The sequence below is a fragment of the Theropithecus gelada genome, chromosome 9, assembly GCF_003255815.1.
Source record: "Theropithecus gelada isolate Dixy chromosome 9, Tgel_1.0, whole genome shotgun sequence".
NCBI classification, from domain to species: Eukaryota; Metazoa; Chordata; class Mammalia; order Primates; family Cercopithecidae; genus Theropithecus; species Theropithecus gelada.
In genome coordinates this window covers 110,580,709-110,724,887 of record NC_037677.1, presented here as the reverse complement: position 1 = coordinate 110,724,887, position 144,179 = coordinate 110,580,709, and the positions used below count along the sequence as shown (strand labels likewise).

At 43.6% G+C, this 144,179-nt stretch overlaps 1 protein-coding gene across 1 annotated transcript; it reads right to left on the bottom strand.

Moving 5' to 3' along the window:
• Positions 1-53,139: 53,139 nt before the first annotated feature.
• Positions 53,140-56,000, bottom strand: ADRB1 (adrenoceptor beta 1). The gene has a single exon (XM_025397194.1). The coding sequence runs from the start codon at positions 55,941-55,943 to the stop codon at positions 54,495-54,497; it is 1,449 nt and encodes a 482-aa protein (XP_025252979.1). The 5' UTR covers positions 55,944-56,000; the 3' UTR covers positions 53,140-54,494.
• Positions 56,001-144,179: the final 88,179 nt, after the last annotated feature.

The window sequence follows — 144,179 nt, the reverse complement described above, 5'->3', positions numbered from 1 at the left end:
CAGACTAATATAGCTATTGCAATGGGAGAGAGTTCAGAACCCCAGCCTAAACATGACTCTTCAAGGGCTGAGGACATTGCAAGGTCCTGAGCACCAGGTAAGGACCAATCATGCAAATGGTGTGATGTGATGAAAGGCGTGGCCTTATCCTTATAAAAGCATTCCAAAGGCAGTACAAATAGTAAAGGCACAGTGATGCGCTGATCATGGAACTCCTCACCTCCAGCTCCGAAGAGGGCAGGGAATTTTCTTACACGTGTACGTGTAGTTTTGGCACTGTAGATGACATTAGTATGAAGAAACAAGCTGTCACCTGCCACAAACAATCAGGCAAAGCAGTTTCTAGTCATCACCCAATGTACCAAAACAGACTCAAAGTTAGTTCTTATTAATATTCTCCCTGATGAACCTAACGATGGATTTTTAAAAATGTATTTCAGTACAAAAATAAAAATAATTTATAAAGTCTAAATTTATAAAGACGTGACGTTGGATAGAGTGATGACGATGGTCAAAATTAATAATACTAAGGGGAACATACTGCAGAGAAACTTGTACTCATGTCATTTGAGGCCTAATCATTTGAGGCCTCCCTGACATAGTTGCTCCAAGAAACTGGGAGTTAAGTTTATGCTCTAAATGCCACTAGATGGCGGAGGAATGTTATTAAACCAGTCAATCTTCACAGACAAGTTCCGGGAACAACCGCCTTTCCTTCTCATCATCCTGCCCTGTCTGCAGGATCCTGGGAGGTCTCTCCTGTAACTCCAGCTGTTTTCAGTCCTTGTCTTTCCAGTGTCAGGTGAATGGCAGATACTCAACCCCTAGAAGCGTCTGCGACCCTGGATGGTAGGCACTAGCTTAATCCAGCATATCATGAGTGTGATTTTACTGTGGTCCAAACTCCTAATGCAGAAAATATCGAAAGCTTTCCAACCTTTGAACATTTTATTTCTAAGTCTTTCAGAGCCGGACATTTGGAAGAAAGGGCAACGTTCTTGCAGGCATTTTGCAGAGCCCTTGTTAGAGAGGATGTGCCCAGTGTGCTGCGATACCACCTTCCTGCCGCACATCAGCCAGATGCGCTTCTCAACCTCCCCACTCCCAAACGCGCGAACAACTCCACTGCTACCTAAATCTTTAACTTCTTAATTTCAGAAATCGGCCGGGCGTGGTGGCTCCCGCCTGTAATTCCAGCACTTTGGGAGGCTGAGGTGGGCGGATCATGAGGTCAAGAGATCAAAAACATCCTGGTCAACATGGTGAAACCCCGTGTCTATTAAAAAAAAAAAATGCAAAAATTAGCTGGGCATGGTTGCGTGCGTCTGTAGTCCCAGCTACTCGGGAGGCTGAGGCAGGAGAATCGCTTGAACTCAGGAGGCAGAGGTTGCAGTACCTGGTGACAGAGAGAGACTCTGTCTCAAAAAAAAAAAAAAAAAAACCACACACAAACAAACAAAAAACAAAAAAAAAAGGTCTCCTGACCTCGTGACCTGGATCAGGAGGTCAGGAGATCCAGACCATCCTGGCTAACGCGGTGAAACCCTGGGCGTGGTGGCGGGCGCCTGTAGTCCCAGCTACTCAGGAGGCTGAGGCAGGGGAATCCCTTGAACCCGGGAGGCGGATCTTGCAGTGAATCGAGATCGCGCCACTGCACTCCAGCCTGGGGGACAGAGCGAGACTCTGTCTAAAAAAAAAAAAAAGAAAGAAAAGAAAAGAAAAGAAAAATAAATCAATTGGTTTTTTGGGGGGAGGAGGGAGATGGGGTAATTATTGAACATAATTATTGAACGTAATTACTGGCACTCCAAAATTTGGGAGGCTAGTTTGGACAACACTTAAGTGATCTTATCAAAGGATCGAATTTTTAAAAATTTCTTTAAAGACACGGTTCTGAATTTGAGCTGCCTGGGCAGCATCCGCTCTGGAGAGCGTTGATAGTGGGATTGCTCAAGCTGTCTTGTAAACAGAAAAGAAGTGTCCTCCTGGAAAAAGAGCTGGGCCTTCATGGCGTGTCACCACAGGAAGCAGAAACCCAGCAGGTTTTGCTTCATGGTTTAAGATTTTTGTTATATTCAATGTAATTGGCTAAATACGACCAAACTACCCACCCCCCCCATCATTTATAATTATCTAACTGATCATTCTGACTTCCAGAGAAAAACCAAAGGTAGCTAATGCCAAGGTCCCTGGTTTAAGAACCAAGTCCCCTCTCCCATTTCCACACGGTGGATGCTCATTCCAGATTGCAGCTGGACCTGCTGACCTGAGAGAGGGCCCGTGGTCTGGAAAGGATCTACGTGAGGGAGACAGGATGAGGACCTTGTAGTCTGAGAGGACACAGTCTGGCAACGACAGAGAGTGGGGATCCCGGGTGGTACCCGAGGAAGGGACTGTCCTGTGATGGATGCTGTTCCTCCTACCTTTACCCCAAGCCACCATCAATTCCTAGCCCTGTGTGTGTGTCGGGAGCTGCTCAGGGTCTCCTCTCTGACAGAGGTATGATGTTCTCACTGATGAGCCACTGACCTTTGCTATCAGCTGAGATGTTGGCAAAGCACCTACTCCTCACCCAGCCCCTCTGCAAGTGGTGGCCATGTGGCCACATGGCTTTCTGGTAAAGGATCTATTTCTTGGCTTGGGGAAGAAAGAGCGAGAGAAAATTCAGGTTTCTCCTGCTTCCAGATGAAGTCAACACAATCATTTCCTCCTTCCCTCCCTCCCTGCAGGCCGGGAGCTGGGCACTTTCTCTCTATGGCTTCCTAGAAAGGGTTATTGGAAACGGGGCCATCTGTGAACCAAAGGACGCAGAGCGAGGAGGGACCTGAGTCTGCCACGGTCAGGGGCGGCGGGAGGCGGGGAGCCCAGGCTCTGCGGAGGGAAAAGGCGGGCGGGGAGGAGCTTCACCCTCTTCTCCGAGTCTGTCATTCCTTTGTCCCAGTGTCTGAGCAGGGCTTTGAACGGTGCCGTCGAAGGGGAAAGCGAGCTGGGAAGAGCTCCCGTTCGGAGCTTCCAGCCGCTTCGTTCCCTCCACAGCTGCCAGCCCCTGTGGCTTCCCAGGTCATCACTGGCTGCGGTTTCCCACGGCGTGGACCACGGCCCTGCCCTTCTGTTTCCGTCCAGAGCCCACGCTTCACTGGCTTTGAGGATTTCCCGGGGGGTCGCCTCTCTCCGTCGGCGCCCCTGTCCTCCTCGCCTCCTCCTTCCGCTCCGGGTCCGGGCAGCTCTGGGATGCGGAGCCAGGCTTCCCTCCTCCCGGAGAACTCCGGTCCCCTCTCATGTCGTTCTCTCCCTCTGTAGGTGCGTTTCTGTCTTGATAGGGAATTTTTCTCACGGAGCTATTTCCATGTGGTGCAGGAGAATATTTACTTTTGTGGCTGGGTTCGTTTCTGGAGCTTGGATAATAATACTGGGACATATCTAGAAATGTGCAGACTTGCTTTTCACGGTGAGGGAAAAGTACGACTTTTCCTATTAAGGACTCTGTTGTGCTGCGTTAAGAGCTGGAACTGAGTCCTTAGTTGAGGACTGTTAGGAAGATGGACAATCACCCAGCACTCCCGGGGGACCACATCTGATGCGTGCATGTTACCATGCCTGCCTGGAGACCAGCAGACTTCAATCCGTCTTAACTTCAAAGGTCGCTGGGAGGGAAGTGTGGGTGCCTCACTCAAGGTCCGACATATCTGAGTTACACATCTGCCAAGCCACCATGTCACAGCCCGGGTGGGGTACCAGCCTCTCCACTCAGTATGAGGATTACAGATTTGAAGTTGGCTTTTGTTGACACAATTGGAACTATTGCCAATTGTTTATGTTTTGATAAGGATCTAACGATCATCTTGAAAACTACAAAGATAGTGATCATGAAGACACGAAGGCATATTTCTAATGAATCCAAGTTCATATATGTTATCTAAATCAATGAGCGGGAACTGGAATTCTTAAAACACGTAGATTTTGGTCTTGGAGCTGGGCAGGGTGTGAAATCATCATCTAGGGCAGCAGTTAGGCGGCACCCAGCTCCAGAACCTAGAATGTGGCCACCTGGTGGCTGCACATATGGATCACGTCTCTGTCACCTTCAGCAGTTACTATTATTTTTTTTCTTTAGACAGAGTCTTGCTGTGTCATCCAGGCTGGAGTGCAGCAGTGTTATCTTAACTCAACAAACTCCACCTCCTGGGTTCAAGCAATTCTCCTGCCTCAGACTCCCAAGTAGCTGGGATTACACACCTGTGCCACCACACCTGGCTAATTTTTGTATTTTTAGTAGAGGCAAGGTTTCGCCATGTTGACCAGGCTGGTCTCGAACTCCTGACCTCAGGTGATCCGCCCGCCTCAGCCTCCCAAAGTGCTGGGATTACAGGTGTGAGCCACTGCACCCAGCCCAGCAGTTACTATTGTAACCAAGTAATGCCTAATCTCTGCGCTCTCCTCTCCCCGCATCCCGCCCCTCCCCTCTCCCGCCATAAACTCAGCAGCGACCCTCAGCCCTATATCCCATGCTATCCCATTTCCAGCAGGGACAAATGCATTTTCCAGCCCTTTCAGCAAGGGGGAGTGCTCTGCCCAGAATAGAGCTTCACTCCTCGGCCACCCATTCCCCAGCCATCCAGCACTGAGGGACTCTTGTTCCCACTGCTTTGAGAAATTTCCCCTGAGAGGCCAGACCCAGTTTGGACGTTGCAAGCCTTCTGTCCTGAGGCAGGGAGGAGGAGGGGAAATGGCCACATAATGCAAAACATTGCTCACACCCAGGTTTCACTTCCTGGTCAGAACGCAAAGCAAAACCACCTGCTCCAACTCAGACTCTGGAAGGGTCCCTGGGAAGCAGGGAGAGGAGAAACAGTAGAAGTAAAAAGTGGGCCTCCTGGCCCGGTGCGGGGGCTCACACCTGTAATCTCTGCACTTTGGGAGGCCGAGGTGGGCAGATCACTTGAGGTCAGGAGTTCAAGACCAGCCTGGCCAACATGGTGAAACCCCATCTCTACTAAAAATACAAAAAAATTAGCCAGGCGTGGTGGCGGGCGCCTGTAATCCCAGCCACTTGGGAGGCTGAGGCAGGAGAATCACTTGAACCGAGGAGGTGGAGGTTACAGTGAGCCAAGATCGTGCCACTGTACTCCAGCCTGGGTGACAGAGCCAGACTCCCTCTCAAAAAAAAAAAAAAAAAAAAAAAAAAAAAAAAAAGTGGGCCTCCTGTGGGTGAGCAGGAGATGCACTTTTCTTAAACCCACAGGAAATAAGTCAAGGTCAAAAAGCTGTTTGAAGTGGAGTCCGATCTACCTGAAGAAGTCTAATTTGTGTCAGAATCTTTGTCATTCTCTGCCTGTTGCTCAAATGGGGCAAGTGATTATTGAACAAATCACGAGAGATAAGGAGGGATGTTTCAGCTTTCCCTGGAGGTGGGGTGGGGGTCATAGGGATGGGGGACTGGGGACCCTGTATTATTTCCCAGTGCTACCTAGGATCAAAGAAATATTTTGTTGTAAATACTAATTAAATCAATGTTGCCTGAAATTAAAGGAACATTATAATTCGTGCCTGTGTGTATAACCCTCAGGCAATTAAACAGTGTAGAAGTAAGTCAATCAGAGACCCACTGCAGTGTTTCCACCCCTAAATAAATTGTTTTATTTGATAAAGAATTTTCAAGCTGGATGCGGTGGCTTATGCCTATAATCCCACCACTTTGGAAGGCCAAGGGGGGAGTATTGCTTGAGCCCAGGAGCTCAAGACCAGCTTGGGCAACATGGCAAGACCCTGTCTCTACAAAAAATAAAATAAAAAATAAAATAAATTAGCTGAACCCAGGAAGTTGTGACTGCAGTGAGCTGTGATCATACCACTGCACTCCAGCCTGGGTGACAGAAAGAGACCCTGTCTCCAAAAACAAAACAAAACAAAACAAAACAAAACAAAACAAAAAAACAGACTTTTCAAACTGGGGCATATGGACAAAAGTTCACTCTTCTTACTGGGTGTGAGACCTCAGGTGAGTTACTTAACCTCTTTGAGCTTGTATTAGTTTGCTAGGGCTGCCATAATAAAAGATCACAGACTGAATGGTTTAAACAACAGAAAGTATTTTCTTACAGCTGGAGGCCAGACATTGGACATCAAGGTATCAGCAGATTTGCTTTCTCCCGAGGCCTTTCTCCTTGGCTCACAGATGGCCACTTCCTTGCTGTGTGTTCACGTGGTCTTCCCTGTGTGTTTGTCTGTGCCCTGATCACCTCTTCTTATAAGGACACCAGTCAGATTGGATGAGAGCCCACCCTCATGTCCCCATTTCAACTTAATTACTTATTTAAAGGCCCATTCTCCAAATACAGTCATATTCTGGGGTTCTGGGGGCTTAGGGTTTCAGCATATGAATTTTAGGAAGACCAAATTCAGCCCATAACAGAGCCCCAGTTTCCTCACTGATAAAACTGGGATAAAATTTGCCTTCCTTTCTTGTTTTGAGACTCAAATGAGGTAAAGTAAGAAAAAGGACTTTGGAGGGTGTCAGGTGCTAGACAAAGGTAAGTGGTCATCCCATAGAGGTGGGACAGGCCGCTTCAGATGATGTGTCTGTGGGCCTGGTGAAAAGTTGCATTCTCTGTACATACCCAAGATTTGGAGGCCAAGTTCCTTGTGAAAAGATACATTTGCAAAGAGGCTACTAAATGTCATGCCTTGTTAGGAATTTGAGCCTAAAGTGATATTGCAAATAAAACATTCATTTATTTATCCGTCACCATCATCGACTGCACACCTATTCTGTGCTGGGCCCTGTGAGGGCCCTCACCTATCGGCGAGGCAAAATGGCAAGGAGGCTCGGTGAACTTAACAGGAAATTGAGCAGAGAGTGGACTCCTGGTTTGTCTTCTATACAGCTTTCAGGGAGCTTCACTGAAAATCTCTCTTTTCGTCAACAACTTCCCTCTGGCTCTTTCTTCCTCAATCACAAACGACTTCTCAGGAGCCGGAAGTTCAGAAGAACTTGGAGGTCACCCTGGGTCTGGATCAAACTCAGGCTGGGACAAAATTCACATTCTGTCATTCTTAGGGGCTGGGTATCTGATACAGTGAGATAAGCCTGGGTTCCATGAAAGACAAGGGCCAATTACACACACCTCTACACACCTCTCCCCACACACATGCACACACACATACACACACACACACACGCAGAGTCCAGAAGAGCTTGCACCTTGGCTAGAGAAAGCACCATTGGTCGTTTTTAGTGTTAGGAATTTCCAACCCATATTGAAAGACTGTGCTTAGTTCACAGAGGGCAAAATAACGCCATCGTGCACTTGTCCATTGACCTCTGTCTCTAGGATTTTGAAATTCCAACGCTGAATAAGGAGCATAACACCCACCCCGCCTACCTCAGCTATGGGAACCCCTTTTCTGTTTGGCTCTACTTCATATGATAGGGGTGAAACAAGATGAGAAATACAGCTATGTACCCCCACGGGCTTCCAACAGCAACATGGTGACACCTTCATTTCTTTTCGGTGCCAAGTCCTGAGTTTGAAGTCTCACTGTTCAAGAGGAATCCCAAGAAGAAATAAGTCAGCAGCTACAAAATGAATACTGCAATACACTGAGGTAGACATCAGCCTACAGTCCTAAGGCAGGAAGGGGGAAAAAGAGCAACAGAAAAGTACAGCTTGCTACATGAAAAAAACAATCTCAAAATAATGGAAAGCTGGACCTCGGATATTTAAGGTTTTACCTTGGAACACCGCACTATTCTGTATCTTGGAAACACTTTCTTTTTCTTTGGACTTCAATCTTACTTTATTTCCAAATCAGGACTGGAAATGGGAATTATGAAGCCAAAAATATCAAACAGCCTCATATCCTTTGGTTAAAAACATCAGCGGCAACACACGACTGAGCTTACCTCCCCCACTCTTGACATTTCATTATAAGAGGAAAACCACAAGCCCAACTTAGCAAGGGCTGTTATAATTAACTCACAAGCCGTCGTGTGCTTACTAGTGGTTTTTAGGTCTCTCTGGCTTAGATGTAAAGTAAGATGGGTTATTTAATATGCATTATGGAAGGAGGAAACAAAGACATATTTTTATTCTCTTTTGCTATACAGCTGCCTGGTTGGTTCCATTCCATCCATTTAATTTACTGTTTCCAGGCACAAGGGAATTGTTTCCATGTGACATTTATCTATATAAATTGGGGATAAAGGGAATTAACGTGTCAACCGAGGTTCTTAATGGCAAATAACAGAGACCAAGTCTGGCCCTGTGAAGCAGAAAAGGAATTTATTAAAGTGTATTAGGTGACTCAGAATCCCAGGAGGCCGCAGAGTAAAGCTGGGAGGCTGTGCATCCCGCGACCATTCCGCAAATCAGTTTTAGTGGTGGTCCGGTGGATGGATACCCTCCTGCCTTTGCTCTGGGCAGAGATGCTGCAGCTTGCCCTGAGACCACCCCAACATTGCAAAAGCTGCTGGGTCCTCTATAAACCAGCCGTAGTGGCCACCATCCTGCCAGTGTGCACGCAAGTCCTAACCAGGCTCCCCTGGTTCTCATTTGGTGCCCCCTTCTCATGTTCCCCCTCCAAAGATACTCGAATCCCGCTCACTGCCTGTTTCTGTTATCTTTACCCAATGGAAGAGGGCTCACACTCTAGAAACACATACACACACACACACACACACACACACACACATCCTGTACCCCAGTGGCTTTTGCCCAGGTTGGAGTCATTCTATCCGCAGCGGCCGCTGGGGCTTCATGGTCAGTGATGTTGAGAGAGGTGGTCCAGACCCTGCGGTGATCGAGTTCCCTAGGCAGGGTCTCCTTGTTCCCAATCCTGCCATGGGCTTGGAAGGAACTCCTGATTCTTTAACTACTTAACCATTTAGAGCAAGCTCACATATGTCTCCAAAGGACAGGTATCAAGCCTTGGGAGACAGTATAGTCTGAACTAATATCAGGAAGGGTCTTACATACATTGCAAGGTTCTTTTCTGACATGGTCTGTGAGCCTCATTTTTATGCAGGACTCCTGCCTGGAGTCCCCCAAGACAGTATCAGGCCCACACTATTTTCTTGGCATTGGCGGACCTGGGCAGGGCTCCTGGCTGACCATGTATGGCAAGATCCTTCCCCATCTCCCTCTTGGGAGTGGCGGATAGTACAGGGCCCAGCACTGATGCTTCCTATCACCATGTGATGTCACTCCTCATGTGCGGGTGGGGCAAGGCCATGTATGGAACATTTCAGGTGGTGGAATTACCAGCTTGAGAATTAACTGCGCCTACTTTTCTCAAGTTGTAAGCTTGACGACAAAGAACACGAGGTAGCTTTTGTCCCTTTCTTATTCCAAGTGAGGAGCCAGGTTCCATGTCCTGGGTGTCTGGACTTCTTTTATCTCCAAGGAGCATTAGAGATCTTTGTTTTCAACAGTCAGAGTTCCTGTGTGAGACAGTACACAACCCACTGGAACGACAGGGCTCTGTGGGGTGAAGAGGAAGAAAAAGGGAGCAGAGCACCAAGGCTGGTGGGAGGGCAGGAGAGGAGGTTCTGGAAGAGTGCAGGGCGCTCCCACGGGCAGGCACTACCTCAAAGAAGGTGACAACTTGGATCATGGCTGCCTGCCTGGAGGCCAGTGAAGGACAGCGTACTGATCTGCCATGCAGGGTCCTGACAGCCAAGGCAATTGTCTCCGTACCGAACCTAGAATGCAGGGGCTGGAAAACTTGCTGTATTAGTCCATCCTCACATTGCTAATAAAGACATAGCTGAGACTGGGTAATTTATAAAGGAAAAAGGTTTAATGAACTCCACGTGGCTGGGGAGGCCTCACAATCATGGCAGAAGGCAAAGTGAAGCAAAGGCACATCTTACATGGTGGCAGGCAAGATAGCTTGTGCAGGGAAACTCCCATTTATAAAACCATCAGATCTCATGAGACTTATTCACTATCACGAGAACAGTATGGGGGAAACTGCCCCCCATGATTCAATTATCTCCACCTGGTCCCACCCTTAACACGTGGGGATTGTTATAATTCAAGGAGAGATTTGGGTGGTGACACAGCCAAACAATATTGCTTGGCATAAACTGCCTGCTGGCACCAGGACTGGGCTTGCTGAGCTAGTGAGGCTTGACTCAGACAGAACCACAACACTGGACAGACAGCGGTGGGCAGTGGGCTATGCCCACAAGCACATAAGGTGATGCGAGGTGAACCAGCTGAGTATGACCCCAGACTTAGAGAATTGTTTAGGGCACCTTTATATTCCCAGAGTTCCTGTACAGCCCAAGAGTAGGGGTGGCAGCACCAGAGAATAAAATGGATATTGGATTTCTTCCCAACTCTTCAAAAAACACTTATTTTGGAATGATTTCAGATTTATGGAAATGTTGCAAAAATCATACAGAAAGTTTACGTCCTTCACCCAGTTTTTACCATTGTTATATTTCCATGGTACATTTGTCAAAACTCAGAGACGTCATTAGTACATTTTATTACTGACTAACCTCCAAACTCTGTTCGAATGTCACCAGTGTTTTCATTAGTGCCCTCCTTCTGTTGCAGGGGCCACTCCTGTGTACCTTAAAGCATCTAGTTGGCATGCGTCCTCAGTCTCCTCTGGTCTATGACAGTTTCTCAGGCTTGCCTAGTTTTTTGTGACCTTGACACCTTGAATAGTACTTACGTCCAGCTAGCCTGTGGAATGTCTCCCAAACTAGGTTTGTGGAGATTTTTCTTACGATTAGATTTTTCTTACGATAAGTGGTGGGATTTTGGGGAAATGCCCTTCTTATCCCATCACATGGAAGGTACGCTGTATCCACACGGCATCACCAGTGTGCCAGCCCTCATCATTTCATTAGGGTGATGTCTGTTGGGTTCACCACTATAAAGGATTCTTTCCCCTTTCCCGATTCTATTCTTTATAAGCCACCCTTTTAATTTGCAATAGAAAAATAAAGAAGTGCAACGCTATTTGCAACTGAGTGTCGTGGAAGAATTCTTGCCTGTTATATTTGTCTTTGAGCAAGGGTTTTCTTGAAGCCCTCAACCAAAAGTAGTAACTCTAATGGTAGGAATTTCAGGCTTTGTGACAGTTGGGTGTGGGCGTGTGGGCTTCGGCGACAAACGTAAGCAGCATTCTCCATCCTACCACTCAGGCAGGGCCCTGCTCCGCCTGGATGTGCGGACAGACCACGGAGAGTCTGTTTATAAAACCTTGGTACAGGTTTGTAAACTTAACACTCCTACACACACGACGGACCATCTTACTGATTATTTTCTAATGCAGGATGTGAGTGCAGATTTAGAAGGGGTGTTGATTGTTTACTCAGGACAAGTTAAGCATCTTTGGTGTGATCCCTTTCTATTTCAAGTCCAATGAGACAGTCACTTGATGTCAAGAGCAAGACCTTTCCCACACCTTTGAAATTGGAAGCTATTCAAGGATAGCTATGGAGACAAGCACGCAGCAACCCCTACGTCAGTGTTCATGATCTTTAAATAAAGGGATGCTGCCTCCAGAGTCTTGTTGCTGCCAGTTTCAGCTATTTTTCCAACTGCTTTTGATGACCCTGAGAGTTATGGATTTTCAGGTTTAATGCTTTAGACAGAAAGTACTTTTGCAGTTGGAATCAGCAGAGAGTTTCTATGAATCATTCAGAATATCTGAAATGACAGTCAAAGTGGTTACTGGAACATTACAGAAGTTGTTTATGGGGCTTCTGACTTGTGAAGAAGTAATGAATTTTGCAACAGATTTAGAGCCATAAAGCTCTGTGATGTTTATTCACACGCTGTGCTGTCAAAATTAAAATTCAGTTCCATATGTCTTTGACTTGGATCTTTAATAGAAATCGTCTCCTAGTATCCCATTAATGGGGGTTGTCACAATTGTTCTGCAGTAGGTGAGAATGAGGCGGAGATTTGATGGAAGTCTTTGAAAAGACTGTGGAAGTCAGGAGAGGCCTACGGTGGCTCTGAGTTCTGGAAGGCCTGGCTAAGCTCCCTGAAGTCAAACTTCTGACTTAAAGCTTCCACTTTTAAAAGGCTGAAGCTTACCTCCCACACCCACCTCCATCTGGCTCCATTTTGACCCTTGCTTTTATTCAATACCTTTTGTGGATGTTGGGCTGCTTGGCAGAGGATAAGAATGAGATGCTGAGATGCTGCTTGTGGTCCCGAGAGGCTTGAAATTTTGAGGAGGTAGAGCAGTGGGAGGGGGGACTGAGGATGAACAACTGGCCAATTAAAATCAGTGGCTGGGGTTACCCAGGTGACAAGGTGGGGTGAGGAGGGCAGGACATTCCAGACAAAGACAAAGCAGGTTAAAAGGGCCAGAGACAGGCTTAGAGAACTGCAGGTAATTAACCCAACCCAGTATTAAAGGAGATTTGAAAGCTACTTTAAAACTCTATGCTGTGGGCATAAGCACTGATAAATGGATAGACAGAACAGAATAGTTAACTTAGGAGACGCCCAAGAACATTTAAGTGTGTAATAGATAAAAAAGGGACCAATGAGGGAAGATTCAACTTATTCAAAAAGTAATGGGAAAATTGGTTATTTGCAAAAGATTAAGCTTACAGCCTCACCTGATACATGAAATATCATTACATGAGGATTAGCATAAAATAAAAGTCTTTTGAAAGCAAAAGAAAATATGAAATTGAGCCCTTTCCAGGTGCCACATAAATAGAATAAATTATTATGAAAAAGAATAAGATGTATGTAGCTAAAGAAACAGTAAACAATAAAAAGGCAAATGACAAACTGGCAAAAATATTTTAACACTATGATAAAGGGTCAGTACTTTTATTTTACAAGAAAACCTTTCAAAATAATAAGAAAACAGTGCAACACGGCCGGGCACAGTAACTGACACCTGCAATCCCAGCACTTTGGGAGGCCGATCGCCTGAGCTCAGGAGTTCGCGACCAGCCTGGGCAACATAGCAAAACCCCCACCTCTACAAAAAATACAGAAATTAGCCGGGGGTGGTGGCATGGCCCTGTGGTCCCAGCTACTTGGGAAGCTGACATGGGAGGATCCCTTGAACCTGGGAGGTGGAGGTGGCAGTGAGCCGATATCTCAACGCTGCTCTCCGTGCAACACAAAAACACACAAAGGTCATGAAGAGAAGCGCAAACACTCAGTGATCATGGAAGAATGTTCAGCCTTAGAGATAAAGAAGGAATGGGCCGGGGGCGGTGGCTCACGCCTTTAATCCCAGCACTTTGGGAGGCTGAGGGAGGCAGATCACGAGGTCAGGAGATCGAGACCATCCTGGCTAACACGGTGAAACCCTGTCTCTACTAAAAATACAAAAAATTAGCCAGGCGAGGTGGTGGGCACTTGTAGTCCCAGCTACTCGGGAGGCTGAGGCAGGAGAATGGTGTGAACCTGGGAGGCGGAGGTTACAGTGAGCTGAGATCACACCACTGAGCTCCAGCCTGGGTGACAGAGCAAGACTCCATCTCAAAATTAGAAAGAAAGAATGCACTCCAACCGAAACAACAAGATAGCATATTTTCACCTGTCAAAGTGGCAAAGATTGCAAAAGAAGGGACTTTGGCAATGGTACCACGAGACTTCAAAAAATGTTCATCACCTTTGACTCCAAATTCCACCTTTAGGAAACTATCTGAAGGCTTTTTTTTTGAAAGTATACTTCTTCCATAAATATGTGCTATTCGTGACCAGAAAACACAAAACTGTAGCCTGTGCCTTCTTTTATGCCATTTTGTAATAATGTGGAGAGAAAAAAAGCATTTGCTGTCAGCTTGCTGAGTCATTAACACAGTGATTGCAGGCAAGTTACTTAGCCTTTCTGAATCTCGGTTTCTTTTCTTTTCTTATTTTATTTTTTTATTATTATTTTTTTGAGACAGAGTCTTGCTGCTGTGTTGCCCAGGCTGGAGTACAGTAGCACGATCTCGGCTCACTGCATCCTCCGCCTCCCAGGTTCAAGCGATTCTCTTGCCTCAGCCTCCTGAGTAGCTGAGATTACAGGCATGCACCACCATGCCTGACTAATTTTTGCATTTTTAGTAGAGACGGGGTTTCACCATGTTGATCAGGCTGGTCTAGAACTCCTGACCTCAAATGATTCACCTGCCTTGGCCTCCTGAAGTGCTGGGATTACAGGTGTGAGCCACCGCACCCAGCCTCAGTTTCTTAATTTTCAAAATGTTTATTTGCTTTTTATGTAGTTTCTTTAGCTACATAAATCTTACTCTTTTTCATAATAATTTATTCTATTGATGTGGCACTTAGAAAATACTCAATTTCAACATTTTCTTCCAGTTTTAAAAGGCTTTGTGTTTTACTTTTATGCTAATCTACCTGTAGTTTTTTTTTTTTTTTTTTTTTTTTTTTGAGACAGAGTCTTGCTCTGTGGCTCAGACTGGAGTGCAGTGGCATGATCACGGCTCACTGCAGCCTCCAACCCCCTGGGTTCAAATGAGCCTCTTACCTTAGCCTCCCAAGTAGCTGGGACCACAGGGATGTGCCACCATGTCTCACTAATTTTTTGTGTTTTTTTGTAGAGACGAGGTCTCCCTATGTTACCCAGGCTGGTCTCAAACTCCTAGGCTCAAGCAATCCTCCCTTCTCGGCCTCCCAAAAGGCTGGGATTTCAGGTGTGAGCTACTGCACCCAAACTATAATGTTTTTTAATATATCAAGTGAAGCTGTAATTTTATTCTTTTATAAATAACCGATTTTTCCCATTACTTTTTAAATAATCCAAATCTTCCCTCATTGGTCCTTTCATTATCTATTAAGTATTTACATGTTCTTGGAGTATGCTGTTAAATTAATTCTTTTTTTTTTTTTTTCTTTTGAGATGGAGTCTTGCTCTGTCGCCCAGACTGGAGTGCAGTGGCCTGATCTCGGCTCACTGCAAGCTCCGCCTCCTGGGTTCACACCATTCTCCTGCCTCAGCCTCCCACATAGCTGGGACTACAGGCACCCACCACCACGCCCCCACTAATATTTTTTGTATTTTTAATAGAGATGGAGTTTCACTGTGTTAGTCAGGATGGTCTTGATCTCCTGACCTTGTGATCCGCCTGCCTCAGCCTCCCAAAGTGCTGGGATTACAGGTGTGGATCAATTATTTAAAGTATTGGAGGGCACACAAAAGTTGCTCTAGAGATGATAGGGTCACCCATGCCCTCATCATTCCATTCTAGCCCCTCCACATGTATGTGCTGAGTCGATTTCAATTCATATGGACACATGCTGCCAACACTTCAAACCATAATGGCTTTAGGAATGTGGTGGAGAGCAGAAATCTGGCAGAAGAGGAGTTATGGAAGTGATTTTGGAAAATTCTAAGAATCTTGATGCTGCTGAAAAAAAATATAGGTGGGCATCATGCAGAACAAACTAGTCCCAATGCTCACATGAAAGAATGGAGTAGAAGCTGATAGGAAATGGGCAGAAGGTCTGGACCCCTAGGAGTTCAGCATCGACCAGCCTAGACCAAAACACAAACACAAAAGTGGCTGGGCGCTGTGGCTCACACCTGTAATTCCAGCACTTTGGGAGGCTGAGGCAGGAGGATCACTTGAGGTCAGGAGTTCGAGACCAGCCTGGACAACATGGTGAAAGCTCGTCTCTACTAAAAATACAAAAATTAGCTGGGCGTGGTGGCGCATGCTTGTAGTCCCAGCTACTTGGGAGGCTGAGGCAGGAGAATCACTTGAACCCGGGAGGCAGAGGTTGCAGTGAGCTGAGATCGGGCCATTGCACTCTAGTCTGGGCAACAAAGGGAGACTCCGTCTAAAAAAAAAAAACAAACCACAGAACAGAAACAAAGTAGGCAGTTGGCCCCAGAAGTTTTCAAGACACATCCGTCTTGAAGGAGGCCACCCAAAGTATTGCTCCACTTGAACCTGAAAAGACAGTCCTGAGGTTCTGCCGTGTGCCCATCTTTCCACAAGAGACACTCCTCATTTGTGTCACCATAAATGCCCACTGGTGTCTCTGCCATTGTCATTAGTAGGAGGCTCAAAGCTAGCATGCAGATGTTGGTTCACGCGACAGCCACAGTGGGGTAACTTCTAGCTCCTTCCCAGAGTCCCACTGAAAAAGTGGGTACAGCCTGTCTTACAGCTGAAAACTGGGGCAGACAGACCACCTTGTGCCGGGAAGACACAGTGCCTATTGTCTATAGCACAGACCCCAGAATAAAGAAAGGGACTGACTCCGTAATGCACACATCAGACAAGCTCCCTGCCCCCAGAGACCACAGCCTGAAAAACAGCAAAGCCCTCCCCACCATATCTGTGAATTCCTGGGGCGTATATTCTCACGATCCCTTCTGTCTCTGGCCCCTCTGTTCCTCCGGCTGCCTCTGCGTGGCCCCGTATCAGTCTGGCCAGAAACCCAAGCCCTTCAGTGCTTTTCACAAAGAATTCCCCCACAGCAGACACTCCATGGTGTATTTGCTGTAACTCCATGCTTCTCCACTGGGGCAATTTTGCCTCCCAGGGGTCATTTGGCAAAGTCTGGAGATATTTTTGGACGTCACAGTGGAAGAGGAAAGCTACTGGTATCTGGTGGGTAGAGACCAGAAATGCTACAATGCATAGGACAGCCCCTTGACAAGAAAGAATCACCTGACCCCAAGCATCGGTAGTGCTGACATTGACAAATTCTGCCTGAACTGAAGAGGTGAAAATCATGGAGCTGGTGACCTTGCACGGGGCATGGACTTCTCCAACTCTGCGACTTCGCTGTCTTTTTTTTCCTGTCTCTGTTACTTCTCAGGAGCAAAACAAATTCCTCACCCTGTGTCATGGTCTATGGTGAAGCAGCCATCTTTAGTAACATGAATGTGACTTTACTATTTCTTCCATTCAACCAAGCAGCTTATCAAATTATTTCTTCCACATATAGTGCACTCCCTAAGATAAATTCTGGTGAATATAATATTCCCCTAATCTTACTACACACACATGTAAAGGAACCACTTATCTGGGAAGTGGAAGAGGCTTAGATCCTTACCAATATCCACTCGAAGGTCAGGGCTGGGGAGGTGTGTGCATGTGGTTGGGGGCACAGGAGGCAAGGGAGGGAGAGAAATCCTGAGATCCCACCAGCACTGTGCCAGGCAGAGTCAGGGAACTGGGGGGCTGCTTGCCTGGAGAACGACTGCATCGGGAAAAGAGTGTTTACTGCCGTAAACATGACCAGGGCCCCTGGTATGTAGGGAATCCTCTACCAAGGGCTTATGGTGTTGCTTTTCTCCCTTCTCTTCCCTCCCACCACCATGCTCTCTGCAGAAGCTGCCAAACCTCTGACCCGGGGAGGGAAGCTGGTGTCAATCTCTTGACCTGCGTAAAAGACACTCAAACAGGTGGCCCCATCATTCTGAAAGACTGTGCCTCAACTTCCAATAGTGGATTGAGGCTACTCATCCATCTCTCCCTTGAAGACTCAGCTCAGACAGAATGCAGTGGACACAGAAGCTGCCGCAGTTCACCTATCTGAGGAATGGAGCAAATAGCTCCCTGTGAAGCAGACTCCGAGCAACAAAGTCCTAACTTGTGTTCTCAGTAAGATCCAAGAGGTCATTGCCGCTGGCGAAACAGTCCAAGCAGTCTCGAGGAGTCCCCATCTGTGAGCAGGAAAGACAGCATGGAGATGAAAACTGTGATCGCCAAACTGCAAGCCCCCACAGAGGCCCTGGATACCACAGAAATGTAAATCAACGGAGGAGATGAGATTGAGAAACTCTCCCAGAATCCAGAGGAAAGAGACATAAAAAGGGGATCATAGGGTGAGGTTAGTAACAATAAATATTATTTCAAAAAGAGATTGGGGGATAGAAGGTGGAATCGGAGCAAAATGTCATGGGCAAAAGATACTCGCAACTGCTAGAGGTTGAATAAAAGGTGGCGAAGCAGGGGAAGGAATGAGGCTTTTCCTCTAATAGAAAGGGTAAGTTCAGACTTTACTCGTAAGTATGATGCATCTCAAGAACAGGAGAACATACGTCTTTCTTTTTTATTTTTGAGTTGGAGTCTCATTCTGTTGCCCAGGATGGAGTGCACTGGTGTATCTTGGCTCATTGCAACCTCCCCCTCCAGGGTTTAAGCAGCTCTCATGCTTCAGCCTCCCGAGTAGCTGGGATTACAGGTGTGCGCCACCACGCCCAGCTAATTTTTGTATTTTTAATAGAGATAGGGTTTCACCATGTTGGCCAGGCTGGTCTCAAACTCCCGATCTCAAGTGATCTGCCGACCTCAAGTGATCTGCCCACCTCGGCCTCCCAAAGTGCTGGGATTACAGGCTTCAGCCACCGTGCCAGGCCAAGCCTTCTTAATGTGAGATTCTGCCAAGTGAGGATGGCTGGGCCTTGCCGCTCTGGCCGTCTGCATCTTGACAGCAGTATTTGGAAAGTCTCTGCCTAGCCCACACGTTTCCTTCTAACAATACTACAAAAGTCTGCAATCTGGGACTTTAGAAAGACAGTAAAAAAGATCTGATAAGAATGACTGAAAGCACTGCTATTAAACGAGAATTGCAGTTTACTACAATTAATTGAAGAATACTTTATATCATGCATGTGCATTTCGTGTACCTATGTAACCTGTACTTCTGATGTAGGTGATTATGATACTGATTTCCTGAGCATTGGCAGTTGGTGAAAACCCTCTGATGGGTGTGGCTGAGGATGAGCTTGTTTGTTCTGCTCTGCTCTGGGTTTGTCTTCTGCCTGTGTCTAGGTGTGGCCACTCCCCTTCTGCAGGTGCCACGCTGGTCTGAGAGGCCAGGGTGGTCATTACTCTTCTCCACTCTGCTGGTGACCTTGTTCACAGACCGTTGGAAGCACAGTCTTCACACCAAGGCTGCTGCAGCGTCCGCCTGCCTGTTCCCACCGCCTGCCACCTGTGCTGTGCCCTTGGTGCCCTGCCCCTGTCTGCTTGCTTTAGGATGCGATGTTATGCTCTTTAGAGGATGCGTGTACTATGCCAGTATAATGTGTTAATTCTGCTTTATTTGATGTGGAAAAAAATTTCTAATTGGAATATGAGATAAATATGTATCCCAAGGTAGCAGAAAACTGGACTCAATAATACTCCCCATATAACAGCTTAAAACAGGGATCTCCAACCCCAGGACTGGTACTGGTCTGTGGCCTGTTAGGAACCAGGCCGCACAGCAGGAGGTGAGTGGCTGGCGAGCAAGCATTACCACCTGAGCGCCACCTCCTGTCAGATCAGCAGCGGCATCGGATTCTCATACCCATCCTATTGTGAACTATGCAAGTAAGGGATCTAGGTTGTGCGCTCCTTATGAGAATCTAATGCCTGATGATCTGAAGTGAACCATTTCATCCCCAAACCACCCCCCTACCCTCGTCTTTGGAAAAATTGTCTTCCATGCAACCGGTCCCTGGTGGCAAATAGTTTGGGGACTGCTACCTTAAAACACCCTCCTAGTTGCCGCAGCTCAAGGGTTGCCCACTGAGGAACTTCATGCTGTGCTCGTGTGGGCACAGAAGTATCGTGCAGGGCTGCACTGTCACCAGCCCCAGCAGCCACAGGGCAGTTTGTCACCAGCTCCCTGAGAATCAACTCCAGTGTGATGGAGGTGACCCCTTGCTCCAGAAGTCTGAAGTTAACAAAGATAAACTTAGTCCGTTAGAAGGGATTAAGCAGGAGACAGTGGAACGGCTACAGCAGTCGAACAACCCACTCAGTTCCTGCCCACTCTTGCAGATCCAGAGAATTCCTGTAGCTTTGAAGTCCAGAGTGAGAAATGAGAAGGACCCAGGAGACCAGATAATGCTGGAAAGTCTCTAGAAGAAAAATCTAGAAGAGTAGATTATAAAGATGGAGTTAATGAACTTTTATTTTTAATTGTTTACTCTATTACCATTTAGCTTTTTTAAAAACCAGGTAAACATTTTATAATATATATATAAAATATATTTATATAAATATATAAGTGTGTGTGTGTGTGTGTGTGTGTATATATATATATAAATTTTTTTTTTTCCCCTTTTTTCTTTTGAGATGGAGTCTTGCTTTGTTGCCCAGGCTGGAGTGCAGTGGCACGATCTCAGCTCACTGCAACCTCCACCTCCCGGGTTCAAGCAATTCTCCTTTCTCAGCCTCCTGAGTAGCTGGGACTGGAGGCGCACACCACCACACCTGGCTAATTTTTGTATTTTTAGTAGAGAGCAGGTTTCACCATGCTGGTCAGACTGGTCTCAAACTCCTGACCTAAGGTGATCCTCCTGCCTTGGCCTCCCAAAGTGCTGGGATTACAGGCATGAGCCACCAGGCCTGGCCTTATTTTATTATATTTTTAAACTAGTTTAAACAGAAATAAACTAAACAAACAACCTAGGATTGCTGGCCAGGAACAAAGGGAGTGCTAGGCTCAGAGATAAGGGATGAGGTGTCCATGTCTCACAGATGCCCGTGTGGACCAAGGTCTGATGTGAATGGCACACTAACCAGGAAATCAGAACAGGACTGATGAGGACAGAGAGGAGGTGGGCTGAGAAAGAGCCTTGGCTTGGAGCCTTGAGAAGCCACATAAACCTTGGACTGTGGCTTTGATTTTAATGCAGATAGCCTGTCTCCTTATAAGACTCTGTGTTGTAGGTTATCACAGTTATTGTTCCCAGTGAATTCCACCTCCACCGCCTTGGTGGTCTCCTCCCATGAGGACTTTGAATTTGGCCATGTGACTTGCTTTGACCAATGGGACGTCAGCAAACAGGATATAAGACGCAGCTTGAAAAACGCTTGTGTTTTGGGGCTTACTCTTTTAGAATGCTACCTCCAGGTAATGAAACATGACCAGCTGACAGCCAACACTAACCCCTAGACATGTGTGTGAGGCAATATTAGACCCCATGCCCAGGCTCCTCTGAACTGCCAGATAGATGGCTTTGGCAACGTGAACCATCAGGCACAACCAGCAGAAGAACCACTAGGTAAGCCCAGCCCACACTGCTGACCCACTGCAATCCTGAGCAGATCTGTTGTCGTTTTAAGCCACTAAATTTTTGTATGGTTCAAGGATGAAAAATAGTACAGAGTAGCTAAATCTAGACCTGACGCTATGATTCAGGTTAGGCGTAAGGCTTCAGGGAGAAACCTGGGTACCAGCTGAACTACTAAAGGGTTTGTGTCACTGTAGCCCCCCAGCTACTGGAGTGAGCTCGTTCCTCAGGAATCATTCCAGCAGAGCAGCCCAACCCCCGAGGCACTGTGGTATAAGGGCCATGACAAAGCACATTTCGAGATGCCACCAGTGACCTTGCACACGTTTTCTTTTCTTCCTATAGAGAGTAAAGGGGGTCAGTCAGCCTTAATGTATGGAACTGCGTCCACATTTCTTTGTAATTTCAAGGTATTGTGTTTAGTAACTCAAAAACTAGTTTGCCTTTTGGTCCTGGGTTTGCATTTTACAACCAATCATGTAAATAATCTGTTAATGATTATATTTGTAATGACTGATAAATGTAATTTAAAAATAAGACAAATAGACTGTATTCACTAGGGCCCTTTTACTCAGAGTTATTTGTTTAATGAGTCATATCTTTTTTATTTCTTCTCCACTGAGAGGCCAACCTGGCTGCAATTTAGTTGCCAGGTTTCTCAAACATAGGTGTCCTATTTGCACCCAAGAAATGCAGTGTATACACAGATACATCATAACTTCTAAGGAAGGTTAACCTTTTCTTTTTGTCTGTCACCTTGCCCACAGCAGAAGGAGCAGCAGTCATTTCAGACATTTATTGTGCAGGTGCTGCTTCTAAAAATCTTTCAACAGCTACTACTCCATCAAGGACAAAGCCCCAGGACAGATTTCTCCAGGGTACCATTGAATGGCATCCCAGATGGAGGACCTTTCCTTTGGGGGATCCTAGGGCTGCCATCTGGGTACACACCCTTGAATAGCTTGAGGCCTTTTGGATACATCAGACTTTGTCATGATTGGACATCAAAGGTATGAGCTTATAGGACCTTGATGTAAGATCTTCTCAATAACAGGCATCTCTGTTACATACAATTTTCAACTGTCTATTCAATAATCAGTCAATCAAAAAACAACTGCCATGACATATTACGAAGCTCCAGAAGGTAGTAAGCTACCAAAGATGCACAAAATAGAGTCTCTGGTCAAGCACATGAATGTTCTACATATTCAAAAAAATAAAGTCAAGAAAGATAAAGGGGAAAAACTCAAAATGCAAATAGAAACAAATGAACCCAACTGTATTTCAAATGAATAATAGGCTGAAAAAGGGTGCAGGAGGGAAAGAACTAATCCACGTAATTAATTTTTTTTTTTAAAGAAATTGGATCTGGCTGGAGTGTGGTGGTGTGATCATATCTCACCGCAGCCTTGAACTTCTGGGCTAGGGTGATCCTCCCACCTCAGCCTCCCAAGTAGCTGGGACTACAGGCATAAGCCATTGTACTCAGCTCCCCAGGCAAATTTTGAACAAAGTACTTTAACCATTAGACTTTCAGTCTAGGAAAAAAAAAAGAAGTGCAAACCAATCTTGCACTCTTCGTAGTAGGTTTGTTTTGTGCAGTGACGAGAAGGTGGCAATGGGCATGGCAGAATTGAACACACGAGTAAATACGTCAATGTTTTGGAAATAAGTCCTCACCATGGAAGAAGGGATGTGTAAAATTGGAAGGGAGGAAAGCAAGGAAGAACCCGGCGGACTGACCTGGAATCAGAGACAGCAGTGAAACTCGTGATTTCCCTCCTCACCTCTCTGAACTTTAGCCCCTAGTCTTTGATTTCTTGCCTCTGTAGCTCTGCTCATCCTGTTCTAGTCACAGAGAATTTCTTTCCCATAACTTTTGTATATTAAAATCTTACCTCTTCTCCATGAGGCCTTCTATCCTCCCTCTCTCCTGATCGCAGCAATCTCATTTTCTCTGAACTTCCATAGTACTGTAACTAAAATTCATTAAGAGCACATTAATGTTTATTTTAGAATAAAATTCTTTATGGAAGTCTTACCTTACCTATAATGAGCACGTTTTAATAAAAACCAGCATCTGATTCTTCCTTGTTTTTTACCAGGTCCCAATGCATTCAGTAATGCCTCGTTGAATGAAAGAAAGCAGAGATTATTTTAACAAGAATAAATGCAGCATTCTGAAAAAAAAAAATCTGAAAATATAACCACACACATCCTAAAAAGGGAAGATGTACCCTGATGATAAATCTTGGTTGAATAAGCCTTCTGTAAATCCTCAGTGTGATATGCCCTCCAGCAATCTAGTGAGATTGCAGGATACATTAGTAGAGATATAGTACTTAGAACAAGGGAGGTGACTGAGCCACTCTCTTCAGTCTTTAGGGGACTACTGTCCTACATTCAAATTTTTGGTATTTGACCAACATCTTTTGGCCATAATTTTGGAGTACCATGTGCAGCATGCAAAACCATGTCACGGGCAGAGTGGGAGGACCAGGATTATTTGGACTAGAAGAGTGACTCCTGGGAAAGATAAGGGGCTAAGAGAAGGGAGGATGCACACAGATTGTCTTTAAATGTATGCAGAGGGATTTAAATGTGGAAGAGGGATTTGATTTATTCTATATCTACCTGGAGAGCAGAAACAGGGTCAGTATGGGTGAAGATGGGTGGGAAGGAGATTTTTGGCTCGACACAAGGAAGTGCTGTCTGAAAACGAAAGTTGTCTAACTTGGAATGGGCAGTTTGGGGTCAGATCTTCATTTTCACCTTCTTAGTATCAGCAAGGTGGTACAGGACGATCGTGTATGTAAGAGGTATGGGGTCAAACTGGATGACTTCCAGATACCTTCCACTCTAATGTCCCATAAATCTACGATGTTAAGAAGAAAAGACCCAAAACCACTTAGTGAACTAACCAGTCCGTGAGTGAATGTCGGCTGTGAGGTACAGACGATGAGTACAAAAAGTGGCAGGAAGAGGTCACTGGAGTTCTTGGGCTGGGCCTCGTGGAGGAGTGGGTGGAATAGAAACAAATGAACCCAGCTGTATTTCAGGCCACAGGGCAGTAGGGCGGGGAACCTTTGGGTGGAAGCTCCAGCAGAAATCCAAGGCTGGAGGAAGGATTGGGGAAGGTCTGTGCATAGCAGAGATGGGGAGCTGGGAGCTCAGGTAGAGAAACGATGTTCTGTAGAAAAGTGGGGATCAAATTGTGATTTGAAAGCTCATTAGAGGAATTAAGGCAGAAAAAAAAATCATGCCCTGAATCTGAAGTTCTAGGCCGGGCACAGTGACTCATGCCTGTAATCTCAGCTACTCAGGAGTCTGAGGCAGGAGAATCGCTCAAACCCGGGAGGCAGAGGTTGCAGTGAGCTGAGATCGCACCACTGCACTCCAGCCTGGGCAACAAAGCGACAAAGTAAGACTCTGTCTCAAAAAAAAAAAAAAAAAAAAAAAAGAGTAAAAAAATTGAAGTTCTAGTTCTTATTTCTGTCAATTACTAGCTGAATGACAGTGAGGAAACCACTTTTTCTGGGTCTTCACTTCCCCACTTTGCAAGTAAGGGGCCTGGAAGGCATGGCTAAGTTTCCTTCTGCTCTACAAGGTGCTGACTCGATTGGCTGCCATTGTAGATTCAGGAGCAAGAGGGGGACAGAGAGGAGTGTTTTAGGAAGATTAATTTAATATGCAGGGTAGACAGAAGTCAGAAGAGAGCAGAAGTAGGAAGAACAGCTGAGAGGCAATTCCAGTAACTGTTTCTCAAAATAATGTCATTCAACTTTAATATTGTTTACTTAGAGTTTATGTCAAAGTGTTAGGAAGTAGGAAGTTTGGTGCCTCTATATGACACTTTCTTTCTAGGTCAAATTAATTTCCTGTTTCCTTGAGTAATGAAGAGAATGCAATGCTGATACTATCACTAAAAGCACTACACCCATAACCTAAGTCTGGTGAATATTTCTTTGTCGTATTCTTTCATGAGAACAGTTTAAATAATGGCTCACTTAGCAGAGGATTTCTCTGTTACCATATCCTGCAAAAAACTCAGCACCATCTGCAAAAATATTTTGAGACATACAGAGGACTTTTCACATGTCAATTTTTCTCAGCGCATCTGGCTTGATCATGGAGTTGACAATGCTGACCTATTATTCCTGTCCTCTTTCAGCAGGCACTTTGTTTTGTGATGAACTTTCATCCCAAGTTGTAGAAGAGGTCTTGCAATGACAGTTTGCTCTGCTTCTTAAAATAAAATGCTTTCCACAGAAAGCTGAGTGCCAGAGCTGTTCGTGGGAGGTGGTGACACCTCTCTGGGTCACTGGTTTGCAGCTGGCCACAGACCGCGAGGGAAAGAAAGTCATGGCCACCTTGTGGTGACTGGGGCTGGCAGGGGCAGGAGGTAAAATGGAAAGGGAGCAGCGGAATCTTTGATTGCCATGAACTAGCTGCTTCAGTGAGCTAGAAACGCAAATTAGAGAACCATGAGGCTGTAGGTCAGTGTCTGGAATCCCTTCCGAGAGTGGCCTATGTTACGTGACAGGTACTGCCCGATGACTAAGCAGGGAGGCATGAGAACCTGCAGCCTAAAACTCTCAGCTCCTGGAGTTGTGATCTGCGTCCATGGATAAATAAGTGCAAGGTGCCCTGAAGGAACTGGAGTGAGGCAGAACCAGCGTGGGTCGCTGGCAACACCCCTGTGACATCCCTCTGCATGAGGATCAGCCACCCCAGGGTCCCACACCTGCCTTTCCTCTTTCTTGCTTTTCTGCCTTTATTTCTACCTTATCCAATGCCTGAACAGAAAACAGATTCGAGAGGAAGAGCATTTGGGAGAAACAAAATTACATCTGGATGGCGTTTGAGGCCTGGGAGTCGTTCTGATTGTTTCAGTTCCTTACTTGCATAAGACCTCAGACTTAGTGGGTGCAGGAAATGTGAATTGTGAGTTCACACATCCTTGATTAACTTCAGGCAGAATGTGCCCTCTTTTCTCTTACTGCCGAAGCCACATCTGTGACCAGTACTGGGCTGTGAGATTTTTTTTTTTTTTTTTTAAGTCTACAATGAAATAACCACAGAAACTGAGAAAGCATTGAAAACCTTGCATAACAATTTGGCATTGCTGGGACATCCAAGCACATTTTTACTGTGTTTGACCTAGGCATCAGTCTCCATGGATTAGAAATGCTGAAAATGATGGCCACAGATAGTTTGAGAAGCACTGCCTGGCATCTGATAGGGTTTGGCTGTGTCCCCACCCAAGTCTCATCCTGAATTCCCACATGCTGTGGGAGGGACCCAGTGGGAGGTAACTGAATCATGGGGGCAGGTCTTTCCCGTGCTGTTCTCGTGATAGTGAATAAGTCTCATGAGAGCTGATGGTTTTAAACAGGGGAGTTTCCCTGCACAAGCTCTCTTCTCTTGTCTGCCACCATGTAAGACATGCCTTTTACCTTCCACCACGATGATGAGGCCTCCCCAGCCATGTGGAACTGTATGTCCATTAAACCTCTTTCTTTTGTAAATTGCCCAGTCTCAGGTATGTCTTCATGGGCAGTGTGAAAATGAACTAATACAGCGTCCATCATTTCATCAATGAAACATTTACCAGGACCTCCTGTGTGTAGGCATCTGCTCTAGGGACATAAACCTCTGAAGAACAGCCTTTGTAAATCATTAGCTAATGGTCTAAGGATTCAGGATGATTGTGTTTCCATATGTCAAGACAGACTCTGGAAGGCCATAGTTGGTCTTTGGTGTCTACCAACATCTCTGCCACAACACCGAGAACAGAGTAGATACATGGTAAATATTTGTTGAATGAAGTTATTACTTTGCATTAGTGGTAAGAAGAATAAAACACAAATTGTAAAGCAGTATTTAGCTAGAGCAAGTAGGTGGTTACTTGTCTTTCTGCCTTGCTGCTGTTTCTATACCCATTCAGGGCTCCCCAACGTGGACTGGAAATGGCTCTACTTTTGAACTTAAGCAAAAACCGAAATCTAAAAATTACTGGAATCTATAAGAAGTGTTAGAAGGAAACCAAATTTGTCCTAGGCAAATCATGCCATCTTGTTTACCTCAGAAAATTTATTTTTTGGGTGTTTGGAGGCAAGGGTTTTCAAAACAATGTAGAACTTTGGTGCCAACAAATGGCACATGAACCATTTTATTGTGTTGTTGGATAGCAGAGTGGCACTCAATGATTTCGGTAGAATCAAAGCACCTGAGAGTTCCACGTGGCCTCAAAGATCAGCTACCCCTCTGAGACTCACTTCACAAGCAGAGGAACTGAGATGTGGAGAGAGAAAGTGAGTTGAGACAGAGTTTCGCTCTTGTTGCCCAGGCTGGAGTGCAATGGCACTGCAGCCTCTGCCTCCTGGGTTCAAGTGATTCTCCTGCCTCAGCCTCCCAAGTAGCTGGGACTGCAGGCGTGTGCCGCCATGCTCGGCTAGTTTTTGTATTTTTAGTAGATACAGGGTTTCGTCATGTTGGCCAGGCTGGTCTCGAACTCCTGACCTCAAGTGATCCATCGGCCTTGGCCTCCTAAAGTGCTGCAATGATAGGACTTAGTCTCAAGCCTGCCATTTCCCAAAACCCATGTCATTGATGAGATCACTTTTGTCTACCCCCAGCTGCAGTCTTTTCTTCCTTCCCTGAACTCCTGCAGTATTTATTGCCCACATAATTCTCCTTCAAGCTATTTTTTCATTTTATGCTAATAGATGTGTGTCCTGTGGTCACAAGTCATTCGAGACACCTTTGGGGCAGGGATGGCCCCTCGTACTTCTTTGTATTATAGGAGTCCAGGTGCTTGATAAAGGTTTCACGATGAGGATGACGATGGTATCAAGGGGCTGGATGTTTAAGGATATACTTTTGCCTACCTTGAGCTTTCCAAAGGCCAGATTTGAATGGAAGGAGAAGAGGGGAAAGTGGATCTGGAGGGATAGAGGGACACTACCCAGAACTCCCCCCAGTCACCTCAGTGTGAGAAAGTTATGCATATGAGAAATCAAGAATTTTAATTTGCAAGCCTAATCATCTGAAGATAAGAGTGTTATAGGCCCCACTAAGCCATCTTTGGGGCTGGGGTTACAGCTCCCCAGGGAGAATATTTCAGCCTCTTTCCCCACTGAGCTGCCAAGAATAATAATTTTAGGTGTAAGACTAAGAGCTTTTCCCAGAGGGCTGTCTTCAAGGTCAAGGGGACCATCTGAAACTGAAATGAGAGATCTCCTGACAGGCAGGGAAGAACTCAGTAGGGCAGAGCTCACTGTGGGGAAACTGGCCTCGGGCCTCCCTTGTTTGAAATTCTTCCCCTTATTCTTACTCTTCTCTATTTAATTCTTTTAAAGATGAAAATGCAGAGAAAACACTAGTAAGACACATTGCAATAAGAGAAGCGATAATAAAAAGTAATGTACAAAAGAAATTCAATATAGTAAAAAATGAAAATGGCTCTGAGGGTCAAGAGAAGACCCTTCTGTTGAATTGGAAAGCCGAGGAGATACCAGCAAATGACCTAGGTTGTTGAAGCAAAAAATAAAAAAGATTCTTACTAGAGAAACTGACAGAGGGCCAAGGAAAATGTCCTGTGAAGGTGTCACAGAGGGCTTGACCAAAGGGTCTCTGGGTGTCCTTGTTCTTTGATTTTGGCCACAAAATACCCAGAGAGGTCTGGAAATACCCAGAGAGGTCTCCTTCAGGTGCTCTGCCTTCCAGCAAGCCAAAGTTAAGCAAAACTCAAACTGTTGGCAGCCCTGTCCCCACCTCTAAACTCCCCCCATCCTCTCTAAGCTCTGCCGCCTCAAGCAAGGGTAGATGAAGCCCACTGAAAACCACTCGAATATAGAAAATACCCTCCATTTCTCCAGTGACCTATGTGCTACCTTTGACTTCCACTGACATACCCATGGCCTTCGTCAGAAGTTAGGGGACAAAAGAAAAAGTGCATCATAGAAAGAATTGCAAATGTTACGTTAGAAGGACAAGCTTAGAGTTCAGTGCCTACAGACGCCCATCTCACTTCAGTTCCCTCTCTGGTATAATCCCACAGAGGTCAAGTTTATCAAAACTCGGGTGTCTTGTTCCTTCCAAAGTGGATGACACCCTTCGGATGTTTTCTTGAAGTGAGATGGGGAAGTCTGCCCACTAAGTTCCAGCGCTCACAAAATTTGAAAATGACAAAGTGACGTGTTGGAATTCAAGCTTGCAAATCCACATCTACATGTGACCCTTATTAATAGATAACGCTGAAAGGACTGCGGCTGCAAAGCACATGTTTTGGAAATTATGTAAATATGTGTATTTATACAATGGATGAAGAAAACCTTTGAAAAACAAATTGGGGTGTTTACATCACAGACCTTGAGACTCCAAAAAAGTTGTTATGCTCTTTTATGTCAATTTCTATTCACCAGCAAGAGGCCTTTTAAAAAATATTGCCTAGGCAATGAAATAATGAGAGGAAACCACAGGAAAAAAAATAAAAAAAGTTAATGAGCCCTCCCTCTGGACCATTACTTTGCATGCTTTAAGCGGTGGAAAAAAGAGTATCTTTCAGTGCAGGGAAGTTACAAACTGTGGTCAGAAATAAAAAGAGAAAGCAAGCAAGCCTTAATATAAGTCAGCTGAAACTCCATAAGAAAAGAACTACCAAGGCGGGCGGATCACTTGAGGTCAGGAGTTCTAGACTAGCCTGGCCAACATGGTGAAACCCTGTCTCTAACTAAAAATACAAAAATTAGCTGGGCATGGTGGCAGGTGCCTGTAATCCCAACTACTCAGTAGGCTGAAGCAGGAGAATCGCTTGAACTGGGAAGGTGGAGGTTGCAGTGAGCCAAGATCATGCCACTGCACTCCAGCCTGGGTGACAGAACGAGACTCCATCTCAAAAGAAAAAAAAAAAGAAAAGAACTGGAGCATTTACTTTTTTCTACTTGAATGAACTTTGTAGCCTGAGGGAGGGATGAAATGATTTAATTCTAGGAAAGAAAAAAAATGTGCTTTTCATCTTCAAAGTACTTTTATTTCAATAAAATAGCTTCATAACAAACATATCAAGGCTGATTAGCACTCGTTGCTTCTTAAATTTGATTTTTTAATTTGATCAATCAGAGATCCTCATGATACTCTGTGAGGTGCAGTTAATGTCTTACTTTTGTCCATAATACTCATCACCTGAATCTTTTATTGCCTAATAGCAACATTTGCCCTATGGGAATCATCTGTTTTAAAGTTCTCAAAACTAGTGTGGTCTCCATATGATGTAGAAAACTGGACTTCAAAATGGGTTGGCTGAAAAATAGCAAGTTGTAGATTCATGCCTATACTATGATGTGGCTACGGATTAAGATCTACAATATGCTAAAAGTAAATAATTTAAAAAGTAATAAGACAAAGCCAGGTGCAGCGGTTCACACCGGTAATCCTAAAGCTTTGAGAGGCTAAGGTGGGCGGATGGCTTGAGCTCAGAAGTTTGAGACCAGCCTGGGGAACATATGTCTCTGCAAAAAGCACAAAAAATTAGCCAGTTGGGGGTGTGTGCCAGCGACTTGGGAAGCTGAGGTGGGAGGATCGCTTGAGCTGGGGAGGTGGAGGTTGGAGTGAGAGATGATCCAGCCACTGCTCTCCAGCCTAGGGGACACAGCAAGACCCTGTTTCCAAAAAAAAAAGAAAAGAAAAAAAGAAAAAAAAATAGTAACAAGACAATATTCTATGATGTATCTATGTGTATACTGCATATATACATACATATATATATTTTAACAGGTATGACAACTTGGTAAAGGAAACCTACTGAATTCATGATAGAGACTGGCTCTGGGGAGGAAAAAAAGGAGACTAGTACAGGGTAAGAAACCAAGGAGCCTTAACTTATCTTTATTTTTAAAAATACATTTAGGGCCAGGCACAGTGGCTCATGCTTATAATCCTAGCACTTTGGGAGGCTGAGGTGGGTACATCACGAGGTCAGGAGTTTCAGACCAGCCTGGCCAATATGGTGAAACCCCGTCTCTACTAAAAATACAAAAATTAGCCAGGCGTGGTGGCACATGCCTGTAGTCCCAGCTACTTGGGACGCTGAGGTAGAAGAATTGCTTGAACCTGGGAGGCAGAGGTTGCAGTGAGCCGAGATCATGCCACTGGCTCCAGCCTGGGCGACAGAGACAGACTCCGTCTCAAAAAACAACAATAACAACAACAACAACAAAACCATAAACAACAACAACAACAACAACAAAACATTTAAAAGCTCTGAAGTGAATATGGCCAAATGTCAATATTAATCAGCTCCAGTAGGTAGCAGGTACATAGATATCTGTTTCTAATTATGGTTACTTTTCTATTCTCTTCACCTTTCTGTTCAACAAAATGTAAAATGTTAAGGAAAAGGAAAACCCAGTTGAGCTCAACAGAACCAAATGATGGAAGGGTGGACCATGAATGAAGTAGCTGTTATCGGAAGGAAACAATCATAAACTCCAATGTTCAAAAATAAAATCTGATGTTCCTTTGTTTAATTCTTGGATGAAAATGAATCATCCGTCGAACAGAAACGTCCCGATGCTGCTGTTGGTAACGTCTGGTTGCCCCTAGTCACGGACCTGGTTTTCCTTTTCATCACTGTCATGTTTCCTCTCCCTCTCTGGGATCCGTCTTCCATGTGTTTTCTATAAAATCAGCACAACAGTTCCTAGTGAAAAAATATTTTACTGCGCATGTGTAAGATTTGGGAGTGTAGACTAAAGGAAGGTGAATTACAAGTAAGTTTCTGCTGTACTGTCATTTCACCTTGATTCAGCTTAATTTGCCAATCAGGCCTTTATTCTGACATCAGATTTCTCTCTTTTGTTCCTGCAACCTAAGCCAGGACTGTCTTAATGTGCTTGGTCACCAGGCATGTGGGAGCTTGCGTTCTGTCAAGACCTGACACCAAGCAGTTACTGGGCACTCCAAGATTTAATTTCTCCCTAATCTCCCACTCACAGCAATCTACCTGATTCAGCTTCCTCCGTTTTCCAAGCGCTTGTGGCTAGGACAGATTCTCTTAGCCTCTCAGCTACTGCTCCTCGTTTTTGAGATCTGTCTTGTGTAGCTGCCAGCTCATGTCTTTATTCTGTGCTGGTCATTTTTCCAGCCCTGCAATTTGAAATTACTCATCTGATTTCATGGGTGGCTGGCAAAGGGATCTGTCAAATCTGCATATATTTAGGGGAGACCGAAAATAAAACTACATGCTGGAATTTTTTGAAAGTATAGACTTTTATATAGAGAAAAGAAAAATGTAGAAATACGGGGCAGGGGAGGTAGATATCTGTAGCTACTGGGTGACCCCCCAAAAATCAGTTTCTAGTTCTCCATGCTAATAATACATTTTAATCTATTTTTTAAAAAGTTGTTTTGCCTTAGCTCACACCTGTAATCCCAGCACTTTGTGGGGCAGAGGTGGGCTGATTGCTTGAGTCCAGGAGTTTGAGACCCACCTGGGCAACATGGCAAAACCCCATCTCTACAAAAAATACAAACATTAGCTGGGCGTGGTGGCGCACACCTGTAGTCCCAGTTACTTGTTGGGGCTGAGGTGGGAGGATCGCTTGATCCCAGGAGGTTGAGGCTGCAGTAAGCTGAGATCCTCCCACTGTACTCCAGCCTGGGTGACAGAATGAGACCCTGTCTAAAAAAAAAAAAAAAAAAAAAAAAGGTCAGACATGGTGGCCCATGCCTGTAATCCCAGCACTTTGGGAGGCCAAGGTGGGAGGATCACCTGAGGTCAGGTATTCAAGACCAGCCTGGCCAACATGGTGAAACCCTGTTTCTACAAAAATGACAAAAAAATTAGCCGGGTGTGGTGGTAGGCGCCTGTAATCCCAGTTACTCGGGGGGCTGAGGCAGGAGAATCGCTTGAACCTGGGAGGCGGAGGTTGCAGAGAGCCGAGATTGTGCCATTGCACTCCAGCCTGGGCAACAAGAGTGAAACTCTGTCTCAAAAAAAAAAAAAAAAAAAAACAACTTATTTTCCCTCATTCTTTCTTGGGTTTGTTAAAATATCCCAGTAGTGTGGTTTGCCAGAAAGAGCATCAGAGCGTAGGCTTTGGAGCTCCCTGGCCTGGATTCAAGCTGTGCCCATTTGGTCTTTCTAGGCCTAGGACTCCTCACACAGACATGAAAATAATAACATTGGGATCTCTCTTTATAAAGAGTATTTTTCAAAATCTCTAATCCTCACAAACTACCAACCTATCACTCAGAATCTGTCCGTACCACCCAGCAAAAATAATCACCACCGAGTGATGTTCATCCTGAACGACCCTGATGGGACAGAGGACATGCAAAATACCAGCCTCTGGGGTCTGAGCGCAGCTGCTCTCGAACACAGACTGCTTTTGAAATGAACAATACGAGCACGAGATTGGTGTTTGGACCGGCTGACTGCAAAGGCCCTTCCCTCTCTGGGATTCCATGATTCTATGAATATAAATTGTTTTCTAGAAAGAAATTAACGTGTCAAGTTAAATCTGCACCCATTTATACAGAGTCACAAGACTTAACAGAAGTTCCAGTTAGTTTACTGACTTGTTTAAAAAAAAAAAAAAAAAACAGGTCTTGCAGCAACAGAGGTTGGACTGCCCCATGGAAAAACTTATCTGTAGCACTACAAACTGCAGAAGAATTTAGAAGCCCTCTGTGCGCCGTCCTCAACCGGTTGCACTTGTCTTCCCTTCTTCAAAATCTCACGTTGGCCGTAAAGTTGATGGAGTATTTTCTCTAGGAGACCTTGAGAATTCTTTCTGTGTCATCAGGGCTCCTAACAGGTGCGTTTCACGGGGAGAAAGGGAACATTATTGTTATTTGGATTCCAAAAGTAAAATCCTAAGAACAGTATCATCATACAGAATGGATTTTTGAAATAACATTTAAGGAGCAAGTAGGTGCTGGGAAAATAACTTTTATTTACAATGAGAAGTACTATCTGTGGCTAATAACTGCATATTTAATAGTAACTGCATTTCTTATTAAATATTTCAAAGACATTAAAAGAGCTTCAAATAAAAAAAAATCTAAATGCCAGAAAGAAAAAAAATCCTGATCAGTGTCTTTATTGTGATGTCATAGCTTCTCACAGAAAATTATGGACTTTTGTTTGAATTTTAACTGAGAAAAATAGTAGCTCCCTTTATATTGTAGGTGTGTGACCAAAACATGATTATACAACAAACTGCCATCAATTGAACCACATTGTGCACAGTTTCACACTTGATTACATATAATATCATACTTGCCTCTATTCTTTGGAGTACAATCAGATGGTAAGTTCTTTGGAAATGTTTTGGTACTTTAGTATTCAGCACAGGCATATGATGGGCCTCAATAAACACTTAACAATTAGCATTTCAGAGATTTTTATATTTATTTCTGGGTGATTGTCAATTAGCGGGACTCTGTTCCTCTGTCCTCCAGGTGATTATTAATGATGCAGAATCCAACTTACCAGGGGCTACTATTTAAAGATCTTCTGCTCTAGTGAACTTAATAGTCTCCCATGTCCTAGGGCTCTGTAGATTTGAAAGCTTGAATTTCCCTAAATCAAAGGAAATAGTGGAAAAATACTATGAAGGTAAGACCAAGGAAATGCATAGGGTATAGCTCAGCCAGAAAAGCACATATTCTATCATGCATGAGAAAAGAAAAGGAGTCATGGGCCTGGGTAAAAACAGAAGCTATTAAGGTTGAAAATGTGACCTTCAGTGGACGTATATACAGCTGTATCCTTGGACCTTGCATCTTTGTGCAACTTGAGCATTTATAATTACTCAGGGCATCGTGGCGGAGTGTTGAATCAGAGAGAATGAGGCCATGGAGCAAACTGCAACCTTCACTCCCCAACGGGAGGATGATTTAGAGAGTTCTCTCTTGACCGGAACCCAGGCTGCCACCACCCTCGTGGCCAAGTGTGGCTTGAATCAGAAAGTCCAGCAGTGGGGTGGGGAGGTGGTGCTTCTGTTTCAGTTTTCATAAAAGGGCATTTTGGGTCATAGGTAGGAGATAGAATGGAGTGGTTAAGAGGGTGGGCTCTATGGAAAGTGCCTGGGTTCCTGAAGTCTTATACAGCCATTTCCCAGCTCTGTATTTTTAGGCCAGTTATTTGACCTTCTCTAAGCCTCAGTTTCCTCATCAGTAAAATGTGACAACACAGTACTTGCCTCACAGTGTTCTCTTAGGTCAAGTGATGTAATGCATAAAAGCGGTTCGTGTGGTGCTAAGTAAAAGACGAAAAATTAGCCATGGTTTCAAAGCACTCTCCTGAGTTATGCATCTTTCTTGAGACATTACCTTATTTTTCCAGTTGTTACTCTAGGACAGGTCCTCTCCCTCCACCAAAAGAGCATTGCTCTCATTTATTAACGTGAGCAGGATGTCCACAGGACATAATTTCCTGAAGGTCAGTAGAACTGCTTCCGTTAAGAGCAATCACCCTCCAACTCTGCATGATTTGCCACTGACTGTGGCCCTTCCAAAGTGGAGGTTTAGTAATGAAGTCAGATGTGATTAACGTCTCCTGCTGTTGCTTGCTCTTCCCATTGTTTATGGCTTTCTGTTGCCTAATGGCTACATGTTTGGGACTCCTATTTTTTAACAAACATTTAAAACCTGACAGATGACAGCTCTTAGGTTATACTTGTTTGTTAAAAATAGGATTCTCAACAGGTAGCTTGTTAAATACAGAAGAGAGACTGAGTTATTAGGGAAGGTCACTGACAATAGTGATTGTTTTGACATGGGCTGGAAAGTGATATAACAGAGAGGAACAGAAAATGCCGGGTCAACACCAGCGCTCTCAATCAAGGGAACTAAGGGTTGTTCATTATGCAACAGGCAGGCATGGCACAGGCAGTGCCAAGAATTTGTTTCAATCTGCCTGCACCCTGTTCTGAGACTGAGTGACCTTCTTGGAAGTGGGTGAATTTGCCCTGCTATTTCTGGCAGCAGTTCCGGTTCTCAGGCTCTTTATTCTACCAGTTGCACTTCTAAAGTAAGTAAGAACTATGTTGTCTGCTTGATACTGAGGCCCCAGTGCCAAACACATTCTTTTGATGATGTAGGGAAAAGTCCTGCATAAACTGGGCATATGAGGACAACAGGCTGAAACTCTGAAGAAGGAGAGCATGACCTTTTCCTAGCTATTCCTGGGCAACTCACCTGAGCTAATACATCATCTTTTCCTAGGAGGAGAAAGAATATGAACACACACACATACACCACTCACACACCACATATATGGATACACATGCATACATATTTAATAATACTGGAATCTGTATTTTTCTTGTCTGTTATTAAGCTATTAAGGTTTAAAATGTGATCTTCAGTGGACGTATGCAGATGTATCCTTGGATCTTGCATCTTTGTGCATCTTGAGCATTTACAGTTACTCAGGGCATCATGGCAGAGTGTTGAGTTAGAGACAATGAGGCCATTATTATATTCATATGATGCCTAAATTGGCTATCAAAAAGAGGTATTTATCCTTCAACATGTAAAAAAGACTTGCCGTTTTGAAAACCAGCCCAAGGAAAATTGTAGAAATGACTGTTCTCTTCCCCATCATTTGTCTTCTCCTCATCATTATTTTCCTACTTATTTTGGGGTGTTTTTGGGGTATTAGATCGTTTTCGCTTTTAACTTCTAACCCGAAGTGAAAAGTGAAAAGTCCCTCCAACAAGTCCCTTGTTCTCTAACCCTTCCCTGAGGCACAAATCTATTTTCCTAGCTGCTTGGTGGCCATCTCTCCCCGCACCCCCACAGATGCAAGAGTCTTAAACCACACACCCATTTACTGTGAACTTCCCCAGACTGCTCCTCCACCTGTCTCCCATTTTGAAATCGATGACCTTCTCTTGCCATCTTCTTTAGTTCTTTTTCCACCCATCCATCTCCTCTGTGACCGGGGATTGCTTGTGAAAAAACTCAAATCTGACCCAGTGATTCTTGTACTTAAAATCTTCAGCGACTCTCTTCCCTACAGAATGAAGTCCAAAATTCTTGTTAAGATATATAAACTCCTTCCCAATCCAGCTTTTGCCTGTTATCAGGAATCCTTTCCCACTGGGCCAGCCTGGCAGCCTCTGCCCCGGCCATGCAAATGTTCCTGCTGTCTTTGGAACACAGAACACGTCCTTTGCTCTTTTTTGCCTGCAAGCCTTTGAGAGTTTCTCCCTTCCGCTTGGAATGTGCTTTTCACCTTGTCAAAAACTATCCACCATCCAAGTTTCAGTCCATTGGTACCTTGTGGGTGATGCTATCCCTGACTGTCCCAGCCAGAGTTAGAATCTGCTCCCTCCTTGGGGGTCTCACAGTAAACCCTGCCGAGTTAGAGACTTATGTTGGTCACGCCCTCCTCCAGGTCTCCAGCACCCTGGGTTTCCATGACCCCATGACCTAACATAGTACCTGGCTTCTAGTTGGAGCTCGATAAATGTTTCTTGATATAAAGATATAAATTAATTAATTAACTTGGATTTCTTTTAATACCCCTGAGAAAGTGATGGGATTTGCCTTCAAGGAAAGCCTGAACTTTTAGCATCAATGGTTAAAAGTAGGGTAATTACAATTAATCAGAGCTAAGAAAATACCTTAGTGGTTACCTGGTTCAACCAGCAGCCTTTGCACATTCAACACTGGGGTTACCAGTTATAAAATTACTCCCCCAAACTTACTGGGAGCAGAGAGAATTAGAACCCATGCAGGTCCCAATCCCCAGTTCAGGGGCCTTTTCTGAAAGCTTCCATTTGAAGTGTTCAAAATTAGAATTATCCACAAATCTCTGATAGCATGTATTTGACCTACCATATGGATGTGGATGATTCTGTAGATCAGAAAACTAGTAGTTTATACAAATAAAGACTGCAAAAACAAAAACAAAAACAAACAAACAAACAAACAAACAAAACTCTGTTATACTTGACCCCTAGGCAGCAAAGCAGGTTGAATGGGACTGGCTACAAATTTCAACCACATGAGGGGTGTTGAAAGTCATAGGAAAAGAGAAGAGGAGAGTAGCTAAGAATGGATATTTTTAGACTTGATCATGTTTATCTAAGAAATGTGAAACCTTTGGTTTGAAAAATCTGTCTGTGGGTCCCTTGCACCCACCTTGTCCCGTGAGATTCTGCATTCTCCCTCTGAACAGGTCAGGCCCAGGATCCCACATGAAAGACTGATTCCTTCATGTCCAGGGAGCCGTAACCCAGGTCCTCCCAGAAGATAAGGGACAACCGGAAACAAATGGAAACAAAACAAGAAAATTTCATCTTTATGCAACCTTAGAAAAAAAATTTAAATAAAATTTAAGACAATAATTTACTTAATTTAAAAAGTTAGCTGAATATGTATTGTGTGCTAAGCACGATCGTCCTCATCTTCTGGATGAGGAAGTGAGGCTGAAAGAGGGAGATAACTGGCCTAGGGTCACAAATCAAGCAACAGGGAACCTAGGGCCTCAGTCTGTCAGCATCGTAACCCTGTGCTTTGCTGCTGCCTCATTCAGAGTGGTGAAAAGACTTGGGACTTTTTATTGTAGCTGAATGAATTTACCTTTGACCAAAGAAGTGGAGCCCAGTCCGACAGTGGATGGCAGGAAGGGTTCCAGTCTGTACAGCACAAACCTTGCTTCTAGTTCTGACAGCGATTCACTATCAAGGAGTGAGTTTTGAGAGGGAATGGTGGTGATGCTTTGGGGAAAAATGAAGGATTTATTGAGTGCCCAGGCTATGCGCTTGACACGTGACCATAGCATCTCTGGGAACTCCAGCCAGTATCAGACATGACAGACTGAGGACTGAAACTGAGACCACCTGTGTTATCACAATTTAGCTGTTTGTTCCAGGAACTCTTCCCTCAACAGGAGTAAGTCTGTAAATCAATAAATAACTGCACAGTTTGCTTCAGAAAATTCCTGGAGGAATTTATCTGAGACAACAGGCAAGCGGCTGGCTATTCAAACAACAGTTCACTTGCCAAGACTTGCTTCAAGACCTTTGTGCTGCTAAGCTGGCCAATCTTACACTATTATGTTGCAAAGCCTGCCCAATCTCAACCGGTTGCACCTTGAAAGACCTGCTGTGAATCATACGTGCCCCTAGGTGCCGAAACCCTATAAATATCCATTTGACTTCCTTCTTATGAGGCACTGCTGAGACTTTGTCATGGTGGTATTCTCTCTTCTCGAAGTAACTTCTAATTGATTTGGCTTTGGTGAATCGTGGGGTCTGATGATATTTTCGGAAGATCAGCCCTAGATATTTTCAGTTTACTGATGTGGAAACTGAGGTTCTGAGAGCCCAGGTAACTGCACTTAAGTCACATAGCCCATAAATCTGGCTAGAAAAAGACTCAAATCTAGATGTCTGCTCCTGAAGACCAGGTTACCACAAAAGTCTTAACTTCTTTATCTGTAAAAAGAAGAAATCGCATTGGCTTATGAAGACTGATTCCTCCCTGCATGCTTTAAACTCTGATAAAAATATACTTCACCATTGTTCAGGTGACAGTAATTTTCTTCCTTTCTCTTTTATTAAAATAGCTTCCCCAGTTTTGGTTTTACATGATTTTGTTTATCTAAACAAATTGCGAGCCTAATAGAAAAGAACCCTATAGGATTTTTCTTTTTATTGTGGTAAAAGACACATAACATAAAATTCAGCATTTTAGGCATTTTAAAGCTCACAATTCAGTGGCATTTCGTATAATCAAAAGGTTGTGTAACCACTGCCACTATCTAGTTCCACAATGTTTTCGTCACCCCAAAAAGAAACCACAGACCAATTAAGCAGTTACCCTTCCCTCCCCCTCCTCCCAGCCCCTGGCAACCACTAGTCTACATTCTGTCTCTATGAATTTGCCTTTTTTGGATATTTCATATAAATGGAATCATGCAAGATGTGCCTTTTGTGTCTGGTTCTTTGACTCAGCATACTGTTCTCAAGGTTGTTTCAGATTCTGTGTTCTATAATCTTCATGGCATTTTTTGGACACCAAATAGCTCCAAAGTACATTAATTATTATGACTGAGTGTTTTTCTCCTACTGGGAGGGGAGAAGAAATGGTCCTCAATGGTAACAATGTGAGAGGAAAACCTCCACACCCCTTGGCCACTTAATCTAAGGAGGAGCTCTCCATTCTCCCTAGACTCTGGGCTGAGGCCCAGCCAAAGCCCAGTTGCAAAACCTGATAAGAAATATTGCATGATGGGCCAGAAACCAATCACCTAGGCTTATTTTTCCAGCCTACCTGGTGTTTCCCTGGCTTGGCCTTCCTTGTGTGCAAGTGAAGACAATGAGGCAAGCTGTTGGATGGAGCCAAGTTAATAGGTGACTTCAGGTGGGATCCGGCTTGTACTTGGGACCATTTATGTTCCATTTTGCTAGATTGAATGGAAAGGAGCTCAAGGAAAGTTTTCCTGTCCATGCGTGGAGGAAGCCATTGCTCACTTAGAAATCAGTATGGCTGGGGGTTCATGCACTCCTGCAGATCTGCCATAGCACTGCCTCTTGGCAGGTTGGTGAGCCTCCTTCAGACACTTAGGCTGAAAAGGACGCTCTTCATGAACAGTCCAGATGAAAGTGCAGAAGGAAGTGTACACTGCAACACACCCGGAACCCCCCGCCCCAGTCTCCTACAAATGTCAAAAAAAAGAAATTGTGTACCTAATACTGACAAATCTAAATCATGATTTCATGCCAGAGACTAATATAAATCCTTTTTCCTGTGACAGCTCAACACTTAGAAAATTTACTTCATCATTTCCTTTCTCAGTTAATGTCAAACTGAAAATTGATGCTTGATACATTTACTAGTAGGACATTTTAGGCCTTTTCCTTAGAGGATTTCTTTTTATTTTTTCACCCCTCTGAGTTATGGATGATATGGAATGTAAAAATACAAAGAGAAAAGCTAAAATGTCATTACTTTTCCTCTTTCCAACCTTTAAGATAAAAACAAGGATCACAATGAGTTCAAAATATTTATCTTATAAACACTGCATAGAAAATCATAAGTTGAGATAAATGTCAGAGAAGACACTAAGACATATGACCACAGGTAATTTATGAGGCAGCTTAAAATAAAGCAGCTCTCTTTATTTTACAGTACTAAGATTGCTGTGAAATTTTACCTTAGCTTTCTTTTCAAATACGGCAAGAATCTAAGGCAGGAATTCTTAATGGATCCCTTGAAAATAGTTGTGACAATTTTCATATGTAGATTATGTGCATCTCTCTGGGATGAAGATCATAGCCTTTTTTCTTTTTCTTTCCTTTTCTTTTGTAATCTTAAAGGGGTTGATGTCTCAAGAATAAGAAGAATCTTTGCTCTGAGAGATGGCTGGGCTACAGTGATTTTTTAAAGGTCACTTCCAATTCTGAGATTCTTTGAAAACAGCATTGTATTCACCAAAGATATTTTCTTAGCTGATAGGTTGGTCTCTGCAAAACAGAAGGTTGGCTATATAATATATTGAGTACTGTGGATTGTTTCCAAAAAAAAGTTGTCCCCGCATCACAATCATGCCTTTGGCTATTAATACCTGCTAACAGGATGTAACCTTAGCTGGTTCAAAATCTCCCTGGAATTGCCACTATTTAAATAAGTGTTTATTCTCAAATTAATTAATTGCTGAATAGTATTATTACTAAATCAATTGATGTAATGTAACTGGTAGGTTTAAATATATTTTATTGCCTTTCCTAAACAGTAGAAGGTTTTCTATAAAAGAACATTCCATAATATAGGTCCACAACTTCTTATTCCAAATTCCCAAATCCAGAAAGCTCTGAAGATAAGAGTTTTTTTCCATAACTCATTTGGCAGCACACGTGACCTTACTTGAACTCATTTGGCAGCAAGATCTGACTTGAAGTGGTATAAGGCTATTTATAGTCATTATTTACCCGCTTACTGTGAATAATCATACATTTCACAGTAGAGACACCAATGTTTGATTATAAGATGCTGATCTGGACCCTGCTTAGGTGTTATGTAATATCTGATATCTGCTTACGTGTTATGTAATATCTAGTATATGAACCATATTACCTTCCTAAAATCCCCAGATTCTAAATCCCAAAACACATCTTGCTCCATGGGGCCTCACATAAGAGCTTGTGGGACTATCCCACATATTTTACCTAAAAAGATATATACATATATATATACACATATATATGCATGTGTAATATAATTAATGCATGTAATTAATATGTAATATTAACTTTGACATTTCCAATATATGGATTTTGTGGTCACCCTTAAAAAGGAATAAAATGCTTTTCTCACCTTTCCTAACTGGACTGACATCCAGCAAGTTATTTCTGATTTCTGATAAATGAACTCTAAAAAGCACTTGTTTACTTTGTCTCTACTAATTCTTAAAAAGTGCCAGGAAACATTAGCTACAGTTGCTTCCTGATTTTGAGGACAGCGTCTGCCTTGTCCTATACTCTATTGGGCCCAGCACATAGTAGGTAAAACAAATGAATACATGATTATAAATTGTATTTGTATTACTGAATTGTAATTGCAGTAAGACGACAATATATTATTACATTGGTTGGAAACAAAAAGCCCAAGAGTGCAATCATCTTTTTTGCCACAAATTTGAAACTTTTCCCTACAACTGTAATCTAATATGTGTTAGATTGAACCCAATGCCTCAGTGCCATCAAAAAACCATCATTTTTATCCCCTGCATAAACATGATTCACCTCTTAGACATCTGTCCAGAGTTCCAGCCTAGGATGACCTAAGAGTGTGGCATTTTCGGAGGCACAGTTAGCTTAGATGTTTCTGCAGTATGGATCAGGAAAATGTAATTACAGTTCAAATTCATCTGACATACAGATCAGAGAAAGAAATATTTGAATGCTGGTTAGACAGGTTTAACGCGTTTAAGGAAAAGAGCTGTATCATTAAATAAAATGGAAACAATGCTATTTCCATTAGCAAGATGAACAGAACCAAGTATCCGGGTTCCTATAATGTAGAAAAGGGACCAGTAGCTTTTCTATGGGAGATGCGCTTTAATCTCAAGAGTTGGAGGGAAAGCAGCAAAACCACCTCCTGACTACCAGCTCTCCTAAGTCAAATAATGGATGAGAGCAAAGACATGTTGTCCTTGTAAAGAGACAGTCAGGTCAACACGACTTGACCAACCTGCTTAGGTGTCTCACCTTCTATAAAGGAAGAATCTGCCTACTGGGGAATGGGATGGAGAGGGGAGGGGCACTTGGCTATTGGTGACAGAAAAAGGAGAGACACAGAGTCCACTGCTGGCAGTGCCCATCCAATCCCTATTTAGGAAAGAGTCGGTCTTAAAGCCAGCAGACTTCCAGTGGTCTGGGCCACAGTAAAAATGGATGCACTGGTAAGTCATTGCAACCAGGTTTCTCAGTTCTGACCCCAGGATTACTGCGAACCTTTTGGCTGTAACTGTCTTCCCTGTGTATAGACAGAGAACGTTTGGTCATGCTCACAGCGTGTGTAGTAGGACTTGTGACCCGCTACCTTGTGAATTATTAAAGTGGCTTTCTGATTTCATATATTAATCTGAGGAGCTGACTCAGAGAAATGCATTCTTACCAAATAGGTTTCTTGAGTGTTTGAGGCAGGGGGCCTGCAAATGTCCCAAGGTCATGGCCCATGGAGGTTTCCTCATGTCAGCCTCTGCCTGGCTCCCACCTTCCCAGTGTGAAGCCTCAACACTGAGTTTCTTGCAAACAATAATCCCGGTAAGGGAATAAAAATATAATGTTATTTAAAATGAATTCTGCATTACTGAGAACACACCTGCAATTTAAAAATCTCAAATAAAGTCTTAATGCTTTGTCAAAAGGCAAGAATCCGTATAACTTGGACCAGCTGAAGATCCCATATAAACTCTAGCTTTTGTGCTAAGATGGGAAGATAACGATTACGAATCTGTTTTGAAACTTTGAGAGGGCTGTGATGTTTGTTTGCCCTAAATATATTTTTATGGATATATTATTTCTTACAGTATTAACAGGCAGAAGTAACATTTAAGATAGAAATCTGTACATTGATGAAATGAAATCTGCTCTCTTAGCTACAATGACTGTTTGGGTCCAGGGAATGCACTGGGGCTTGGGACGGGGCTTTTTTTCCCCTGTAGAGTCCAGTAAGAACAACGTCTCTGGATCTCTCAGTTAGAAAGGAAAGAATCCCATTTAAGCTATACTACCATAAGTGGCAAATAAATCAAGTATTTTTCCCATTGACAGTTGACCTAGAACTTAGGACACATAGTTCTCATTTAGCAATTTTGGTGAAATGCCTATTTTTAAATAATGATGTACATTTTCATACAGTATATACCACCTTCACAGTCATAGAATTTATGTTGGTTAGGTACAGAATTCCAACAATCGATGTGCCGTTTGTAGAAATAAGTGCATTTCTTAGACATATGCGGAAAACCTCATTGTTTCCTGTGACACCAGCAGAGGTTGTGCCATGTATTATACATTGCAATTTGAGGCTTAGCACTTTTCCTAGAGAAACTGTTCTTTGTGTCGAATAGTGAAAATCTAGATGTACAAAAGAAATAGAGGGTTATTTCACATCTTCTTGCAGTGCTCAGCTCTAGTTAGGCCTGTTACCACTATGTGCCTGGACCGTCGTGGGAGCTGGAGAGCTTGTTTCTCTGACTCTAGGAGAATGTAGTCAGTGAATATTCAGAGCGCACACCCTGTATGCGGTAACGCATCAGGCACTGCAGAGTTAAAGATAAAAAGGCAAGTTCTAAAGGGACCTCTAGTCTGGTAGGGAACAGACAAGTGGTTTGGAGACATGAAAAAGAGACTAACTTAGGAGTCAGGCACCTGGACTTGATCTCTGCTCACCTGTTGCCGTGAACAAACTGCCTCAGCCCATATGCATTACCTCCATAGGGGCATGACCTTGGGCAATTCACAGGCCCTCATACTTACGCACTCGGAAACCTGCTTGGTAGGAGTGTGTTTCTCTGAGTCAGCTCCTGGGGTTGATACATAAAAGTCAAAAAGGTCAGCCGGGCACAGGGGCTCACGTCTGTAATCCCGGCACTTTGGGAGGCTGAGGCAGGCTGAAGGCTTGAGACCAGGAGTTTGAGACCAAACTGAGCAACATGGAAAAACCCTGTCTCTACAAAAAAATACAAAAACTAGCCAGGTGTGGTGGTACCTGCCTGTAGTCCCAGCTACTTGGGAGGCTGAGGTGGGAGGATCACTTGAGCCCGGGAGGCGGAGGTTGTAGTGAGCCAAGATCACACCACTGCATTCCAACCTGGGTGACAGTGAGACGCTGTCTCAGAAAAAAAAAAGCAATTTAATAATGAGTTCACGTATATGAAATTACGTAAATCTTAGTTTTCTGATTTGTACAATGGGATTTTTAAATTTACTAACTCAGAATTACTTTGAAGATTAAGTGAGATGTTAATATCTACCCATCACGCCTTCTGATGCCAGGTGAATCTTTCTAAAACGCTGTTTTCATCCTGACACTCTTGCTTATAAATCTCCATGCTTTTAGGAAGGTTAGAGTTCAACGCTTTTGCATAAACTTTTTGATCTGTTCCCAAACCACTTTCCAGTTTCATCTCCAATTACTCTATCAAAATGAAGTACCTGCAACTGCCTATTCATTGTCTGACCATTCTTCTTGACTCCCCATATCTCTAGGTTTTTGTTCATGCAGTTTTCTTCTCCTTATAACGTCCCCTGGAATGGCCATTCATGGAATGGCCATTCATGTCGTTTTCTCTCCTCATCTAAGGTCCATGTGGTTATCCAGCCTCTAGGTTATGCCACCCTACCATCCACTCTCTCCTGCTACTGCGCCCTTGAAATGTGCCTAGTTCCAATTAAGATGGGCTAGAAATGTAAGATACACATCAGATTTCAAAGATTCAGTTATTTAAAAGTGAAGTATCTCATAAAAATGTTTTAGATCAATTACATATTGAAAGACTAATTTTATCTGTTAATTTCAATTTTTAATTGAACTAGAAAATATAAAATTAAATATATAGCTTGCATTGTGTTGCTATGAGGTAGCACTGGTCTAGAGCCCTACTTTTGGCCCAAGCATCTGGCACTCAACCACACCTGCCTCATTCTTTGTCATTTTTCAACACATGGATGTCTAATCTTCCCAACCACAGTGTGACTGCTTTGGGGACAGGCTCTGTTTTAGGCTGGGCGCATCCCATACAGCACGCTCACTCAGTACATGATACCCTTAATTAAGAGCAGATGAACATATGAATCACAAAAGACTAATCACAGAAATCCCCTACAAAATTACGCTTCCCAGGTGTTTTCCCAGCACATATAATGTGAAAAACTTTGTCTCTGCGGGCACGATGGCTCACACCTGCAATCCCAGCACTTCAGGAGGCCAAGGCTGGAGGATCAATTGAGCCCAGGAGTTTGAGACCAGCTCTGACAACATAGGGAGACCTGGTCTCCACAAAAACAAACAAAAAATCTGGATGTGGTGGCATGTGCCTGTAGTCCCAGCTACTCAGAAGGCTGAGGATCACTTGAGCCTTGGTGGATTGTTTGAGCTCAGGAGTTTGAGACCAGCCTGGGCAATGCGGCAAAACTGCGTGTCTACAAAAAATACAAAAATTAGCCAGGCATGGTGGCGCATGCTTGTAGTCCCAGCTAGTCATGGGAGGATGAGATGGGAACATCGCTTGAGCCTGGGAGATTGAGGCTACAGTGACTGGTGGTTATGCCACTGCACTCCAGCCTGGGCGACAGAGCGAGACCCCATCTCAAAGAAACAAACATAAAATGTGTTTGTCCCTTTAGGTATATTAACACTCAAAAGGTTTGAAGAGAGTTGTAAACATGTGCCCTTTCGGGAGGGGGTTTTAATTGGTTGCCTGGTCTGAGAAAATTTTTATGTTTTTAAAAAATATTATATATTTTATAATTTATAAAATGTAAATTATCTATAATGGAATTTACATTTTAAAAATGTATATCGTCTGTTTTGTTCCATGCTTACAGGATGCTTTTTGCAGTACTGTAAAGATTTACTAATCTTCATGTTACACTTCTTCACTTTGCATAATATTTTCTTCTGATCTTCAGAGCTTTGGGACTCTGGTGACTGAAAAAAGTTACTAGCATGATTCCAGGAATGATGACATATTGATGACATCAGACCAGGTCTGAACTTAATATTATGTGCCATGTTTTGCTCTTTCTTGTCTCTAAGAGGAATCCCTGTTACTGGAAATGATTCCCGAGTGAACAACAGAAAGAATGAATGGATTTGAAGTTGCTTATAATGGAAATGGAATTATTGAGTGCATAGAAAGCTGAGAAGAGGGTGTCACAGTTTTACATGTATATCATCAAGAGGGTTTTTTTTGTTTTGTTTTGTTTTTGAGACAGGGTCTCACTCTGTCACAGTGGCACAATCAGGGCTTACTGTAGCCTTGACCTCCTGGGCTCAAGTGATCCTCCCACCTCAGCCTCCTGAGAAGCTGGGATTACACTCACGTGCCACCGTGCCCGGCTAACTTTTGTATTTTTGGTAGAGATGAGGTTTTGCTATGTTGCCCAGGCTGGTCTCGAACTCCTGGGCTCAAGCGATCCACCCCCTTCGGCCTCCCAAAGTGTTGGGATTACAGGTGTGAGCCACTATGCCTGGCCATCGAAAGGATTTTTGTATAGAATAGTGGCTCCGTCCTCAGTTTTCAGATTTCTCTGAGATCAGTCATGAGTGAAAACAGGATGAGGGATTTGGGTCTTCTGTAAAGGAAACATTTGCTGATCGGATAGGCTATTCAGCAGACCAGGTCTTTAAATCTCAAAATGATCTCACCAGATCATCTCTCTAGATCTGCACTGATCTAGGTATAACCTTGCATGGGGCTGGGGTAGTGTTTACTAGACACATCAAGATCTTTCCCATGCTGAAGAGTCTGGAATTTTTCTGAGTGACTCAGTTTTACTTACGTATGCCTATTTTAAGAAAAGAAAAGAAAAAAAAAACCATACTATCTCTGAATTGATCACAAAATCAGTTAAGTGCAATGAGTTCTTTAAAAAGAGCATCTTACTAAAATGTTACTTACAATGGTTTAAAAAAATCTCTTGAGTGAAGAAAATGTTATTGGAATGTCTATTAATGTTTACTCTTTAACAGCATTTTTTTACAAGGACTTCAAGATTGCAGGTGCGTTCCTGTAGTTAACATAACAGAAATTGTAAGCCAGTAAAGTTCCTGTAGATTTGTTCCTGTTTATTAGGTTGGGAACAGAAAAACTCAATACCTTGCAACCCATAAAGGAGGGGTGTGCAAAAATATAAACTCTTGTTGCTCTCAGCGCATTTCATCTCTGAATTGCTATTCCAAGAAAAAGAAGAATAAGATTGTTGCTTTTAGTATTTATAACTCCATGCAAAATTGTAGAGTTGAGTAATTTTCCAAATTGGCTTTCCTTTCTCAAAGTGGCCGTGGGTTAAGAATCATTAAACAATCACTTTTGCTCAGCACAGAGCAAACAGGTTTTTTAATCCGATGTTTGGGAAGATTATTTTATTCAGTTGTGGTTTCTGTGGAATTTTAAGTGCAACAAAGAATGAAGGACCACTTGTTTGAATGCATGGGCTATTATATATATTTTTGCTATTCTTAGTTGTTCTTTTCACTTAAAAAAAAAAAAAAAAGAAGACGGAGGGATTTCTGTGGGTGGAGTTGCTAGGAAAGGGAAAAGGAGGCCAGGAGAAAGTATTCAAAATGATAGACTTTGCAAAGCAAAGAACTTCTGTCATAGCATCTCAAAGAGATTTGCAAATAGAGGCTACTGATCAGGCTTTGTAGGAAGTGAACCTGAACGGCAAGGAAACTGATTGACTTCCCCAGGGTCATTGGGCACAGTGGGAACTACAGTTAGACAGACATTGTGGCCACAGTGGGCCATCTGCTTGAGTTTTCCACACCCCTAAAATTTTACCCACAATTCCCACAAATCAGCTAGCCTAATAATAATTAGCAAAACTAATTTGCAAACAGTTGAAGGTGGAACAACTAATGTTACCTTTTGAAACCAAGATAATGAGACTGACAAGGTCACATGGTTACGAAGTGACAATATCAGAAAAAAGAAAGGCTAAGATAGTCCCACACCCCAAATATTAAACTCATCCTAAACACCTTTGATAGGAAAATACAAACAAGTATTTAACTTGTTATCTGCTTGGAGTTGCCACCTAATTGTGAGCAATATTGAAATTCTCAGGAAGAAACCCAAACTTGACATTTAAAATGCATCATAGGTAAGTTTTGTGTCATAAGTGGGAAGAAAACAGTGTGGTCTTGCTACTCCTAATTAACAGCTATTAGCAAGGGAATATGGAGAGAGGAAAAATGGAACTGTAAATGTTGAGAGATGTTGAAAATCAGAGCTTTAGGAAATGATTTGTGAGAAATCCATGCTCCCAGGAAAATAAATGTATCAAGAACTAGATGTTCTAGATGTTTCTAGCTTATTCGAAAATTGAAGGCCGGGCATGGTGGCTCAATCAAGCTCATATTTTCAGCACTTTGGGAGGCCAAGGCAGGTGGATCAAGAGGTCAGGAGATGGAGACCATCCTGGCTAACATGGTGAAACTCCTTCTCTACTAAAAAATAAAAAAAATTGGCCAGGTGGGGTGGCGGGCACTTGTAGTCCCAGCTACTTGGGAGGCTGAGGCAGGAGAATGGCATGAACCCGGGAGGTGGAGGTTGCAGTGAGCCGAGATTGCGCCACTGCACTCCAGTCTGGGCAACAGAGCAAGACTCTGTCTCAAAAAAAAAAAAAAAAAAAAAAAAGGAAAGGAGAGAAGAAACAAAAAAGAAGTGCCCCAAAAAGGGCTAGTGAGTATGGTGTTTCTAAGACAAGAATGATCTTCAGTATAGAAGCTGGGGACGTAATCACTGCCAAGCATCCAAGAGAAGGCAAAGGTTTAAAGGCAGTTGCTTACAAAGCCGTCCTGGGCACTGCTCACGTTACTGCAAAGATCAGGCTCTGATAGTGCCAGCACTGTGGGAGCTTCTTGGAGCTACCATTTTTGCAGTCTGTCATTAGAGCCATCGGATTTGAAACCACTTCTCTGTTCTATGACCACATAATCGAATCTGATTGACTCAGTCACTATCGCCCTCCACCTACAAAAGGGTAAAAAGACAATTGATGAGGTAAATTAGCCTACAAAGAATCTATTTCTAGTATTCCTACCTCTTTGATTACATTATAACAGCTATCCAGTAGAGGATCCTCAAATGAGAGCAGACTAAACACGGCATTTTTTGGAGAGTGTTATCCTGCCGGAAGAGTAGTTCAATAGAGTTTGCTTAAAAATCATTGCAATGTAGCAATGTTATTTGGGATGCATTGAATAAAAAATTATGAGATTCAGGAGCAATATTCTAGATGGAAATTTAAATGGTGCAGAGGGTGTATGTGAAGAGGAAGAAACAGAAATTAATTTAATTCCATTTGCTGATGTGACTGTAGCACAACTATTTTTAGGTATAATCCAAACAGTGCATATCTTCTCCATTTTGATTAGTAGAAAATTGGCAGGGAGTCAAAAGAATTAGTATTTCTCAGCACATTATGCCAGAAATGTACAAATAAAATGACATTATCTGTGCCAATGTGGTTAATTTACTTCTAAGGTTTTTTTTCCTTCAAATAAACGAATGAGTCCAGCTTGGTTAAAAACATTTTTTAAAAAGTCTTTCACAACTGGCAGCAAAAGTTGTAGAATAATTTTTCTTTAGATCCTTGCTGAGAACCTCTTGCAAAAAGCTTAAATGTTAATATTGCCCTGATACTTTGGGTGCAGAATTTGTGTCTGGCAATTCTATATACTGCCAGAGGAAGTTGGCACATTCAACAAAATGTGAAATTAAAATAAGCTAGGAAAATGTGCTTAACAAGGAAAGATTTCACAATAGCCATTTAAGAGTTACTAATAATTCCAATTCCAAGGAAAGCATAGACTAAGAAACAAATAAATAAACTCTATTTGCAAAGTTTTATATAGGCAAGTTCACCAAAGGATGAAGCCATATGCTATACCAATTACACATTTCTACGTCGAAGAGAGAATTTATATATCCTGGAAAATCTCCATTGAGTTCTTGTTAGTGTTCAACCTGAATGTAACTTCCAGTGTAGCAAATTATGAATCTTGATCAGATTTTCCTGCTTTGATTTTAAGGTTTATGCTTTTGGTACATTGATACACACAAGCCTATGGGTAAGGCTGCCCTTTTGCACACTCAATGCCCTCTTCCTATTTGTGCAGTGCACATTCTCACCAGATTAAGCAGGACTGGCTGCTTTCTCCTCCCACTACCATCACTACTGGGACTGACAGCCCAGCTTCCCCACATTTCCTATTATAAATCAATGGCTGCCTTCTTCAAAAGAGACAAAAAGTAGTCTTCATGGGGATTTGGAATCACTGACATGGTCTGTTTCTGAATCCATGTAATTCTCAGTTGGAGAGCTTGGGAGATCACACAAAAATCTTCTCTATTTCCTGCCAATACATAGACACCGGCCCCAAGATTACAGTGGTTTCCTCTAACTCACTAAAGTGACTAAACCTGTGTACTAAGTAGTTAAATTATACACATTTGTTCTTAAAGCTTAAAGGACTTTCATGATTTTAAGACCTGAGTGATTTTAAGACCTGAGATTTGACAGGCCTGCATATACGTTTTGGGCTGGGAAGATTTTTTTTATTTAAATGTGAAGACATCTAGACAAAATAAGCAAATAAATAGGAAACCAAGAAAATGAAGCATTTACCTGGTACTTCTGTGTTTAGTATTTCAAACAAAGAAGGACAAAACCCCTAAGAAAATGCATCTTATGTACTCATGGTCGGGGGTGGATAGAAATTAACCATATTTGGTTCCTAGGGAAATTACAGTGACATTTCATCCTGAGACTGATTTTACATTCTTCAAAACATGTTTCTTTAAGTATTTATCTTTGTATTCTTAAAGAAGCTCTCCTTTTTCCATTTATTTATTTATTGCTGGAAAGGGGTTAAACTTCATAGCAGCTTTTGTTGAGGCTGTTACCGTTCATGCAACCTTCCGCTGGTCTCTAAAACATCTACGTCATTAACCTTTCTCAGAAGAAGGTTGCCTTGTCTTTAGAGTATGCCGTTGCAAAAAAGAATGTTCAGTCTCAACTTTTCCTTGTTAGAGAATACTCTGCTCATTTAAAGTGTAGCATAAGCCAGAAGTTAATATTCTTTACTTTGGCTTATTTACTGTACGGTCATGAAATAAAAAGCTTATTTAAAAATATAGTAAGTACTTTAAATATATTTTGGAGAAAGTAAAAATAATCTCAGAACAGATTTGCACTATCCTTTCCTTTAGGAAATAACTTTATGAAAAATACCCCATCCTTCGGGTGCTGTAATTTTGTTAGAAACTTAAATCCCTTCACACTTGCTTTTATCTATGATCTGTCCACCCAGAACTTCTGGCAAAATGATTTATTTAACTACATAAGAGAAAAAACATTTACTTCAGAAGTCCTTTTATACATTTTTGCTTAACCATGAAAGCATTTTTCATTCTAAACAGCCTCTGGAGAAATCTGCACACACTGATCATCTGCAGGCTGTGATTTTCTATTGGAAAACAAAAATAAGCTGTGGAAGCCACTTATTGCATTCCAAGTAGGCAACTGATCATTCAATGAGTTAGTCTTTCCTGCATTTCCATGAAAAGTTGCAGCTGAGTTAAATGACCGCATCACTTATTGTTTTTTTTTTTTTTTAGGAGATACGCAATCCCAAATGTCACTTCTTAAGTCAAGTGCAGCAGATGGGATCTTGAAAGTGCCTACAAGTAGTCTAGAATACCTTGAATCTGGCTGTGAAAATTTAGGGCAAATCTGCAGCTCTCAGTAGGTAAACACCTTATTTAGGTCTGGAGGCATTTTGCTATGTTATTGAGTCATGAAAGTCTATTAAAAGAGCTCTATGGGAAATCTAGTCTATATTTTGAACAAAACAAACTGTCTTTTTCATTATCACTGACCCTTTACAGACACACAGTACATAATCTTGATTGTGCTTCATTGGTATTTATTGCACATGGACCAATTCCTCACACAGTAGTTAGTTGCACCAGAGTATAAATACTTGGTAAAACACACAAGAGGAAGTAGAGTTTACACACAAGTGCTAACTTTCACCAGCAAATTCACGTGGGCACTTGGACATAAAAAAAAAATAAAAAATCCTTAAGATAATTATATTTATAATATGGATACAGTTACAGTACCATGATAAAGGAGTATAAAAAGGTATTTTCCCCAATAAATCATTAGCTCAATAACATACTAGACAACAGAAGTAGAGTTTGAATTTTATTTTAGTTTTTAAGATCTGCCCAGCCCCTCCCCCTTTAAAAAATATTTAATTTCTTTTTGTGCAAGTAACATCTCCTGTGGACTTTGTAATTCCTAACACTGTGCAAAAATGGCATTTTGAACCACTCCTTTTTTTTTGTTTTTGTTTTTATCCACATGTGCAGTAATCTGAACTGTTTCTCTCTCTCTAATGTCCTGTCTTCAATTGACAGAGTCACATGTCACAGAGAGAGGCTCTGCGCCTGGTCCTTCCAACTAATATTGATACATAAATAAGCTGTTTAATATAAACAAGTCGTTCTATCTGCTGTGCAAACGCACAGTGTGAGGTAGAAATCCCTCAGCCTGACCACCCAGGCGCGCGGGGGACGGCGGGTTTGCCCTACACAAGGAAAGCAAGGTGGGGCTTGTTCCAAGAAGAGCTTAACATTTCTTGAAACGTGAATTTTTTTTTTTTTTTTGCCTCCATCCTTTCTCTTTGCTTTCATGACAGCAGAACTCATTACTTAGAAATTAAAATGAAATTTATCTGGAAAGCAAAAGAAAATACGTCTTGACAAACTGTCATTCTCCTCCCTCTGGCTGGTAGACTGCTCCTGTTCCTGGGAAAGGGATAGGAGCCACGCTGATCGATTTTAATCCCCTCCTAATGCTTCTTCCTTCCCCTAACCCACCCAACTTCCACTCCGGTCCTCGCAGAGAGGACCACATGGTGGGGGAAAAAAAATCTAAAGATGCATCACACGCACATACAAAAGAAGGCCGGACCACAAACAGAAAAAAAAAAAAAAAAAAAGGAAGAAAGAAAAAAAACCAAGGAACATCAGCAAGCCACTCTCCCATCCCTCCCCAAACTTTCCTTTTTGTGCAATGGTCCGTGGCTTTTCTGTTTGCCTCGGATGATTCAGACGAGGATTGTGGGCTTCGAGTTCACCTGCTTTCGGTCTTGAGTAAACACAGATCTCCTCGTTCCCCCGGGAAGTCGTTCCGGGGCGCCAGGGCTCTCCTCCTCCCGGGGTGCCCGGCGTCCTCGCCCGGCGCCGGGCCCTACACCTTGGACTCCGAGGCGAATCCGGGGCGGCACGGCTCGTCCAGGCTCGAGTCGCTGTCCGCCGCCACCCCGCCGTTGCAGCCGGCCCAGGGCTCCAGCAGGCGCGCGGGCTGCGTGGCCCCGACGACATCGTCGTCGTCGTCGTCCGAGGCGGCCCCGGGCGACGGCGGGGGTCCGGGCCGGGCCAGACAGCCCGAGGCGCGCGGCCGGTCTCCGTGGGCCGCGTGGCGCCGGCGGGCAGCCCTGCGCGCGCAGCAGAGCAGTCGCTGGAAGGCGTTGCGGAAGTCGGGGCTGCGGCAGTAGATGATGGGGTTGAAGGCCGAGTTGGCGTAGCCCAGCCAGTTGAAGAAGACGAAGAGGCGGTCGGGCACCAGCTCGCGGTGGAAGGCCTTCACCACGTTGGCCAGGAAGAAGGGCAGCCAACAGAGCGTGAACACGCCCATGATGATGCCCAGCGTCTTGAGTGCCTTCTGCTCGCGCAGGGCCACGAGGCGCGAGGGCCGCCGCTTACCCGCACGCCCGTTGACCAGCGGGGCGGTGGTGGCAGCGGCGGCGGCGGAGCGCGGGGGTCCGGGCGGCGGCGCGGGCGCGGGGACCGGCGAAGGCGAGGGCGAGGGCGAGGGCGAGGGCGGCCGCGCGGGGCCGCCGAGGAAACGGCGCTCGCAGCTGTCGATCTTCTTCACCTGCTTCTGGGCCTCGCGGAACACTCGCAGGTACACGAAGGCCATGATGCACAGGGGAACGTAGAAGGAGACCACGGACGAGGCGATGGCGTAGGCCCGGTTGGTGACGAAATCGCAGCACTTGGGGTCGTTGTAGCAGCGGCGCGCCTCGTCGCTCTCCGCCCGCCACCAATGCATGAGGATGGGCAGGAAGGACACCAGGGCTGAGATGGCCCACACGGTGCACACGAGGCCCCGCGCCCGCGCGCGCGTCAGCAGGCTCTGGTAGCGGAAGGGCGAGGTGATGGCGAGGTAGCGGTCCAGGGCGATGACACACAGGGTCTCGATGCTGGCCGTCACGCACAGCACGTCCACCGAGGTCCACAGCTCGCAGAAGAAGGAGCCGTACTCCCAGCGGCCCCACACCACGATGGTGGCCCCGAACGGCACCACCAGCAGCCCCATGACCAGGTCGGCGCTGGCCAGGGACATGATGAAGAGGTTGGTGAGCGTCTGCAGCCGCGGCGTCTTGGCGATGGCCACGATCACCAGCACGTTGCCCGCCACGATGAGCAGCACGATGAGCGCCATCAGCAGACCCATGCCCGCCGTCCACTGCTGCGACAGCGGCTCGGGGCCTTCGCTGGCGGGAGGCAGCAACGAGGCGGGCGGCGACGCGGGCACCAGCAGCCGCGCCGCAGTGGCCACGCCGTCGGGGAGCGGTGCGGCCGACGACAGGTTACCGGGCTCGGAGGCGCCCAGGACGAGCGCCCCCGCGCCCATGCCGAGTTGCGGAGGCCGGAGGCGGGGGGTGTGGCAGGGCTGGGCCTTGGTTGGGGAACACCCCAGAAGTTTGGACGGCGGGGTGCGCAGAGGGAGGTCGCGGCCGGGTCAGGGCAGCCGCGGCGCGGGGCCGGAGGCATGGGCGCCGGGCGCCTTTCCCGCCGGAGCCGAGCGCTGTCGCTGCCGCCGCCGCCGCCGCCGCCGCTGCTGCTGGAGCCGCTGCCGCTGCTGGAAGAGCCGCCGGGACCTCAGCATGTTTCTGAGCGCGCCGGGCCCGCAGCTCCGGCACCCAGCACCCACCCCACCCCGCTCCCACTCCCCAAGCCAACCCCCGGGGCCTCGCGTCAGCCTCCTGCAGCCAATCCGGGCAAAGGCACGCCCCCGTCTGGTCTGCCCCCCCAACCTCCAACTCCCCGCAGCCCCCTCCCGTTGGCAATTGAGCGGCTCCTGAGAGTCCCGAGCTGATCGTGGAGCTAGTGCCTCCCGTGCGCCCGCGGGTTCTTGCGGACGCACCCCTTCCTGCGCCCGCTGGTTCCCGGTCCCTGTTCCCCCGTGCCCCCTCCCGCGCTCGCCTCCCCCCTGGGGCCCCGCCCCCTCTCTCAGCGCCCACTCGCTCTCGCACCGGCTCCTGCGCCTCGTTTGCCTCCTGCGCGCCGTTTGCCTACAGCGGTCGGCTGCCTGCTGCGACCCCGCTCCCTCCGCATCCCCTCGACCTGCAGTGCCGGGGTTCCCTGCGTAACAGAGCGCTAGCTCCCTTGAGCGCGGAGGGGACCTTGGTGTTCAGGAAGCGCCAGAGCGCCTGGGACAGCTTGTCCGCCAGGCTTGGAGGAGTTTGCCCTGCGAGCTTGGTTGTGATGTGGGACAGCCTAGCAGGATGTGTGTAAAACCCTTCCCCCGTCAAGACGGGACCCAGCCAGCCTGCGTCGTGACAGCTTGGGGGATTGGAGGTGGGTGTTAGTGGTTAGAAGAAACTTCCCAGCAGAGCGGGTTGCTGGAGCCAAGCGCGCATCTGTCAAGAATGCTCTCTGGGCGCTGTTCTTGCAAGGATCCTCTGTTGAACCTCAAGTGCAGTAGATGTGGAAAGGAAGCGAAGGTTTGTGCATCTAACAGCTAACGCTGAGGGCCCGTTGGAATCGTACACACTCCTCAGTCCTAGCTAATGAATGTGTGAGCATGATGCAAAAATGTGTGCTCACGATATAAAGGGAGAGTCTTAGGGAGACAGAAACGTTGAGATACAGAGTAAATGATACCACCGCGAGGGGGGAAAACGCGTTTAGTTACATTTTAGGCTTTTCAGTGATAACACCTGTATTTTGTGTTTTATTACTCATGTGATTTTATAATTTGAGCTGGGTCAATACAAACAAAAAGGTACTGTCGGTTTATGCTGACGTCATGAACTGCGATTTCAGATTCCTTGGTCTGCGTGCTTGTTTTCTCCTTTGCCCAAGTTCCCAGATTCTCAAAACTCTGAGATTAGTTTTGGAGGGATAAGACAAGAAAACATATAAATACTCCAGAGGATTAAAATCCGAAAGCATTTAAAGTTGTATCTGTGCTTTTTGAGTTGGCAAATGAATCGCTTTGAAATTAGTGAGTTGTTAACCTGGCTTAAAAGGATTATATTGGGGGTGGGGGGACGGGAAAGCCATGAATACGCAATATGGCAGGACTGCAAGCCCCTTCTCTAATTTGGCTCTTGTAGTGTCCTCAGCTCAGGCCTGAAATAAAAAAAAAATAAAAAAATAAAAAAAAATGTAATTGAGTCCTTGAGAAGTAAACAGCTTCTAATTGTTTATGTAAGGGTGCATGAAAATGTTATATAATGCTCACCGGTCCTTCTAGCATTGGAATAAGAACAGTGTCTGTAATGAACATCAACATGTTCCTTGATGTTGGTCGTCAATATGACCAAGCTCATATCCTTACCTTGCAAGGAGAGACCGACTTCCACAGCTGTCCAGGTCAAAAGCAAAAAGTAATGTTTTTCAAGTTTATATAAAATCAAGCAGTTTTAACCACTTTCTCTTACATAAATGCAAACATATGAATTTGCTTTAGGCCCAAACTTGATCATCAGCGCATTAAAACTGGGGAGTGATTTGTTTATTCACTCCTGCCCATGGCTTATCAGCTGATTTTCCAACTTGGGGAGGTTGAGGAGGGGTGGCCAGGAAACAAGAGGAGTTAGAAAGAGGAGAGGAAGGAGACTACACCCCAAGTTATCCAAATCACTGCAAGCTTGAGACTCCTGGCTTCTTTCTTTTTATTTTTTTTGAGACAGAGTTTCACTCTTGTTGCCCAGGCTGGAGTACAGTGGCATGATCTTGGCTCACTGCAACCTCAGCCTCCCGGGTTCAAGTGATTCTCCTGCCTCAGCCTGTCAAGTAGCTGGGAGTACAGGCACGTGCCGCCACACATGGCTAATTTTGTATTTTTAGTGGAGATGGGGTTTTACCATGTCAGGCTGGCCTCGAACTCCTGAGCTCAGGTGATCCACCCGCGTTGGCCTCCCAAAGTGCTGGGATTAGAGGCAGGAGCCACCATGCCTGGCCTCCTGGCTTCCTTCTGGACGCACAAGGGGCAGTCTCAAAATAGCCAAGGGATTGGAAGAAGTTGAAATTGACGCTGCCCAGGAAAGGAGTTCTGAGTGCTGAGCTGCAGGGTGAGGCATAGGGAATGTGGGGAAGAGGCTTTTCCTCGCCATCTTTCTGTCAAGTGGTGTTACCGGAATAGAGTGTGCCAACCTTAAATGCCCCCGGAGGGTGGAAGGCATTGCTTTTCTGTGTGCGATAAGGCCAGAACTTGGTCGTAGAGGTTCAGGGCAGAAGCCAGATGCCAGTAACTTTGTCATATCACCATTATATATATAAACACACCGTGACATTGGAATTGTTGGAAAACTTTCTTGAAACTTTTTTTCCTGCTCATTCAGAGATATATCAAGTTTCTCTGAATTTCTGTATAATACATTACATTATAAACACTCGAAACCAGGAGTACCAACACAGGGATCTCGAGAATTCTTGGGGATTTCCTTCAATTTTACTGACAGAAGAGTTTGGAATAGTTCATGTTCAGCTAGAGTTGGTTGTCTAATAAAAATAAAATGTTCTCAGAACTCCTTTAATTCCTACATTTTATGATTGGTGTTTTTTTTTTTTTTTTAAACTTTATTTTTAGCCTAACACTTTTTGTTCTTAGGTAAGATCAAGAAGAAAAGGTTCAACATATCGACTTTTACAGGTATCGGATATTGTAAGTTGAATAAAACTCCTTCATTTCTTCATTCTTCACTTGCAACTGTTAAAGTGCGTCAGTTCTAAAAACCTGTATATTTCACAATGCTTTGGAAAATGACAGAAAGCTCCAACAATGAAGGCTGATCAGCACACTTGAGAGGTTGTGCACTTCCTCCACAGAGTTCCTGCCTCGACTTCTTCCTTTCCCATCCCACCACCTTCACCCCACGCCGGGAGTTGGCATGGGTTCCATTTGATCTCCCTGCCTCTGGTCCTCCCTGCTCCATTTAATCTGGCATACCATAGCCAAAGAATTATTTCCAAAATGCTGCTTCGACCAAGATGCTTTTCTGTTCAGCAATCTTACTTCTTTAATTTGACATTTATAGCTCTCCTCGGTCCGATTCCAAATGGCCTTTCCAGCCCTATTTCATACTAGAACTCTCCTTATCCCCATAACTTGCGTTTCTGTATTCTTTTTCCTTTTGTGGATCCATACTCCTTCCTTTTGTACATCTATACTTCCTCACTGGGTTCCCTCCACCAAAACCCCCTCCTCCTTCCCGGTGAATTCAGCCTTGGAGATCTGGCTGGACTCTATCTTCCCTGCCCACTGCTTCTGAAAATGATCTCTCCTTCCTCTGACCTATAGGAGTGACTCTGCCAATTTCATTTCAGGTGGCAATTTACAATAGGTTGCCTTTTGATACTTCTTATATTGTTATCTTATTTAATTTTTATGTTCTCCCCTTTTCTTCTCTTATAGATTGTAAGCTCACTGAGAGCCAGAACTGTCTCATACATTTTATATGTCCCATGTTTACTGATATTTACTTGATATTAATGACCATTTAGCTTTGAGTCATACATGTATATTTAACTTATTAAAATATTCTCATTTTTATACACATGAGACATACTTGAGTGTTTTAGGAGTTACAGTCTTCATTCTTGCTTACAATTTACAGCAACGATCCATATGCTTATCACCTAGTCAACATTTTCACATAAACATTTCAAAATACAAAAGCAAGGTAAGCTCATGAGATAAATGTATATCATACCTATTCAGTAGTAAATAAAGTGAGACATAGGTAAGAGATTTTCCAAAGGAGCCATGCAAGTCCACCTCCATAAAAAACACTACCTGGCCAGGCTCAGTGGCTCACGTCTGTAATCCCAACACTCTGGGAGGCTGAGTCAGGAGGATCACTTGAGCCCAGGAGGTTGAGGCTGCAGTGAAACATGGTTGTGCCACTGCACTCCAGCCTCGGTGACAGAGTGAGACCCTAACCCCCCCCCCCCAAAAAAAAAGTACTACCTATTCTTCCTAAATGACCCAGGTGAATAGTCTTTTTCCTTAGCCTTTGTTTATGATACCATATCTACATATCCAGCCATTTCTGCCCCGGGAGAGTTGCTGATGACTTAAATGTGGTTTCAAGTTATATATCAAATTAAAGGTTAGCAGAGCAGTGATGAATAGGCGTCTAACCCATCCAAGATTGCAAGCCATGAGCTTGGCAAAGACATTTACATTCTTGAGTTGACTTTACTAGAAAATGAGTCGAAAATAAAAGTGAGTAGCCTAACTGGACAACTGCTGGAAGATACGCCAAGGGATATGTGGGGGAATTTCCTAATAAAACCCCAAGAAGTGTATGAAATCTGTTAGCAAAATGTGCCTTGAGGCTGATAATAGCCTGAAGCTATTTGAAATCAAGCTATAACAAACCAAAGGATTTGTTAGTCAAATAGGTGACTGTTTCTCAGGAAATTTTTATTTATTTATTTATTTTTGAGACGGAGTCTTGCTCTGTCGCCCAGGCTGGAGTGCAGTGGCACAGTCTAGGCTCACTGCAAGCTCTGCCTCCTGGGTTCACACCATTCTCCTGCCTCAGACTCCCAAGTAGCTGGGACTACAGGCGCCCACCACCACGCCCGGCTAATTTTTTGTATTTTTGGTGGAGGCGGGGTTTCACCATGTTAGCCAGGGTGGTCTCGATCTTATGACCTCGTGATCCACCTGCCTCAGCCTGCCAAAGTGCTGGGATTACAGGCGTGAGCCACCACGCCCGGCCTTGATATTTATTTTTAAAGCAAGAAGACTGACCACAGTGATTACCAAAACCAAAGCAGCAGCAATACTGTCTCACTAGCGTCTTCCTTTCTGAGGCAAAGGACTCAAATAGGTGTGGCTGTTTCTCAGGAAAGATACATGACCGTTCACATAAATCAACATAACTGCTGAAACCATCACTCAGTGCTAACTAACCAAAGAACAGGACTGGCACTTATGATCGTTAGTATCTGACTTACGGTCAGATACTGGTTTCGTAGCCACAATTTACACAGGGATGACCAACTCCAGCCATCTTGAAAACAAGCACAGAGAGCACTAGTATAATCATAGCAAAGCGTGGACTATTAGGACAATTCAAAAGCTTTCCTCTGTCTCCATCCTCGTCCTCCTCTCACACTTACCTCCTCCTCCTCCCTTTTCTCCTCCTCTTCTTCCTTGTGTTTCTAACAAGTACATTGAACAATGCTACAGCCAATAATAATATTTTTCAAAATGTGGATGTTTTGCAAAGTGTTCAGACCTGGGAGGTAAAAGGTCCAGGTTTATGTCCCAGCTTTGTTGCTTTTCTGTTTGACCTTTGATAATGGCTTCACCTTTTAAGTGGACTCACCATTTGCTCCCTTACAGGGTTGTGTGGGAATTAGAGATAATGTATGTGAAAGCTTCTTGAAATCACGTACAGCTCCATATATTTATAAAGCAACAAACGCTGTCTTTTCCAATCATCATGACATTGCAAACCATGAAAGGGGTCAGGATTTGCTTGCATGAGAAGAATCAGTTCACTTAGATAAGCTTCTGTTTATCCGCTTGACTCCTTTCTTTTTCACTCTCGATATTAATAGGGTTCAGAGCCTGGATAACCGTGAACTATTTTTAAATGCTTTTAGCAAATTACCTTTACGAAAGTTTTCCCCCTTTTTTCTGTTCTTCCTTAGTATGTACCCTCTTCTTTTTTCAAAAACAAAAATTATTTATGTGATTCTCTTCAATCAACTCCTTTTCAGTACTTCAGTAGCAGAATATTCACAGCAGAGCATGGTTTATTTTCCCTCAAGTTAACTATTTAGTGCCATGACTAGTAACTTAAAGAAGAAAGGAAGGACTTAAATATGAGTCTTAATTTGAATACAAAACTTAAACCAACATAAACCAAAAATTCTGTTCTAATTCAGTTATATAATGAATAAAAATGGATTGCTTACCAAGTGAAATCTTACCTTAAAGTATTGATGGTAATAGGAATATGAGCATTATACATGATAAGCTATTGGCTGAGTTGTCCTTTAATTTATCCCAGTCCAGAGCTTATGATGACAACAAGCTGGGATAATTATTGAAAACTCTAGGTTTTATTTTAACAGTAACACAGAACTTTACTGTGTTCCAGACAAAATAATTGTGTTGTAAGAAACTAAGAAGTTAATAGCAACAAGAACCCCAAAACCCTTGTTGTAAGTTTCTGAAGAGTAGGAGTGATACTTTTAAACATTTTAGCCCCCTTTTATTCTGGTCATATAGTAGATACAATACTTAATAAATTCCTGTATAATAGAAGAACCACTTAAAAGTGTATTTCCAGTGGATTTTCTACAGTAAAATAAGACATTGCATTTTTCCATTTGGCCATGGAAGATGGCATCTGGGCCATCCAACTGAATGGAATTGCCAAAAGGGATCAGCGGAAGACACTGGTCTGCTTTGCCAGATCAAATCATTTACATTTCTTTCTTTTCACTCTTTTCATTCACTACTTTGAGTAAACCAAACAGGTATCTTCTTTCATATGTGTTTCCACTTCTTTATATTGTATAGAGATTTTTGTAGTTAACTTACTCATTATTTATGTACTGTAAAAATGCCCACTGGCCGGGTGTGGTGGCTCACGCCTGTAATCCCAGCACTTTGGGAGGCCGAGGCGGGTGGATCACGAGGTCAGGAGATCGAGACCATCCTGGTTAACATGGTGAAACCCCGTCTCTACTAAAAATACAAAAAAAAAATAAAATAAAATTAGCCGTGCCTGGTGATGGGAGCCTGTAGTCCCTGCTACTCAGGAGGCTGAGGCAGGAGAATGGCGTGAACCCAGGAGGTGGAGCTTGAAGTGAGCTGAGATCCGGCCACTGCACTCCAGCCTGGGAGACAGAGCGAGACTCTGTCTCAAAAAAAAAAAAAAAAAAAAAAGCTCACCTAGACCCACTCAGTAAATGGAGGCACGCCAAGTCCTTTGCCTCAGAAAGGAAGACGCTAATGAGACAGTATTGCTGCTGCTTTGGTTTTGGTAACCACTGTGGTCAGGCTTCTTGCTTTAAAAATAAATATCAAGGCCGGGCATGGTGACTCACGCCTGTAATCCCAGCACTTTGGGAGGCTGCGGCGGGTGGATCATGAGGTCAGAAGATCGAGACTATCCTGGCTAACGTGGTGAAACGCTGTCTCTACTAAAAATACAAAAAATTAGCCGAGTGTGGTGGCGGGCGCCTGTAGTCCCAGCAACTCGGGAGTCTGAGGCAGGAGAATGGCGTGAACCCGGGAGGCGGAGCTTGCAGTGAGCCGAGATCGCGCCACTGCACTCCAGCCTGGGCGACAGAATGAGACTCTGTCTCAAAAAAAATAAAAATAAAAATAAAAAAATAAATAAATAAATAAATAAATATCAAACCATTGACATGACATTTATTTTCCACAGTGTCTCAGTTTTGGTGCTCCTTGAATAAGACCTGTTGGAGACCTTTATCCTATGATAGCTTTTTATTTCCAGGGCATTATCTCCTAATTAAATGTTAAGGGGGCAATAACTTTCTTTGTAAACTTCTCCTAATATAACTTGTTTTCATACTAGTGGGAAAATGTCCTTTTCTCCCTGTTTTAAGATGGAGAAACTGAAGCATAAGGACAGACACGTGTGTGAGAGTTCATGGAAAGCGAAAGAGAATTCTTGACTTTCTTGCCTCCTTAGCTAGTCTTTAATTGCTAGAACATCTGCATCCTTAACAGATGTGGGCCCACCTATTACTACTTTTAGCATAATTTAATTGCATGATATATTTGGGACTTGGAGCTAGTCATGGAGTACTTTTTAAAATAAACAACTTTGAACAAATGAAGCAATTCTATCATGCAATGTTTATTTGTATTTTTCAATTGGCTTAAATATAAAAGATCTGACATGACAATCATATTTATCTACACAAATGAAATTCTCATTGTTGATACATTTTAGCGTGAATGTCTAAAAGTGACATATGAATACTAACTCTGAAGACAAAGGAATCCCGAAGAAAAGCCAAGTAATTAAGTCATTTGGTTCTTTGTTTTGCTTTGTTTTAATCTATAACTGGAAAAACACTTCATAGAAGACTCTTACTGACAACCATAGGCTCAAAAGTTGTGACAACCTTGGGGGACTTTATTTAAGAGCCGAAATAGAGCTATTGGGAAGTTCAGAACAGAAAATTAAAAAGCAAAATCTACCTACTTTGTCATTTCCACATCCTAATAAGTATCATTCCAAACCAGGTAGTTAAGTAATATGCACGTTGAGTTTGAGACTCTCTGAAAAGCCTGAAAAGCCTTGAAAATGAGCTAAAATGGTATTGGTATAGTCCTGAATTTTTTTTTTTTTACTGATTCTGAAAACGTCTAAAGTGATTATTGTATTATGACTTGTCACCATTCCCACCCACTACCTACCTTTCCTTCTCTCCTACTGTCAACCACTCTGCAGCACGCATTTTTGATGTTTTGCCCCTTACGGATTAATGGAGATTATATACCCTTTCATGGCTCTAGCTTAAGGAGAATGATCCTGGTTTAAAAACTGCCCACAAATATATTCTCTACATATTGTAGAGTTTTAGTAAGTACTCATCTGAGAAACAACTTAGCATAAAAGTTTATTAAGCAAGTTCAAACCTCATAATTAACCTTGCAAAAAAAGTCGTCAGTATTTTAGAGCATACTCAGTCTTGGTGGAAGAGTTAAAAAATATCCCTGGCCTACACATTTTGTTTTCTTTTTTTTTTTTTTTTCCGAGACAGTCTCACTGTCGCCCAGGCTGGAGTGGAGTGGTGCAATCTGGGGTCACTGCAACCTCCACCTCCTGGATTCAAGCGATTCTCATGCCTCAGCCTCCTGAGTAGCTGGGATTACAGGCAGGCACCACCACGGCTGGCTAGTTTTTGTATTATTGGTAGAGACAGGGTTTCACCGTGTTGGCCAAGCTGGTCTCGGACTCCTGACCTCAAGTGATCTGCCTTCCCTAGTCTCTCAAAGTGCTGGGATTACAGGAGTGAGTCATTGTGCCTGGCCTGGAGGTTTTTTATTACATAATTTCAAATTATGATATTTTAGCAAGATCACACTAATTTTAGTAATTAGTGTTAAAATTTACCTCTCTTCATATACCTTAATGATTAAGAACACAGGCTCTGGAGTCGGACTGCCTGGGTTAAAATCCAGGTGCTGCCAATTAGTAACTGAATGACTCAAACAAATTACTCAAACACATTAGGCCTCCATTTTATTATCTGTTAAATGGGAACAGTAAAAATCATATGTACCTCTGAGGCATTTGGGAGACTTAATAAGGCATATAAGGCATTTGGCACAGTGCTTGGCTTATCGTAAGCACAGTACTCACTAAACATTAGCTTTTATCTTACCATTGTTTTTTAAACAACAGCAACAACAACAAGATTATAGCATAAAGCCAAAAAACGTTCTGTACCAAACTAAGCATGGCAAAGGAGGCAGCTTCCAATCAGTAGAATAGAATAATTGAGTAAAGTCGTTATCTGTAAAAGTGAGAGGATGTAGTAAATAATCTAATTTGGTAAGTACACTTTTGATTTCAAAAGCGAGTTTATTCCTTTGTAGTCATTTAATCTGATTATCATTCCGTTTGGGGAATTAGAATTTCCCAAACTAATTTGGTATCATGGAAAGACCATTCCAGAGAGTTCCATCCTATGGTATAATCATATTCCAAATATAAGAAATAACAACCACCACAGAACAAAGCGCCACTGGGCTCCTAATAGAGGTGCATATTTCCCGAGCTATAATTGATCCCAGCTGCTTCTTTTTATGGCATAAATTTATAAGCTGAAGGAGGCCAGAAGGGTTCCTTGTGCCCTGCCTTGTGTCAGTGTAGCACAGCACTTGAGGTATCCTTAATATAAGGGCTCTGACATCCTCACCCCCTGAGAACAGGGAGTAAAGAAATAGACAACAAAAGAATTTTTCAAGTTCACGTGGTTTAACCTTTAGGAGTGTCTTTCAGCCTCTCACTTGGGACTACTGATTTTATTTGAGAACCAGTTTTAATGCCTTGTTTGTCCGGTTTCTGTTCTTTCACAACAGATTAGGACAAGCAAGGAAATGAGGATGGTGCAGAAGGCAGAGTGGGCTGTCTGGGAACTTCATGTTAGAGGAGAAAACAGGGAAACCAGTGATGCCACTTACTGCAGAAACAAAGGGTCCTCTGTTCCTCTGCAGTCACTGATAAACCTGCATCCACAGGAAAGGTTTAGATTGGGTTCCACTGCCCTTGGTTTGAGAATGTGGAGGGTGTGTTTTACAAACATTTTTGTTAAAAAAGAGTAGAATGAAAATTTTGGAACTGCTTATTTGTCAGAACGCTTGAGTTATCTAGAAAGTGAATTTATATGGACTTTTTTTATTCTGCAGGGGTGCTGGATCAGTGAGGTGTGAGTTCATTTGCTAGAAGTCCATCCTCAAGTTGTCAGCAGAATTGGCTCCTTCTGAGGGCTGTGAGGGAAGGGTCTGCTCCATTCCTCTCTCCTTGGCTTGTACATGGCTGCCTTTTCCCCATGCTTGTCTGTATGCCTGTCCATATTTCTCCTTTGGATAAAGACATCAGTTATATTGGATCATGGCCCATACTAATGACCTCATTTTAACTTGATTACCTCTGTAAAGACCCAATCTCCAACTGAGGTCACATTCTGAAATACTAGGGGTTAGGACTCCAACATATCTTTTTTTTGGGGGGGGGAGTAGGGATGCATTTTAACCTATAACAAGGTGTTACTATGTGTAAGAAAGCTGCCTCTTTCTGTGCAATCTTGATTCATCTGTATCTCACGCATGTTTGTTAGGAGACTTCCAGCACAGAGAGCAAACAGAAAGACTTCTTGTCTCTCCCACTAAAGATGGCTCCCCAAATAAGTGGTATCCAGGCCCTGGCGGAAACAGTCCACTTTGTGACTGGGTTGCAGTCTGTTACAAAGTCATGAATACCTCAAGCTGATTGTTGGCAGATCAAGTTCCCATATGTTCTGGGTAGATTTTAGCAACAAGGAGGGCAGGGGAAGTGCAAGGCAGATTCCTACTAGGTATGTGTTTAAGACGGTGGTGAATGTACTGTTCTGTTATAGCTTTCATGACAAATCGGGAAACTCAATTGTGTTTTCTTACAGATGGAATAGAAAAATTCAGGTTTGCCTTAATAATTTGGATTTGAGGAGAAAAATAAGCCAATCCAATCGGTTGAGTGTGTAGACCACTTTTCAGCAGGTTATTTTGATATCGTGTAGTCACACGCACAATCTGTTTCTACAGCTGCAACACGCCTGTCGTTTTGCCCAAGCTGGAATCAGTGTAAAAGACAGCAGATAACTGGGTAGGACAGATCCAACAAACCTTTATAACCACAGAGCAAAGCTGGCCTTTGAGGCAAAATAAAACCAGGTCCTCATATAGAATCCATTGAAAAACAGGATTTTTCTGACCAATCAAAGTAGTGATTTTGATTGGAATAGTGCTTCAGATCCTAAAATACTGGCTATCAGAGGTTTGACTAAGAAATAGCTCTGTTCAGAAGACTGATTTTGATGGATTATGGAATGTGAAGGTTGTGGACATCCAAATTGTATACTAAATTGTATACTAATTATACATTTGCATATTGTCCTAATTGTCCTAAATCGTATACTGATTATCCTTTATGATACTGATGACAGAGCTAACAATATTTTATGGACATTCAAATTTTATGTGTCCTAAATTGTATACTAATTGCTGTTTTTGATACGGAGAACAGAGCTAATAATATTTTAACTTGTGCATGGACTGTGGACCAAATGCACCTGTTTTGTGCCAGAAAACAAAACCCAAAGATCTTTACCTGTTTAAGGTTCAAGAACTCACACTGATGCCTTATCTTGCCATTTAATATTAATACGGTTCAAGGCTTCCCTGGGTACCTCTGCTGTAGGAGCTGAATTTGGAATCAGAAGTCCAGGCTTAACACATAGGAAAAATCCAAGAATCACTGTAACATAGTATGTCATTCTCTGTGATGCCAACACCTCCTTACAGATATATCTGCTATCTTCGTGTTATATAAACAGCATAGATTTAGATGTGCTGTATGTGAATCTCTATTTTAAAAATGCCATATCTAAGTTTTTTTAATGGCTAGGCTAGTTCAGTTGAACAATCTTATGTAAGATGGCACTTAAAAGCTGAAATCTGTGGGTCTGAGTATTATTTAGTCATCTGTTTGTGCAACTATATTTTTAACTTAATGTATGATGAGCAAATAGTTTTTCTGAACTCCCAAGCTGTGTTTCCATACTTCAGTTTGCTTTATTTTCCTCTCAATTTTCTTTAGAATACATTACAGAGAATTTGCTCTGGAAACTTCATAATGATTTGATGAAGGTAGGTAGCATTCACCAGAAAGCAACAAACCAAATGACCAAAATTAAAAACTTGAATGGACTCATAGGACAATATGCATTCTTTCCAACCCCATTTAATGGAGACATAGATCAAAGTCACATTCTCTTTTACAACCAATGGCTGAGCACCAGACCCTGTGCGAAGGGCGTTGTTCACAATATCTCATGTAATTCTTGTAATAGTCTTGTCAGATGTTATTTTTACTTTCTAAAGGAGGAAATTGAGGTTTACAGAAGTTGAGCAATTTATCCAATGTGTCACAACCTAGCAAGTGGCAGAGCAGGACTTCCAGCCTAGGTCTGTGTGATTCCAAAGTCAGAGCTTGTCACTGAAAAGAAGTTCTCATTTTATTTTCTCTTTGCTTGGAACAGCTTACTTATTTGAAACTAAGATCCAAATTCAACTGATATTAAAAGTCTTCAGTGAATCCTGTCCCATGACACCACATGAATTTTTGTCTATGCGTATCTTTTGCAAAAACTTCATTTATAAGGATGTTTTCCATGAACACTTAAAGGCTGGCTCTTCAAGAATTACCAGATTCCGTTTCTTTGGCATTTCCTCACTTCTACTGTTGCCATGTTGAGGAGTCTGCTTCTCACCTTCCTGCAAAATCACCAGTTTTGTCCTTTTAGTACCTTCAAGATTTTTTGTTCCAACATTTTGTGACCAGGAGGTTTTTTTTTTTTTTTTTCCTTTTTTTAATTTTTTTTTATTTTTTGAGACTGGGTCTCCCTCTGGAGCTCAGGCTGGAGTGCAGTGGTGCGACCTTGGCTCATTGCAGCCCCAACCACAATTCTCCCATCTTAGCCTCCTGAGTAGCTGGAACTACAGTCACACACCACCATGCCTAACTAATTTTTGTATTATTATTATTATTATTATTTTGTAGAGACAGGGTGTTGCTATGTCACACAGGCTGGTCTCAAACTCCTGGCCTCAAGTGATCCTCCAGCCTCAGCCTCCTCAGTTGCTAGGGTTACAGGAGTGACCCACCGTGCCCAGCTCAGAAAATGATCATTCACTGGACGACACACCTCCAGGAACAGCATAGTTGGGAGCTGAGTTCATTCCCCTTGGGTTCTTTCTCACCACTCGGCTGCCCAGAAAGCAAACCCAGCTTCTTGCCTTTACAGTTTTTAACGCATGAGTCAGGTACGAGACTCTCTGTCCCCTCAACATCATAAAACACAGGCCAGGCTCACTAAAGATTCTCTTCAAGCCCCCTGCTTGGTTTGGGGGCGGCTGGGAGGAGCCATGGTACCCCTGCAACTCTACTCTGCAAGAACTCCAGGATCAATACCCAAGCCTCTTTTAAGACTCTAAGGATGAGGCTATAGGGTCCTTGAGCAGGATTTGTTTTGTTTTGGTTTTTTTTTGGGTCACCCTCTGTTGTGTCTGCTTGGATGGTCTAGCACCTCTCTTTAGAATGTGTGGGCACCTAACGCTGCTTTTTTCAGCTTTGGGGTCTCGGCTCAGACTGAGACGTCAGAAAGTCTTATTTTAACATCCTGTTCCATATAGGTTTGGTAGTTGAGCACACAGTTGTAATTAGAATTGCGGTGGAGGAAGAGGTGGGAGGGGAAGGATGCTGAAGAGTGTGTAGAGAAGAAAGACAGTCAAAGACAGGGGACACCAGCCTTAAAAGGTACAAAGGAGAAGAGCAACCGACACGCCCAAAAGAAAAAAAGTCCAAAATGTGGAGATGAGATACTGGGAGGTGAGAGAAGACCTAGGAGAGAGCGCTCTTATGGAAACAAAGAGAAGAGTTTCAAGAAGCAGATGCCGGGGGACAGAGAACCAACTCCCTGATATTTAAAGTGTTCCTAGAAATCAAGAATAAATAGATGAACAGCTCAACAGAAAATGGGCAAAGTCCATGAACAGATAGTTCACAGCCAAAGAAAGATAAATGGCCCTTCAACATTTGAAAAGACGCTCAGCCTCACTCTCAATAAAGGAACTGCAAGAGAAAACAACACTGAGATCCATTTCTCACTTTTGAGATTGGCAAGCATTTTGAGGACACTCTGTGTTGGCAAGATTGTTGGGAACTGAGCCTGTTCATGCATTGCTGGTCAGAGTGTAAAATGGTCCCCTCCTGTGTAGATGAGCCTGACTGTATCTACCTGAACCAGACAAATTCACTCTGACACAGATAGTCACTCTACTCTCCTTGAAACTGTTTCTCACTTGAGTTCTGGGGCAGCAGCTTCCCTGGTTTTCCTCCTATTGGATGAGTTGCTTCTTTTGAACCTTCTTTATTGGCTGGCCTCTAAACATTAGAGTGCACAAAGCCTCAATCTGGGATCCTTTTCTTCATCCACCTCATCCAATCCCATTGCTTATTTTTTTAATGCAGTAAATTACAAATAACATAAAACTCACCATTTTAAAGTGGATAAGCACATCCATAGAGATAGAAAGTAGATTAGTCATTGCAAGGGGCTGGAGGAAAGAATGAGGAATGAATGCTCAATGGGTATAGGGTTTCCTTTGGGGGTGATGAGAATGTTCTGGAAAGTGGTAATGGTTGCATGATCCTGTGGGTGTCCTAAACACCACTGATTGTATACTTAATGATGGTTCAAATGGTAAATTTGATGTTATCCGTGTTTTACCAATAGCAAGTCTGTCTCTGTGGATTTTCTTATTCTGGATGTTTCGTATAAATGGAATGATTCGTTTAGCATAATGTTTTCAAGGTTCATCCAGATTGTGGCATGTATCAGTACACCATTCCTTTTCATGGCTGAATAGTAGTGCATCACACACACAGACACACACACACCACATTTTGCGTATCCATTCATCAGTCGATGGACATATGAGTTGCTTTGCTTCCACCATTTGACTATTGTGGAAAGGTTCTTTCTTGGTGTGAGGCCTGGGTCTACCCAAGTGAGGTAGGCCTGGGACTTCATCCTGGACCCTCCCAGCTAGCACCTAAGCACTCAGGCACAGGCTGAGGCTTCCCCTGCTGAGCAGGCTGGCTTTCACCGGACAGTCCAGAACAGTTGGGATGGGCCAGTGGCATAAACTCTCCACGAAAAGTACAAAAAGAGCTGTTCAAAGCACCTGAAGGGATCCTGACCTGACTCAGGTGGTGTCTTATCAGTGGCAGGCCATGCTGGGTACCTGAAGGCCAAGGAAAGTGCCTTCCACCAATGATCACCGCTGAGCCACCTACTCCACGTGGCTGTCTCTGGGTTCTAAAGTGGTCTTTTATCCACAAAGCAAGTCAGATCCTTTTTCTGGATCTGGATTTTGTAAATCCATGACATCAACATTCCATTGCGTCAAAGGCACACTTTCTGCAGCTATAGTATTGCAATCCTCGGTTTGCCCCCCTCAGTTCCCACTTTCTTTGAGGGGCATGGGGTTTTGGAGTGCCCACTTCTCTCATCCTCTAGCTGCATGACCTTGGGCAAGTTACTGCACACCTTAAATCCTCCATCTCTGCATCTAAAGGTTGATCAGAACCCTTGCAACCTCACAGGGTTGTTATGAGCATGAAATGAGCCATGGCCAGAACACTTAGCCATCCATGACTCCCCACTGCCCTCCTAATGAGATCTGGCGTTCAGGCCCCCACCTCATGTTTCTCCGTAGCTCCACAGGGTCCGCCACAGGTTCTGCCACCCCCAGCAGGCCAGGTCCTGCGTTTTTGCTCAACTTTTCCACTGCCTATGGGAAATCTTTTTTTTCTTGGGCTTTTCTTTTTTTCTGCATATTTTTTTAAAAACAAGAAACACGTATTAATTTTAAAATCAGGGGGAAATAAAACCTCATCGTTCATGTTGTTTTGAACACCCACCCTCACTTCAAAAGCCATGTCTCCATCAACTCTTTCTCGGTCACTTTCTCACCTGGAGTTGCTCACACCTTTGAATGATGACTGGATTTTTAAAACTTCTTCCAGAGCTTACAGCACTGGGCTTTCAGGTACTCAGAAGCAAATGTATTTGGGGGTTGACTACGAATACACAACCAATTGTTACAGAAATCAGAACTCTAAGCTCTGCAAGCACAGAGCCTGATTTTTTACTCATTTGAGCATTTCCACTTTGATGTCTGATAACTGTCAGACTAGACTGCCATACCCTTAGTTTAAATAAATATTTGCTTAATGGAATTGTTATCCAGTGCATGTAAGAACAAGCAAGACCTACATGCCTTGTCTCTTATGAATAGAATAAAAATAACCCATGTAATTCATTAGATTAACTGAGAAAAGGTTTTGTTCTTTTGCCTAGAGAGAGGCCTATAAAGGGATCATTTAGCAGGTTTTCTTTGCCAAATCCAGAGGTTTAATACTATTTGAGTGGTTGAATAACAGCAGCAGTTCTGACGACGTATCAGTTCATATCTATCTTTTGCCTTTTCACTCATGAAAAATATTTGGAGTGCTTTTACAAGGGGCAGATCCTGCAAGAGGATGTGGTGCCGCCCCGAATTCCCGGCCTGGAAGAACAGTACAGTAATTGTGAAGGAATGTTCATCCCAGCGTGGGCTCTTCTCCATGAGGATGACAACCATGCACACTGCTGTGGGGGATTTCCCTTTACCCGCCTCTTACCTTACTTTATGGGAACAGTTTAATTACAAGGAAATGAACTCCATCTTTCAAATTTTCAGTTCCTCTGGGAGGTTCATACAGGAGAGCTAAGCATTGTTGTTTTACTGTTATTGACAAGAACGGAAGGCTGAACGAGACACAGTACTCACCATTTACTAGATCATGTGCTTACATTTTCTGTTTTTCTAGATGTGAGTCAACAATTCTTGTTGCATGTTTACTGATTGTGATCATCATGGAACTGCTTTCTCTGAGCACCTTCCTGTTGTGCTGAAGTCTGCAAATTAGGTTAGTCCCTGTCCAAAAGGAACTTGTAATTTAAAGCAGTGTGAGGGCCAGTGTTTCTCTACTGGGGCCATTTTTGTCTCCCTGGCAGACATTTGGCTATGGGTGGGGACATTTTTGGTTGTTGAAACTGGGGAGGGGGCTGCTACTGGCATCTAGTTAGTAGAGGCCAGGGATACTGCCCCACAGCCTATCATGCATAGGACGCCCCACAGAGAATTATCTGCCCCTGAATGTCAATAATGCTGAGGTCGAGAAACCCTGATATAGACATATGGACTTAAATACGCATATATATATATTTTTGTTTTTTCTCTTTTTTTTTTTTTTGAGACGGAGTCTTGCTCTGTTGCCCAGGCTGGAGTGCAGTGGCCAGATCTCAGCTCACTGCAAGCTCCGCCTCCCAGGTTTACGCCATTCTCCTGCCTCAGCCTCCCTAGTAGCTGGGACTACAGGCGCCCGCCACCTCGCCCAGCTAGTTTTTTGTATTTTTTTAGTAGAGACGGGGTTTCACCGTGTTAGCCAGGATGGTCTCGATCTCCTGACCTCATGATCCATCTGTCTCGGCCTCCCAAAGTGCTGGGATTACAGGCTTGAGCCACCGTGCCCGGCCAAATACGCATATATTTTTTAAAAATAGTGATGGATTAAGAAATGTTTATGTGAGGCCAGGCACAGTGGGAGGCAGAGGCAGTGGATCATGAGATCAGGAATTTGAGACCACCCTGGCCAATGTGGTGAAACCCCGTCTGTACTAAAAAAATACGGAAAGAAATTTAGCCGGGCATGGTGGCGTGTGCCTATAATCCCAGCTACTCAGGAGGCTGAGGCAGAATTGCTTGAACCCGGGAGGCAGAGGTTGCAGTGAGCTGAAATCACGTCACTGCGCTGCAGCCTGGGTGACAGAGCAAGACTCTGTCTTGAAAAAAAAAAAAAATGGAATATACATGTGCTACACAGAATGTCTTAGTCAAGAAATCAGAGGAACAGAGGACAGTTGGATGGCCCCAGGTGGCAGAGTTAATTATCTTTTTTCCAGCATTTGAGCAGATTTTGTGAGAGGGATAAAGACAGTGAGGGAGATCACTTGGGATCCAGAAGATCCGCAGGAGAACCCCTGGTGAATCAACATCATTCGAATTTTTAACATCAAAGTCTACATTGGATAAAAATGCCAATCATTCAGGAAAAGAACACTACGAGCAAGGACTTTAAATTGGAAGACGTGGACTTTATTCTGTGATTACGAAATTGCTCCCAAAGGCCAAAAACAACTTGAAGTTCAGAATCGTATTAATTCGAAGACCAAAAAAGAGGAAGCATTCAGCCAGCTCAAAGAAATCATTGCATCATTTCCTTGTGTGCGGTTCAGGTTAAAAATAACCTCTAATCCTTGTCAAGAGTAAACTGTCTTGTCAAAGAGAATTAGGAAGTTACCTCAGGGCAGGGGTTATAGGGTGGGGTAGAGAAGGAGCAATTCATCAGGAAGAAATTACTTGCTGCATTTTGAGATGAAAATTTCTGAATGACTGAAGAAAATGTAGGGTTAAGGGAATAGGGACTCCGATGGGAGACAGGAGGAATGTGCATGGGGCATGTGTGTGTGTTGGGGGAGGTGAAGAGGGAGGCACTGGAGTGTCCCTGCCCTGGAGGTGGTTGCCCTGGGTGGCTTAAACTGCTGGGCCATGGGGTGTTCTTCTCTTCTTCATCTTGGGCAGCCTGCCTTGGCCTTGGGTGCTCACAGAAATAGAGTGTAAACCACAAGCTCTGTGCCTATTGGGCCATGAAGTGAAACTCGATAAAGGCTGACCTTAGGCTGAGCCCCAAAGCCATCTTAACACCTTGACATCACCACAATACCCCGGAGCCAAGAACAGACATGTTCTTTAGAGGGTCATGGCTGCACTAGCTGTAAAGAAGTGGAGAGGGAGAATACATGCCAAACAAAGGCGACTTCTTGACCTTCAGATTCCTGCTGCCAGCTTCCTATTTTCCACTGGGTTGCAAACTCCATAAAGCAAAAACCAAGCACAGGGGCTATATGGGTGCCCTGCATTCTCATTATAGAGGCTCCAATATTGGCAAACATGACCTTCAAGTGCGGTGATGTCCTATCCCTCCAGCCTTGTGCAGTATTGTTTTGTGGTTTCCTTGTAATTTGGGACAAAGCATGTTGCTCTGGGGGCAATCAATGAGACTCATGCCAGAGTTCGTGTGAATATGCATGTTGTGGAAATCGGCACTCAAAGATTACGGATTTTTTTTTTTTTTTTTTTTAAAAGCTACATTGTACTGAAGTTGAAGAAAAATCTGCACATTTGGCTCTTTCTTTCTTACTTTTTTTTCTTTCTTTCTTTTTCTTTCTTTCTTTCTTTTTTTCTCTCTTCTTTCTTCCTTCCTTCCTTCCTTCCTTCCTTCCCTCCCTCCCTCCCTCCCTCCATCCCTCCCTCCTTCCTTCCTTCCTTCCTTCCTTCTTTCCCTTCTCTCTCTTTCTTTTTTTCTTTTTTCTCCTTTTTTTTTTTTGTGAGATAGTCTCGCACTGTCACCCAGGCTGCAGTGCAGTGGCATGCCATCTCCGCTCACTGCAAGCTCTGACTCCTGGGTTCACGCCATTCTCCTGCCTCAGCCTCCAGAGTAGCTGGGACTACAGCTACTCTTTTCTTTTCTTTCTCTCACTCTCTCTCCTTCCTTCCTTCCTTCCTTCCTTCCTTCCTTCCTTCCTTCCTCCCTCTCTCCCTCCCTCCCTCCTTCCCTTCCTTCCTTCTCTCTCTCTCTTTTTCAAAACCACAAAAGCTCTGAGCATGGCTTTTAGTTCATGAGCAGTACCACAATGTCCTGTGTAATAAGCAAAATAAATAAGTAAGAGAAATGTGTTTTTCTGAGAACAATCTAACCCATGTAGTGGAACAGAAGGAACAGAGGCTGGATCTGGGTATAAGTCCTAACTCGCCTCTTGCTAGTTGCATGTCTTTATCACACTTCATTTTTCTGATATTTGATTATTTCATCAGCAGAATGGAGAAGACATTTCTTCCTTCCTAGGCCTATAATGTGGAATGAATGAGCCAATGTATGTAGGACTCTTGCATGGTGCCTGGCATTTGGTACTTAATAAATAGTATTTATTATCATAAAAATTTGTGTTATAAGTGCTGTATCTCTAAGAGACATCTTTCCATCAGTGATTGCATATCACATTATATAATACGCCATACAGCCATACAGCCACCAGTAGTCAGCTCGATAAAAGCCAACATTTATCATCCACATTGTCACCAAAAAATTGATGTGAGGCACTCACCATGTAGAATTACAACTTGCTCACTTGTTTGCGAGTTCTGTAAGCAGTGGGAAATTAAAAGTGTGTGTGTGTACGTCAGTGTAAATCTGTTAGGAAAATGCACCATAAAGAATGACATCATTTGGTTTGAAGGCTAAGAAGATTTGGTCAGCAGACGCATGCAGTAGCTCAAGGGAGATACTGGGACTCTGGCCAATAACTTCTGACCTACAGACAGAGAAGAAACTCTGGGAACTGAAAGGTCTCTTATCACATTTTAATTCAAAAAATAAAATCTTACACTCCAGAGCCAGAATCTATAAATGGAATAAGATATCAGGAAGAGTAGTGTTCAGTGACAAATAGTGCACTTGGCAAAGAGCATTCCACATGTGGCATCAGAGACCCAAGGAACTCTTTCCCCAGGTATTTCTCCAAGCGTACCATCAAAACAGATGGATGGCAGGAACTTAATGCTGTGCATTGATAGGACAATCTCAATGCCAGGAAACTTTGACATACAGGAGCTTAAAAATGGGGAGACCTATTGACTGATTGGTTCATCCATCCATCCATCCATGCACCCACCCATCCATTCATTTCTATTCATCCATTCAACCAACATTAATTGAATGCACGCTCTTTGCCAGGCTTTGGCTAAGAGGCCAAAGCTACAAAGAAGAAAAGGCTCAATTCTATTTCTCAAGGATCTTACAAAGAACTGGATAGGCGGACACAGTCAAAAAAAGATATGCTCAAAATTTGGTGAGTTACACTTGGGCTGGGTATGCAGCCGACTTTTAATAAATACTGTGTGAAAACAATAACAATAAAACACAGATCTGTGGCAAGAGATGCCATTTCCAGCTCTCTCTTGATAATTTTATTTGAGGGTAAAGGACTTTTAGTAGCTTGGGGGGAAAAGAGCTGCACCAAGTAGGTGGCTCTTGTCTCTCTTTCCAGCCCACGTTCATCACCTCTGGAGAAAATGACTCCTGTGGCTTGAAGCCTTTAATGGAGCCAGTTCTCCCCCACAGGCTGTGTTCACTTCAAGGGAGGGAGGGTTATTTACTGCATGCCTCATCACTGACGATCTGCATGGAGAGCACACTGGAGTCACATTCACTTTCAGCCGCTGAGTGGCCTGGACAGGAGCCATCTGTGTGCACTCTTCCTTTATCTCGTATGTGTGTTGGGGGTGGCCAGGAGTGCATTTTAAAAAGAAATACTTGGAAAAGTTAACAAAACAGCACCAAATGTGGTTCCCAGTTCAATATCAAGTTGCCATTTGTTGTTCATTTTAGTTTGTATTTTGTGCGTTTTGCCAAGGACTCATGTATGCTTTGCTTTTTTTGAATTAGGATTACAGATTACATGGAAACTCTGGTGACAATTTAAAAAAAATTGAATGCAACACCTGTCTGTTTTAAACATTAGCAACGCTGAAGTTGGTTTTCATATAACTGTGAGCTATAACTTTCACCTACTTGGAATTGGTTTGTAGTTTTGACATGAACTGATGAGAGCTAGAATATTGTTAAGTCTCTGCCCGCTCTCCAGCCCCAGTTTGGATTTGAGGGATTCTGGAGGTTTGTGATTTGAAAGTAAGCATTGTAAAACACATCATCATTAATCAAATTACTGAGACCACAGTGTACAGGGTGTTCCATTCCCAGCTTTTGGGAATCATCCCATCAATTCTAATCTGGCTATTGTCACTAGGGTAGACAAAGAATCAATCAAATCAACAAGTATTTATCCAGAGCTTAGTACGCACTTAGCACAGTTCCAGGGTACTATTCGGAGGGGGGTTGCAGAGGGTAGAAGATGTGTGAGACACATTCCTTCATTATCTGAGCAAGCAAGGAGGAAAATGGTAATTGTTTCTTCAAAATGCTGCCTGCCTTGATCATCAGCTTTGAATAGCCGTATGATATCAAGTTGCAAGGTTAGAAATGTAACTGCTTTGTACTTTCAAAGTGAAATGAGTTGTTTGGGTAGAAAAAGCCCTCAAATTTATTGTACTGGTCTGGTGTTTCCTTTTGACAATTGCTGCTGATTTTGGCAGCATAGGAAGGACCCTACATCCTGTCTGCTGAGGAGCACAACAGTATAGAAAGGGCTTCAAAGGGATTATTTCCTCCCTGGCATCCCCATTGCTGAGTGAGTGGGCAAATGACCAGCAAGGCCCTGCTTGCCAGTTGGTATTGTGCCTCCTCATAAGGAAGCTGACCAGCAGGCAGATAGACAGACATTGATGTTCTGCCCGTGTTCCTGGAAAAGGGGGAAGCGACCAGGTTACATAATGGTCTGACTTTTTAGAGAAGTCCAGTTTTCCAAAAAATAAAGCCACAACTGTGAAGTAGAAGGGAAACTTTCTCCTGTACTGCCAGGAGGCATTTCAAAGCATCTATTTTTAACAGCTTAATTGAGGTACAATCTACATAGCAGAAAACTCATGCACTGTAAGTGCAAAGTTCACTAAGTTTCAGAAAATATATCCAGTTGTACAACCATCACTACAATTCAGTTTTAGAAAACTTCCAGTACCTCAAAACATTCCCTCCTTTGGTGTATTAGTCCGTTCTCATGCTGCTGATAAAGACACACCCGAGACTGGGTAATTTATAAAGAAAAAGAGATTTAATGGACTCACAGTTTCACATGGCTGGGGAGGCCTCACAATCGTGGCAGGAGGCAAAAGGCACCTCTTACATGGCAGCAGGCAAGAAAGAGAATGAGAATCAAGTGAAAGGGAAAACCCCTTACAAAACCATTAGATCTCTTGAGACTTATTCACTACCACAAGAATAGTATGGGGGAAACCGCTCCCATGATTCAACTCTCTCCCACTGGATCCCTCCTACCACACATGTGAATTATGGAAGCTACAATTCAAGATGAGATTTGAGTGGGGACACAGCCAAACCATATCACTAGGCTTGTTTGCAGTCATTCCCCACTCTCACTCGTGGGCCCAAGCAGCCATTGATCTGCCTTTTGTTTACAAAACTCATATGAATGGGATCATACAATATGTTGTCTTTTGTGTTTGGCTTCTTTCACTTAAGATAATGTTTTCAAAGTTCATCCATGTTGTTTCATGTATCAATACTTCATTTATTTTTATCACTGAGTAGTTCCATTGTATGGATGGACCACTTTGTTAATCCATTTCTCAGTGGATGGATGTTTAGCTTTTTCCCTTTTTAAAAAATTTTTCGCCATCACATCCACTGTCACTGATAATTTTAAGTAAGACATGACCCCAGAGTTCAAATGGAAAATTAACTACTTTCAATCTTGTTATGCATGTCACTACACTAGTTCTGAAAGATTGTTATATTAGATTCATGCAATATAAAGTACATTGGAAAGTAGGAAATTATCAAGTGGATATTTTGTCCAATCAAAACTTCAGTTATGCAGCATGAACAAGACCTTAGAGCCTTGAAATGAGCAAGCTTTCCCCAAAAGTGAAAGAAGTTTTTCCAAAGACAATCTGACTTTATTCTACCTTACCACATCTGCTTTCTCACTCTTGAAATGCTCCCTTACTCTGGCTACCATGCAGTTTATCCATTCATGCATGCATTAATTCATTCATTCCTGTTTATTCCATAAATATTTAGTGGACATTTTCTCTGTGTTAAGGCAGGGTGCTAGGTGCTATAGTACATATAAAAAGAAATCAAACATGATCATAACTGGTTCTGTACAGATACCCAAGTCTGATCATAACTGGTTCTGTACAGATACCCAAGTCAGTTTTTTAAAGTACTTTTGACTGAGACTCACAGTAAAAAGTACATATTACCTGTACATACATACATGAGACAAAAGTTTCATAAAATGATACTTCACATTACTGTATGTGATGCAGTGTTATTTTCTATCTTGTTTTAAAAAATACTTGATTGCAACCCACTGAACTGATTTTACCACCCACAAATGGGTTGCATCTTGCAATTTCAAAAAGTTTCACTAAAATATTAGTATTTCGGGATAAGGAAGAGAGGACAATGCTTACTACCTAGGAGGAACAGAGAACAAGAGGATTGTATGGGAGTTGATGGTGGGGGATATAAAGGGTCGGGGGAGGGCCTACTTAGTGATATAGGCCACTCAACTGCTGTGAAGCCCTGGTTAGTCTGTTTGCGTCAGGACTTGGAGCACTATCATCCCAATGAAAAATTCTGTGTGTTGGCGGGTGCGGTGGCTGGTGCTGTAATACCCGCACTTTGGGAGGCCTAGGCAGGCAGATGGCTTGAGCCCAGGAATCTGAGACCAGCCTGGGCAACATGGCAAAACGCTTTCTCTACTAAATATACATATATATATATATATAAAATAGCTGGGTGTGGTGGAGTGTGCCTGTGGTCCCAGCTACTCAGGAAGCTGAGATGGGAGGATCACCTGAGCCTAAGAGGCAGAGGCTGCAGTGTGCCGAGATCACACCACTGCATTCCAACCTGGGTGGCAGAGTGAGACCCTGTCTCAAAAAAAGGGAAAAATCCTGTGTCTTGAAGAATCTAGGCCTCTGTTGCTCAGCAGAGGTGGGTGGCTGGAGAGCGGGGAGTCACCTAAATCGTTCTTGAGAAGAATTTTCTCTCCTTGTCTCAGCTAACAGAAAAAGCCCAACTTCATAAAGCAAATGTGCACTCATTTATTCTAAGTTTACTGACCTTGGTTTTGATTACTAGTCTCTTCAAGTAGCTGAAACTCATAAGAACTGAACAATCTTAATGACGCTCCCCAGAAGATAGAAAATTTCGACTGTGCGTCTCTGTCTTTCTGAATTGATCACTATCTTAGTCTTGCTTTTCTTTCCTCCTCGCCAGTATTTTCAACATTTCTTCTCTCACCTGTTTTCTCTCAGCTGTCTTTCTTTTTTTTCTTGAGACAGAGTCTCAGTCTGTCACCCAGGTTGGAGTGCAGTGGCATGATCTTGGCTCACTGCAACCTCCACCTCCCAGGTTCACGCCATTCTCCTGCCTCAGCCTCCTGAGCAGCTGGGACTACAGGTGCCCGCCACCACGTCCGGCTAATTTTTTGTATTTTTAGTAGAGTTGGGGTTTCACCATGTTAGCCAGAATGGTCTCGATCTCCTGACCTCATGATCTGCCTGCCTCGGCCTCCCACAGTGCTGGGATTACAGGTGTGAGCCACTGTGCCTGGCCCTCCCAGCTGTCTTTCTTATGAAATAACTAAAAGTGGGCAGTATCACAAACAGCTCCTTTCAATAAAGGCCACTGAAATCTTTTAGATGGATTCTCTCCTTCCCTGAGCCTTAAGGAATAAACTCTGTGGCAGGGTCTTAGAACACAGGTAGCTTTTAGATAGGCAGGGGAGGGATTTAAAAAAACAAAACAAAACAAAACAAAACAAAAAACATTTACTGAGAGTTTGTGATTGACTAAGCATTTTACATGTTTTGCCCCATTTATTTCTCAAAATGATTCAATAACGTAGACACCCTTACCCCATTTTCTGACATAGGCCATGGGACTCAGAGAGGCTAGGTAACTTGCCCGAGATCACAAAGCTGTTAAGTACTGGAGTTGAGATTCCAGCTTCCATCCTCTGCCTCTAAAGCATGTGAAGTTGGCGCTACCGATTCAGCAAACATTCACTGAGAATCTATGAGGTGGAGGAGATGAAGACACAAAAATGATGGCGACACTATCCCTGTCTGGAGGAGCTCGTGGGGTCATGGAGTGTGATCTGGAAACAGAGAGGAAGTCCTGGCAGCTGTGGGAAGCTGGTTTGGTTGAGCAGCGAGGGATACATTGAGGGGGTAGCAGTCTATTCTGTAGGAACGGGGGAGCCCCTAGGGGTTTATGAGCAGGAGAGTCACTTGTTGGCAGCTCCATGCTGCAGCTGGCAGCAGGGGAGAAGTGCGGAGCATCTGGCTCAGGAAGGCAGCGGTGGGAAGGGAGAGAGGCATAAGGAGAACGTGAAAGGGAGCGAGACCAGATTTGGTAGCTGAATCTGTCTGGGCTTCAAAGCATGACATTTATTCTTCCAGTCAGCACTTCCACCGGGTGACTCCTCCCAGAGCCATCCAAGATGACCCTTTCTGAAAAGCCCCCAAGCTGTGGTTGCTCCTGAAATCTGCCTTTGGGAGAATCCCTGTTGCTTCTTGCCCATGGCTGCTGCCGGATTTGGCTGAAGGTCTATTTCCTTGGGTATCCTGAACTCATTAGCGTGTACAACAAGTTGAAGTGCTCTCTACCACAACACATTATTTCACATTTTCCCCAGTTGCATTTGAGCTATTTTGGAGCCTGTGATTTTCCTCGCTTTGGTCCAAGTTACACGGTGCCGGCAGTTGTGCGGTCCAATCCCTGCAATATGTTCAGCCCATCTGCTACTGTTTCCCACAGTGTTTAGCTTTGAAAATCTTGGGTAAAGCCTTCCACGTTGGTGGATTCCCATTTTCAACATTTTCCTCTGGCTTTACTTTTTTTTTTCTCAAGATGGAGTCTCATCTTTCAAAAATGCAGGACTCAGACTAGAACTGCCCATGACTTTGACCTTGGTGGTTTCTGTCTCTCTATGGGTTTGATTGCTCAGCCCTTCCAGCCAAGGTTGTTTAGTGGCCTCTTAGCTTGCAGGAAAGAGGTGCAATGGTTGACACTCCGTAGTAGGAATGGTTAGGATTTTAAAGTTAAAAAAATTAGAAAAGCGCTCCAGAAATCTGGACCAGTTCTGCCTCTGAAAAATGGCATCGTGTGAAGAAACTTCTATTTTCCAGCCATGGCAGACATCTGGAAAAGCCTGGGATTGGTAAATCAGAATGGGGTTCACTGACTGTGGAAGCTGGAGAAGCTGATTCAATTGTCTTCAGACCTCAGGTTCCTTGTTTGTAAAACGGGACAAAAATAGCAGTTGCCTTTTAGAAGGGTGCCATAGTGGAACAAGCTAGCATCAGTGTCTGGTGCAGGCTGGGCATGTCCTCGCATTTTTATCCTTTATTTGCATTTGTGTCTTTGGTTTGTTGGTCCCTTCCCTCCTCTGAGGCAGAAGAGCACAGGGAATAAGAATGTGGCCTCTGGGGTCAGACTATGAAGGGTTTGATTCCTGGCCCTGCTTACTGTGTGTGACTTGTTAATCTCAAATGTCCATGCCTCAGTCTGCCCAGAGGTAAAATGGGGTTGTCATGAGCCTTAAGTGGGCTGATCTTTCCAACTCTCTGAATCCCAGGAATCTTAGAAGCCATCAGTTGGTCAAGGAAGCAGGCCTTTGCTTATCATCTGTTGTTTTCCAGTTGCTTCTTCCTTCTCTCAGATGGAACATCTCTCAAAACTTGGAACTCAGTGACAGTGAGGTCTGCGGTCAGTCTTAGATTCTACATGGGACTTCCGAGAAAGCCAGGGCAATAGCCTCTCTCCAGTTTAGCTTCTCTTGCCGGGATGCATTCCCTACCACAGTTAAACTTTCAGGACAGGCTGGTTCTCCTAGAGGAAAAGAAGTTAGGTAACTTCATTTTTTTGTTATGGTAAAATATACACAACATAAAATTTACCACCTTAGGGATATTCAAGTGCCCATTAAGGACATTCATTAAGTATAAAGTGGCATTAAACACATTCACATTGTTGTGCAACAATTGCCAGCACCATATCCAGAACTTTTTCATCTTCCCAAACTGGAACTCTGTACCCATTAAATACTAACTTCCCATTTCTCCCCCTTTCCAGCCTAGGTAGGAGGTGTAACACCACTCTACCTCCATCTCTATAAATTTGACTACTCTAAATAACTCGTACCAGTGGAATTGTATAGTATTTGTCCTTTCATTACTGACGTATTCCACTTAGCACAATGTCCTCAAAGTTCATCTATGTTGCAGCATGTGTCGAGAGTTCCTTCCTTTTTAAGGCAGAGTAATATTCCATTGTATGGATATACCATATTTTGTTTATTCATTCATCCCTTGATGAACATATGGATTGCTTCCACATCTTGGCTATTTTGAAAGTGTGGCTATGAACATCAATGTGCAAATATTTCTTTAAAGGCTCTGCTTTTATTTCTTTTGGCTATATACCCAGAAGTGGGACTGCTGGATCGAACAATAGTTCTATTTTTAATTTTTTGAGGAACCTCCATACTGTTTTCCATAGTGGCTGCACCATTTTAGAATCCCATTAACAGTGCACAAGGGTTCCAATCTCTGCATATCCATGCCAACACTTATTTTCTATTTTTCTGATGATAGTCATCCTAAAGGGTGTGAGGTAATAACTCACTGTGATTTTAATTTGCACTTCTCTGATGATTAGTGATGTTGAACATCTTTTCATATGCTTGTTGGACACTTGTATGTCATCTTTGGAGAAATGTCTGTTCAAGTTATTTGCTCATTTTCAAATTGGGTTATTTGACTTTTTGTTGTTGAGTTATAGGAGTTCTTTACATATTCTGGATATTAAATACTTGTCAGGGATATGATCTGCAAATATTTTGTACCATTCTAAGGGTTGCCTTTTTGTTTCATTGATTGTGTCCTTTGATGCACAAAAGTTTTTAAGTTTGTTATAATCCCATGTATCTATTTTTGCTAGGTAATTTCATTTTAAAACAAAAAGAAGTATGGTTACTTTTTTCTAATGTACATGTTATGCAGGTTTAGTATCTCTTATTTGAAATGCTTGGGACCCGAAGTGTTTTGAATTTTCAACTTTTGGATATTTTCATTATACTGAAGCATCCCAGATTCCAAAATCTGAAATCTGAAATGCTTCAATGAACATTTCCTTTGCACATCATGTGGGTACTCAAAAGTTTTGGGTTTTAAAGCATTTCAAATGGAGGATTTTTGGATTTGGGATGCTCAACTTGGTTCTAAATAAACTTTTAGATTTTAAGACCAATGGACCAAATCTATGCTAATCACAGTAAGTCCTAACATCTGCATATCTTTTCATTTGGTTCAAGAGAAAAAATAGTCATGATGTTAATTTTAGAATAACCAGAAATTGAGGAGGAGGAGGAGTACAGAGGTTAAGCACGGCCTCTGTAGTCTGTCTGGGTTCTGGTCCCAGGTCCACCCGTTCCTAGCTATGTAATCTGAACAGTTTACCCAATGATGAGAATTAGGTGAGCTAAGTTTTGTAAAGTACTTGAGAGAGTACCTGGCACAAAGTAAGTATGTGCTCGGTAAACTGAGTCTATCACTCTTCTAATCCCATCCTGACCAGTGTTCACTGCTGTTCCAGTTTTCATTAAAAACAGCATGGGGGCAAAACTATAGAGACAGTAAGAAAAAAAAAAAGTGTTTGCCACTGGTTGCATCGGTGGGTGAGTGGGTGGGTGGGGCATGAACAGGTGAAGCACAGGGTATTTTAAGGGCAGTGAAACTCTTCTGCATGATAATGGTGGATACAGGGCATTATGCAATTGTCAAAACCCATAGGATGTGCAACACAAAGAATGAACCCTAAGCTATGGACTTTGGTCCATAATAATGTATTAATATTGGTTCACCAGGTATAATAAATGTATCTCACTAATGGAGGGTGTTAGTAATAGGGGAAATTATGTGATAGGAAAGGGATTATATGAGAATTCTCTGTACAACCTGCCTAATTTTTTGTAGACCTAAAACTGCTATAAAAACGAAAGCATATTATTCTTTTTGAAAAAAGGTGTGGTAATGAACTGAATACAAAATGCCATCCCACCCACCTCAGTTCCCCCATCCTACAAATTCTCTGAGTGTACCTGCCAGTAGGTGTTGTCTTCAGGTTTTCTCACTCTCTGACTGTCTCCCTTTTTGATTTTATCCTTCACAAGATTTTCCTCTTAAGATGACATAGAATGGAAATGGGATTTTGGTCAGCTCTATCACCATAGGACAAAGACAGAAAAGACTGTGCTCTCCTTTGGGAGTGACAAGCAGGCACTCTTCCACCTCTCCTTTCATGGGAACTAATGTGAACAGCATTTAAATAGATGTCCCATCCAGACATAAGGGGCCAGGATGAACAGTGAGAAAATTCGTGATTTATCCTTTACATTTCAGGATGTAATGTAGCCTCTTGCCCTAAGTATAAGGCGTCGTCACTTATTGTGTTCACCACGGGTCATCAATAGCCTGTAAATAATGATGAAAATTGAGTGTTTCACAAGTGTATTTGGGTTTCACATAGGCTGACTCTAGAGGCTGTGGGCTTATATCACCCTGCTGTTTGACTCCCACAGGTTCTGATTGCCCTAAAAGTAAGATGATTGCCTTCTTCCCTTTGAACCAAATGAAAAGATGAGAAGAGACTAGCTTGCATGTAGCACCAAGGAGACCAGCTAGCAGTAGGTTCACATGTAAGTGCTCTGAATCAAGCAAGTTTGCCTAGCTTAGCTCAGTATCCGGTCTTTGGAATGGAAGTGGAAATTGTCCCCGCATCGGGCACACCACTGTCACATCACCATCCAAAGGTGCCCTCTGAGCACGATAGCCATGTCATCCTGAAAGACAATACATCAAGTCAGGGGCAAATAATATCCAATGTCAAATGATCTCGGGGGTTTGAGACTTGGAAATAATAAGTAATGGGATATGAGACGGTTGAAAAGCTTTACATTTCTCCTCTGTGTGCTAAGCACAGCCATCATTGCCCACCCATGACATACCTTTATTTGAAGTGCTCCCCACCCACAGCCCTTGCTGAAATCAGGACCCAGCTTGGCAGTATTTGCCTTCAGTGACTGGCCCTATGACCACAGCTGATTGGGTCAGGAAAGGCTTCTGACCTCAGAGGACAAATTCCAAATGAAGGGACAGAGAAGCCTGAGTCTACTGGGGGACCCTGGAGCCCTGGGGTCATGTGAGGATGGATGAGGCCTGGGCTTGTGTCATGGGAAGCCAGCAGCTAAGGGTGGAGAGCAGGGATGCAGCTCTTGTCTGCCACTGGCGGGTGGGTTGGGGGAGCAGACGTGCAGGGAGAGGTGGAGACAGGACCACACAGCCCCAGAGAGAGGGACAGGGACAGGGTAGCAACCTGACGCCTTTCCGGGTCCCTGGAGGCCCACGGAACTTCCCGTTTCAGGATCCCAGGAGGAGCCCCCTTTGCCTCATGATAACTCCCTTCTGAATTGTGCATTTTTGAGGAATCAGTGTTCTTGCCAACAAGTGCTCTGTGTGGAAAGCACCCTGCTGCTGGGTGTCTGTATGTCCCAAGCAAAGCAGCTTCCTCAAGCAACCCAATTAAAAAATAATGGACAGTTCTTCAGAAAAGATAGACAAATAGCCAATAAGCACATAGAAAGATGTTCAGCCTCATTAGTCATGAGGGAAACACAAATCAAAACCACAATGAGACACCACTTCACACCCATGAAGATGGCTACTATTAAAAAAAAAAAAAAAAAAAGGGAGGGGCCAGGCACAGTGGCTCAAGCCTGTAATCCAGCACTTTGAGACACCAAGGCGGGCAGATCACGAGGTCAGGTGATCGAGACTATCCTGGCTACCACAGTGAAACCCCGTCTCTACTAAAAATACCAAAACAAAATCAGCCAGGCATGGTGGCGGATGCCTGTAGTCCCAGCTACTAGGGAGGCTGAGGCAGGAGAACGGTATAAACCCAGGAGGCGGAGCTTGCAGTGAGCCGAGAAAGGATATGGACCCCTCATGCATTGCTGGTAGGAAAGGAGAATGATGCAGCTACTGTGGAAAATGGCTTGACAGTTCCTCAAAAAATTAAACTTAGAATTATCATGTGATCCAGCAATTCCACTCCTAGGAATATACCCCAAAGAATCAAAAGCAGGGTCTCAAACAGGTACTTGCACACGAATATTCGTTGCAGCATTTTTCACAATAGTCCCAAAGTGGAAGCAATCCAAATATCCATCAATAGATAAATGGATGAACAAAATGTGATATACACGTAAAATGGGATAATATTCAGTCTTAAAAAGAAACGAAATTCTGATCTGTGCTGCAAACAGTCATCCTTGTGAAATAAGTAAAATAAGCCTGACATGAAGGAACAAATATGGTATGATTTCACTCATATGAGGTAGCTAGAATAAGACAACTTTTTTTTTTGTTTTTTGAGATGGCATTTCCCTCTTGTTTCCCAGGCTAGAGTGCAATGACTTAATCTCGGCTCACTGCGACCTCCACCTCCTGGTTTCAAGTGATTCTCCTGTCTCAGCCTCCTGAGTAGCTGGAATTACAGGTGCCCACCACCATGCCCAGGTAATTTTTATATTTTTAGTAGAGACAAGGTTTCATCATGTTGACCAGGCTGATCTCGAACTCCTGACCTCAGGTGATCCTCCCACTTCGGCCTCCCAAAGTGCTGGGATTACAGGCGTGAGCCACTGTGCCTGGCCAAATGTAAAGAGACAGAAAGTAGAATGATGGTTAGCAGGGGTTGGGGAGGAGGAAGTGGGGGAATAGTTGTTTAATGGGTACAGAGTTTCTGTTTGGGATGATGAAAAAGTTCTGGAACAGGATAGTGGTGATGGTTGCACAACAACGTGTACCTGATGGCACTGATTGTACACTTAAAAACGGTTAAAATGGTAAATGTCATGTTATGTATGTTTTACCACTAATTAAACACATGAATAAATCAGGCTGGAGCCAACAGGCCCCCTTTCCCTTCTTCACCATTTTGCCGTAGTCACTCATCCTGGGCATCTGGCATGTGCTGTCGTGCTTCATCAGGGATATTTGTGCTACAGCATCTATGTGAGGCTTGGTTACCCCTTAGAGGAAGCAAGTTGTTGACTGGCGTTATTTCAAGACCAGTTGGAATCTAGTCCTAAAATGTTGAGCAAAGGTTGGCTGATCGTGTGCTTATTCAGCGGACATGCCATCTCCAGAGCTCCCAGATCTAAATCCTTGGTGGATGAAGTCTTTTCAAACTCCTTCCTAAGTATGTGGTGCCATCATTTTTCTGATCACGTTAGCAATTTTATCCACACTGAACACAATGATTCCTCTGCCCTGGGTTGTTAAAAATAAGTGAGGAAGAATGTTCATGACAGAACCATTCATAATGACGAAAAGTCAAAAACAATCTGAAGGCCTAAGGTAGGGATATAGTTAAGTATGATACATTCATGGAATAGAATATTATGCATCCATTAAAAATCATGTTTCTAAGGATATTTATGATGTGGAGAAATGCTCACAATATAATATTAAGTGATTTTTCAGTAAGTGAAAAAGCAGGATACCAAATCGGATATTCATCGTGGTTCCAATTGTGTCATAACCATATCTGTATAGAAACTATAAAGACAAATGCTACACTGTTAATGGTAATTATTTCAGAGCAGAAAAAGTATATGGAATTTTGTTCTTTTACACTTTTCTGTCTTTTTTTTCTACAATGCGTGTTATTCTTATATTCAGGAAAATTCAATGTTATTAATTATTTTAAAAGAAAGTGAGGTGGGTTAGTTTTGGTGCATAGAGGAAATCTAGCATAGCATTCCTGGGACTTTTGTTTAGGGATTTTAGATGTCCAGAGATCCTTGACCTTTGGCCCTTGACCCTGGACTGGGTCTTCAGTTGTCACAGGTGTTAAGAGCATGGCTGGCCGGGCACGGTGGCTCAAGCCTGTAATCCCAGCACTTTGGGAGGCCGAGACGGGTGGATCACGAGGTCAGGAGATCGAGACCATCCTGGCTAAAACGGTGAAACCCCGTCTCTACTAAAAAATACAAAAAACTAGCCGGGTGAGGCGGCAGGCGCCTGTAGTCCTAGCTGCTCGGGAGGCTGAATCAGGAGAATGGCCTGAACCCAGGAGGCGGAGCTTGCAGTGAGCTGCCACTGCACTCCAGCCTGGGCGACAGAGCAAGACTCCATCTCAAAAAAAAAAAAAAAAAGAGCATGGCTGAGTGGCAGTCTCCAACTCACTGCTCCTCCCAGAGACCCCAGGTTGATGAATCATTTGTTTTGTTTGTCACTGATTCAAGATTGGAAATGCAGCCACCCGCTTCTTTTGCTGGAATATGTGTCTGAAGTTCAATCATTCATTGTCCTATTTACATTTTTCTCACTCTGCAGCTTTCCCTGCTTGTCATGTGTACCTGCTGCACTTCCAGAGCCCACCCTTGCTCACTGCTGTGTATCCAAAGTTGGGGTGCCCATCTTCCAATCCATCACCCACAGCAGCCCCCAGTCTCCAGTGCCTTAGAGTTCCTGACAGCTTACTCAAAAACATCAGTGATTCATGCCTTGGAATTCCACTGCTTGTTTACCATCTACACAAAAATTATTTTGGGGAACTTGGAATTCATCGTCGTTTGAGTTTTACGGAAAGGAATACATTACTCTTCCTCCCCAATAAAATACGTTCCTAGTTTGCTATTGTATGGAATACTTAAACTACAAACAAAACAAAAGCTAGTGACACACTTCCTGGTGTTAACATAACAGACCAAAGGAAAGTTATTACTAAAGTTATTACCAAAGAAAAGTTAAGTCAGTCATTCAGTGCAAGTGGTATTTTATACCACTTAAAATGGCCATTTTCTTGGTGAGCACAGCACGACGATTCTAGGGGAATTGTTACATTTGTGTTTCCTAAATATAAACCCTGTCATTGGCCAATACATCTTGTCTTTTGAAATATTTGGAACATTTCTTATGATTTATGTGTCTTTTTTACTGCATGGATCGATGTGGGATTGTGCAACAATAATTTAGCTCAAGTTGTTAAAATCTGTAACCATGAAAGATACGCTTGCAACGACTCTGGGGAATATAATTTTGTTTGTTTGCTTGTTTTAACAATAATGACAATATGCTCTCTGGAATTCTTCCAAAAAGACACCCTGTGTAGGTAAAAAGCACCATCTTCTTTGGAGAGTTTGGAAACAAGTCACTTTCCTTTACCAAAATGGATGCAACCCAGGCCATTAAAATGATTGTCAACCTTGAATACAGAGACTCAACCAGGTTAAAATGTAAAATACTCCTATAGAAACACTTAGAGGAGTGAAACTTCAAAATACAAATGAGTCCAGAACGCTTGCTACAGAGAGCAGCCAATGTCATCAAGCCCAGTTTTACCAGCACAATGTACCCTTGAGAGTCTTGTTTGACATTGTTGACTATTAAGACTGTTTGGACACAATTTTGGTTATTGTTGGTCGCAGCTCTGACATGGCATTAAACCAACAACATGCTTGGGCTGTCATTGTCTGAAGGTCAAGTTCAGATCATACAGGAGAGTTTAGTTACAGCTGAGTGGGTGACAGGAAGACATGGTCAAGACCACTCTGCCATGGTGATTGAACACCTCCATTGTAAGAACACAATTTTTAATCAAAGTGACATTTTATTCATAAGTGAGGAATAAATATAAATATTTTTTTTTTTTTTTTTTTTTTGAGACGGAGTCTCGCGCTGTGTCACCCAGGCTGGAGTGCAGTGGCGCGATCTCGGCTCACTGCAAGCTCCGCCTCCCTCCTGCCTCAGCCTCTGAGTAGCTGGGACTACAGGCGACCACCACCACGCCCGGCTAGTTTTTTGTATTTTTAGTAGAGACGGGGTTTCACCATGTTAGCCAGGATGGTCTCGATCTCCTGACCTCGTGATCCACCCGCCTCGGCCTCCCAAAGTGCTGGGATTACAGGCTTGAGCCACCGCGCCCGGCCAAATATAAATATTTTAAAATACAAAAGAAAAGGCTATCCAGTGGAGAGAGACCGTGAAATACCTGACAGATCGAATGCTCTGTCTTTGGGAGGACACGGTCAGGCAAATCCTCAAAGGCGCAGAAAATGCCTAGCTTTTGTTTTAGACTAAACACATCCCCTTCAAATTCCTGTGTTAAAATACGAGCCCCCAGAGTGATGATATTAGGAGAAGGGGCCTTTGTGAGGTAATTGGATCATGAGGGTAGAGCTCTCATGAATGGGACTGGTGCCCTTTTGAAAGGAATTCCAGAGAACCTTCTTGCCCTCTTTCCTCCATATGAGGATACAATAAGTCGGCAGTGCAACCTAGAAGAGGGTGCTCACCAGAACTCAACCATGCTGGCACCCTGATCTCAGACTGCCAGCCACCAGAACTATGAGAAATTTCTGTTGTTTATGAGCCACCCAGTCTACAGTACTTTGTTATAGCAGTCCAACCTGACAAAGACAGCCTGAAAATGGCAAACTTCTTGGCTAATGTTAAAAGTCCACCCTAGAGGCAGGTCAAGGAAGGTAATTACAAATGAGCACATGAATAAAAGCCTCAGCAATGCGACCCACCAGTTTATAAACATCAACTGTTTAATCAACTCTGTTAATTGATTTCGTATCACTAAAAAAATCTAGGATGGGCATGGTGGCTCATGTCTGTAATCCCAGCACTTTTGGGAGGCTGAGGTAGGAGGATTGCTTGAGGCCAGGAGTTCAAGTCAAGCTTGGGCAACATAGTTAGACTCTATCTCTACAAAGTAATAATAATAATAAACTAAAAATAAATAAATATTTATGATGGCATTTAACAACACAGTCTTGATTAAATTAACATCCTGAATCCTTCTCTAAAAATAAAAAGAAGGCTGGGCGTGGTGGCTCACACCTGTAATGCCAGCACTTTGGGAGGCCAAGGTGGGAGGATCACTTGAGCCCAGGAGCTTGAGGTTGCAGTGAGCTGTGATTGTGCCACTGCACTCCAGCCTGGGTGACAGAGCAAGATCCTGCCTCTAAAATAAATAAATAATTTAGGGACAGTAGGCTATAATTATTACTTTTAACAACTTTATTGAGATATAATTCACATATAATACAATCTCCTCATTTAAAAAGTACAATTCAGTGGCTTTTAGTATATCACAGGGTTGCACAATCATTGCCACAATTATAGAACATTTTCATCATAGCTGCAAGAAAGCCTGTATCCCTTAACCATTACTCCCTAATCCTCCCTGCCCTCCGTCACCTCCAGCCTTAAGGAACCACCAATCTACTTTATCTCTATAGGTTTGCCTATTCCAGAGATGTCATATAATAGAAATAATATAATTGTGGTCCTTTGTCACTGGCTTCTTTCACTTAGCAGACTAAGTGCTTTCAAGGTTCATCCATGTGGCAGCATGTATCAGATCTTCATTTCTTTGTATTGCCGAATAATACTCTGTTATATAAATATACCACATACGCTTCATCCATTCATCAGTTGATAAACATATGGGCTGTCTCCACTTTTTGGCTATTATGAATAATAATGCTGAGGACATTTGCATACAAATCTTCCTGTGGATGTGTGTTTTTAATTCTGGTATATATCTGGGAGTGGAATTACTAAGTCCTGTGATAACTATATTTAATCTTTTGAGTAAAAGTAGCTTCTAATTATGATATTAAAACTTTCTTAAATATTTGCTCCAACATATATTTACACATAATTCAAGAAGGCCGTCCTTCAAAACCTTGTTACAACTATAGTTCACCCTATTAAGGGAATAAATTCAGACACTCCTAAGACATACAAATCTCTCATTGTCCAGGGTCAGACTTTTTCTATATTGGTTTGGATTTACGTACATGACACTTTCTCCAAAATAAGGTGACATCTTGGGAATGATTTTTCTTGTTGTAATAGCAACCCTGAGGGGAGCAGAGACAAAGGCGAGTAGAGACACTGAGATGTTGAGCTGCTTATACAAAGTCCTAGCAAGTGTGTGGTGGCTTTCTTGGCCAGGCGTGGGGGCTCATGCCTATAATCCCAGCACTTTGGGAGGCCGAGGCCTAGGTGGATCACCTGAAGTCGGAGTTTGAGACCAGCCTGGCCAACATGGTGAAATCCCATCTCTACTTAAAAAATACAAAAATTAGCTGGGCATGATGGCTGGCATCTGTAATCCCAGCTTCTCGGGAGGCTGAAGCAGGAGAGTCGCTTGAACCCGGGAAGAGGAGGTTGCAGTGAGCCAAGATTGCACCGTTGCACCCCAGCCCAGGCAACAAGAGCAAAAACTCTGTCAAAACAAAGAAAAGAAAAGAAAGGAAAGAAAAAGCTTTCTTTTTGTGGGCATAGGTCCTTCTCATTTTTCCTTCTTAGGAATATTGACAGTGTTTGTGTGTCTGAAGCAAACAGGCATCCACACTCTCTCAGGTAGATCGATGTAAACACTGTTTCAAACCAAGATGTTCTGAAATTTTCAGGAATGGGTATGTGTGCTATTCAAGTACCTTTGGGAAAATTTGAAATGAATACTTTTTATTCGTTTTAGGATCACACTCTTAGTTTTATATGTATTTTTCCTGTAAAAGCTTTTAATTATTCTCAAATTTTTATCTGAAAACCTTGCATCAAGGTTTGCTTTCCTATAAATCTTGGCACTTTATCCATTCATTCCATTCACTCATTCACTCAAAGTCATTTGTTTATTGAAAGCCAATGGGGGTTGCAAGGTTACAGTAAGAGAGAGGTTGAAAGAGAAATTTGATGGGTTTGGAAAGGTTGGCAGAAGTGGAACTTGCAGGGCTTTGCAGTTTGGTCGTAAGAGTTTTGGGTTTCATTTAGATCCACTGGGAAGCCACAGATGGCCTTCAAGGAAGGAAGTGACGTGATATGTCTAAAAGATACCTCTGGAGTATTGGGGATGTTGAGTTTATTGCATCAGTCCAGAAAAGAGATGATGGTGGCTTGAATTAGGGAGGAAACAGTGCAGGTGGAGAGAAGAAGATGGATTGGGGATATATCTTAGAGGTAACCACAGAAGATGAGAGTGGAAGAGAAAAAGAGAGAATCAAGCCTGACTCCCAGGTTTCTGGTTCAGATATTGGGTGGATGGTGGTGCCTTTTACTAAAATGAGAAATACTAAGGAATAATTGGTGTGCAGGAAAAACTCACAAGTTTGTTTTTGGATATATGATATCTAAGATGCTTGTAAGACATTCAAATAGAGATCTGTGCAAGCCAGGAAGAGTTCAAAGTTTCGGCTCAGGCAGAAGAAGCAAATTTGGGCATTTATGGCCTATGGCTGATACTGACAGCTGTGGGAATTCTAAGGTCCCCTAGAGAGAGAATAGAGAGATGGGAGGAGAGGGCTCAAGGCTAAGCTTTGGTGGACTCCAGCATTTGGAAATTGAATGGAGGAAGAGGGTCTTGCAAAAGAAACTTGGGAGAGGCAGACATAGAGTGCAAGGAAAGCCAAGAATGTGGATGTCAAAGAAGCCAAGAAAAAAGAGTGTCTTCAGAGGAGGATAAGAAGCTAGAGGTCTTGACCAGCACAATTTCAGTGGAATGACAAAGTGAGAAGAGTAATAGCTGGATTATGGTGGGTTAAGGAGTAGAAAGGAGACAGATACAGTGAGCATGGGAACAATTCCTCTGAGAAGTTTGGATGAAAGGACCAGCTAAATAAGGACATAGCAGGAAAGGAACACAGAGAGAGGTTTTCTTTAAGATTAGAGGTATGTCAACATGGCGAAACCCCATCTCTACTAAAAATACAAAATATTAGCCAGGGGTGGTGGTGCACACCTGTAGTCCCAGCTACTTGGGAGGCTCAGGCAGGAGAATCGCTTGAATCTGGGAGGCGGAGGTCACAGTGAGCTGAGATCAAGCCACTGCACTCCAGCCTGGTGACGGAGTGAGACTCCATCTCAAAAAAAATTACAGGTATGAATATACTTACACACTAATTTGGAAGAAGGAAGGGAGAGAGATGGTCATAGTAGCAAAGCCCTTGAGGAGGCAGGAGGAATGAGTGATCCAGGACACCTGTTGGCTGTTGGTAGCGTTTGGTCGTTGATAGGCAGGCAGACACTTGCTCAGTGGTAAGAGAAGAGAGGAAGGAGAAGGTTCAAATCAATGCAAACAGGCACACAGATTTAAGTTATTTCTGGCTAATTTTTTTTTTTTTTTTTTTTGAGATGGAGTCTTAGTTTCTTGCCTAGGCTGGCGGGCAGTGATGCAATCTCGGCTCACTGCAACCTCCGCCTCCCAGGTTCGAGTGATTCTTCTGCCTCAGCCTCCCAAGTAGCTGGGATTACAGGCACGCACAACCATGCCCAGCTAATTTGTTGTATCTTTAGTAGAGAGGGGGTTTCACCATGTCCGCCGGGCTCATCTTAAACTCCTGACCTCAGATGATCCACCCGCTTCGGCATCTCAAAGTGCTGGGATTACAGGCGTGAGTCATCAAGCCTGGCTATGTTTTTATTTTTTAAAATATATGTGAGGCAAGATTAGCAGTTGACAACTGGGGTGTAGAAATATCAGAGAGAACAAGATTTGGGAATAGTATCTTGTTCAGTGGGAAAATATGCTTACTAGAAAGAGAAAGAAACTATCAGGCTATATTGAGGACCACTGGAGATAATACATTTAAAGTGAAATCAAATTACCCACTGACTGTGAGATGACTTTTGGTGGCACAAAACACAGGGTTAAATAATAGTGAATCTCAGAGTAAGAATACCATTCTTTTTCAATTCTCTTTCAGTTAATAAGGAGAAAGTCTCCATGTGGTATGAGTATGTCGATAGCATCTCTTGACTTCTGCTACTGTCTCTTTTTATTCAAGACCAGAACAGGCTTCAGACTTGGAGCCTTCCATCTGAAATTACATCAAGCAGGAATCTAATAATACTCCTTTGCTTTCATGGTACTTAATTTTTTAGGACTGTTACATTTCTGCCAAGTGATACTGGTTTTTCATTTATGTTGATGATATGCAATTTCTTTTAAAAAATAGAACTGAGTTTACCAAGTGAGGAAATATAAAGAGAAATCCGGAGCTGGGCGTGGTGGCATGTGCTTGTAATCCCAGCTACTGGGGAAGTGGAGTGGGGAGGACCTCTTGAGTCTGGGAGTCAGAGACTAGCCTGGGCTATAAAGTGAGACCCCATCTGGAAAAAAAAAAAAAAATCTTTGGTTAATAATAGAGTAAGGAGCCAAGCACGGTGGCTCACACCTGTAATCCCAGCACTTTGGGAGGCTGAGGTGGGCAGATCACTTGAGGTCAGGAGTTCGAGACTAGCCTGGCCAACGTGCTGAAACTCCATCTCCACTAAAGATACAAAAATTAGCCGGGCATGGTGGCACATACCTGTAATCTCAGCTACTGGGAGGCTGAGGCATGAGAATCACCTGAACCCGGAAAGTGGAGGTTGCAGTGAGCCGAGATCACACCACTGCACTCCAGCCTGGGTAACAGAGTGAAACCCCATCTCAAAAACAAAACAAAACAAACAAACAAAAAGGCATAGGGAGTACTGGGACATGACCAAAATGGTGACAGCAGCATAGAGAAGATGAGATGCTGGGACACACAGCCGTACCTTGTGTGGTCTGTTCTGATTTTCATCAGGGCAAAATACGGTTGGCTTTTTTCTCTCCTGTACGTCACTCGCATAGAGAAGATGGGGTATTGGGACACACTGCAGTACCTCATGTGGCCTGTTGTGATTTTTATCAGGGCAATACAGTTAGCTTTTTTCTCTCCTGTAAGTTACTCTCAAAGACATGAGACTCAGAGGCTTTGAGGTGAGATGCACAGCCCTGTGGGGTAGGTACCACACAGATGAATTAGGAGTCCAATGTTTCAGGAGCCGCCACATGGGCCAATCCAGTGACAAGTGTTTGAGTTGGGTGACAGGGAGACCCCAGGCGGGAGAGCAGGTGGTTGTACTGCATGCTTGGTGCCTACCCCTCCCCTGCCTGACAGCTGCTGCCCCTGTAACAGAGCCCTCCTGGCTGCCATCTGTACCCACCAGCTCTCTGCAGCGCTGTCATCCTGCCTGGAGTCTGTTCTCATAGTATTCAGGGCGACCTGCCTGCTTTGCTGTGCGAGAGGGAAAGCTGGGAACACATCCTCAGTCAGTCCAACGTCATTCTCCTTACGCCTTTGTGAGGGCCTGGACACAACCATTGGATGAATCCAACACTCAAATATTCCCAGTCAGTGGTGCCTTAAGGCTTCCTAATTCTCAATTTTACTTCCTAAATTGAGAGTGTGCCTTTCCTGGTAGAAGAAGGAGAAAGGTCTCTCTTCTTCCTTGTCTTCTACGTTTCCAACTACATATGTGGACTTGCCTCTAGCAGTGCAGTATCTTGTACTAACTCCCCAACTGGCCTGGGACTGTCCACCTTTTAAAACAGAAAGTCTCACATTCCAGGAACCCCTTCAATCTCGGGCAAACTGAGATGGTTGGTCACCCCAATCTTAGGTGGGGAGACAAGAGTATTGGTATTTCTCTTGGACACCAAAGAATGTTTGGATGATTGCATCCAGAGAAATTGTGTTTTGACAAAGTCAAAGAGAATTAAATGATGTCCTCATTCAGATTTAGACCACGGTGAAAATATGAAAGCCGTGCCGTTTTTGTTAATATAAGTTATGTAATGCACTGAGAACAGGGTTTGTTGCATCAGCGGTGACTTTAATTGGGCTGAGCCAGGCAAATCCGCAAAGATCCATTCTTCCAGGCATGTTTATAAAACCTGCTGTGTTCGTAGTGAAACCCAAAACTCCAATCAACTTCCTGCAGGTTTGCCTGTCTGCAAAACAGGTTATGCTTACCCAAAATATTTGGAATTTGAATGGTATGCTACCTTAAAATAATCCCAGCTACTGTGATAAACGACTCCAAAGTGTATAATTGCACAATGCAACAGAAGTTAATTTCTTGCTGACATAAAGTCCAAAACAGGCGTTCTTGATTGGCTGGCAATTCTACCCCGAGCAAGGCAGGGACCCAGGCTCCTCCCATTTTTTGGTGTCCCCAACATGTGGCTTCCAAGGTTGTCATAATTATCTCCATCAAACCAAAGGAAGGGTAAAGAATATACACAGTCACATACACAGGAGATTTGGAGGAAGGCAAGTTGGATGTGGCCACATCACCTACTCACATTCCACTGGTGACCTCAGTCAAGGCCACAGCCAGTGGCAAGGTGGTCTGAGATATGCTGTCTGCATGCTGCCTGGGAAGAAGAGGAAATGGGTTTGGTGAAAGCTAACAGTCTCTATCACAGATGGGTGTCTTGTGTCTTTCTCACTATAAAGCACAGACAGATTTAATCCTGAAGGCAAGAATCCTGAGACTGCAGACAGAGTGGGATTAGATTCTGGCTGATTCTCTTCTTCTTTCTAAACAGAAGTCATCACACTTTCTAATCCTTGGAACATGTGAACACGTTACTTTACATGGCCAAAAAACACTCTGCAGATGTGATCAAGTTAAGGATCTCGAGATGGAGAGATTATGCTTTATTATCCGAGCAGGCCCAATGTAATCACAAGGGTCTTTCTAAGAGGGAGGGAGGAGAATCGGAGAGAGCTGGAGATGTGCTGGTTCCTGAAGTCTTCTTAGTGCAAATGCCTGGTGCTTGGGCTGGGAACACTCCAACACTGAGAACCCAGAAGAGCTAGTAACCTTAGGGTATAGCCGAACTGCTGACATGGTGGTTCTGGTCTCCAAAGTGGGGTTACCAGATAAAATACACCCAATTAAAATCTAAATTTCAGAGAAATGATTGAAAATGTTTCAGTGTAAGTATGACCCATGCAATGTTTGTGATATACTATAAAATTATTTGTTGTTTTTCTAAAATTTAAATTTAAATGAATGTCCTGTATTGTTATTTGCTAAACCTTGCAACCCTGTTCCAGAGGTGCATGTCCTGAAAGAGAATCAGGCAACAGCTCTATTGCCTTTTCTGGTTCAGTATTAGAAGTTGCATAGCATCCTTCTTCCTGCCTAGATAGAGGAGGATCAATATCACATTGTAGGAGAATCCTATGGGATGAAACACACACATATATATTTATTCACGTGGCCACCTTTGGAAAGTACAGTCTTTAGAGTAGTTAGTACCCTTTTGTAAATTTGAGAAAACTTAGGTACAAATGACTTGGTGAGGTGATATTGCCAATAAGTATGGAGTCAGGATGCAAATCCATGGCTGCTTGGAACCCAAATCAGTTTTTGAGCTCATGATAACTGAGAATGGGGAAAGTTTTGTAGTTAAACATGCATTCTAGACTTAGAGAAGCAGATTTCCCAAAGATCAGAGGAGAGATAGGCCAGATGTTACATTCAGGGACTTTCAGATGAATGATGTCTCAAGAGAGTTGGGAAGCTCTCTGAAATGTCACTCTAAATCTGCCATTGCAAGTGATTCTGCTGTGGAAGAAAAGGGGAAGGGAGTTAATAAAACCAGGGACTGCATAGGAAATTCTCTGATGCTCTCAGATTTTAAAAGGGCAGGGACAAAAATGGGAAGGAAGAGCACTTAACCGAGGACAAATAGAAATTAGTGGCTGAGAATTGTAGGAATAGTAGCAGGAAGTGTTTACGCCCCAGAAGATCCGTGCGTGAACGTCCAGGAAACCAAGCAAGGGTTCAACTTACTGCTTGGGGTCAATGGTGCAACATTTATGGGCCCGAAAAGCAAGGAGCTCTTCCAGGGAAGGGACCTTGAAACTAAACCAGCCTCTGCAACGCAGGAGAGAATCAATTCATATTGGTTGAATGCATGAATGAACAAATATGTCTAGGAGGGAACTGAAGAGAGAGGCCACAGTAAGAAAACACTGAGTTCTCCCAGTGCAGGTCTATGGTGGAGTGAGATGCTCCGAGCACAGACTCGAAAGGAAAGAAGAGCAAAGTGGCCAAACATCAGCCTAATGTACAGAAGGAATGATTAATGACAATTGAAATGCGTTACTGGGCACAATCACCCCCATTCTACTGCAGAATTAGCAAAAGAAGTTTTGACTGGGAAGCTTCTTTGCTTTGAAATCGTTAAAATGTTAAACAGAGACATGGGTTTTAAAGGACTGTTTTGCTTTAGTATGACTTAAAGAATCCTCTAATCCTCTATCTTTAAAATATGTATTTATTTATTATGTGAGACAGAGTCCCACTGTGTCACCCAGAGTGGCTCCCTGGCTCAAGACATCCTCCCACCTCAGCCTCCTGAGTAGCTGAGACTGTGGGTATGCACAACCATGCCCAGTTAGCTTCTTGTTTTTTGTAGAGATGGAGTCTTCCTATGTTGCCCAGGCTGGTCTCAAACTCCCAGGCTAAAGTGATTCTCCCACTTTGGCCTCCGAAAAGTGTTGGGATTCCAGATGTGGGCCACCATGTCTGGCCCTGTATTTTCTTGGTAGGAAAAAACTTCAGTTCAATTTCCTGCTAGCCAGGTAATATCGAACATTAGCTTTTACTCAGATGTTCCTGGAATTGAGTGTAATTTACTAACAGAAGCGATATCTTGTGACTATTTCAGTACTTATTACTAGGAAAAACAGGAAACTTTTTGTATGCAAAATGAACAGTATGATACAATAAGAGGTTTGCTTTTGGTTTGGTTGTGCTTTTAAAATTTGTTAATTGATAAAAAGTAACTTTGACTAGTGTAATCCATAAAAATGGTTTGATTTCCATTTATGGATTTTATGAATAAAATGCTAGAGTTTTCCATTATGCTGTTGTGAGATTTGCATTCAAAATGTCTGCAATTGAAACCATTTTAGTTTATTTAGGTATTCAGAAATCTGTTGACAGCCACCCAAATAAAAGACTTTTTTTTGAGACAAAGTCTTGCTCTGTTGCCCATGCTGGGGTGCAGTGGCGTGATCTCAGCTCACTGTAACCTCCACCTCCTGGGTTCAAGTGATTCTCCTGCCTCAGCCTGCTCAGTAGCTGGGATTACAGGCATGTGCCACCACACCCAGCTAAGTTTTGCATTTTTAGTAGAGATGGGGTTTCACCACGTTGGCCAGGCTGATCTCGAACTCCTGACCTTGTGATCTGCCCACCTTGGCCTCCCAAAGTGCCAGGATTAGAGGCGTGAGCCACCGCGCCTGGCCAAAAAGAGACATTGAACACATTTATTTGATCATTACTTTTCGAATTCCTACCATGTGCAGGCTGTGTTCTAAGCACTGGAGAGACAGCAATGAATAGGATGGGGCCAATTAAACAAGTAACCAAATACACTAAAAGAAAATATATATCTCATGGGTAATGCTTGCCATAAAGAAAATAAAACAGGTAAGAAGGCATGGGGTGGTTGCAGAGGCTTTTATTTTAGATACTGAGATAAGATTTTTATAAGGGGTGACATATGACCATAGATTAAATAAGAAGCCATCCATTCTGTATATAGTAAGTATAATAAAACAAATATTATCCCTATATCAAATCATTATGAAAGTCCATTTATTTAGTGAGTGAATGAGTGAGTGAGTTCACAGGTTAGCCAGATGGTGAGCTGTGGGAGCTGATCAGCTAGTCCATGTGAGGCTGTTGTTTCTGCCTCTGAAGTCAGCAGGGCAGGCACATGGGGAGAGAAGTGAGGGAAGTGAGGACAGGGGTGAGCTCCAACCTCACTGATCCCTCAATGCCTTCAAGCCTCCACCCTTGCTGCACTTGGTCTAGGGGCTGAGCGTGCACCTGGCTAGGAGCCACAGAAGCTGAAGGAAGTGATCCTGTGGGAACCAGAGGAGCCGTGGCCCAGCTGCTGACCAGCAGCACAAGCCAGTGGGGGAGTCTCAGCGTGCGCGAGCTGCAACAGCACCTGGAACCCTGCAACGACCTTCCTCGCAAAAAGAAGAAGGCTGCTGCTGCATTTCCGTCTTCTAAATCTTGGGCACAATATCCTTGTGGGCCACGCCAACCTGGAACTGTGCAGGGAGGGGAATAGAAATGGAGCTCCAGCTTCGCTGAGTGGACACAACAGGAGCCCACCCCAGCTTGTTCTAGGAACAGCAAGATGCCCCGGGTGGCCCAGCACCCTCGTCTTTGCTCAAGTCTTGTGTCCTTGGTGCCGATCTATTTAATACTATAGCCTGCCCTCCCATAGCCCCAACTCAATGCTTGCAGTCCCTATTAATCTTACTTTATTTTCCACAGCACTCATCACCTTCTTACATGCTATATAATTAAAATCATGTCTATTGCTTGTTATTTATTTCTCAGCAGTAGAATGGAAGCTCCACAAGGGTATAAACAGGTTCCTGTTTTGTTCCATGATATATCCCAAACACCTAGAACAGCCCTGCCACATTGTAGGCCTTGAATACACACTGTGGAGTAAAAGAACCAACGTGGCAAAAGCAAAGAAAATAGGGAAAGTGTCAGGGTGTCAGGGATGAGCCTGGAGAAGTCAGCGGCCGCCGAGTCAAGTAGCATAGACTATACTAAGTGTGTTGAGAAGCCTTTGGGAGGTTTTCGGCAGAGGAGTCAAGTGTTGTGTTTGATATTTTTAAAAGATAACTCTGGTAATGTGTAGGGGGTATATAGGAGACAGGTGAGCCTGGAAGCAGGAAATCCAGGTAGGAAATGGTTGCAATTGTCCAACTGGGATGAAGGTGGCTTGGTCTATGGTGATTGCAGAGAAGGGGAGGCAGGTGGTGAGATCCAGCATCTACTCTGATGGCCGAGCTATCAGCACTGCCAACGTGTTAGATGTAGAGGATGACGATAGCTCAGGGTTTTATCCTGAGCTCCTGTGTGAAACGGTGAATCCATTAGCAGAGATGAAGACTGGAAGAGAAGTAGGCTTAAGCACAGAAACTGAGATTTTCATTCACTAATTCAATGCATATTTACTGAGCTCCTCTTCTGTGCTGAGAATTGCGCTAGGTCTTGAGGATACACAGGTTAACGAGCTGGACTAAAATTCTTGCCCTCAGGAGATGACATTGCAGGGCAGGAGAGAATGACAAACAGGAGCATCAGTAGGAGACAAGAGGAGCAGACAAGGAAAGGGGAGAGGGCGAAGGAGGCTGTAATTTTAAGTTCAGTGGGCAAGGAAGGCCCCTTTAACCTTGGAGGAGGTGAGGGAGGACACTTGGTGAGAGAATTTCTCAGGGAGGTGGCATGCCACGTTTGTCTATGGCAGAGCCTATCCTTGGTAGACAGCAAGGAGACCAGCCTCAAGGGGAAGGGCCATAGGAGAGGAGGCCTGAGGAGTGACAGGGTGGGGGTGGGTGTAGACCAGACCATCTCATGGATCTGTATTTGGGGTGAGATGGGAAGCCACTGGAGGCAGAGGAGTGACATAAGCTGATGTAATGTTTCTGACACGCCCATTGGGCATCCCAGTGAAGACATCAAGGAAGAAGTTGGATGAGTCTGAAGTCCAGGGGAGAAATCATAGCTGCATTTTGGCACCATCAGTGTACCATGAAATTTAATGCCAAGGAACTAGATAAGGTCAACCAGAGAAACACTATAGATAGATAGCAAATAAAGGCAGCAAAAATCCAAGAAGTGTCAAGCAAATACCCCAGACATCTATCAGATTCTTGGTTCTGCTTCTTTCCCATCAGGGAGCCACTATTGGGAACAATGGTTGATCTAATTCATATGCAATGTTCTGAGGGTTCATAGTGAAAGAGATTTACAAATTCAAGTTGCATATTACGTACACATGCATGTTGTAGCTCTTTATAAGAAAAGCTGTGACTATAAGTGGTGTCTGTGGGCAGATTAGCTGAGGAGAGCAAGAAGTGATCTAAGATTCTCAGCACACTTAGCTCCAGGTAAAGTTCAACTTTTGCTCCTGGAACCATAGGCAGTTGTTGGCAGAGTCCGTTGCTTTGTGTAATAAGGCCATTTAAGGTCACAGTCAGCTGGAAGCTTTTGGTCAAAAAGTTCCCCTTCCCTGAGCACAGATGGTTGGATGCTAGCAGTGTTCTGGCAAACCAGCTCTGTGGGTGGGATGAGGTGGGGGAGGAGCTCTGATTTATAGTGATAGCTGATTTCCATGGTGTAAATACTTTATCGACAGCCAATTTCAAGTTAAGTCAATTTTAATGGTTTGACAACTGGCTCTCAAAATTCTAGCAATTTTCTTGGGCATTTAACAGCTGGCTCCAGCACACCAGCCTATTTCTTTCCATAACCCATGGCAAGTCTACACTTTTAAAACTTTGATTACTGTGGCTTCTCAGATTTTCTCCACTCCCTGCGTCCATGACTATAGCTCGCATTGACAATGGCCAAATGCCCAGCACAATGACATTTATCTTTGGAATTGGGAGCTCCTCTCTGTTATAGTCTCTTTTAGCTATGACCCCAAGAAGACATCAGTAATGTTTGCTGAACTGAACTACTGTTCTTGTCATTTCCTACTGCAGGATACTTATCCTCACTTGGGGTGAGCCATATATCTGCTTATACATGAGACTCCACATCATTAAATTATTTTGAAACCTTCTGTAGGGAGGGCCCTGAACTTGATGCCAGGGATACAAAGGGCACAGATTTCTCTTTCAGGGACTTATAAAAGAGTTGAAAAATAGAAAGAACACTTAGAAAGGTTGGTATTATTATTTTTAAGAGTCATCAAATGTTCCACCTGGGTGCAAAATGAGGCACCCAGATGGTGAATGCTACAGGGGTTCATAGTAGGTAGAGTTAGGCAGGTTGGCACGGGGGATGTGAGGCTGGCATCTGTGCTAATGCATAAACACTGTCTGAAGCTTGGGGCTGGGATTCCATTGACGTTTCTCATGGACTTCGGAGAATGGTGCATCTAAGAAAGCACCATTGGAACGAAGACAGACCATATATATGGTATTTATTGATTTAAATCCATTCATTATTCTCCCAGCCCCCACCCCAAATTCTACCCTATTTCTAAAAGTCATATATGGAAAATTCACCATCCTTGGGGACTCATTTCTACGAAGGGGTGGGAAAGAGACTGTTTACTAAGCCGATTCACTGCTTTCAGAGCCCAGTGGCCTTTCTCCCACATGTATGTTGTGTTTGGAGAAATGGGTCAAGCATAATCAGTCAGTGGGTTTTCTACCAGTCCCTGCAGCCTCTTTCTTGATGTTCATCAGCACAGCTGGCGTGAAGCATCTCGGGTGGGTCATGCGGCTGGGGAAAAAAGTGACACATAGCTGTACCAAAGCGTGGCCACCTCCAGGTCTCTGGGACAGGAGGCACTTTGTAGTCAGTGGAAGACACGAATGTCAGCCACTGGCCTTTCTGTATATGTGATGGTGACTTGGAGGAAATTGCAGAAAACATCCAGACAGGAAGGCTGTTCTCAGTGACATTTGTGCCGCATTCTTCCTCGCCCCTGGTGAGCCTTGCAACATGGAGACTGGTGACTCTGGGAGCCAAGTGGTTGATTGGGAGCCCCAGGAGGCAGCAAATACTAACCAATCTTTGGGCCCACCAGTTTCCCTGAAACACACCACTTGCTAAACGGTGACTTTCAAGCCAAGAGAAGCAATTTTCCATAGCTCAGGTCTGGATTTTACCTCCTGGAAAAGGCTATGAAACCACATGGGTCAGAAAACCAATGGTGTGGGTTTTTTGCTATTTTTCATGGAGAGCCAGAGGGACAACTCCAAGATTCCAGATGTACGGCAGCTGGATAAAATGTGTGCACAAATCTGCACAGCAGCTTCAGAAAGGGAACTGCTAGAGGCTTCTAAAAACAGATCATTGACTTCCTTCTCTTTTCTTTCTTTTTCTTTTTTTTTAAGGCTTATCAGAACCTCTGGACATAGTTTTTTTGGAAAGAAATAAGAGAGAAAAAAAACAAGCCTTGTTGGCACTGGTCGTTTTGTTTTTTCAATTTTCTTGTCAACTGACTCATGCTAAAAAAAAAAAAAAAAATGTCAATTTCAATCAATTTCAATCCCACAGACCAGAAAAATAGAGAATTTATAGGCAACTATTGGAAACAAAGGAACCATCTGGTTTTTTAAAGTATAATTTTTCTCTAAAATAGTTTTCTCCAAGTAATAAGATTGTTTATTTTTTCCTCACTACACCACTGTGACTTTTCTTTTTTTTTTTTTTTTTTTTTTTTTCCATAGAGCCTCAGAGGTCAACTTAGGTGGGTTTCTTAGGAAAGGGCCCTTCCCCAGAGTGAGTGGGCTTTCACATCAGAAGGCCTATGGGGTGATCAGCCCCTCTGTCCCTTTAAGTAGGGAGGGCTCTGCTGTCATGGGAAGCAGCCCAGGCCACTGGTGGAGGTCATCCAACCCTGGTTATTCCAGTTCATTTGTCATTGAATAGTGACAATTCTCACTTTCGTCCAGGAATCTCCAGAGAGGTTTTACAACATTGTGACTAAGATTCAGTCATGTGCTGGCGGCTTCCACAGGCTAAAGACCGACTCCCTGCAGAGCCAGAGGTGGCTCTGTAAATTGGGCAGAGCCTTATGTAACCCATGTAACAGCAACCAGGTGTCTCGAAATCTTCCAGCCTTCAGGCTCCCTCCTTCCCATCAGTGCGACGCTCACTGGCTCCCAGCCCCATCCCGCATCCAGGAGCCAGCTTGCATCCACTCCCGGATTTCTGCAGATTCCTGCTGGAGCCTTGCGTTCTGCTCCCAGTCCCTGCCTCAGCAACTTCCCTGATTCAGTTTCCTCACTTGACAGCTTGCCTTCCTGGACTGTGCTCTCTGCCTGCCTCTCTCTCTCACCCACCCAAATGTCGAACGCAGCTTGCTTTCCACAAGACACCCTGCTGCGAGACTGTGGCACTTGGCGGACTTTACTGGTAGCTTGGGGGCGATGGGGCGGAGTTGCAACAGAACATGACGCTGCGGTGACCTCTGGGTGCTTTTCCTTCCCAGTCCCTTGGTCTCCTGAAGTGGTACTAGTCCCCTTTTGTTCCTGGGAACTGGTCTTGCTGTTCCCAGGTTTTCTCCCATTTTCTCTAGCCTCCCTGGCTATCCCATTCCTCTCTGCTAGACTGCCTCGAAATCTTCACATTCCTCACACTTTATTTTACTTCTAAGCTTTTTTTCTTTTTTAATTTTTTTTTTATTTTTTGAGACAGGGTCTCGCTCTATCACCTAAGCTGGAGTGCAGTAGTGTACTCCATAGCTCACTACAACTAATCTCAAACTCCTGGGCTCAAGCCCTTCTCCAGCCTTGGCCTCCCAAAGTGTTGGGATTACAGGCATGAGCCACCACACGAAGCCTGCTTCCCAGCTTTCTGATCTCACCCTTCCCCAGGCAGACTATGCTCACAGGCCTCTCCTCCCTCCTCCACCTGGCTCACAAAACCAATGAGGATACTTTTATCCTCAAGAATGAAAGAAAGAAGCAACCATCTGCAGCAGAGAGGAATTATGCCATTCTTATAGAAGGCAGCAGGGGCCCCCATCAATAGATTGGGTATAAGCTTTATTTCTCACTAAGCCATATCACACTCTTTTGGTCTAAGATCATGCAGATTCTTTGTTGCATTGTGATTTAGGTTCAGGTATATAGTAAGTGTCTCTTATATGCCAGACATTCTAGTGGGTACTACAGATAGAAGAGTGGACAGGACTGACACGTTCCCTGAACTCATGCAGCTGAGGCAGACAGCCACATGCAGACTGTGGAAAGCCTCAGAAAGTGCCTAGGCCCCCGTTCCAATGACATCCTATTTTACCTCTCTGGCAATTCAAGTTGCATGGACAGTAGCCATAAAGTCTTGGAGTCATCATCCAGCGTCTACTGTGGCTCTGCCTGTGCCCCTGGCCAGGGACTGGTGGCCAGTGCTGGGGACACACATTCACCATCCAGGTGGTAGCTGGAGAAGAGGCAAGAGACAACCTGGGGCCCAGAGAGCTCAAGGCTGGGACCGCAAAACACCCACAGAAACCGTAGCATTGCATGCCAATTTCTGTTTTGTGACCACATCTATGGACTCAGAATGAGGCATGGGGGCGCCACAGGAGTCATGCATGCCACAATTATGGTTTTCAGCGGTTGTGCTCTCATCGTTGTGATCAAGCAGAGAGGCTGAGAACATGTACAGAAGAGAATGATCCTGAGCCTGCCAAGTGCTAAAATGCAAGGAAGCAGTTTAAAGCAGCCTCAGGGAAAAGAACCAGATCCTTCCCTGGCTCCCATGAAACTGGCTGAGATAGAAACCACTAGACTTTATTCTGTGTTTTAAAATTCTATATGCTTTACTTTCATTTCTTCTAGAAACTTCTAGAACTTTCTACTGTGCTTTCACTGCTATTTTCCAAAGGCATGAAAATAAAATCACTGGTTGACAACAAAGAAGTCACCGAAAACTTTGGTTCTGACCAAGATGTGGTCTAGATGAGAGCCTCTCAAGCTCACAGGCACTTGAATCCCCTGGGGATCTGGTTCAACTGCAGATTTTAATCCAGTAGCTCCAGGGTGGGACCTGAGATTCTACATTTCTGACAGGCTCCTGGGTGGTGCAATGCTGCTGGACTGTGGGCCACTTGGGTCTACCAACACCATGTCTACGGTTTGGAGTCATGATGGGACAAGGACAACAGAACACCCAAGACAGGACAAGAGGCATATGTCAGTGGCCAAGAAAGAAACAGCCTTTCTTTTCCCTCTGCTCTTCCCAAGGTTGCAGTTTGTGCTCCTGTAACTGAGTCTGTTCTGCTGATGTTCATTCTCCCCCTTGGCAGACACCCTGGTCCACTAGAATATTCCCATCCTTCGAGGAGGGAGCCATGTTTCCAACACCCTTTCCCTTTAGTAAGAAAAGCAGCTCTGAGTTCCAATACAGAATTTGAATTTTTTTTTGAACCAAAGTTGTATGGCCTTGGCCTGGGAAGGAATTACTCTCCTCACATTGCAGAAGAGGAGATATGATTTATAACAGGCCTGACTCTTTCCTTGTTTATTCTTCACAACAAATCTGCAAGGAGTTCTTTCTATCTCCATTTATAGATGGGGATACTGAGGCTCCAAAAGCAATCAGGTGACATGTCCAAGGTCATGCAGCTGATCATTTGCAGAGCTGACTCAACAGACTGGGTTCCTTCTACCACATCTCACTGCCTTTTACTTACACAGTTATTTAAAAAGCTTGGGACTTGCCTGGATTTCAGACACTCTGAAATCCATTATTTCTGACCCCGCTACCAAACACAGTGACCCTAAATTGCTAAAGAAAAGAGATGAGTCATTAAGTACCAGGCAAGATTTATTAAATAGATCAGTGGATTTACCCTAATGAACTTCTTGAATTTCGAGGGTAAAGAAAAAAAAAGTATTGTAAGCATCCAGGAAAATTATTACAAATGAATAGTATCAGTGTGAATTTAGAATTCTCCTCCATTACATGAAACAAAAGAAGCAACTGAACAACATCTACATAATTTGGGAGAAAATGCTTATGAACTGCTAATTTTACATTCAGGTGAGTGATGTTCACACACACACAGATATTCTAGACCTCAGAAAGTCAACCACTTACATGCCCTGCTGAAAAAAGTTACCCAAAGGACCAGAATCAGTCAAATGACAGATGAAGTAAAACAAATAACTTAAGAATGGGAAGGACACACAGAATAAGTGTATAGGTCTTAAACTAGGAAACCAGTTAAATATAAGTAAATCCAAATAATTATTGCTAATATGGTTAGAAAAATTAAGTAAATATTAAAATAATTATTGAAAGAGAACATACATATTATTAGTAACAGTAATTTAATCCAAAAATTCCACATTGATCAAACCAGAACTGAGAATGGTTGGAAGAAGAAAGTAAGTAATATACTAAATATAATATTTTACATAAGAGAAAGGTCATAGGTATTATTTCATTCTTGTCATTAATAGTTAGCAAAGAATGAATTTAAATGAATCTTAACCAGTAACATAGAGAGGATACATTGCACTTTTTCAAAATGTTAGGAGGAAAAAAAAAAACACATCAGAAAGAAAAATATATCTCAATATGTCCAGTTGTTGCTCCTAAATAATGGCATGATGTGTGATTTTATTTTTTTATTTTTTGTATTTTCCAAATTTTATCCAATAAACATGCATTATTTTGTAATGTAAAAATAAAACTACAAAACTATTATAAGAAAAACGTGCTCCTTTAAAAATACTACATATACATCTAATAAAGCAGCTGTACACAGCTCATCATACTGAATAGCTGTGCTAACTAGATTTTTTTCCTTTTTAGTCATCTGTAGTCCCAGCATGAAATTTATCTGTTTCAAAGTCTCAGACATGGGAATGAATAATTGATATATCTGGAACTTTCTATATATCAGATGACCTTTGCTTTTGCAAATAGCATCAGATGGAGGGAAAACTTAATTACCTCACATTGAGAGCTGGGATCACTCAACCACCCAGACAGAACCTTCTCTTTTAAGCACTTCATTTTTAGTTCTTTGAAAGTCATAATTACCATCATCACTACCATCATCATCATCATCATCATCATCAACACCACCATCATCATCATCATGTATTTTTGCTGAGCAACTATCCTGTGCCAGGCTAGGTACCTAATATCTTTCATACATGATCTCCTGTTAATTCTCACTACAACTCTGTGAGGTGAGAATGCTTGTCCTCTTCTTAGAACTGAGGAGACAGGCTCAGAGAAGTTTAAGTTGCCTGCCTGATGATTGATGATTGATGACTGATGATGACTTACAGTTATTTTTAAAAATCATAAACATTTTATTTCAGTAATACAACAGTAATTTCCTTTTGAAGATTAGAGGAAAGAAAGAAAATGTCCAATTCCACTGCCCTCACATAACTGTACAACACAGCATTTAATTAAATTACTGTGATTCATTCATTCATTCACTAGAATATTCAACAAATACATGGTACCCCATTCTGGGGAGGCATAACCCTAGGAACGCTGAGGTCTGCACAGACCAAAAAGGTGAGTTTTCTAGACAAATTTAGGAGAGGATAAGATGAAGATAATTATTGTGCAAGTCAAAAAAATGGCAAATGTGCTAAAAACAAATGCAAAATACTATGAGAGCTCAAAGAAGCAACTACCCCTTGGGGATGACCCTGGTTGAGGGACATCTTCACCGAAGATACTGTGTTATTCCCTGAACTGAGTAGTGACTCAGTATACTCCAAGTGCAGGAAACAAGAGAGGTTACAATACCCACAGAGGCAACTGCAAAAACTCCAATCTGGCTGGAGGCAGGTGCAGCCATGGGCAAAGAGGGAAGGGTGATTGTGCAAGGGGGCCCTAAATGACTCATCAGAGGCTTTAAACCTTATACACAAGGTGCTGGGGATAAGTTGTGAAAAAGTAGGATATGACCACTGCTGTGTTTTAGAGAGAGTAACTTACCAATGTTAGGGGGGTGGGGGAGATTGGATAAAATGAAGAGTAGGAAATGGGATCAAGGGAGGTCGAGTGTCAGCTCTGCAGACTGAATGAATGGAAAAGCACAGGCAAGACCAGTCCTGCATTCTACCCCTGGGTAACCAAAATCCTCACAATGGCCTAGATGGCCTGCCACTCTAGGGTCCTGTATTAGTCTGTTCTCATGCTGCTTATAAAGACATTCCTGAGGTTAGGTAATCTATAAAGAAAAAGAGGTTTAATGGACTCAGTTCCACGTGGCTGAGGAGGTCTCATGACCATGGTGGAAGGTGAAAGTCACACCTTACATGGCAGCAGGCAAGGAGAGAATGAGAACCAAGTGAAAGGGGTTTCCCCTTATAAAACCATTGGCTCCCATGCAACTTATTCACTACCACGAGAACAGTATGGGAGAAGCCGCCCCCATGATTCAATTATCTCCCACAGGTCTCTCCTACAACATTTGGGAATTATGGGAGCCACAGTTCAAGATGAGATTGGGGTGGGGACACAGCCAAACCATATCAGGTCCTCACTACCCTCAGATCTCCTTTCCTTCTTTCCTCCCCTTGCTCCCTTGACTCCAGTAGCATGGTTTCTTCCAACTCCAAACACTGGACATCCCCAGCCATGAAGTCTCTTGGCTTATAAGCCCTTCCCAACGTATTTGCATGGTTTGAACTCTTGCCCCCTTCAAATCTTTGCTCTAGTGTCCCTTTCTTGCTGAGGTGACCTAACTGCCCCTCCCCTCCACCCCTTGTTCTCCTTATCTGGCTACATTTTCCCCCATCTCAGACATTACTTTCCAACACACTATGTATTTGACTTCCTTCCTCGTTAGAATGCTAGCTCCATGGAGACAGGTTTTTTTCTGGTTTGTCCACTTCAGTATCCTCACGACTGGCACAGGGCAAGTGCTCACTGAATATTTGTTCAGTGGTGATGGTGACATGGATGAAACCTGGGGCATCAAGGAAGAGAGCTGGCATGGGTAGCGGGAGAAATGAGGGTTTTTGTCCAGAGCATTTGTTCTTAGGTGTTGGTGGGGGGCAGGCAACTGGGAGTGAGGAGCCAGGTCCCGCCTGGATGCCTGGGATTGGGAGCTGTTCACACAGAGACGACGTAGAGAGAACTTGTATCTGGAGGGCAATGAGAAAGCACTGTGAGTACAACTCCAGAGGGACAGGATAGGAACCAGGAATGTTGGGTTTTGTAAATCAGGAAGAGAACATTTCAAGGCACAGATAATCAAATGTGACTCACATTGCAGAGCCATCAAAGAGAATGCCAAGGAGGCTTGGGAGTAAGAAGAGGCCATTTGGAGGTCACTCATGTCCTTTCAGTCGGGTGGCATAGGCAGAGACCAGACCACGTTAGAATGTCAGCTCCGTGAAGATGGGTTTTGTCTGGTTCGTCCACTGCAGTATCCCGCAGCTGGCACAGGGGTTTGAGTGTTGAGATGTGGCCTGAGGCGGGATGTGCTCCAAGTGCAGAAAACACATGGAACTGTGAAGACTTAGAAAAATTAGGAAAAGAGGATGCAATATATTTTATAAATTTTTTTTCTATGGAGTGCATGTTGAAATGATCATTTCATTTCAAACATTAATGGTTACATTAATTATCAAATAATTATTAAAAGCTACATTAGGATATATTAGGTTAAATGAAATATGTTATTAAACATAGTTTTACTTTCTTTTGTTTTTTAATTTTTTAAATGTGATTACTAGAAACTTTACAATTACACCCATATCTCCCATCATATTTCTATTGGACAGAGCTGGCCTTATCTTCCAGGAATTAATAGTTACCAGCATATATTCATGTATACTGTCTCTTCCTTCCTCCCTCTTTTCCTTCCTTCCTTCCTTTCTTCCTTCCTTCCTTCCTTCCTTCCTTCCTTCCTTCCTTCCTTCTTCCTTCCCTTCCTTCCCTTCCTTCCCTTCCTCTCTCTCCTGCCTCTCCTGCCTGCCTGCTTGTCTCCCTCTCCTGCCTGTCTCTTTGTTCCTAGAAACAAATGTCTTTGGCCAGATACATTGTTTTCTTTATGGACACCTGAGTAGTTAATCTTCCATTCTCAGTAAAAATAGATGCTTTTCATATCAAATCATCAAGTTGCTTTAGCATTAAGTTGCCTGGAACTATATTAAAGTCAGTGATAAGCAGTCCATTAGCTGTACCAAGTTCTTAGGCTCCCTGGGAGAAAAAGAAACTGCATAAATGAAGTTTCTTCTACACTAAGCAGCAAATAAATGAAGGCCTTTGAAGAAACCACCTACACAAAGTCCTGGAATTGTAATTACCCAGCCCTCCAATTTGGCAAACAGAGGTTTTCTTACAATATAACCATCTCCCAAATAATGGGCCCTCCCAGTAGGAGGCAGCGAGATTGTGGGTTGCATGGGGCCAAGACAAAGACATTTACTGCTTTGGACACTTGAACCGCTGCTTAAGAAGGAAATTCCCAATGTTCATCTTGGCTGGGGTCAGGAATCTTTCTTGAGCACTGCAAGGTCAGGTTTTAGCCTTTATGTGTCTGCTAGTGGTGCAATGAATTTGCTTACTTTTCAGAAAAAGAAAAGGACACTTAATAAGTTTCTTCTACTCCCTTCCGATTTCTACAAAAAAAAAAAAAATTCAGTATTAAAATACAAAGACCAGAATGACCTCTTTCTCAAGCTAATGAAAGGAAAGAGATTCCTTATTCAAATATTGATTAAGAAATTTGGGGTTACCTCTGATAACTAGTTAATATTTTCTAATCAAGAAGCAGTGAAAATAAAAACAAGATTAATTGATGCTGTCTTAGGTTTGCAAGGCTCCAATCTTGGCTGAAATCCAAAGAAATAATTATAGAAGATTCCCAAGGAATGGTCTCTTTTCTAAAAAGAAGGAACCTATGTTACATCCTGAATCTTAGCTGGGAAGTAAGACTCACTTCAATACTGACAATGCCATGTTCAAAGTGAGGCAGAGTAGAGGTCAGAGTTTTCGCTGGCTGAAAACTGTGACCATTTTCATGCCAAGCCACTGAATGATTCTGGCCATTTCAATATGGCTGGGTTCCTCAGAGAAGACCCTGAGAGGAGGATTCCTGTGCCAATGATTCAGAAAATCCTCCAGGAACTTGGGGAGCAGGAAAAGGAAGGAGAAGCAGCTAAGGGCAGGTTCAATCTCCAGCCAAGTCCCAACCTTGGCCCAACCCCACAGGGGAGCTCTGGAATGTAAATTAAAACTTAGAGTCAGTTCATATTTGAGGCAGAGGAGCTGGTCTTTCAGCCCCAGGCTGTGGTCAGTCATTGGTCAAGGGTCAACCTGGGCAAGGTGAGCTTCCAGGCGCCCACCCCACCAGCTGTCTGTGAGCATGGGCAAAGTGACTGAGGTCACCCAGGAGAGTTTTCCTCAAGGAACCAGGTGGTGGGCACACGAAGGGGATTGGGGGTGTCTGGGTGTGGTACCGTCAATGTCAATGTCTGCTGCATCTTAAGTTTGGCCTGGGCCAAATCTTGATGTCTGCTGCTATTCCATTTATCTGCCTTCTAGGGCTCCCCACCCTGAGATCTGTGTTGGGATAGGTAGTGGGCATTTGCTGATTTTAGTCGCCCAATTTCAATTCCCCATTTTAATCATTGTAATTTAATTATTAAAGCAATTTAGCAATATTAAAGCAATAGTAATTTCAGGAAACTCTTCTTTTCTTTCTTAGTCTGTGTCTGTTGGCAGAGGTGATCAACACAGACCCCAGAGACGGGTGTACGTGTCCAAATTCTAGGCAATCAGCACATTCCTCTCTCTCTGGCCCAGTGACTGGTTCAGGGATGGTGTCTTGTCCAGCAGTCAGATACAGGGAATTACTCTGGCAGTTTTTAATCAGAAAGGTATTCAATGCAAAGCAACAGGTGCTTATGAAATCACTGGAAGGACTGAAGGAGCAGGCTCCGGCTGGGTTTCCAGAAAGATGCCCATTGCCCACCAGTGATCAAACAAGAAGGCAGAGAGTGAGGAGGCCCCCACTGGAACCCCTGCATTCAACAGCATATCCAGTTGCTACAGTCCAGGGTTCTGAAGCTTTTCAACATCTGAGAAGCTAGAGACTGGGCACTGGAACAACTGTCCTGGGCCAGGAGCCAGAGCAAGAAAAGAATACCTCTCTCAAAGCTGTCTTTCAAATCTCACCCTAGCGCATCCTGTGGCTGGGACCTAATGTGCTTGCAGAACCCCAGCTTAGAGGGAGGCTGTGGATGTATATTTCAGTTTTCCAGCCTTTTCAGTATATCAAAGCCCCAGAAGGAGGTCAGAGTGGGCCCTGTGGGCCAGCTCACCATGTCCCCCACCCTAGATGGGCACATGGCCCAACTCAAGCTACAAGGGTCAGGGCAGGACTTTGGTCTGGCTAACGAGCAGAAGAGAAGCTCTCTTTGTTTCCTGCTGTATGTGAACATGAGAGGAAGTAGGTTTGGAACTGCTGGAAGCCATCTTGACATCATCTAAGGTCTAAGAATGAGACTAGTACAGAGTGGAGAACAGAACCAGTTTGAGAGACCTACAGAGGCAAAGAGAGGGGAGGTGACTTATTTCAGGTCACCTAACGGTGTGGGCGGAGGTGGATCTAGAACACCAATTGCATGACTCTCAGGCTATGCCTTTCCCCATCATGTAGCCCCTGCCTCTGCCTAGAACCTGTGGTCACTTTGCTCCGGCCAGCAGCACTCCTAGCAGCCATGGAAGGTTTCAAAATCCCTGTTTATTAAATGAAGTAGCTGACTGATCTGACCCCTCCCAGCAAGTGGAGCTGCCTGTAGATGGGGCCTTAGCAGAAAAGCACTCAGAACACATTTTTGCAGCAGACCCGGTGGAGCTGGGGTGTGTATGAACAACTCATAGCTGGAGCCTGCCATGAAGAGCTCAGCTCTAGCTTTGAAAACACCCTAGGGGTTCTCTCTGAGTAGCACAGTGAAATGTGGCCACACCGGTTCAGGCTATTTTAAGCTTCAGAAACCAAGAGAGATGAGGGGAGGGTGAACCAGTGGGCTCTGAGGGCAGATGTGTTCCAGACCAGCTTTCTCTGTGCCTCCAAGGTCATCTTGGGTCCTTCCCCTGTCACTGGGACCTTGCCTTCCTCTTCTCTCTTCCTTCTGAAAGGATGGGAAGGAAGTGCCTTTCTGACTTCAGGGGGCTGAGCCAAGAAGGAGCCAGAGTGGGAGGGGCCAGAGCACCTGGTCATGTGGACTCAGTTCAGGCAGTGAAAGGGCAAAAGCATTGCCAGCCAGATCGTAAGCAATATCTTTACCTTTATTTATTACATTTATTTTATTGAATCCCCTTAATAACTCTTTGAGATAGGTAAAACCATTCTCTACATCTGTCACAGAAAAAATAGAGGTGCAGAGAGAGTAAGTAGCCTGCCCAAGGTCACACAGCACAGCTGGAGTTTCAAACCAGGTGAATCTGCATTCCTAACTACTATGCTGTGTGGCCTCAAAACCCAACAATAATCAGAGCTAACTTCACTACATATATGCTACTTTCTATTCCTCCCAACTGCTCTAGAAGTTCCATGGCATAAGCCCCATTCTTCAGATTAGGAAACTGAAGCTCAAATAGCTTAGAAAGTCTGCCCAAGGACATACAAATGAAACACAGCAGTTCCACGACTTGAACCCACTTCTCTCACCATGGCCTGGGTTCTTACCGTTGTATTGTGCACAGATTTTTCATGTTCTGAAACTATTTCACATCTTTTCATAGGACACCGACTTCAATCCCCTCCTCATTTTACACTGCAGGAACTAAGGTTCTAAAAAGTTAGATGGCGCTTGTCTGAGGTCACACAACTAATGGCTAGATGGGCTAGAACCCAGACTCTGGACTTTTCAGCAGTGCGTTAGCAAACTTTTCTTTCCTGTGGATTTACATTAGAATTTCAGGGATGTTTTATCTTCCTTTCTAGCTAATCTTAATCTCACAGTGGCTTCCGCCACTTTGGTTTTGAGTTTCTCTGTATGTTTGCCTTATCCTCCGTCAAAGTTAATGATTATAATGCACAAAGAGGAGATTGAGGTAGGGTGCCTGTAATTACCATGGATATTTCTATTAGGAATATCCTCCTTTTCAAAACATGGACCTTCCTGTAACACACAGTGTTGACACCATAATCCTTTGCCATTGAACCACACTGGAATACATAGGTCCCACCATTGTGTCACCCATAATCCTTTGCACTGAGCTACACTGTAATACATAGGCCCCACCATTGTGTCACCCACAATCCTTTGCCACTGAACTACATTGTAATACACTGGCCCCACCATTATGCCACTCATAATCCTTTGTCACTGAACCACACTGTAATATGTAGGCCCCACCATTATGTCACCCATAATCCTTTGCCAGTGAAGTCCTGAGCACAGCTACACTAAGACACAACAAATTCTGGTAGGTACCACTTTATACTTTCCTTATAGATACTTGTTTGGGGCCTGGAAAGGGTAAAGCAGTGAGAGAGATAAAAAGCCAAAAGGGGAACCAACAGACACTTGATGTGACTTCCTTTTTCTTGAGTACTTTAGATGATACCGTTTTAAATATGGTCACAAGGATGGCCGGAAGTCACATTTTCGTTCCTTGATTTACCCTCATCCTTTCAGTAAATCAACAAATATTCATTAAAGCTTCTCCTCTGTGCCAGGCACTATCAAAGCCAGGCACTAAGGGTACAGCAATGATCAAATTGGGTCCCTGTCCTCTTGGAGTGCAGTCTACTGACAGAGACAAAAATATGGATGCCCAGCTCCACAGCTGTGTGCTATCACAAGGACAGGGTCAGTGCAGAACAAAGTATGTAGCCATTGGCTCCCGCTTGGGTGGGAAGTGTGGGATGCTTGAACTTTATGGAGGCCCAGGAGGTGGCACAGCAGCTCCTCAATGGTGGGTGGGTGGTGGTGGGTGGAGGGGTGTTTCAGGCAAAGGGAATGGTACATGAAGGCCTGTGGCTGGAATAAGCTATGAGGGTGGAGGATGGGACTGCAGGAAGCTGAGTATTTCTGGAGAGAAGGGATCTAGAGGGAAAGTGGGGACAGTGGTTGCAGAGGGAAGGATGGGGTTGAAGAACCTGGCAGGTCAGGGTTTGGATCGTCCTGGGTATGGAAAGGAATTGATATTGTCTTTTGGAGGCAGTGATGAGCACTGAAGAGGGTAAACAGGAATGTGGCGCTACCAGCTTTGTATTTTGGAAAGCTCCCTCTGGCTACTGGTGGAGGATGGGCAGAACAATGAGTGAGACCAGCAACTGGGAAGCCATTTGGGGAGGATGTCAGTGACCAGAAAGAGGAGTGAAATGGCACCAAGTGCCTCCACTAGAACAGAGAGGTGGAGACAGGGACAACATGCGGCTTGAATTGAGATATTTAAGGGGAAACCAAGAAAGGCATTCAAAAAAAGTGCCAAACTTTTGAACTAGGTATTTGGGTGGCATGCATGCTAAAAAAGGGAGAGAAGCTTTTTGAAAATACTTAAAAAATTACATTATAAATGATTATACTATACAGGAAGTTAGGAAAAGAGAGAAAAAAGTACCCAGCACCAACCCTATCACCACAGGACAACCAGTATGCCTGTTTTGATTTAATTCCTACCAATAGTTCTCCCTAGTTTGTAACCCAAAGTTAATTTCTTAGGTGGCTCTTTTTCTTCAATATTGGGTGGTTAATGGGAAACATTGTCTGCTCCTTGAAGCCCAGGAAAGACTCATTTTTTGACTTATTGGTGGAGGCTCCATTCTCGTTTGTTATTCTGAGAAAGGCCAGATTTCTTGCCTATCTAAGAGCCAGTCACTTCGATCCAGGACTTGATGGCAAAGATTTTATAGTTTCGTTTGTTCTATAGCTTGGTGCATCCAATTATTTGTTCCCTTCTACTTCCCCATGGGCCATAAAAATGATCAAGTAGACAGAATACCTTATTCCTTTCTGTCCTGGAAAATTCAGCATGGGGTGTCAAGAAATGACAATATTCAAATCAATCCTTGCAGTGGCCTGTGAGGCCCACTTGCAGAAGTTGGAAAATCGGTTTTTCATTTAGTACTCTGGCATTTTCACTGCCAGGATTGTCTCTGAGCACAGTTCAGCTTCCTGCCTTCCTCCGCAAGGAGTGTCCAGCCTGGAAAATAAATGGTAATTGATGAGAGGCCTACAGAAAAGTTGTCCTGACTCTGGCTGGCTCTAGTGGGTCAGAATAATTCGCTCTTGGCAAGCTCTGAGCTTTTCATAGGCATGGAGAAAAAGCTGAAGCCTTCTTTGGGGGAGGTATTATGCAGAATGTCAGCAGCCTTGGCTTTTAATAAAAGACCTCAAGGGACACCAGACAGTGCCCTAATTCTGGGTTATCAGGCCTGAAGGGTGATCTTAGGCAAAGTAGACATTTGATGGAGAGAAGCAAGTCGGGAAGAAGAGCCAAAAATCAGTTTGCTAAATGGGAGTGCAATTTCAATGGAGCTTTAGCAAATATGGGGCCAGTGGATTCATTCCTTGGATTCTCCCTGTCCTCTGCGGCTACGAGGAGCCTTCCTCTCCTGGATCTCATCTGCTGAGAAGCAAAGTGGTGATCAATGAATTCAGGGCAGTAGGGAGATGAAAAGTAGCAGATGGACAGTGAGGAACTGGGAAAATGCTGATGACCAAAAGCAGGCACTGGAACAGTCTTTATCTCTCACATGCCCTTGTTCAGGGCGAGCCGGATGGCGTCCAATGCTATGTTCTCTGGGGTTTTGCCCAGGCTAGTTTTACATGACAATGGCTGCTCTATGCTCTTTCATGGAGCATTGGAATGGCTTTGCATGTCCCATGTGGCCTGGAGGCCAGAGCTGGAAAAGGCTCCCTCTTGGACTTCCGGCTCAGCCCAGCAACCCGGCGAGGGACACAGGCTGAGTTACCTAGGAGGCCAGATGAGCATTTCCCCTGGCCGTCCCCACTGCTCTTACAGCAGGGAGCTTTCACCAGTCACAGGCAGGGCTGTCCAGAGCACAGTGGGTCACTGTCCCTGACCACTGGGCGTTTTCATGCTGGATAGAATGAAGTTGGACTTTTCACTCCACATAGGTCACGAGAGATTTTGCAAGATAGTGTGTCACAGGGTTTGCGTGGCTTCCCGTGGGCCTCACTCTTCACATTTTGTCCACGCGAAGATGCCTGGTGCAGCCCGAGAAAGAAAGTCGCCTGGAAGCCCCTGCCAAGTGGGGCCCAAATAGCAAGGGTAGAAACTTAGTGGTCAGCAAAGTTGCAAACTGGGCTTGAAATTTGCTGATCTCTTTAAAGCTATACCAAGAAAATCAAAAGGCTTTTAAAAAAAAAAAAAAAATGAAATTGAAAGGAAACCACTGATAAAGGAATTGAGACAAACAAAGAAAAATGTAAGCACTCTGTTCTTTTGAGAGCATTAAAGGCAGCGAACAGGGAAATGCCACAAGCTATGACCCGTGGTGAGCACACTTCTCAGGTGTCTCATTTCCATGTGCACACAAAGGGGAGATTCTTGTTTTCAAGTGGCCTTCATAAAAAGATATAACTTAGTGAGGGAAATGAGTTATAATTATCATCATTATTATTTGGTTTGCTCTTTCAATCAAAGTAGCTCTTAAATAGAGTAGTCTAGTGCAACTTAATCTCTTAGGTCAACACATGGCCAAGACGGCCTGCACAGCCCCACATTCACACCTAGGGTATGAGTCTGGGCTGGACACTCCCCATAAGGAAGTCAATCTCTCATTAACCCCATCAGGACGCTGCACTTACAAGGCTCATAGGCTTCCCTCGTTTAAGTGTGTGGTTCCTGATATCAGAGACAGAATCGGTAGAACCTTCCTAATTCTCTGGGAAGCAAGTGATAGAAGCCAAATTTAAACTACCCCTATAAGCCCAGAGAAAGGATGGGAAAGGGGCTTGAAATTGATTAGGTCATGTAGCTGGGAAGAGGGAACCCCCAAAGGAAAAAAATATTCCCAGAAGAATGGGAAAGAGGAGTGAGATGGGCAGATATAACATGTGTCCTCCTGAACCTCTGCTGTGACACCCAGAAGTGACAGTAGCATTGGCTTCCTTCTCCTCCTTCACCCTCACAGATGCCTACTGCTTTTTTCTTGTCGCTGGGTCATCTCCCATCAGGGGACTCCTCCTTCATCTCAACCCATCTTTTCCCACTCTGAGCATGTGGCACATATCCTAGGGAAAGTCCTATTTGCATATTTTAGGCAGATCAAGGATCAGGAAATAGCTTTGGACTTGTACTGACCCAAGAGTGCTGAACTGAAAGGATTCTGCAGTGTTAAAATCTTACATCAAGGTTGAAGTTGGTGTAGCAAGGAGACATGAAAGTTCTTCTATCTCAGTAAATTGCCTATTGACAAGATTCCAAGGAGTGAGCTTTTGACTATATTCAATTTGCACTGCTTCGAATCATCCAAGAGCCAATATTGATGGCTCATTGTGCTGACTAAGGTAAAAGATAGAAGAGGAGACTAAGTGTTTTGGTTTGTCTCTTGATTGCATTGGAAAAGGGATCTACTCGAGTGATCTCAGTTAATGATTCTTATGCTACAGCTTCATGGAGATTCAACAATAGGGCTGCATGGGCACTGGGCATCGGAAGAATGCAGACAGGAAATGGTTTTTGATTTATTCTGGGCATGTCAATAGTATGTTTCTTTCTCTTCATACCACTCACTAAAAATGTTTGTGTTTGCAGATTTGTTCATTTTGCTCTACATTCCTGTTAGGCTACAAGGAAAGTGTATACCTTGTTCACAGCTATGATCCCAGCACCCAGCACAAATGAGGTACTCTTCGTATTTTTGTTCACTGAGTTCATGGATCGTTGCCTTATTCTCTGTCATGTAAATGGCCAGGTAACTGTGTGTCTATCAGGTCTACTCTCACTTGGTTTCTCTGATTCCTCTGCTTACCCAGTATTTTTCTGCCATTACTCTGGATGGTACCTGACCATCATGGTCTTTTTGACGTCCTACACATCATGAGATTTTTGGTTTAGATTCCACCACTAGCTGAGCAATTCTATTGGTTCAAATTTTTTAGTTTCTTTAGAGGGAGTGAGTGAGAGGACAGAGAGAGAGAGAGAGAAAGAGAAGAGGTGGGGGAGAGAGGGGGCAGAGGAGAGAGAGAAAGAAAGAAAGAGAGAGAGAGAGAGAGAGAGAATTAGCCAGGCCAGCTATCTGCATCAGGTCATAGGTCATGAGCCAACCAGAAAACTGACCATCCTCAGGTGTTATGCCCACTTTAGTCATCAGCTGAGGTAGAGAATGGAGGTCAGTATCAACTGGTTCAAAACATAGGTTGCTAGGCAGAGTAGCCTGGGGGCAATTTCTGAAAGAATGAAGTATGTGTGTGTGTGTGTGTGGCAGGCAGTGCTCGACCTGTCTTGTGAAATAAGCCATAGTCTTTAAAGAGCATACTACAGTTAGGGAGATAAGACCTAAAGGCAGATCAATATGAATCAGTATGGAATTAGGTGATGCACTGAATATGTTCTTGTTGCCTATCTAGCAACCCTTCCTCCCATCTTTCCTGGCCACAGTGGAGTATACATGTGACCCAGCCTGGGCTAATCAGTGGATGTCAACTCCCTAGCTATGGTTATTAGGTCAAGGGTGAGCATGTGACAAAACCAAGGCAATAAGACTGAGATTTGTAACAGTAGCTCTGGGAGACAGTGATCCTTTTCTTCTGCCTGATCACTGAACTGCTGTGCCACCAGCAGCCATGTCTCCCATCAGGTGGCAGAAAGAATAAAACATCAATCCATCAGAAGTGGGGATGAGAGGCTGAGAGAAAGTTGACAGCTTTCATTCCCAACAGGTTTAAGGTCAATTCTACCCTCGTTTTTGTTCTTCCCATTATTTGGTTCAGGGGTCTAATAAACAGACACACACACACACACACACACACACACACACACACGTGCACATACACACACTCTCTCTCTTACTCTTTCCTCTCTTCCCCCTTCCCCCACTTCCTCTCTGCCTAAACTAGTTAAAGTGGACTTTCTATTTCAACCAAGGGAGTTATGAATTAAAACAAATGCAAATTTGGTCATTTTAATTAAATAAAAATTTGTTGGCTGGGCGTGGTGGCTCATGCCTATAATCCTAACACTTTGCGAGGCAAAGGCGAGTGGATCACTTGAGGTCAGGAGTTCGAGACCAGCCTGGCCAAAAATGTGAAACCCCATCTTTATTAAAAATACAAAAATTAGCTGGGTGTGGTGGTGCATGCCTGTAATCCCAATTGCTCAAGAGGCTGAGGCGCAAGAATCACTTGTACCCGGGAGGCAGAGGTGGCAGTGAGCCAAGACGGTGCCACTGCACTCCAGCCTGGGCAACAGAGCTGGCTCTGTCTCAAAAAAGAGAAATTTCTGTTAAGTGAACAATTTATGAACTTTCTCCAAAAGCCATAGAAGTTCTAAGGAGAAAGAGAACAAGTGAGAAAAAGGGGAAGCGATAGAAAGGAGAACTGGCTTAAGAATACAGGAAAGACATTGTGGTGATCAAGCTTAAGCTTGACTTTGAAGAGGGATAGAGTATAAAATGACAAAGAGCAGGGCTGGGGGAGAGCCTTCCACATGAAGTAAATAGCATGAAGGGAGGAATGAAGGAGGAAATGAATATGACATAAAAGTTGGGAACACTATTATTTTCACATTGTTTTCTTAAAGTTGACTTCATCTACTGATTTTCAAATAGAAATTCATTCAGTGTGGGCTTTTGCGTCTCTCCCATAACCGAATGATCATGATAAGGGTAGTCAGCTGCGCGCAGTGGCTCACACCTGTAATCCCAGCACTTTGGGAGGCTGAGGTGGGCGGATCATGAGGTCAGGAGATCGAGACCATCCTGGCTAAGACGGTCAAACCCTGTCTATACTAAAAATACAAAAAATTAGCCAGGCTTGGTGGTGGGCACCTGTAGTCCCAGCTACTCAGGAGACTGAGGCAATGGTGTGAACCCAGGAGGCAGAGCTTGCAGTGAGCCAAGATCATGCCACTGCACTCCAGCCTGGGCGACAGAGTGAGACTCTGTCTCAAAAAAAAAAATAAGTTAGTCATAATTTTGATTTTTATAACATCTTATACTCTACGATTTGAAAGCCCTTTTTATAATGCAATAGCCCAACAATTTTTGATAGCTTCCCAAATTACTTTCGCTTGGTGCACGGTAGGTCTGGAGGAGTTATACAACTCTTTTGGCTTACGTACTGTTTTAAAAATCTGATGCAATCTAAGAATTCTCTTTCAAGACAAATATGCATATTCACTTATAAAATTTTTTTCACAAGATTCCAGGGGATTTTCACCTTCACCAAAGATCCCTAGGGAGCCAGTGACGCCTGGCTAAAAACTCCAGTTGTTAGAGGGCATATTTTAGCCTTAGTGTTTTAGTTACATTGTAACACCCTTATCTTTAGAATTGTTCACAGAGATCTCTTTCTGCTGGTTTTTACTCATAGTGCCTTGTTTTCTTGTGTTCTTCGTTATTTTCTTTTATCATGATCTGCTCATTTCCTTGGGAAATTATTTGTAGGACTTTTTTTAGGTCTAAGGTGGAGATACATTTTTTTCAAAGAGGATTTGTGTTGGCTTCTGCCAAATACTTAGAGACTCTATTAGTCCAGAATCACTTTGAATTAAATTAATGGCTTAAGATTATTTTGACCATCCAGGTCTTATGAATTTGGGATTTTTGTGGTGGCCTAAATGGTAGTTCCACCAAGAGATATGTCTACTTCCTAATTTCTGGAACCTATGGATGTTACCTTATTTTGGAAAAAGGGATTTTGCTAGTGTAAATAAATGAAAGGATCTTGAGATGAGATCATCCTGGCTAACCTAGGCAGATCCTACATCCAATGACAGGCACCCTTATAAGGGACATACAGAGGAAAGACACATGAAGAAGAAGAAACAGAGAGTACAGTGATGCTGCCATGAGCCAAGAAATGCTAACAGCCACCAGAACAGAACAAAACCTCTCCCAGAGCTTTTGGAGGGAGCACATCCTGTTAATACCTGTATTTTAGACCTCCAGCCTCCAGAACTATCAGGGAATAAATTTCTGTTGTTTTGAGCCACCCAGTTTGTGGTCATTTGTTGTAGCAGCTACGGGAAGCCAATATAGGCTCCAAATCCACCACACTAGCTGGCCTCTCATTACAGCTTCTCTGGGAATTCCGCCCCCCGCCCCATTCCCGTCCTGCTCAGCACCAGGACATCATTCCTTCCTGTAATCCGGGGAATGAATGTCAAAAACTATGAAGGGCATTTTACCTACAAGTTTGCTGTAGTTTCATGGATGCTGGCAGAAGACATGAGACTTCTGGGTCAGAGACAAAGGATGGTTTATTACTCACAGTAATAGCAGTAGCCAGAGTATCAGCATTTATGTCAGCTCTCGAACCCCAATTCCCATACAGTGACATGAGAACAAAATAATATCTGCACATGCAGTGGGTTTCATTATAGGAAAGAAACCTTGGGTTTAGTGAACTGGATCTTTTATATTGGTCAAAAAACATGCGTGCCTTTTGTACCAAAAAGAGGCGTTATCTTTCTCATACTAGATAGTAAGGTTGCATGGCCTTTGCTCTGGAGAAAGACACCATCTCTATCTTCTAATGCCATTTATTATACAAACATCCTTGGGAAGATAGTCTGGAATGAAGGTAATCAGTGTTTCTATTCACAAGATGTATAGAAATGTCAGAGATTCATGGAGAGTTGTTTTCCAACTGAGAGATGGGAAAGGAGAGGGTTGGTTTTACTTTAAATTCACCTTGCTCTGAAGGTGCATTACTTACCGATTGCTGCAGAACCCAATCTTCCCTATTACCAGAAATGGACTAGGACAGCTCATGTATACCTGCCTGGTGGTAGCATAAACTAACATAAGTATTAGATGGTTCCTCACATGAAACAGCAACGAGAGAAATGTGCTGGCTTCAAAGTGGGTGATAATCTGTGTTTCATAAGCTACTCAGAGGTTTAGTACGACTTATTGCAGCCAATTGTTCTGCAAGGCTCTTTGAGCAGCCTTTCAAGAGGGTTCCAAAAGAGGAATTCTCAAACTATTTTAACCAGCCATAGTAATGTTTAAAAAAAAAAAACCCAAATATCATAAAACACAACTTCCCAGGGTGATTACTTTGAAGAAGGTCTTACTTATTTGGCTCTAGGGTTCAGTGTGACGGCTAAGCAGCAAGTCCTCCGGATTAGAATTCTTTCTTTTATTTACTGAAAGTCCACTAGCTCTAAATTATGAGGGAGGATTCAGCCAGAAACTCAGACAAGGGATAAAATAAGAGAATGAAAGCTACAACTGAGACATTTCTCCACCCTATGGCACATTCCCTCCTAAAGGGTCTCCTTTGTCAATACTTAACTCAAGGCTTATGTGGAAGCAGAAGGGGGTAGAATTTGGAAAAAGCCTACCCAGCTCCTGTCTTTTTTTTTTTTTTTTTTTTTTAGGCAAGGTGTCACTCTGTCACCCAAGCTGGAGTGCAGTGGTGTGAATGCAGCTCACCTGGGCTCAAGGGATCTTCCCACATCAGTCACCCAAGTAGCTGGGACTACAGGTATGTGCCACCACACCGGCTAATTTTTTAAAATATTTTTTCCTTATTTTTTGTAGAGATGGGGTCTCGCCATTTTGCCCAGGATAGTCTCGAACTCTTAGACTCAAGAGATCCTCCTGCCTTAGCCTCCCAAATTGCTGGGATTACAGATGTGAGCTGCCATGCCCAGTTCCTTCATCTGTGTTTATGTGTTGCTTCCATATTTGAGGTGTTCTCTGGGCTAGGCAGCTTTTCCACTCCTATTTCTGTTGAGTATTTCACCACCTGCCAACCTAACTTGATAGCCCATTTGGGACTTGAAAGATTGAAGCCAACTGGGCTGAACTGAGTTAAACCCCAATTCAACAAAAATGCTCAATTTCTATCCATTACATTAATTCCATTGGTATGAGACCAAACTCTACAGAAGCAGAAGCAAATAAACTCCAGGTGTAATCAACTGATAGAGCTGGGAGGGGAGTAAGAGAGAAAAAATAGAGACAGGGAAAGAGAGAGAGAAAGAGAGACAGACAGACAAACATACTGCAATGTCAAGAAAATCCAAATTGCCTTTATTAACTGAGGTAAAACATTTCTGAATTCAGTACCTAACTCAGAACAAACCCAACCACTGAGATGTGAACCTTCCTTTTCTCCCTTTTTTTTTTTCCTTTTTATTTTTGAGAGGAAAGCACATGTTTACCCTGCGTCAGCAAGCAGGACAAATGTGAGTTTAAGGCAACCAAAGGACATGAACTTGAACTGAAGTTTGAAAATATAGACTGTCCTAGATAGAATCTCAAGATTAGGAGACATTTTGATGTAGAGCTGAACGTAAGTCTTTTCTCCTCCAAAGAACCAGTTACCCTTTGTTCTGGAAGCAGAAAGGAATAGTCTACATTTCCCAGAAAAAAAAAAAAAAATTAAGTCTCCCATTGAGCAAAAATCGCAGTTTTCCCAAGACTTATTTTGGTTATTTAACGTGGGTCAGGAAGGAGATCAGATCTTGAGTTGGAAGGCACTTTTGTAAAGATGAAGGTGCCTCCAAGGATGAAACTTGTAGCTTTAATAGAGTTTTCTAGAAACGCACAATTACCTTTGGTGGCTATGGGTTAACCTGTGGTCCAGGGCACTGGGAGTGGTCACATTTGAGAGTGAAGGAAACAATATAGAAAGAGCCAGGCTATTGCCTCTGCACAGATCTTATAACAAGACAAAAAGCTTTCAGCATTTACTCTGCTGCATCAGGGTCTGGAATCTTCCAAATGAGGCATCATAGAGTCTGATAGCCCAGACAGCAGGGCCTAGACCCAACTCAAAAGTCAGTCTGGGCCAGCTTCTAGCTCAGCTAACCTAGGAGCAGAATGGAACTTCAGAGGATGTCTGAGTCACCTTTCTTATTTTATGTTGGGGAAAGTGAGGGAAGGGAGGTGTTTTCCCCAAGGCTTTGTGATTGCTGTGTTAGTCTAGTCCTCCAACAAACAGACTCCGAGGTAGGAGTCAATTTACACAAACTTTGTTAGAAAAAACACCTTGAGTGTGGGGAAATGAGGGGGTAACAGGAGAAGATCACAATATTATCTTGTCCCTTCAAGCTTAGGAGGAGAGTAGCAAAGGCTCTCAAAGTTGTTAGCCCAGGATGCTTGACTATCCTTTGACAATTTCTCTTAAACCTGACCATACCTTTGCAATAGTCTCTCAATTAAACTTTCTTCCATTACCTCATTTGAGCTTGATGTTTGTTTTTTGCCAGAACTTTGACAAATACAAATACTTTGATCATCAGTCAATACTAGAGGGTTTATTAATTAGCACAAGGAGTTTTAGAAATGCTTTTTATTTATATTGGTGAAATGAGTGGTATTTAAGATATTAGAATTAGTTGGCTAGAAATAGTGTCCAGGCGCCTCTGCCCTTGCATAAATATAAGAATATAGGAAGTTCGACAGCTTATTCCTTCTGGGTTACCATTTGGGCCTAATATCCACTTAATTGTTTAGCCTAGGAATCTTGATTGTATCTAGATGGTTAAAACTTGCCAGTAGAATATTCTTGCCTTTTCCTCAAGAGAATTTTTTATGCCAGGTACTCATGAAGCTCAGAGGCAGATTGCTGGGACCTTGTCAAATTTCTAGATAGGATGGTGACTGTTTTATTTCTTTGTTGTGTTTTGGACCTGCTGGCTTATAAAAGTTAGTCTGTGTGTCAGAATTTGGCTGGGACTTCTGGATTCTGGGGTGAGAGAACTTTAGTGCTCCCCTACCTCAAACTATTAGAAGCTACCAGTACCCAAAAAAACAACTTAAATATTGTGAACCTTTAAGCTGGCTTAGATCAGACCACAACATAGAGAAGCACTCTCTCCTCTCTATCAGGCCTTTCCAAATCCTGCACATCCCCAAAGATCGACATGGGAGAAGAAAGAAAGAGCTTTGCCATGTCTTATTAAACGCTGGAGTGGGCGCCTGGCCTGGTGTGTGATGGCTCTTCTCATAGCAACTCCGTTTTCAGCAACAGGCTCTTATTAACTGTTGGGGCCACAAGTAGTGTCATGCCTTGTTATCGATATTTATAAATGCAAATCCCACTGCGAGAAATCTCCAGAGACAGATCAGATGGCTAATATCCTCCAACTGCAAGAGAGGAAAAAGGCCCAGGGAGGCTGAGCCACTTGTCCAAGGCCACTCTGTATTTGGCGGGTAGAGGCGTAACTGGAGCCCGAGTTGCCCACCATGGCTGGTGTGCTGTGTGCAGCTCAGCTGGCTTCTCAGAGAAGCCTTGTATGGTAAGTGTAAGGGCAGGTCCTTGTGTCGGCACATTCATCAGTTACCGTGCATTCACCACAGAGCTACCATGCACCCAGGATGGGGCTGCGGGGACAGGTGAAGAAGAGAAAACGGTCCCTTTCCTGGAGAGTATACTCTCAGCTCGGGGAGCTACAGCTGACACAACACAGTTAACAGCAACATCCGAGCTCACTGGAGTGGGAGTAGCTCTAAGAACAGAGAAACACCAAGGAGGGTAATTCAGATGGTGGTTAAAAGGTCTGCTCAAGGCCGGGCGTGGTGGCTCATGCCTGTAATCCCAGCATTTAGGGAGGCCAAGGCGGGCAGATTACCCTGAGGTCAGGTGCTTGAGACCAGCCTGGCTAACATGGTGAAACCCCATCTCTACTAAAAAAATACAAAAATTAGCCAGGTGTGGTGGCACGTGTCTGTAATCCCAGCTACTCAGGAGGCTGAGGCAGGAGAATCACTTGAACCCAGGAGGCAGAGGTTGCAGTGAACTGAAATCATGCCATTGCACTCCAGCCTGGGATACAGAGCAAGATTCTGTCTCAAAAAAAAAGAAAAATGTTCTGTTCAGACTCAGACTCAGATAGGCCTGGCTCAAATCCTAGCTTTCCTGTGGCAACTCACTTACCCCTCTTAAACCTCACTTTGGCCATCTCTGAAATGGGAATAGCAACAGTACCTCTGTCATAGGATAGTGAGAATGAAGTAAGGTCTTGCCTGCCAAAATGCTTAGCAGAGAGCTGGCCAACATGGTAAGTGCCCTGTTATCTAAATTAACATCAATTATTTAATTTGTTTACTAATCAAAGCAGAGAGGAGTGCCATATGCACACACCTCGCTTCTCACTGAATATCACCGTGCATATGGTATTCCAAAGGGGTCCATGCGGGGGCGGAATAACCACGAAGAATGCTAATTAGATGACTGGCATGATCTGCCAAGTAAATATGATCTAGAAATGGGATTAGCCAAGGGTCAACCAATTATGGTGGGATTAATTGGCTACTGATTTGTCAGGGGTGACCGGGCGCATCACACGGTATTTGGGGAGCAGTAATCACTTGCTTTCCCACACACTTGCTCAGCTTCAGCCTTGCAATCCGCCCCCGAATGCAAGCAGAGCACTGAAAGTGACTAGGAAATCTGTTTTGAGAATTGTCTTTGCAGAGCAACTACCATGCTGCTATGCAGAAAGGGATTAATCGTTCTTAAGGTTTCTGTTTGCTAATCTCTTCACTAGCTTCACAAACACCCCAAGGTCATGTTTAGTACTAGATCCATCTACAATAATACCGTTAGGGCAGAGTGTACTCCTGTCCCTGGGTTCTTCATGAGTTAATTAAAAAGGTGATCTCCAGGCTGCTGCACAGAAATGGAAACAAAAAGAGAATGTCTTTCTGTCAAGCAGAGGGACAAGCATTTCCATCTAAGGAAAACTGAGTCAAAGTTCCAGAAGCCTGAAGAGGTAACTTTGTCTCAAAAGCCAATATGCCTTTCATCTGAAAGATGTTTTCAACTAGAGAACAAAGCCTTAATCTGGCATAGACACTGCAAGGTGCCCAGTGGCTTAGAATCAATGAGAAATTCAACATATTAAACATGGTTCTTAATCTGACCATTAACACGTAGAATTACAGTTGTCTTAGCACCTGCAATGTTGACTAACCTGTGGCTTTTAAAACCAACCTATGAAGTGACACCGATTTAACCAAGGAAATAAGAAAGAAATTTACCATGAAGAGAAATTCTGTCATCCCTGATTTGCCCTGAAAGCTCCGTGACAGATCATCCACTTCTAAGGAAAGTGTAGCCTAATCTAGTCATCAGCATTGCAGTTTCTCCTGGGAACCCTATTTGCTCAGTTACCTAGAAGATTAACACGAACTTTTAAAAAAAATCAGTGTAATAATCACTTCGCACTCACTAGAATGGCAACTATTTAAAAAAAAAAAAAAACAGAAAAAAACAAGTGTTTATAAGAATGTGGAAAAATTGGAATCTTTGTGCACTGTTGATGGGATTATAAACTGAAAAACAGTATGAACATTCCTCAAAAACTAAAAATTAGAACTGCTATATGATCCAGCAATCCCACTTTCGAGTATATATTCAAAAGAATTGAAAACAGGATCTCAAAGAGATATTTCCACACCCGTGTTTACTGCCGCATGATTCACAAGAGCCAAGATATGGAAGCAATTCAAGTGTCTACTGACAGATGAATGAAGAAAATCTGGTATCAGCATATAATGGACTATTATTCAGACTTAAAAAAAGGAAAGACATTCTCTCATTTGAGACAACATGGATAAACCTCGAGGACATTATGCTACGTGATATAAACCAGTCATAAAAAGACAAATACTGTATGATTCCACTTACATGAGGTATCTAAAGTAGTCAAATTTATAGAAACAGAAAGCTGAATGGTGGTTAGCAGGGACTGTGTGGGGAGGGGAAGGAAAAAAGGAACTTGCTTAATGGATGTAGAGTTTTAGATTTGCAAGATGAAAAAGTTCTGGTGATCTCTTTCACAACAATGTGAATATATTTAACACTATTGAGCTGTCCACTTGAAAATTGCTAAGATGGTACATTTTATGCTATGTGTTTTTTCAAAAAGCTAAGATAAATTCACAGATGGAGGAATGGATAAATGGTCAGATAGGTAAGGAAGCAAGCATAATGAAATATTAGTGGTAGAATCTAGGCAGTAAGTATAGGGGTGTTTATTGTAAAACCCTTTCAACTTCTTTTGTGTTTGAATATTTTCACAATAAAATGTTGGCAAAGAATAAAAACTCAATGTAGTAATTAATACTTATACACGTGCACCCCACATATGATAGCTACTCTATATATGTAGCTAATATTTGTAATTATAATTCATTTTTATTAAAAAAAGAATTAAATCTCTCTGAAAGAGTAAAATATTGTAAAAATAAAAGGAATCTTCTTGCTCAACATTTTTTCATCAGCTAAGACACATACATTGGCTTTTCGAAAATCATTTGGGTTAAAAGGGCTCTTCAGTGAATAGCAACTAACCTCTGCTCAGCCCTCTTCGACCCCAGTTCTGCTCCCTGAGCTAACCGCATTTCATCCCTTCTGTTTATTTGTTTCTGGAGGTTATTTCTCTGTCTTTCCCCAACATGCTTATACCACTGCTTCTTATTTCACCAACTTTAGGTATTGTCTTTGACTTCCTATCCTGAGAGATGTGACTTTGGCCCCGAGACACCATCCCCCACCTCCCCACAGCTCATCAGCCACTTCACCCTCCTCCCCATTGCCTTCTCTCCTCTCCTTTCTCCCTGCTAAATGCACTACCCTGAGTTCCTCTGCTAGTGATCTCTGCAACTTCAAATGCATACCCAGATTCCTGTTTTTTGTGCCATCAATTATCCATATCAACTCTCGATTCTCTGTTTGTAAGGTAGGGATTTTGATATTTCCATCCTCCTCCATACTTCCTCTCCCACTTGCCTTCCCCCGACAGACTCTTCACTATGCCTTTACTTTTATGTTCTTTTATATTGTTACATCCATTTGAATATGCCAAAGCAAAACACCAAAAACCCTACAACTCCATGTGGAAAAATCTTGTTCCAACATGATGAAAAAGCACACTGCTAAGAATATAGTAAGCCTCTCATGAACACCTGGACAGTTGGGTATTAGCCACATTTGCCACCACTAAGCTCAAAAAACAGGTGCCTCGCTACTTTTATCCTGGGGAGGCAGATAGCCAGGCCATCCGGATCCCTGGTAGGAAAAAAGACAGGAGGCATTTCACAAACTTCTATGTTATTAAGAAAAGAAAAGAAAAAAAAAGGTACCACATCTGCTCTGCATGCTTTCAGGGTCTGAAAGGCCTATGCAATTGCATTAGGGTTTTAAAAATGAGATTAAGGGAATTAATGTAAGATAGAACCATAATGGATTATTAGAGGGAAGGTAGGCACATTTAGGGGGTGTTCTTGGCCTTTCCGTTTGGCTGACCTATCCCAAAACTGTTCCTTTGGGTCTCTATCAGAGACAAAGCAGTAACCTGGATGGACCATAGGCACGAGTCCTGTAGCCTGTTCCTCCTCAGGCTGCAGCCTTGTTCATCCTGCCGTGTATCTGAGTTATGCACGTGCTTGACGCCTTCACTAAATCATATGTAACTAGAATCCGGGGACACAAGGGTTTCAACCATCTTTGTTTTCTCCTCCCTTACTGTCACTGTGCTAGAGCCCAAGTCTCCTGAAATACACCCTGGAGACTTGCTCAAAGATGTCAAACACAACATACTGATCAGGTAGCTATTTTCTCTGAAGCTGGTAGTTCATGACATGTTCTGACAAGTCCCGAGCTCTCTCAGTGCCCTGCTTCCCTCAGGACATTGCAAATGGCTTTCTCCTAGGACTGTGTGTCATGCTTTTGGAGGGTGACAGCCTCAGATTGCTCTCTGACATAGTTAATAAAATAGAGAACACCTCCAATTTTCTTTTCTTTTTTTTTTTTTTGACCAAGGGAGAAAGCACAAATTCAGAGCAATTCCATGCCTTACTCTAGTCATGTGCTAGTTTGCTGCCATTTCTTAATTGAGCTTGCATCGACTTCTGCTAATTCCAAGTCTGGAATCCTGTCGTCTACTTGACTATGATGGGCAGAATAATGGCACCGGAATGATGCCCACCTCCTAATGTCTGGAACCTGTCAATATGTTACCTCACATGGCAAAAGGGAATTTGCAAATATGATTAATTTTAAGGACTGTGAGATGGGGAGATTATCCTCGATTATTCTGTGGGCCCAATCTAATCCTATGAATCCTTCAAAAGAGATGAACTTTCCCAGCTGTGGAGAGAGGAAGACATGACTGTGGGTCAGATGGATGCAACATGAGAAGGACTTTACCTGCCACTGATGGCTTTGAAGATGGAGGAAGGGGCCACGAGCCAAGGAATGTGAGGGGCTTCCAGAAGCTGAAAAAGACAAGGAAACAATTTCCAATTTCTTCCCTAGAAACTCCATAGGGAAACACAGTCCTGCCAACACCTTGATTTTAGCCCAGTGGGACCTATTTCAGTCTTCTGACCTATAGAACTGGAAGATAATAAATGTGTGTTGTTTTAAACCACTAAGCTTGTTGTAATTTGTTACAGTAGCAAGAGACAACTAATGTCCTGCCATAGTATCGACTGGTGTGTCCTCAAAGATATAAAAGCAACCAATTCCCCACAGCTACTAGGTACTTGAGAATTGCTTATGAATTGCATATGGGGAAATCCCTGCTACTTGGGACTCTTGCAAAATATGTCATGGTGATATATGAGTTTTTCCACAGAGATAAGGGCTTGCCTGTTTAGGACCCAAACATTTTTTTATTTTAAACATTTTGTAAGATAAATATATGTATTTGAGACTCAGTCTCACTTTGTCATCCAGGCTGGAGTACAGTGGTGTGATGTAGCTCACTGCAGCCTCAAACTCCTGGGCTCAAGCGGTCCTCTTGCCTCAGTCTTACAGGTGTGTGCCATCTCTCTCAGCTAATTTTTTATTTTTGTGTAGAGATGGAGATCTTGCTATGTTGCCCAGGCTGGTCTAGAACCCTTGGCCTCAAGTGATCTTCCTGCCTCAGCCTCCCAAAGCACTGGGATTACAGGTGTGAACCATCACACCTGGCCAGATGAACATTTTTAACCCATAGGAAGATTAAATTCTGTCTAAATCATATATATGTATTATAACTCCATATATCTCTCTATATTTCTCTCCATATATATCTCTTCATATATACAGAGAGAGATTATGTTCTTATTATTCCTTTCTGCTTAAACAGAATACATTAAACTTTAGCATTTTTGCGATTTGTGGGAGAACTTATTTTGGGCACTGATTATTATCCAATACTACATCATTGCCCTTGGCGATGACTGAATATCAAAAAACTACCATATACTGCAGACTCTCTGGAAAGGTCCCAATTTTAGATACTCTGTCCTACTTTCCTTACTCTTCTCAGACTGCTTTTCCTGACAAAGGGCTCAGGTGCCATGGTCACTTTAGTTGAAAGTCTACTTGTCTTCACAGTAAGTGTCTTCAAACTACCATCTAACAGGGAATCCTAAACCATTATGTTTGCCTCAAATACATTAAAAAGAAACAAGAATAGTTGGTAACTTCCTGTTCGTTACTTTTCAATCCTAATCAATAATTTTCAGCACAAAATTTTTAGTTAGGCAATGGACTATTAGGATACTGACATGGCAAGATTAGGTCATTTGAGGCCTTGAGAAATCAGTTGACCTTTGTGTCAAACAGCTGATTTGTAGTAGCAGGGCCACGATGAAAACTCAGAATCCCTTAGTTTCTGTTCTTTGACCTGGTAGACCTACCAGCCTGCTTTCAACTTAAGTAGCAAACCCTGCATCTCTCCGAAGGAACCCTTTAAGCCAGACTGCAGACGTCAATCAGAAAAGCCAGTGTGATTACAATCTCCCTTCTCAAAATAATGCTTCCTTTCTAAACCCAGTCTCAGAAGATCGAAACCAAAGTAGGCCTCCAAACTCTAACCACAACCGTCTTCAAAAGTTATGGGGACTCCCTTCTCTTAGCAGTCTAGCTGCAGCTGCTGAGGTCGCCACCTGCTCAAATGACTGAGACAGAAGGCTCCTTTCCAGGGGGTGCCATGGCTGGAACCAGTTTTATACAAGAGGACTCCTAGCTTATGGGCCCCCGGCTTCAGACTTATTTAATTAGCTGAGACACTCCTGTGTTGCTAATCACTCTTAGTACAAAGAGGCGTCAACAAGCCTGTGGGTTAAAAGCAGGTCTCTTCTGAGTTTACTTAGCTTGGTCTAGAGAGAGGTGAGTGTGTGTGTGAGTGTTGTATGTGTGTGTGTGACTGTGTGAGCATAAGCTGTATGAGATTGTGCAGGACTGTACGTGATTGTGGATGATCGTGTGTGTTCACATATGCATTGTGTGTGCGTGTGGGCATGCATGTGCGCATGCTTCTGCATGTGGTTGTGTATAGTTCTCTGAGTGTGAACTTGTGTGGGATTGTGTATGCATGTGCATACCTGCATTGTATGTGCTTGTGTGCAAGTAAGTGTGTTCCTGCACACAGCTAAAGGAGAAACAGAAAGAAGGGCAGGATAGAAGGACAGAAGGAAAAGACAGCCAACAAGAAAAGGCAGAGAATAGACATGTGGAGGCCAGATACAGAGAGAAGGAGCGGGTGCAAGGAGCAGGGAGCGGGGAAACAAATGACAGGGCAAAGGTGGAGAGCAGAGGGCGGGGAAGCGAACGGAAAGCACAGGACGTAAGAAAAGGGAGGACTCTGCGGGGTGATGCCTTAGCCATTTCAGGCCTTAAGAAATGCCTCGTTAGGGAAGCAGGTGGACTCCGAAGCTTCCAGGAGAGTGATGTAATCCCCTTGTCATTTTTCTGCCTCATCATCACAGAGTCTGCTGTCTTTGTGTCCTGGTGATTCTCATCACCTAGCCTGGGCCCTGGCCTCAACCCCCATGGCCCTGGGAGATGGTGCCATCCAGTCATATCTGAAACCTCTTTGTCAGGCCTGTGGTTTTATTTTTTCTAATAACGTAGCAACATCAAACAAAGGAAGTCACGCTTGTCCTTTGCCTCAACAAGGTAAATAGTCGTTGCCCCAGCCCAGGTGCCTCCGTTGTAGAACATACACAGGTGGGGAAAGGGCCTTGCAGGGGCCTCGGGTTTACAGGGATGAATAGGCAGGGCCTGAGTCTGAGAACAATAAAAATCAGGCCTGGCACTTGGTGTGGAGCAGTGACCAGGGACAGGACTTGACCTGGGGAAGGAACAGGGCTCCAATAGGTGCCTTCTGAAGCCTGCAGGCCAGGAGGCCAACTGCATAGGCTGGCGAGAAGGACCCAGGACCCACCCCCCGTGGCTTTCCCTTTTAGGTCTGAGTCTCTCCGTGTGCTGAAGGAGGGTTGCATTGGCTCAGTGCTTTCCAAAGTGCTGAGGGATTCCAGGGGCACCCATGGAGGTCCCCCGGGGCTTGCGGACAGCGGTGGGCGAGTGAGCAGGAGTCAGGTCTCCCCTCTGCACTGACCTGAGCTGCCTCATCTTTACATTTTACTTTTATTTAAAGACTGTAAGCCAAAGCCAGTGTGAAGCCTCCTGAACTAGCTGATCTCCACATCCATGCCAGCACCTTATGACCCACTGTTCTACACTGGTGGAGGGGGGGCTGGTGTTAGCGCTATTAGGGCCCTGGGACAGAGTTGACAGTGAACTTTGGCAGAGGAGGAGGCACCTTTTTCGTGTGATTAGGGAATCTGGATTCTTTCGCTGGCCCCAGCACCGGATGTGTACCCCAAAGAGGCTAACACCTTGGGACTGAAACCCATGTGCCCACAGGATGCAGGAGTTTGAAGGGGGCACCCCACCCTAACGGGCACAGTCTCATCACCCTGAATTTCTGGGTTGGGCAAACCGCTAGTTGACCCAGTATTCAGCCATAAAGAAACAGAGAAGCTACTTCCTTGAAATCAGTGCTACCTTGGTGAGTATAAATCTTGCAAGAAACCAAGGAGAAACCCCTATGAGATAGCTTGTTGGGTAGAAGGTCAGGTTCAAGTTTCACATAATGGCAGTGGCTGTGCTGTGACCCAGCAGGCTCTGTTTTATGTGCCAAGGCCTCCCAGCTGGCCTGGGCCAGTTCTGTCCTTTCACGCCTCACTGGGAGCCACCCACTTTGTCAATAAGCAGCTGGTATCCCTCTGCTTCTTAGTCATATGTCATTTATAGACTCTTGATCTGCCCCCAGTGTCACAGCCGACTGGCTGTTGTGGGTTCTGGAAGGATCGGAAAGGAGGTAACTGACAGAAAAACCATCCACCCTTGGTTGAGTTCTCTTTGAGTTTTTCTGTTGGATTTGGGAGCTGGGGGCGGAGGGTGCCTGCCTGTGTGCTGGGGGTTTGGGGAAAGGCATTCACCACCAGGCTGTAAAATGACCAACTGCTCAAAAGCCAGGTGGATAAATCTGCCAATTCAGTGAAATCGCATCCTGTTCCATTCGGAGGGGACAGCAAACACAGATGCACACAGCGGAGTAGTAATTACATCTCAGAAGATGCTAAATATTTCAATGCCTGTCTGGTGCCGATTCTTATTGGAGGGAATTTTATGGTGTTGGGTTTTACAGGCAGTAAACTTGTGTACTGAGTTATTTTTCTCTGCCTCTCAAAAAGCGCTGTGTCCATATTTCACCATGTATCAGGTAATATGGAAGTTGGCTTTATGTAAATCATTAGTTACCTTAAACCACAACCTCGGTTCTCACACTGGAAAGCTCTTCCCAGTTGTCTCTTTGCTGGGGAAAACTCTTCATCACTGGACGGTCGTTTATTTCTGTTTCTAGGAGCAACCACTTCAGATTCCTAGCGTGTGGGTGGTTTGCACGCATGAGTCATGCAGATGTTACGTTCCCCTGAAAGAACCAGCCAGATCCTTTTACCAGGCAGGGACTTTGTCCCAAGCTGCTGTGACCTGGGAGGTTAGTCCTGCTACTGCAGCCAGAGGCTGACTGATGGGGAGGCACAAAGGCCAGCCCCCTTCTCTGAAGGACGGTGTGACTGCCCTATGGAAATGCCCCCGTGGCCCTTGGGCCTCAGGTCACAGCTCGGCTTTACTCAAGACTCATCCTTTCTTGGCCCATCCTTCCCTAATGCTCGTGGAGGTTTTTCCTGAAGGGCACTGCCTGGAGAAATCACATGCCCTGGAATCCCTGTCTTAGGCTCTGCTTCTAGAACCTGAACTAAGACAGGAACTAAGACTAAACAGAGAACTAAGTTCTCTGCTTCTAGAACCTGAACTAAGACAGCCGTGGCCCTGAAGAGGTTGGCATTCTAAGGTCTTTTACCTGATGTCATAAATGGTTCCCCCAAGTCAGTCCAGTTTCTCTAGTTTCTCTCAGAACTTTGCCTGTGGCAGAGGCAGTTCACAGGGGCTCCACTCCAGCACAGAGCAGGGAGACAGCAGGTCCACACCACTGCCAGTTGAGTGCTCTGCCAGTTGATGGCAACTTCAGTGGGCTGAATTCTTCCTAGGATGCACCTATAAGGCAAAGTGTTTTGTCCTGAGGGCCGCAGGCTTACAGTGACGGGCAGAGAGAAACGCGGTTGCTTTGTGCAGACACCTAAAGGACCCCTGTGAACGGGCTCTCCCTTACCAGGCTACTGCCATCATCTGAAGTTCCAGTTTTAGAGATTTAGTTCTTGGTGGCACACAGCTATAGTTCTAGATACTTGAGAGACTGAGGCAGGAAGATCCCTTGAGCCCAGGAGTTTGAGACCAGCCTGGGCAACACAGTGAGACCCCCTTCTCTATATTTTTGTTAAAAAGATATTTTGTTCTTTATGTTGAAACACAATCTGACTTATTACTCTGTCAGCCGTTGACAGTTTCTTGTGAATTAATTTGTCCCAGAGTCCAGTGTGACAGCTGGTCCAGGCAGCATTGGATGGGGGCAGGGAGGAAAGTTAGGGCCAGAATAGAAATTTGGGTGAGGCACTCATGCCAGGGACTGGGGCAATGTGAGAGGCCATAGCCAGGGTCTGCCCTTTTCCCAGCTTTGCTGATGACAGTGGTAGTGGAAAAAAGATCCATTTTTAAAGATCCTCCTTTTCTATTTTGGAGTCTCACACAGTGATGGACACATAGCAGGACTTTAAAATGCTTGCTCTGCAACACAAAGACAATGACTGAATGATCCCACTTCCATGAGGTATCTAGAGTAACCAAACTCATACAAACAGAAGGTAGAAGGGCGGCTGCCAGGGTCCAGGGGGAGGAAAATGGAGAACTGTTGTTTAATGGTGATGGAAACATTTTGGAGATTGGTTGTATAACAGTGTGAATATACTTAACTGAACTGTGCACTTAAAGATGGTTGATGGCAGCCCTGAAACTGTGTATATCTATTATGCATCATCTAAAATATTGTTTAAAAAATAGTCGATGGCAAATTTTATGTCACGTATGTTTTACGACAATTAAACATTTTTAAACAATGCGTGCTTTTCAAAGACAATTTGGGCTTTTCATAGAGCAGATCCTCAGGAACTATTTGTTGACTTACTTGCAGAGCACATTCCTTTGGCAAACTCCCAAACCTAAGAGAAAAGCTCAAAAAGAAATAAGCAAAAAAAGCATAAAGGGCCTGAAGCCCTTCAGAAACCTGTTTCCAAATTCTTCCAGATTCCAACTTCTCCCCTACTGAGGCTGTTCCCAAACCTGTCTCCACACGCCTCCCACTCCAAACCCAACCCTGCCCCGGCCCTGCCACATTTCCAGACTCTCTGTTGCTTCCCTCCTTTCAGATTCTACTTTTATCTTCTCAGATGTTAACTCTTTCCCCATCCAATGCACAAAAAATTAGCCAGGCATGATGGCATGTGCTTGTAGTCCCTGCTACCTGGGAGGCTGAGGTGGGAGGATTGCTTGACCCCGGGAGGTTGAGGCTGCAGTGAGCCGTGATTGTGATCATGTGACTGCACTCCAGCCTGGGTAACAGAGTGAGACACTGTCTCAAAAAAAAAAAAAGAAAGAAAAAAAGAAAAAAAGAAAAAGAGAGATCGACTTGTCATTATCAGTCCGTTTTCACGCTGCTGAAAAAGACACACCAAACTCTGGGTAATTTATAAAGAAAAACAGGTTTAATGGATTCACAGTTACAAGTGCCTGGGGTGGCCTCACAATCATGGTAGAAGGCAAAAGGCACATCTTAAAGGGTGGCAGGGAAGAGAGAGGATGAGAACCAAGCAAAAGGGGCTTCCCCTGATAAAACCATCAGACCTCATGAGACTTTTTCTCTACTAGGAGAACAGTATGGGGGAAACCTTCCCATGAGTCAGTTGTCTCCCACCGAGTCCCTCCCACAACACGTGGGAATTATGGGAGCCACAGTTCAAGATGAGATTTGAGTGGGGACACAGCCAGACCATATCACTTGTAGAAACAATAATGCTTTAAAGCCTTCAACGGGGAATTGATAAATACATTAACCAACAAAGGAATACAACCAGCTATTAGACAAATGAAAGAGATCTCTGTGTCAGCAGGGAAAGATGCTAAGGAAGACAAGACAGGACACAGAACAGTGATCCTCCCGCTTTGACTTCTCAAAGTGCTGGGATTGCAGGTGTGAACCACCATGCCTGGCCCTGTGGCAGACATCGAAAGGACTACTGTGAGGGAACTCTCCCTTACCAGACAACAGCTGTTATCTGAAATCCTACTTTTAGAGACAGTTCTCGATAGCACACACCTGTAGTCCCGTCTACGCAGGAGGCTGAGGCAGAGGATGGCTTGAACCCAGGAGTTTGAGACTGCAGTGAGCTGTGATAGTGCAACATGGGGCTGTGCTGGGTCCTGCCTGCCCCTCCCCAGAGTGTAGACCAGGAAGATTTCCAGAGCAGCCTTGAGAGCTTTGACAATATGTTGATGCCATTGGGAGCCCCTGAGGGCTGGCCTCTGTCTCCTTGAACTGGGGTCTAAGTGCTGTGAAAAAAATCTGAAGGCCAGAGATGACTAAGTGTTTGGAGGTGCTAGGGAGCTGCTGGACTGG

Coding starts and splice junctions, on each gene's coding strand:
- ADRB1 (XM_025397194.1), bottom strand. CDS start 55,943: ATGGGCGCGGGGGCGCTCGTCCTGGGCGCCTCCGAGCCCGGTAACCTG.